At 41.9% G+C, this 141955-nt stretch overlaps 2 protein-coding genes and 1 long non-coding RNA gene across 6 annotated transcripts; all 3 read right to left on the bottom strand.

Moving 5' to 3' along the window:
* Nucleotides 1-4921: 4921 nt before the first annotated feature.
* On the bottom strand, nt 4922-14349 carry HNRNPH1 (heterogeneous nuclear ribonucleoprotein H1). Of its 3 annotated transcripts, XM_036752768.1 has the most exons (14): nt 14210-14349; nt 13603-13721; nt 12134-12289; nt 11801-11944; nt 10021-10159; nt 8860-9038; nt 8703-8774; nt 8513-8646; nt 8229-8364; nt 7854-7913; nt 7673-7762; nt 6869-6961; nt 6307-6356; nt 4922-5698 (listed from the first exon to the last, which is right to left on the bottom strand). In XM_036752768.1, the coding sequence occupies exons 2-13, from the start codon at nt 13697-13699 to the stop codon at nt 6307-6309; spliced, it is 1350 nt and encodes a 449-aa protein (XP_036608663.1). In that variant the 5' UTR covers nt 13700-13721; nt 14210-14349; the 3' UTR covers nt 4922-5698. The 3 variants fall into 3 exon arrangements, with proteins under 3 accessions (XP_036608663.1, XP_036608665.1, XP_036608664.1); XM_036752770.1 differs by lacking the exon at nt 6307-6356 and having other exon boundaries at nt 14210-14260; XM_036752769.1 differs by lacking the exon at nt 10021-10159 and having other exon boundaries at nt 5005-5698; nt 14210-14243.
* Nucleotides 14350-66474: 52125 nt separating this feature from the next.
* NDST1 (N-deacetylase and N-sulfotransferase 1) lies at nt 66475-101571 on the bottom strand. Of its 2 annotated transcripts, XM_036750971.1 has the most exons (15): nt 101012-101571; nt 96028-96510; nt 95200-95287; nt 90355-90509; nt 88232-88417; nt 87594-87722; nt 84822-85004; nt 83907-84003; nt 82374-82497; nt 81359-81533; nt 80786-80956; nt 79021-79068; nt 77744-77853; nt 76145-76247; nt 66475-74048 (listed from the first exon to the last, which is right to left on the bottom strand). In XM_036750971.1, exons 1-15 carry the CDS (start codon nt 101522-101524, stop codon nt 73929-73931), a joined length of 2685 nt encoding a protein of 894 aa, XP_036606866.1. In that variant the 5' UTR covers nt 101525-101571; the 3' UTR covers nt 66475-73928. The 2 variants fall into 2 exon arrangements, with proteins under 2 accessions (XP_036606866.1, XP_036606867.1); XM_036750972.1 differs by lacking the exon at nt 79021-79068.
* A 5-nt stretch (nt 101572-101576) lies between these two features.
* On the bottom strand, nt 101577-127600 carry LOC118843363. Its single transcript, XR_005009912.1, has 3 exons — nt 127415-127600; nt 109459-109654; nt 101577-101914 (listed from the first exon to the last, which is right to left on the bottom strand). It is a non-coding gene; the product is annotated as an uncharacterized LOC118843363 (long non-coding RNA).
* Between the last annotated feature and the right edge of the window lie 14355 nt (nt 127601-141955).

The following is a 141955-nucleotide window of genomic DNA, read 5'->3' as shown; positions in this document are numbered from 1 at the left end:
AAGCTACCAGGAACTAAGACCTAAAGCTAAGCTGTGGTTCCTTTCCTAGGTAAGGATTAACATGGAAATCTCCTTTCCTTAAGCTACAACCAGTTATTGCTCATTTGTTTTAGTCATATCTGACTCTGACCCCATTTGGCATTTTCTTGGCAAAGATACTGGAGTGGTTTGCCATTTCCTTCTCTGATTCATTTGACAGATGAGGAAATGGGAGGCCAACAGGGTTGTGACTTGCCCAGGGTCACACAGCTAGTAAGCATTTGAACTCTGCTCTTCCTGACTACAGGCACAGCACTCTATCCACAGTGCCACCTGAGTTCAAATGCTTGCCCAGGCCAGAGCAATTAATTTTTAACTGGCCTAATTAACATTATTAACATCAAACAAAGTATCCATGAATGAGGATCTTAATCCAACCTCATGAAAGGAACATGGAGATAAATGTCAAAAATATATTTTAAAAGCTACGGAGTTAGGGGCAGCTAGGTGGCAGTGAGTAGCACACTGGCCCCAAGTTCAAATCCAGCCTCAGACACTTGACACACTAGCGGTGTGACCTTGTGCAAGTCACTTACCCCCAACCACCCTGCCTTCCCCCCTGCCAAAATAAAAAAGAAGTTACAGAATTGTTTTGCCCTGACACAGAAACAAAGTACTGAACTCCCATACTTCTCGCTGCTTGGGATTGAGGAACAAGTTATAGAGGCTTGCTGTGGTAAGCTTTTGGGGTAGAGTATACCAAACCTCTGAGTTACTCGGGACACTGAAATAGGACAGCCAGGCTCACTTGTTCATCAAGACTTCCAAAGGAGAACCTGTGCAAAGACCAGGCTTCCGCTGTGCCTACTACAGTGCTATTCAAAATTCACCACTGCCTTCTGCCACTAAGTCAAGAGAAAATCAAACAGGCATGTTGATGAACAGGTCTATAGGTCATGCATTATAGGACTGGACCTAACCAAGATAAAATTTCCAAGGAATGACTAACCTGAAGTCTAGGATGCAAACTTCAAATAATCATCTGAACTCATTGCTGTTGCTGCTGCTTCCCCCCCTACCCCCAACACCCACTCATTCCTCAGCAGCTGTCTGGCTTCTGTTTTTGCCATTCTACTAAAACTGCTCTCTATATAAAGGCACCAAAAACCTCCTAAATGTCAAATGCAATTTTGTTGTCTTCATTCTTGACATCACTGCCTCATTTAACAAATACTGGTTCTCTTCCTCTGGCTCTCAGGTTTCATTGATTTCTAAAGATTCCCAAGAGCTTCAGTTATCAACATCTGTGCTAATGGTTGCCTCCCAAAATCTGCATCTCTACCTGAATTTGTTAGCTAGTTGTCACTGCCAGTTGACTAGATATAGTCACCTGTAACCTCAAACTCAACGAGACTGAACTCATCCTTAGCTGATACTCCTCTGGCTTGTCACTGTAACCACTAATTTCGGATCCAGTGACCCAAACTTGAGTCACAAGATTTCCTTCTCATTTCTTACCACCTCCATGTGCACCTGAAAGAAACCAGCATAAATTTTCAATCCCTGGAGTATACCCTGGAAGCTGCCCTCTTTTGGAACATTCAGCTGTCTTCAAAATTATTAAGGCAAAAGGTATGGGGAGGGGATGGATGAGAAGAGCTTGGGCCTGGATCTACCAACCAGTCAATAGAAATCTTCATAGCAAATAGGAAAGGAGCATAGAAGCTGTTCCCTAGGAACATTTACTTAGGAGATTTGAGAATCTTTCATAATATAAAGTGCCAGGTATTTTACAAGAATAGATTGAACATATAGATACATAGTGGTATGTAAACTAATTGGATGGGGATAATCTGAAACAACTTCATGAAAGTTTAGTTTTTGGCTAACAGATGGTCATAGAATGGTGGATATTGCAGAGGCCAAGTGGGGCGAGTTAAGTAGCAATAGCAGTATTTCTCCTGGCTGCACAGTAGAAAACTTAGCTCTACCGAATTAACCTTTCGGTGCTGGACTGGAGACAGCAGATGGGTGGCAAAGTGGCTAGAGTGGTGGGCCTTAAGTCAGGAGGACATGAGTTCAAATTTGACTTCAGATAGTTAACATGACCCTGGGCAAGTCATTTAACCGTTTATCTCGGTTTCCTCATTTGTAAAATGAGCTGGCGAAGAAAATGACGAACTATTCCAGTATCTGCCAAAAAAACCACAGATGGAGTCACTAGAAATAAAAGGCCTTGAAACACAGCAGTATATTCAAATATGAATATACAGAAAAATTCCTGCCCTCAAGGAGTGTGCTCTTCAGGAAGTATACAGTATAAATTAGTAAACAAAACAATCTTACAACTATTCATCTGCAAGGTAATTTCAAAAGGGACAGTGCTAATAGGGTAAGACTGATGAAAAGCTTCAGATGGCACCTGGGCCGCACTCCAAAGTTATGGGAATCTGCCGGGCCATGTGCAAGAAGCCCAAGCATGTGTTCATGTGTGGGAAAAGGCCAAGGGCTGACCTGAGTTGAAGCGGTGGTGAACATGGTCAGATAAGTTTAGAAACATTTGCTGCCTTGTTTTGTGGGGGGTGTCATACATTTAAAGATGGGATAGTGGAAACCTTGATAAAAGGCCGTATTTACTTGGCAGATGAGACTGAGGCCCAAAGAGGTCAAGGTAGAGACTAAGAGGAGCAACAAGGCTTGGCATTTAAAAAAAAAAAAGGTTGGGGGGGAGGGAAGGGGGCAGGTGGTTTTGGGAACCTTATCAAGAGGTGACTCCAGGGTTTTAAATCTGGATGAATATAAAAAATAGTGCTATCAACAAAAACTGTTTAGTTTGTAACAGGTGGATTTTGGGAGGAAATCACTTCCATTTTAGACAGGTCAAATAGATGAGTCATTTGCACAGGTAATTGAAGTCCTAAAAATGAAATCAAGAAAAGCAACGCTACTCTTTAGTTATGTTATGAGACAAGTGATACGCAGGAATAAGGAGCTGGTTGGACATCAACGTACTCAGCCCTAATTAAACCCAGCCTAAAATTGTGTAGAGTTCTGTGAAGTTCACTTTAGGAAAATCAGATAAACCACTATCCAAAGGACAAGCAGGAGGGCCTTGTGTTCACACTATGTTAACTAGTTAAAAAACTACTATAGATGTTTAACCTAGAAAAGCCCTGGGAAGGTTGGGTGAGGGAGGAAGCTTCTCTGGAAGTCTGCAAGTACTACACAAGGGCTATCTGCAGGAGGTATTGGACTTTCTTGGCCCCGCATGGCAGACCCAATGGGTTAAAAGTTACAAAAGAAAAATGGTGCATTACATTAACACTTATTTAGCTCTCCAAAAACTGAATAGGCTGCAAAGGCTTGAGCTCCCCCTTCCTGAAGGTCTTCAAAACAAGGTAATCATTGGTTTAGTGTTTATTCTTGTTTAGCTGTGGGTTCAATTTAAGGACTCTTGAGGTCTCTTACAACTGAGATTTTTACTAAGAGCTAATAGAAGGCCCTGAACCATCAGGGATAACCTTAAATAGCACCTGAGCCATACTGCTTAAGGAGTTAAAGGGATTCTACAAGGCAAAGGTGAGAAATCCCAAATGTGGAGGACCACATGTGCAAAGGTTTTGAAGGAAAATAGTTTGTACCAACCAGCATACCTTAGCAAAAGAAAGAGAAGGAACCATCAGACAACCAAGATCAGTGTCACATCCAGGAAGCGGTGGTCACATGTCAAAAGCTACATCTAAAGGAGGACTGAGAAAAATTGTTGGATTTTTTAGTTAGGCAAAGAAGGAACTGTGGCAGATGTTACAAACAAGGTTTCAGGAAAGTTGAAATCTGGTAAGGCCATTTATTTCCTCATAGGCCATCTAACACCTAAGGAGAAATAACTGAAAACATAGCTCCTTTAATTGACTCATTCCAATTCCAGGAAACCTATTCTCTGAGTTTACAACTGCAGCTGGCTCCCTTAGGCTCCTAAACTTCCATCCCATTGAGCACTTACTGATAAATAAAAAATACTCATGTCTAACAAGAAAGCTGCCTTTGGTTAGTTGGCAAAACAAGCCAAAGCATTATAGTTTACCCAACAATTTAAAAAAAATGGAATCATTAAATAACATTTCAGAAAATCAAACTCAATCACCCTGCTTCCACTTTGAAGTGGTAGTTCTTTGAGGGTGACATTTTCCATGGCCTACATTAGACCATCAGCAGCTGAAATGCTATGTACATTGAACATCTTGCTCCCCTAAGCATTTAAAAAAAAAGCAGCCTATTATCTTTCACTACAAAAGTACTTCCCACTTGAAAACTTGGCACAAAATTTCAGCTGTCCCAAGTAACTACACTTTTCACAGTATGATCCATTAAACAGTACACTAACAAAAACACAATTTCACATGAACTTATATCCATTTTTTTTGTAAAACTACTTTTCTCAAATATTTGTCTTAAGCCCTATTTTTGTCTGCTTTAAAAGGAAGACTGCTTCTAAAAACAAACCTGTACACAAAGTAGCACACAGCCCAGTCACCTTTGCCCCAGACAGAAACAGCCCTACTATCAGGCAGTCACAATCCTGGATTCCTCAGCAGGAAAGACTGCCAAGATGACGTCCACTCGATTCCTTTTGGCACCCATGTCCTATACCACCATTTCTTTCTGCAGACCACTAGGCACCAGATACCCTGGTGGTGCAATACAAGCTATTTGGTAGTGCTTAAGCAAATGCAATTCCAAACATTACTAGGTAGGTTTCAAGTTTCTGAAGGTGAGCATCTGTGCTTTTCTCTTAAATCAGAGCTGGCAATAATAGGGAATCCAAATACCAATAACGGTCAGTCACTTCAACAGGAACAGTGAGGAAATTCAGCACTAACATCGAATAGTCGCTTAAGATACAGTGCCAAATAAGACACTGTTTAAGTAAGGACAATATTTATTCCAGTTTTTGAAAGGAAGATTTATTTAACAAGTTTCACTTAGCGCAATACACCTAAAAGGAAATCACAATACAATGAAAGATTTAAATCAAGGCCTCAGAATTTAATACAAACACCAAGACCAAATCCTAAAGTATCCGTATTGCGTCTCAAAATTGTCCCCATTAACTTAAAAAAAAAAAAAGCTTAAACGTACGTGCCTTACAGGATAGTAAACGAAATAAACTAGAACAAACATGCCAAATGTTTCACTTTTGAATCGCAGACACAGCTCCTATATTTGTTTTACAAAAAAGCATGTCTCCCAACATGCATCTCCAACAGTGTTCCATGTTATGTGGTATAAGAGCAACATTTAACATAATTGAAACTGCTTTAACCTAAATACGCTTACTGCTTAAGTACACTCCTACAACATAACTACCTTGAGAAAAGCTGAAATTGTTTAACAGTTATAGTCTTTACTCAACTTGGTTATTACATCCTAGATGAATGTTTTTCTGTGTTCAAAAATACTGAACCTGAAAGTTTTTAAAACAATCCTGATTTCACTTACAGTAAGCATAAATCACAAGCTTGTATTGCAAAACTGTTAAACTTCGTTTTTGTTTGTTTTTTTTTCTTTAAAAAAAGTTGACCAAGAGTCAGTGATCAGGATTACATTCCCCATCCACCACTCATACTGGACATGCCAGACATCCCTCCCATTCCGTTCACTCCCATAGATGCACGGCTCCCGCTACTGTAGTAGCTGCTGTTCATCGCTCCTTGGCTCCCTGCAGAGAGATATGTGTGGAAAAGTTAATAGCCATTTCTAAGTACCAGTCAAGTTAAACAGTATTACAAAAATAAATAAATAAATTTGTGCACAATGTACACAATGTAGTACACAATGGCTGCTGTTTTACGTGGAGAGAGAAACATGTTTGGGATAGGGGGACCCTTACTCCAAACAGGCCTCCGTTAACCCCTTCACTGCTGTACCAACTTGCCATACTCCTGTGCTACCATTTTAATGGATCTTTAAGGATTAAAAATTTAAGTTTAAAGGAAAACTAGTGTTTTTCAAAAATTGCAAAATTACTTCACAATCATTTTAAAGCTAAACAGGCATTTAAAAAATTTAACATAAAACATTCACAATGTGTTAATTGAATGGCATATGAATAGGGAGCACAGGGGGAAGTCTCTTGCTTTTCCTATTCATGGTGGGCAGGAAGTGAGACTACAAAGTTGGACTAAAGGCAACTCACTGTGCCCAAAATGGCAGCCTCCGTGGAGTTAAAGTCAGAGCCATTGACTGCTATAGAAAGTATATTACAACAGATAAAAAAAAATATTTGCTATTGGGAATTTAAATTAGATTTTTCGAGAAAATATTTACCTATGCAATGTTTGATTGAAAATCACTGGAGTTTTCCTGTAAAACTTGGTCTGCAAAAGGATTTTGTAGGGTAAGACTATAATACCAAAATCACCATTCTTTAGACCAATTGAAAATAAACCAAAACCAATCCTAGTTTAGCTATCTAGAAAACATCATCCTGAAACCCAACCGCCATTCTGCCATTTAATTATCCCATCTAAAATAACCAAGTTACTAATAAAAAAAAAAGCTTAAAAACTTTTAAACAAGGCACATTTTACTTTTTACTCTTAATGGAGGCAGATGTTTTCTGGCTCGACAGCAACAGTTACAATTACTAGGTGCCATTTATGAAACACTTCCCCCAATGCTCTTTTCTTGAAGTTTAATAAAGCAAATTAATTATGCTCACCATATTCCATCCCAACTCCCCCCACAGAAAACAAAACAAAAAAAACCAAAAACCTCTACTATATATGCCCAATTTCAAAAAGGAACCTGCATATCTCCCCACCCCCCCCCAGCTATAAACATGCCTGCCTAAAAAAAATATTTAAACCACAATTAAAAAGATGCTTACCATATCCGCTCATGCTGCTTTGACCACCGTAGCCTCCTCCGTAACCCCCACTCAGCTGCTGGCTAGCTGGACCACCATAACTGGACTGGTTTGCTGTTAAGTTTTAAGAAAACATTAGGTTCTTGTTTCCAAGGCCATGTGGTACCTGGTGGTACCCGGCTTGCACTTCTAAATCTACATGGTCTTCCAGTTGTCCTCATGTCCTATAACCAACCCTGTTCTAGGTAGAATTTTCAATCCTTCAAGCTATTTTTTAAACAGCATTTTATTCCTCCACTATATGCACCGTGTAAAAGCCAATAGTATATGACTATCAGCAATATATCCACAGGATTCAATAAAGTAGAGGCATTATTACAAAGCTGCTTAGCTACATTCTTTTACACTAAACTTAATGGATGCAAATAACAAAATGACATCCTTCATTTCAGGTATTAACTGGACACCAATACTTCCTTCACTCATTTAACAATGTACTCAACTGACTTCATTTATGTTTTGCCAGGCCCTTTTTAAGGACATTAGTCAGACTAAACTCTCTAAGAAATGTTACTCAATTCCCTCCCCCAAACATTAAGCCATTAACAATCTAGTCACTGATCTGTTTTACTTAAACTTAGGAGTTTCAATACTTAACCAATACAAATAACTTCATAGCTCATCTGAATGGAAGGAATAATCTTCTAAAGGATCTGACTTAGGTTACACTAAACTCAGTTAAATATAAACTAAACATAACTTAACTTAAATATAATTGACTTAGATATAAATGTTTTGTTTTTTAAAAAAACTAGCGATATTTACACAAGCCCATGCCTCCCATCATTTGGCTACCATAAGCACCACCGCTTGCTCCTGCTGTAGAATTCAAGAAGAGTTCTACATATCTGTGTTCTGAAATGAGAGAAAAGGCATACAAGGTTAGCTTAAAAAAAGACACTAAAGTGATATTTACACAAACCCATGCCTCCTAGCATTTGGCTACCGTAAGCACCACCGCTTGCTCCTGCTGTAGAATTCAAGAAGAGTTCTACATATCTGTGCTCTGAAATGAGAAAAAGGTTTGAAAGATGTATTACTTATTGTGAAAGATTTTTATATAAGCTAAATATTTAATATTGGTAATCAGCCCAAATAAAACCTCTTGCTTTCTGTCAACTAATGTTAAAAACCTAGCCTCTTCTATTTACAGTTTGTAAAAGTTATGCTATCATCTAAATGCTATTTACAATAAGCCAATCAATGGAATCAAGTTTGAGCAAAGAAAACCTCACATGCTCTCTTCACTAGCAATCACAGGCAATGATTGTTGTGCATGCTATGACAGATTTCCTGGGATAGAAGTCCAAAACAGACTTACGCATATTGGCTTTGTCTTTTGACATAGCTGCCACAGCATCTTCATGAGTAGCAAATTCAACATCTGCTTCTCCAGTCACTCTGCCATCAGGTCCAATTTCAATGTGTACTCGAACAGGGTTGAGTGGTGAGAAAAACTGGGCATAAAAAGAATCAGGTTATGCTCTTATTTTAAAAGATTAGCTTCTACAAATCTTTGTAGAATCTACAGTTCTTTAAAGTCAGATGTAGACACACACCACACACATATTAGAGCTGACTTGTAAGTTAATCTGAGAAACTTACATTGTAAATATCATTTTCAGTAGCTCTGTAAGGTAATCCTCTCATGTGCACACAATGGCCTGTTGTACTCTGGAAAGTGGATCCACCATCTCCATATCTATGATCAGACATTCCTGAAAAACAGTAATTGAGGTCTAGGTTTAAAAAAGTGTAGGTATCCTCCAGCTTTGAAGTACAATTCTTACCTTACCTCTTCCAAATCTATCCGACCCAAAGCCATATCCATCATTATATCCATTGTAGTCATCATAGCCTCCATACCCTGAAATGGTTAATGGGGAAGAGTCATTACTTTACAGGAAACTTTTTTTTTTTAATTGGACATCTTATTTCTTAGGTACACATACCTCCACCGTAGGCACCTCGCCTCATTCTTTCAAACCCAGCTCCTCTACCAATGCTGTTATAGCCTCTGCCAGCCCCAGGCCTGTCATAAGGACCTGGTCGCTGCATAGCCATTAGCTTTCGAGGAGGATCATAATGAGTCCGAACTTCTGCCCGGCTGCTCTTGAAGATTTCAATGTACCTAAAATATTGTTCATACAGAAAACTAGTGAGTCCTTCATTTCATGAACAAATATAATTACACAAGACAATATTCTAGTCATAGCCGTGAAACTGACAAAATACTTAAAAAGCCAGATTTCTTTACATTTTTGCATAGGCAATGACCAGATTTTACTCTTTACTATAAAAATGACATTTTCAAGGGGAAAAATTAAACTCCTCTTTTTTTAAACTTTACTGTGGCCCAACCTTAAGGGTGGGAGAGGAGCATTTATATAAAAGTAAAATGTTTTTAGGAGGGAATGAATTCCACTCAACTCTTAACATTTCAACATTTGAATTAACTGGCAATGTGTAACAAGTAAGCTAAAAAGCCAGCCTTCGCCAACATTCTAGCTCAATGCTACAGTTACTTTGCCTGTAACAAATACTCCACATATCCTATGCTTCTTAGTAAGAATCAGCATAGGTAAGCGCATGCTTCAATGAAAAATAGTCACAAGCAAAATTGAATAAAACCTTTTGTGACAATTTCTTGAAAGCTATGCTTAACGTTACAATGCAAGTTTATATACAGCAAGAAAAGTTTGTGGCATTTCAACTTTATAAAACAAGTTCAGAAAGTTATCACATTTTCTTATGGTAATATTAATTTACTAGATGTTGAGCTAAAGCCATTGTTTACACTAAATTTTTTTTAAAGCCATAGTCTCTCGACTCCATGGACTTATGGTTGCTTATAGAAATTAAGAACCTTAAATGGGCAAATGCATCTTAGTAACAGGGAGTAATTTAACCTTAAGTGTTTGTCTATGCAAATATGGCATTTAAAAGTTTTAGCAAGTAACTTTAGCATCTGACAGTAACTTAACAGTTTTAACACTTTAATTATTAACTAGGACTAGGAAATAGATACATTTCCTTTCAAGCAGAGAGAATATGGATTTAATTATCATTTACCATAAGAAAAGTGACGTATCCAACCAACCATCCATCCCCACCTGTGCCCTATTCTTTCCTTGTGTTTCTTTAGAGCCTTTTCAGCTATTTCCTGTGAAGCAAACTGCACGAAGGCCTCCCCCGTACTCCTCCCCTGGAAGTCCACCGGCAATGTTATCCCATTTGGCACGATTTCCAACCCTTCAACCCAAGGACAAATAACCCCAGTAGGGGGGCAATATTAACATCACAAGCCCAGAAATGATTCTTCTTATAGCTTTAAATACACCAGAATTGTAAATATTTTAGGCGAATGGTATGCTTTTAACTTTAAGTACTCATAAATATGCACTGACATGAAGTTCCATACAAGTTTACTATTCTTAAAACACCCTGTGGCACAAAAATATAGGAGGCAAACAAATACACAGTTCACTTGCTGATAGGGGGTGTATTAAGAAACTGGCATCAACAATTTCATATTTTCAACATATTCTCATTGCTGAGAATTACACAAGATAGAATGACAGTAAGCTAATCATATTTCACACACAACAAGTTTTGCCAATATGTCTTCTTTCCTTAAAATTAAATATATTACAAATACCTAAGTGGAACTTCAGTTTTCAAGACAATTTCTGCATATTTAGGTACATATACAACGATCAAATAAAACATTGATAAGATCACAAAACTGATCAAATAACCTGACTTTTAAAATATAACTGATCTACATAAGACAATCATGCAATTTTTATGTTCTAATTGTAAGTTAACACTTAAAGGTTTTCAAAGATGGAATTTCCAGTTCGTGGATACATTTCCAAGATTACAAAAAGGTTTAAAACACTTTCCTAGGAGTAAGATGAGATTACATTAAGTGACAAATGGCATTCAATTTTCATTCTAATAATAGATATTTGAACATTAGTCAAAAGAATGACTAGGATTCAAATATTGTTACCAAAATAAGCTATTAAATTATTTGAAATTAACTTTTTATATGCTATGTAAACCACAATAACCCTCCATCTTTAACATTGAATTCCAAACCTAGAAACAACCAGTCAATTATCAAAAACTTAACATTTCTATTACATACTTTTCAATGTGAACAATACTCATGCAAATCACATCAGAATTGTGTTAGACATTCAATTAGTTTAGGCCCAAAACATTACCTGGATGAGCATTTCCCTATCTTAAGTAAACTGGGACATCATTTTTCAAAATCAGCAATTGTTAAGAATTTAAAACAGTACCTGAAATTTATTCCTCTGCAATCTTACTTAAGACAGGCAACTTGCAATGCTAGTAGCCTACAATTACCAGGCTATAATCAGGTTTTCCTTGGAAGAGGCTCCATAGTATTGCTCCAGAGAACATATAGTTTACTTTGGTCCCATGACACCGGCAGTGTCATTTTACAGTAATGAATAACAGCAGGAAGAGTGTTAGTTAAAATTAAAATACATCAGTCTAGTCATGGTGATAAGTGCATCTTACCTTATAAACTTGAAGTACTATGCTGAACAGCAAATGTGTAGAAAGAAGTTAAGCTGTTGAGGACAATCCTCTAGCATCTAAATATCTACTTTAAACTACAACACCAAGTATAAAAAAAATTAAAAATTTAGTGATATTTAGAATCCAAGTTGTTTTTCAGCTTTAAGGTAGTCTAATTTATGGGCTTAAATTATTTGAAGGTCCCTGAACTTCTAAACCAAAGAGAATAGCATTCAGTGTTTAAATTCTCAACCTGTCCAAAGAAGTACATCTAAATCATTCCAATCACTTGAACTAGCCAGAATGCACTGCCCAATGACAAGCACTGCTACATACCTGAAAAAAACTGAACAATTTCTTCCTTGCTACAGCCAAATGGGAGTCCTCTAAGGCGCACAAAGCCATCATTGGCAGTGTCAGGACTATTTGGACCAGTATGCTTCAACACCCAATCCATTTCAACGTTGTTTGACTTGAATACTGTAAGAGGTGCTTAGAATTAGTCAATTTCGGAATGTTAGAATGAATAAGATTTCCTTATTTTAGATAAACTAGGAGCTGCCAAAAACTCACTTAGATGACCATTTCCATGCGGTCAATTACCTAAAATTCAGAAAGGGGGGTAAAATCTACACACTTAACACTTTACTATGTCAACATAAATCAAACCTTCAACATATCTGTGTCCCATAGTTTCTCTGTCTTTTTTCAGTGCCAATTTGACTTCATCTTCTGATTCAAGTTCAACAAATGCTTCTCCACTTGGTCTGCCTTCTCGGGTATAGATGAAACGAATGCCTGATGCCCCATTTTGAATTTTGCATTCTGTAAAGAAACCAATTGTTAACTCACAGTTAATGCATCTAACCATTTGGATTGTTCTGCTCCTAATAACTGGGACTCTTTCTAAAAAAAATTTTACATACTAGATGCCTATGTTGTCATAATACTGGCAGCATTAAGAAATATTCTGAAGTAACAACATCATTTAACAGGTTATGATTTGAGCAATTTTCAAAATGAAACAAGAGTCCCCAAAAGAATTGTTATAATCTTTTAATTTTGCTATTCTGCAACTTTTACTCAAAAATCAACCTTTTAGACTGCATGCCAAGCATACCCTGTACGCCTCAAGCTATTCTAAAAGTTTATCATCTCAGGGGAAAAACTGAAACACCGATTCCTCTTTACCAAGATAATAGAACCCAGGTGAAATATTCTTGACTTACCATTTGCACGTCAAGCAGCAGAAATACCACAGCACCATAATGTAATAACAGTACAATCAAGTTATTGACCCACCTTACAAAGTGCTAAGCAGCTTCTTATTTTCAGGTTTCCACAACATCTTCATCTCAACAGTAAGCAGGCTATAAAAGCTTTACCTTCCCATACTTCTACAGCATTTTACTAATACCAGGTAACGAACCACTGACAACTTAAGGAACCAGACCTATTAGTTTCTTCTGTTTAGAAAGCGACTCCTAGTCAAAGCTTTGCTATTACTCATTTTCGTTAAGTCCTTCAAACACCCATACCTCAACAAAATAAGTTATGCTTTTATCTTAAACGTCTCTAGCTCGAATCCAATCATAAACTGAGGTTACTTTCCAGGGGGGAAATGCAGCCTTCGTCTGTCCTAAACAAAAATTCATACCAGCCTTTCCACGAAACTTTTGCTATGTAGGAGACAGCCAAATGTTTATCAGGAGACATTCTTGTCAAAGCAATACAGATGCATTTCCAAGCAGCCCTACTTGGCAGAATAAGAACCATAAGGATCCAAGGCAAAAAAGCCTTTCGCTTATGCTAACCCGGCCCCTCCACTCCACTTCCCGTAAGCAAGCTGCGGTCGTTTCGCAATTTCCATTGTGTAATGACGCAAAGCGAAACCAACTTCCACCCCCTCCCCCCAAGGCAGCAGCGCGAGACTTGCAGCAAGCGGCCGCTCCCCCGCCAGGGGGCCGCCAGGAGCGCGCGGAGGCCTAGGACCACGCGGCCCCCCTCCCCCGCCCGTCGACCTGCTGCCGACGCGGGCACGAGGCCTACGCGGACGCGAGGCCGGCGCGCGCCGCCGCCCAGGGGCGCGCTCTCACTTTTCTCCCACCTCACACCCCGCCCCACCCCCGCCCGCTTACCCGAGAAAAAGCGTTGGACTTCATCGGCCGAGCAGGACCAGGGCAAGCCCCGGACCTTCACCACGAAGCCTTCTCCGCCTTCAGTGCTCAGCATCATCTTGTTCAGTCAGTGGCGGCGGCTGCGAAGCGAGGGCCGGGGGTGAGGAAGGGGTCCCTCCCCCCGCCTCCCGGGTAGGCCCTCGCCCCGCCCCTCACCCCCCCCCCCCGCGTTCCCGGCCGTTCGCGCCCCCGCGCCAAGCGGGGATCCACAACCGGTAACCCGTCCTTCGTCTCCACCACACTAACCACCCCCCTCCCCCCGCCGCGCCCCCAAAACCGGCCGCCCGCGCCTCCGGGGCCGCGCCGGCCGAGCCTCTCTCCGGCGGGCGGGCGGCCGAGGAAATGGCGGCGGCTGCTTCCGCTCCGCCTCCTCCTGCTCCGCACACAATGGAGTCGCCTCGGCCCGCAGGCCTCGGAGGCGCCGACAAGCTCCGGCCGACCCGAACCGCGGCCCACAACGCGCCGCGCTCCCCCCAAAGTGCCGACGGGGACCAGGCCGAGGGGGGTCCAGAGAGAAGTGCCGTTCCCGCGGGCGACGGAGGTTGGATGAGAGCCGACCGGTGCTCACCTCGATACTTGACTTCGGCGTGGCTACGAAGAAATGACCGCTGAGCGCCTGCGCATCCTAGATAAACCCTTTTGAGCACGCTCTGCGCACGCGCAGAAGAGCTCCAGTCTCCGCCCCTTTGCGTCACACAACGCTTGTGCGCAGGCGTACTTCCGCGAGCGCCAACCTCCTCCCGCCACAGGAATCTCGCGCGCGTGCGCTTTGGCCACAGTCTTTTCCAACCCTTCCCCCACCAACACCCCCCACGCCCTTTCTGCGCTTGCGCCTTCCCGCGACTATTGAACTTCGTGCCCGTCCGCTTACAACTTTGCCTTCTGCGCATGCGCCGATCTTCTGTTGGTTCGCTTCTTAAGCCCGCCAATGAGGGGGGAGGGGCAGGCTATGCTGGGCCTGGGGTGGCGGCCTTTGGTCTATGGCGTTAGTGGCTCTCGCTCTCCGCGGATACGCCTTCCCGCCCGCGAGGCCCGAGCTCCTGGTCCAGTGGGGCGCAGAGCCGGGGTCTCAGAGATGCTCTAGAGCTCGGGCCCGGTGCTAACGTCAGGGCCTTGCGGGGATTGAGCCTTAGCGCCTGCCTCCCCCCCCCCCCCCGGGCACGCGCCGGGCCTTTCCCCCCTCCCTCTACCAGCCCGGCCGAGCCGCCAACCCGACAGAGGGAGCCCCTCCTCTGTGGAGGCTCCGGGATCCGGGAACCCTGCGGGCCCTAAGGCCTCAACCCAGAAGAATGGAAGCTCCTCGAAGGCAGGGCCCGAGTTTTGTTTTGGTCTGTCCAAAAGCTCGTGTCCCCCGCGCTTAGCGCACAGTTGGCACTTAATAAATGTTGGTTTGGGGGGACACGGGACCTCCCCTGCTGGCGACGGCCAGAGGAGAAGATGAGGCCACTCCGCCCCTTACGGAGCCCCAACTAATCCCCAGCCCCGGGTGGTGTCTCCTTGGCACTGGGCTTAGGAGCTGCTGGTAAGCCCTTTCAGAAAGGGTGGGGAACCCCCGGCCTACCCTTTTTCCTGAAAGGTTCAGGGCCTCCAGGGGCATTTTTTGAGGAGCTGCTACCTCGGTAGTTCATCACCAGTAGGATGCAGAGAGGAGAAAGAAGTACTCCCTGCCCTCAGAAAGCTTGAGTAATAATTGGAGAGGCACGACTTCCGCACAGAAAAGTTAAATAATTCAAAGTGCGCGCTTGGATGTTAGAGGAGTAACAGACGCGCATTTTAGGGGCATGAGGAAAACGACCTTAAAGGATGGGAAGGGATTAAAGAAATTGGAAGGCCAACTATGTGGTTCTGAAGCCATAGTCGGCCTTTCCATTTCCTTACAATTTCCAGGACGCTTAGCACCCTGCTTGGGACATGGTAGTACTTAACAAGTGCTGTAGGGATAGTGACTGGACTTGTGATTTAATTGGTATAGAGGTCTCCCAGGTGATAAAAATCCTCCTACCAGTGCAGATTAGCATCTTCTCTACAATTTGTGTTCTTAGAGAATTGCCCAGAACACTAAAAGGTTAAGACTGGCTTTCAGGGTTACATGGCCATTTTGTATTAGATGCAGGACTTGAACTCAAATCTTGTAGGTTCCAAGGCCAGCAATTTATAAGCTATCCAGGCTGCGGAGATACTGCAAGATCGGTAGTGCCTCAGACAGAAAATAGGAAAGTTTCAAAAGGGCGGCTCTAGCGGGAATGGACTTGTTGAATTTGAGATGTCTTCAGAACATCCAGTTTGAATTGCCACAATAGGCAGGGAGAGTGTAGATTAGAGAAAAGGAACTCAGTTTTCATGTTTCAAATGTACTTTCTATCATACCCACACACTGGTTTTTAGTCCAAAGATTAAACTGAGTGCTCAAAATGTACAAAGCATTAGGCAATCTTAGGTAGGAGCAGAAATACAAATAACACCCAAAGATGATTTTACAATCTCAGAAATTTAGAGAAATTTAACTTCCAACTCCATTTAAGCAATTATTACCCGTCCATAAAAGTGAAATTCAGTCTTCCATACCCAATCTGTCATTTTGCTCACTCCACATTTCACTATTGAAAGTGATGAAATCAAAGCAATATTTGAATATTAGTGGTACAGTATTAAAGATGAAGAGATTAAATGTAGGAAACCCATTTTAGGGCTTAACTATTGGTCAAGAGTTTTAGCTGCCCAGTCAAAAAGTGCTACATTCACCTACAGCTAAAGTTGTTGTGTCAAAGCACTTTTCAGACCTAAAGTGCTACATAAGTGGTAGGTGGTAACAGCCTGAGAATCCTTCCTGCACAATAGGTAGTAATTTGATTGGGTTCACAAAGTCTTTGTTCCATATAATCAAATAAGCATTTATTATAATGCATGCTAAGTATCCTGAGATTCAAAAAAATGTAATTCTCTACAAGGCACTTTCTGTCTAGTAGAAGGGTTCAAAAGATTCATTAACGTTATCAACAAAGACAATATAAATTAATTGCATCAAGATGTCTAGATGACTTTTGAATTTGCCCAGGATTATTAACACCTTCTTGCAGTACCAATTTTTTTCTTCTCCTTAAAACTTAAGTTGTTTCACATATTTTCACAAAAAAGAAAAATATACAAATTAATATTAGCTTCATTTTGAATAGTGTTTTCATTGTTAAAAATGTTGAGATCAAAATAGGACTCCACTCAATGTTCACAATAAGTGAATAAAACTATACAAATAGATAGTAGGAGTTTTATACTGCTGCACCATCATAGAGCAAGAGATAACAGAGGTACATCCCAAAGGCTTCACTAGGTTAATGAATTTCTAGAAGACAAAGACTCAGTCAAGAATAAGACTTACAGGGTTATTCAGTAGACAAATCTATGACAGATTTATGAAGGGACATGGACAAGAATCACCTAAAAGGAAAAGTCCTAGAACAAATAAATATACAAAGGGATGAGATCACAGGTCCATGGAACTATAACTGCTTGAACAAAGTGCTATATTGTTATGTGGAGAAAAATAACAGAATAACACTCAATAAGTTGACTTAGATAGTCCAGTAAGTAGAATAGGGAATCAGCATGAATTAGGTACAGGTGTGGGGAACCTGCAGCCTTGAGGCCACATGTGGCCTTCTAGGTCATCAAGTGAGACCCTTGGAATCTGTCAAAGCACCAAACTTGAGGACTTAGAAGCCCATGTGGCCTCAAGGCCAAAGGTTCCCCACACCTGAACTAGTATAATTAGGATAAAGTTAATAGAGAAGATGGAGCTTGCCTGGGTCTTAACAATTTCCTTTAGTACTCACCACTGTGTTGATATGCCTATCATATTTGATTGAGAAACCATTGTTAAAGTGTCAGGCTATTAAGATGGATTTTTTTTGAAAAGGACATAGCATAGAATTTTATAGCTAGAGGAAGCCTTATGATGATTCCACTTCTTTCACTTTAATATAAGGAAACAGTTCCAGAGAAGGGAAGTAAATTACTCAGGGTAATATAGCTAGTTAGTAAGAGAGCTAAGTAGTTGTTCTGTCATTTCAGACCTGATTCTTCCTGACCCCATTTGTGGTTTTCTTGGCAAAGACACTGGAGTGGCTTGCCATTTCTTTCTCTGGCTCATTTTTACAGATAAGGAACTGAGGCAAACAGAGAGCTAAGACTAGAAACCAAATTTCTTGATTATGTTTCCAATGTACATTCTATCATACCCACCCATTGCTTATTTAGTCCAAAAATTAAACAAAGCTCAAAGCATGAGGCACTCTTAGGTAGGAGTAGGAATACAAATAATCAGCTGCCTACCACAGATGATTTTACAGTCTCAGAACGAAGCAGAGAGATCAACTTTAACTCCCTTTGAGCAGTTTGCCCATGATTACCCATGAAGTCAGTGAAAATCAGTCCTCCAGCGCCCAGTTTGTCACTTTGCTTGCTCCACATTTCCCAACTTCTTCCTATCCATTGCTACTCTCTTTCCTATTCAACAGACATTTTCCAAGAACTTACTATGTTAGGAAAAACCAGGGATGAATAAAATATGGTCCACCTTCTGACAGAAGTAATAAACTTGAGAAACGTATTTGACACATTTTTGGACATGGCCAATGTGTATTTGAGCATACTGATTTGTTATAGGTGAAGATTCAAGAGAAAAATTAAGAGGAGCCAGTGATACTTACGAAAAGAAAAAGAATAGAGGGTCATTGACACATTTTAAAATGCAGAGAAGAGAAGAAAGGAGGAAAAGAAGCAAGACAACTTTGAAACTAACATGTTGAATTTCTGTATGCTTTTTAAAAAAGCAAGTTGTAAGACAAATGTAGTTTCATATGCACCCTTCTGGGTTGTTGGGTTTGTTTGTTTGTTTTTTTTGCAGAAATATTTGTTAGTGTTTATCAAGTTCATAATAGCAAAAGATAAAAAATATTCTTTTAAAATGAGATATGGTCTAAGTACTTCAGGAAACCAGTCTAGAAAAGGAAATAAACATGTAAAATTTAAAATACAGGCTATCCTATTTTCCAAATGAGAGATACAGACAGGTGCTATAGGACTTTGAAGGACAGTTTCCTATAGGCTAGAGGTGGAATTAGAGTTGGCCTTGAATGATGATAAGATTTAGCTCAACAGCAGAAGGGAAAGGGTATCTATTTTGTGAAAATGCCCCAGACAAGGTTTAAGGTGACGCATGAATGTAATGCTTGGGTGATGATACCCATCCTTGCTAGAACATAAGAGTATATATCAGGCTCTAGTATTTGGAGAGTCTTGAATGCCGGGTTAAGGAGTGGACCTATTTGGAAGATAGTCTCCATGAAAGTTGATGAAGACCTGAAACTGGAGTGGTGGTATTAGAGGTAGAAGGAAAGAGAAAGATATTCAGACTAGATTGAGGAAATATCCAATAGCCACTGTTACTCTGCTGCTGCTGTTCCAACATCTCCCTGAATGTAGCCAACACTACTCATGATTCTTCTACCCCCAAAAAATTTCCTTTCTATTCCTCTACTTCTCTCCAACATTTGCTAGTCCTTCTTCCCTGCATCTTCTAGTTTTAATAACCTCTGACGTGTGTTAGATTCTAAAGTTTAAAAAAGTTGCCTTTGATCTCTGGACTTTATAATATTCAGTGAACAGGGACACAGGACTGACCAATATTTTGATACTCTCTACAATCACTTATCTGCATGCCTCCCACCGCCCGCCAACCCAGACCCATTGGTTCTTTGGTAACTATGAATTGTGATTTGGTCTGTTTATATTGTGTATGTTTGTAATTTGTTTGTATTTGCTCTGAAGTTCAGGTTGCTGGTTTTTCATTCTGTTATTAAATGTAAGAGGTGGGATTTGAGTCTGGTTTTAACTGACTCTAAGTCCAGGACTGTATTCCATTGGCTATACCATGATGAAGTAACAACCCAGACCTACCCCCTTCTCTAGTGCTATGAGTCACTGTATTAGCAACTGTATGTGTTATCCTACTGTATGGTAGGATCTTCCAAAAGGGAGGATTACAAGATACCCTGACAACATCAGTTTCTTTCCTGCATTGGAGGTGGGCCTTAATCTCAATTACTATATTAGACTGTATTAGTCCCTTCTTGGTTCTCCTTCTACCTTTCTTATTGCTCCTTAGTCATCTTTGCTCATTTATCATCTCTATCAGAGGTGTCAAACACTCAGCTTTCCATGGAATTGCAGGCTGCAACACTCCACAGCCTGAACCAGATAAAAATGTAATTGGGAAAAATTTAACAAAATAACATTACAGTAGAACATAGATAATGTTATTACGTGGTTTTCTAAATCAATATGTGCCTGCGGGGATCCTTATTTATGGTTAGTGGCCCCTTTTCTATTTGAATTTGACTCTATTGCTCTGTATCACAACCCTAAATGTGTTGTACCCCAAGACTGTCCAAGGACCCTCTTCTCTTTTCTCTACATTTTCCTTAATAACTTTATCAACTCCAGTACTTTTGATTATCTTTTCTATGTAGATTAATCACAGATCTATTTTTGCAGCTTTATTCTCTCTCCTGAGCTCCAGTCTTAAATCACCAAGTGCTTATTGGACATTTCAAACTAGATGGCCCTGAGACATCTCAAACTCAAATGACCCAAGCAGAATGTATTCCCTTCCCCCTAAAGCCCTGCTCTCTACTGAACTTCTCCATTTCTGCCAAGTACATCAGTGCTCTTCCATTCTCCCAGGTTCCCAACCTTGGTATTCTTGAATCCTTACTCACCAGTATTTCCCATATTCAGGCAGATGCCAAACCTTGCCATTTCTATCTCATCATTATCTCTCACAGCCACCACCTTAGTACAGGCCCTCATCACTCCTCACATAGACCATTGCAGTGACCTCCAAATTGATCTCCTTGCCTCAAGTCTTTCCCATCAAACTCTATTCCATCCTCTATACAGCTGCCAAAGTAAATGTCCTTAAACTCAAATCTGACTGTCAGTTTTCTACTGATTAAATTCCAGTGGCTCCCAATTGCCTCTAGGAGAAAATATAAACTCTGTTTGGCTTTTAACATCCTTCCTTCCAATAACCAATCTTTCCAGTCTCCTTATACATTATCCCACCCCACCCCCAATCTATATTAAAGCAAAATATCCTTTTCTCTGTTGCTCACATGATGCACTATATCTTCTTTCCTTGCCTTTGTACTGGCAATCTCTCTTCCCTGGAATGCACTTCCTCCTCACATCTAGTCAGGCAATATGCATTTACTGAATTCCTCTGTGTGCCAGATACTGTGTTAAATGCTGTGGATACAAAGAAAGGCAAAAAAACCAGTCTCTGTTCTCAAGGAGCTTACAATCTAATATGAGAAACAACACAAAAATAACCATGTATAAATAACATATATAAAGGGTAAATGGAAGATAGTCAACTAAGGAAGGCACTAGAATTCAGGGGAATCAGGAAACGCTACTTGTGGAAGACAGGGTTTTAGCTGGGCCTTGAAGCCAGGAAAACCAGGAGATGGAGATGAAGGAGAGAATTCAGGCGTGGGAAACAGCCAGTGAAAATGTACAGAGCTGGGAGATGGAGTATCCTATTCAAGGAACAGCAAAAAGGCCAGTGTCCCTAGATGACAGAGTGTATGGTGTAAGGTGTAAGAAGACTGGAAAGGTAGGAGGAGCACAGGTTGTAAAGAGCTTTGAATACCAGGCAGGGGATTTTATATTTGTCCCAAAGATAACAAGGAACCTCTGGAGTTTGTTGAAGTGGGCATGGGGAGAGGGTGACATAGACCTATGTTTTAGGAAGATTAGTAGCTGAGTGGAAGATGAATTGGAAACTTGAGGCAGGGAGTCCAACCATCTGGCTATTGCAACAGTCTAGGCTTGAGGTGATAGTATTATAGGAGATAAGGTTATAAGGACATAAGACATTGTTATCAAGGTAGAATCACCAGGACTCAGTAACTGATTGGATATGAGGGGATGAGTCCAGTCAAGGATGACACTCAAATTACAAGCCTGGGTAATAGGAAGGGTGGTAGTGCCCTTAACAGTAACAAGGAAGTTGGAAAAGAAAACTAATGAGTTCAGTTTGAGCCTTTAAGATTAAGGTATAAGATGTCTGTGGGCCAGTTCAAGATGTGTTGAAAGGGCAGTTGGAGCTTCAGATGGGAAGTTAACTGGAAGTTAAGAGAGAGGTCTGGATAAGTAGATTTGAGAATCATCAGCATAGAGATGATAATTGGATCCATGGACACTGATTAAGGTCACCAAGTGAAAGAGTATAGAGAGAGAAGAAAGAGGACCCAGAGCTCTGGAGAAGCCCCACAGTTGTTGGTATGACCTGAACAAAGATCTAGCAAAGGGATCTGAGAAGTAGGAAGAGGAAGGGAATAAGCATGTATACAGTCCATGTGTGCCAGGCATTTTACAAATGTCATCTCATTTGAGCCTCACAATAACTCTTCAAGGTAGGCGTTGTTACTATCTCCATTTTATAGTTGGAGAAACAGATTAAGTGACTTGCCCAGGGTCACACAGCTAGCAAGTGGATTTGAATTCAAGTCTTCTAGAATTAAGGCCCAGGGGGAGCTCTATCCACTGCACCAAGAAGGAACAGACAGGTAGGAGGAGAACCAGGATAGAGTAATGTCATGAAAACCTAGAGAGAAGAGGGTGATTGACAGTGTCAAAGGCTGCGGAGAAGTCATGAAGCATCAGGATCAAGAAAAGGCCATTAGATTTTGAAATGAAGAGATCATTCGTAACTGGAAAGAACAGTTTCAGTTGAAGAGGTCTGAAGTCAGATTGTGAAGAGTTAAGAAGAAAGTGAGAATAAAGGAAGTAGAATCACCTATAGATGACCTTCTCAAGGAGTCTGGCTACAAAAGAGAGAAGGGATGTGAGTTGAGTTTGTGGAATGGACAGATCAGTTGAGGGATTTTCGAGGATATGGAAGACACACCCATGTTTGTAGGCAGTAAGTAAGCAGGGAGAGATTGAAGATAAATGACAGAGTAGGGACAATAGAGGGGAGAATCTGCTGGAGAAGACCAACTGGAAGGGCATCATTTGTGCAGGTAAAGAGGTTTGCTATGATGAGGAGAAGGGCCACTACCTCTTCATGTGAGACAAGGTTGAAGGAAGAGGGTATCAGAAGGTGTCTCAGTGATGTGAGATGAGGAAAGAGAAGAGGGAGCTATTCACCTCCTAGTGGTGGGGTGCTTATGCTTGGACCCTGATTCTAACATCACATTTCTCCTTAGCCTCTGCTTGGGTGCCTGTGCCTGGACCCCAGTTCCAAAATCACATCTCTCCCTAGCTTCAAAGCATTGGCCCTAGCAGTCTCTCTCCAGTTCAAGGGCAGCATGCCTAAGCAGAATACTTATCTCTTCTCCTGATACAGTGGCCAGCTGCATGTAGAGAATTTATTGGCTCAACTCCTTGTGGATTGTTAATTGGCTGTGCACTGGGACATAACAATATTTACTACTTACTGACCTTACTGATATATATATATCTTAGACATAGTCATATGTATACTCCCTTACATTCATCTTGTCTAACAAGACATTTGATGGAAGCAACCTGGATATCTCCAGCCAGCCCTGACCTTTGGTTGACTTAGTGACAGTTCACAGTCAAAACCACACTCCCAGGTAGCCCTGCCTTGGGCTATTTCCCAGTGAACTCGGGGTAAGATACCAGAGCAGTAGATACAAAAAGTGCATGTTCCTTTAAGAACTGACCACCCCTTAACCACTCCCTAATCCTACCCCAAAACACCTAATTGACAGGTTTCACCCCCAAATCTTGTACTTAAACTTTCGCTGTAGCCCTGTAAGGTTGCAGGTTCCCTAAGAACTCTTGCCTGCTGTAAAGTGTAATAAATCTTTGCCACCTTGACTTAAAGAATGTTTGGGATTGTGAATTCATTCCAGACGACCGACCCTCTCCAGTACTCGGGTCTTTGAGGGGCACTCCCTCTCAATCACACCGTCTGGGAACTCCAGTCTTGGGGCTCCTGGACCTGAGCTCCCTCAACCCACAACACTAGAACCCCCAAATTTTTTCTACACACATCTCACACATGAAGTTTCCTCATCTCTATAACTACTAGTGCCCTCTTTTTCTGCATATTATTACATATATAAAATTTCATCATAATTGATAGAATATGGAGTCCTTGAGAGCAGGGTATTTTCATTGTTTCTGTATCCCTAATGCTGTAAGATTGTTCCTGATTTGTTGATTGAAGAGTTCACTATTTTAAGCCTTTCAGATTAGTTAGGATTAGAACTCCTTGCTTATAAATTTAGGACCATCAGCCACCCCATGTGCCTCTGCCCCAAGACAGCCATTAGTAGTTGTGTTTTCTGTTTCCACACTCTTGGCTCACTCTTAGCTCTGCCACTCTCAGGACTAATCAATTGATCAATCAATAACCATTTATTATGAATGAATAAAATTTATTAAATGTGTGTCAACTATTGTGCTGAGCACCAGGGATATGATGAGGGTACAGTCTCTGCGAACCCCCTTGAACTCTCCTTGAATCTTCCCACTAGATCTGGCCTTCCCCTAAGGCCATAAGCCTTTCATTATCTAGGCCCAAATCTCTACCTAGCCTAGCCCTCTATGGTCCAGCTGCTTCCCACTCTTGAACCTGATCAAAATATCTATACCCTAACTCTGTTACCCTGGCCTTCTGTTGTCTTCCATCTCCAGGTAGCCTTCAGCTATTTCCCACCCTGGAGTCTGACCTCACCCCAGTCACCTCGGTCCACTCTAAACCCCTCTTCTAGTCATCCCTGACTACTCAAGACCACCCCTCAATCCCTCCCACAATCTTTCCGTATATGAGTTTCATCTTGCCTCCATGACAGCACTCAGATTCAATCTGGCTTCAATCTAACTCAGGTTGTGAAAACAAGCGTCACAAATGGTAAGATTTGTTAACACAACCCAATATGGTGAATCCTTAATAAACTTTGTCTTTTTCCTTGGCTGAGAAGGATTGAGTCAAATTCTTTCAGCAGGACCTGGCGTGTCGGTGTTTGGGGTCTCAAGCACCCCTAAAAACCCATGGTTCCCTACCTCATCATTTTTCTTTAACCTCATCAGATACAGATACAAAAAGCTAAACTAGTCCCTGCACTCAAGCCAGCCTCAACAGCACTTAAAGCATGTATTAAGTGCTCCCTATGTGCTAAGTTCTGAGAATACAAAGGGAGGGATAAACACGATTCCTGTCCTCTAGGAGCTCACATTCTAGAAAGCAACTATGTTCACCTCAGAGGGAAGGGTCTAGGAGTAGGGATTTGGGAAAAGACCTGTTAAAGAAGGTAGTATTCATGACTGCCCAGACTATGTACCCCTTGAACTGGACCCATGGAGGCAAGGACAGCTCTATACCTCTTGCCAGCAGGAAGCAATTTAAGAAGCTGAGATCTTCATCCCTGACCCCCAAAAAATTTGGGTCCTTTTTGTTTGATGATGAGGATATAGTCTCTGGGAACCCCCTTGAACCCTCCTTGAATCTTCCCAGTAGATCTGGCCTCACCCAAGGCCATAAGCCTTGCCTTATCACTAGGCCCAAATCTCTGCCTGGCCTAGCCCAGCTGCTTCCCACCCTTAATGCTATCAAAATCCCATTCTCTTGTTTCCTGGAGTCTTGATCCAGTCCCATGGAGATCCTCCTTAGACTCCTCCTCAAGACCTAAACCGTTCCTCTAGTCACCCCAGACTACATGACCACCCCTCCATCCCTCCCACAGTCTTCCTGTATATAAGGCTCACCTTGCCTCCATGAAGGCGCTCAGATTCAATCCTGAATCTGGCCACTTGTGTAAACAAGCGTCACAAATGGTAAGATTTCTTAGGACAACCCATTATGGCAAATCCTTAATAAACTTTGTCTTTTTCCTTGGCAAAAAAAAAAAAAAAGGTGGTTAGAAGTGAGGAGAGAGAGCATTCCAGGCATGGGCAACAACAGCCCATGAAAAGAAATATTTATGTGCAAAGAACAGAAGGTCTAGAATACAGGGAGGAGAGTAAAATGTAAGAACACTGGAAAAGTAGAACAGGGCAGAACTCTAAAGGACTTTAAAAGCCAAACAAAGAATAAAAGTTTGACTTCCTAAAACTACAGAGATTTGATGCAGAATTGTTTTCTTTTCCTTTTTAAATGGGAAAGGGATGGAAGTTATTCAGAAAAATACCTGGTTCATTGACTTCTTCCTTGGCCTCAGCCCAGTTAATGAAATTCCAGAACATAAAAGAGACTATGAGATGTTAAGGTCTTAATGAAGTATATGGTACTTATACTTTATTAACCCTTTACAAGGGATGAAGAAGTTTTGTAATCTAATTTGATAGAATTAGAGAGCAGCTAGCCATTGGTTAGCTAAAGGATCTGCTCTGCCCCTGGTAACCCTATATTAACTAGTGCTAGAAAGTTCATCAGTTCCCAAAGTGGGCAATAGAGTGCTGGAAGGATCCAGGGGGGCAGTAGGAGCCTCTGGTACAATTGGGGGGGGCATTGAATAAAAATAAGGGGGTGGTGGAAGCATAAAAAAAGAAGATAAGAAAATTTTGAAAAACCATTCTGACATGTTTTATCTGTTGTGTAACAGAGTTAAAGCCATAGTGATTACCTTATTTTTCAAATAAATATACAAAATGCAAGTTATAACTGATCAGTGGTCAAGTCCACTAACAAGTCTTAACAAGCAAGTGTTGGCAGGCAAGCCTGTAATGACTTATTTACAAAACTATATGGTTATGTGATACAATATTGCATCATCAAAATTTCAATGCAGGAAAAAAACCCACAAATCTACAATAAATTATTAAATTTAAGATGTCCTAAAAATAAATAAAGAAATTCAAAAAAAAATTTAAGATGTCATTTTGAAAATATGTACTTCATATTTTTTGGAAATGATGAAAATTTCAAAAAAACATTAAAGGCTTAAAGAAAGTAGATTTCCAGGGGGATGCTTGAGTAATTTTTTTTGGAAGGGGGCAGTAGGCCAAATAAGTTTGGAAACCTCTGCTCTAGATAGAGAATTTGATTGTCCAACAGTAAGTCCTAGCTCAAGCCCAAGGGGTCATTGGGCCTTGATTGCTCAGAGTGAATGTAAATAGCAGTTGTCAATTGTTTTCTGTTATGGCCAGAAACCCTTCAGGTCTTCCTCTCCTAGAATGAGGTGGGGTTTTTTTTGACTATGTAAAAGAGGCCATTCTCGGTCTCATTTCTTACCTGGCCTTAATCACTGACTGGGTGTTGCCTAAGTCAAACAAAGACCTGGGAAAGAACTTAAAAAGGCCGTGGTCTCCCACTGCATCCAGGGCCATCTCCAGTCATCTTGATCTATATCTCACCACCGGACCCACATGACTCCAGAGGAGAAAGTAAGGCTGGTGACATTGGATAGCCCTCCCTCACTTAAATCCAATTCACCAGCAAGTCATAGCATCACCTTCCTGACGTCAAAGGTCATCTTCAAGAATGAAGGACAAACAAGATAGAGAATTGAGGCAGGAGATGGCTCTGATGAATATGAGCTCTGTGAGTTGAGAAAAGAGCTTACCATGAAAGAAGGCGCCAACCCTTAAGAAGGAACTACTCCCCACCTAAGGCAGGAGGGTTTTGTTCTCTTGTTCTCCTGCTCATTCATCAGTCACGAATGGCATCTTACAATGGACATACTTGCTTTAATAGGAGATCCTATTCCCAATCAAGGCACAAAACTGATAGGGCTCTCTGAGCCAGAATAGTAAAATTTGAGCTATGGAGACACAGGCCTAGGGAATCCAGCTGAGTTATCTGCTCAGTAGAAACATTGCTCATAGTGGAAAAGGACACTGGGGCTCTGTAGTGCTGAAGGTGTGAATTTCTTGAGCCATGTGTGTTTCCTATGAGTGGAAACTATCCATACATACATATACACATACATACATACATACATACAAACATAATATTTGTCCCACAAGTACTTTATAGAGTTGTAGGAGAGTACAGTTTTTGGCAGAGTAGAAGAATGTTTTGTAGCGACTTTTCTTATCATGCCATCTCAGTAGATGTCTTGGGGGGCAGATAGATGGCACAGGCCATAGAGTGCTGGGCTCAGCTGGAGTCAGAAAGATCTTGAGTTCAAGTCTTGCCTCAGACCTTTACTTAGCTGGGTGACCCTGGGAAAATCACTTAACCTCTTAGCCTCGATTTCCTCAAATGTAAAACAGATGACAACAGCACTTAACTCTAAGCCTGTTGTATCAAATGAGATATTTACAAAGCATTTGGCACAATGCCCGGAACATACTAGGCCCCTATATAAGTGCTTATTCCTTTCCACCCTTCTTCCCCTTGCTTTGAACTAATTGTATCCTCTGGATGACTATTACAAAGGTAATATGCCTATGGAACCTCCTGAAATATATGTGTGTGTGTGTGTGTGTGTGTGTGTGTATTTAGGAGTTCTAGACCCAAAGATTACCTTAAACCCAATAACCCCCTAAAGCTAATCTAGAAGTGGAATAGGACAATGCTAGATTAGGGGTGTTACTTTTAAGGACAAGAATGGAAGAATATGCTGAAATGTGATGTACTAAAAAGCAAGAGAAATTGGCTTGCATCTAAAAATGATCCACCCCGAAACAGTGAGAATACTATACCATGGGAAAAGTGGCTTTTTAATGAGGTCAGAAATTTTACTTCTTGATGAGAAATCTAGAACTGTACAGGGTTTTAAAAATTCAAATTGACCAAGCAAATGCAACATTAAAAAAAGGTAATTTAGAATTGAGTGCAATTAAAGAGTAAAATAGGACAATGTTAACATACGGTAAGGAGATAATGTCTACTGTAGTTCTTGAATCGCAGTTGGTATAAGGGTCCCTGAAAAGCAAAGGCTGGAAGTTTGAAAGAAGAATTCCTTGAAAGAGGTTTTGGCAGAATTAGATCATCTGGAAGACTGACAGGAAGAGGTTAAAGAAGTGAAATAATAGTATTTCTTAAAATCGGGCTTTGTGTCATAAGAAATTATGAGTATGATGATGTCATAAAATATGGGGAAAATGTAAGAACTGATAAAAGAAAGCAGAACCAAGATTAAAATACATTTGCTAATCTTGGAAGTCATAATGAAATAAAGTTTCCTTCTTTCAGTAGAGAGGTAGGGGACTATGAGTAAGGAATATCCCTTCCATCACCTGACAGGGTCCCTGTGTAGGTAGGTTTTTCTTAATTGTTTTGTAAAAATACAAAATCAATACCATTTTTAAAAATAAGGATAAATTGACAACAAGTAAAGATTAATCCAAGAGATGGATGGGGGTGGGGGGAAAGAATAGAAGAGAGTACTTTCCAAAGTACATATTCCTATTTAGGATCTTAGAGAAGATTGAATAAACAAAGACCATTTTAAAGAGGTTATATCCTTAAAAGTAAAATCCCAGGATCTCTGTTTGATGTAAGCAGAGAAAGGAGTAGGATGTGATTAAGACTGTACTGTTACAAACTAGATAAGCTTTATCTGTGTTTGGTGTGGGCAGCAGGGAACGAGGTTGGGTTGTTAAAAATATAACAGGAAGCATGATACCTTATGCTGAGAAAAAGAAAAAAGTAACAATAATGTCCAATGGAGAGAAATCCAATCTTAGCAATTATAATTTTCAGAATTTTTGTGGACTTATTTTTGGTCCAGACCTGTGCTTTCATCAGTGTGGGGATACCTAATGTAGAAACTCCCTCCACTGATACAGATTAGAAACTAGTTTAAAAGAATTCCCTTGGGCAACAAGATTAAATTAAATGTATGGTCACGCAGCTAGTATGTATTGGACACAGGTCTTGAGCATAGGTCTTCTAGGCTGATCCTCTACCCCCCCAAACCCCCCACAACAGCCTGTGTCTCCTTGATTTTTTAAAAAATGTTTTATTGATATTTTCTTTTTTTATATTAACATCACCTCCCAAGTCCTTCCTCCATAAGTCCCACCCCTTTATAACAAATAAGTCAAGCAAATTAAATACATTAGCCAAGTTAGAAAATGTAGAATTCATTCTATACCTATAGATCACCCACCTCCTTGCTGAGAGGAGAGAGGGCTGTTTCATCATATGACTGCAAGTCTTTTAATATTGTTTTCATTTACATTATTGTGGTCATCATGTAAATTATTCTTTAAATTCTGCTTATTTCACTTTATATACATCCATACGATGTTCTAGAGTCTCTCTCAATTCGTAATTTGTCATTTCTGAAAGCACAATAATATTACAGTCATTCCACAGTTTGTTCAACTATTTCTCAACTGATTCTGTCCTTGAATGTTAATGAGATGAATTCACTAACTAAAAAGGAACTGAATTAAAGAATGGGTTAGAAAACCAAGTCCAGCTGTAAAGTATTATTTTTTCTGAATTTAATATACACGTAATTGGGAAATATTTTAACAAAATAGAGCACATAGTTTGAAGTAGCTCAAAAGAAATGCGAAATGAGCAAATTTAGAGAATCCACCCCAAAAGTTCACATGGACAATTTGTGCCTGACCCGTGATAGAACATTCTGAGCTCATATTGATCTGATTAGCCGCAGTCAGACACACCATAACTTGACTCTAGCATAGTGATGTCATTTTGGTCCTCTTCAAGAACAAAGGACAACAACCATTTAACAAAATAGATAAAAATATATTAAGAAAAAATAAAAGCATTTGTTTAAAAATTTCATAGGTTTTCATAGCAACATTATATGTAATTGCAAAGAAAACTGGAAATAACCTAAATGTTCAACAAGAGGGAAATGATTAAATTAATCATGTTACATTAAATTAATAAGAAAGAATTTATTATGCATCTACTATTTGCCAGGCAATGTGTTAAATCCTAGCACATCTAAAAAGTATAGAAGTCTTTGTAGTTCCAGAGTGAAGGCCTGAATAAAATCTATGATGCATCCACTAAATTGTTTAAAAAAGCAGAAGGTACAGTAATGACTTCAAATGGCTCAGCAAGCATTTATTAAGCACCTGAAATGTGTCAGGCACTTTACTAAGGGATGGGTGATAAGGTGACAGCAGATGTAGACAACTGAGACAAGCTAGGAAACTCCAAAAGCTTAATATCACCATTATCAATATTAAATATTTATGCACCAGACCACACAGTAACCAAGTTCTTAAAAGAAAAATTAACTGAAATGAAAAAAGACCCAAATACTAAGACACTAATTTTAGGTGATCTAAATTTTCCTCTCTTAGAGCTTGACAGGTTCAACAGAAGAGGATATAAAAAGGAAATTAAAAGTGAACAAAACATTGGGAAACTTGGATTTGATAGACTTGTGGAGACTTCTAAATTGGAAAATTAGAGTCTATATGTATTTCTCAGTCTGCCATGGGATTTATAAAAATTAATTACATGCTAGGGCACAAAGAATTCATAAATATAGAAAGGAAGATATCATAAATATATCTTTTACAGACTATATGTAATGTAATTTTTTTAAAACTGTAATTGAGTAAATAGGAACAAAAGATGCAAACTGACATGGAGACAAAAACGAAAATGGAAACAAAAAATGCAGACAGACAAGGAGAGAAAAATTTTTTTACGTAAATGAGTGAACCAAAGCCAAATCATAGAAGCTATTGAAAATTGTTTTAAAGGGAATACTAAAAATGAGACAACATGCTAAAATGCATGTCGAGCAGCTAAAGCAATCCTTAGAGGAAGATGTATAACCCTGAACACTAATATTAACGAAAGAGAAAAAGAAAGGATTTCTAATAATAATTAAGCATGCAGTTAAAAAAATTACTGGAAAAACAACAAATTAGTCATCCTAAAACAAGTACAAAACAGCTTTTAAAAATTAAGGTAATCTAAATAATATTAGAAATAATTGGACTAAGTAAACAAAGCTAGTTTTTTTAAAAGACTAACAAAATAGATAAGATATTAGGTAACTTGATCTAAAAGAACAAGACAAAGAAAAACAAGAATTTAAAAGCTGAATTTACAACAAATAAGTAAATTTTTTAAATGATCAGAAACTACTATACTGAATAGTAATAATGCAGTAGTGGTAACAAAACTGAAAACCAAAATGAAATAGATGAATAGATGCAATATATACAAATAAATAGGGATAAGGAATGGAATGGTGATTTTAATGATATGGAGCACTCCCAGATGAAACTCCCTGTACTAAAAAAAAAAAACTGCAACTATTGTCTTCTGAGTTGCCTAAAGCACTCAGGTGATGTATCCAGGGGCATACAGGTGGTACAATCAATCCCCCCAGAGGCATGAATTGATTTCGTATCTTCTTAGCTCCACAAATACTCTCCATTCCCTGTGCTCTGCCTCTGCTACAAAGACTTAAAATACACAAACTAACAAAGCAGAAAATTGTTAAATAGCTATTGAGCAATTAACTCAATAACCTAAATAATACAATCTTAAAAAAAAAAATTGAACCTTAATGAAATCCCATGGAAAAACTTCCAGATCCAAATTGCTTTACAAGTGAATTTATCACTTTTACAAAGCAATTCCTATGCCACATAAACAGTTTTTTAAAATAGAGCAAATGCCTTCTCAATGAGGCAGGGGGTGGGGGTGCAGGGGCGGGGTTGAGGTAGAGAATTTGGAACTCAAAGTTTGAAAAAAATAATGCTAAAGTTGTTTTTACATGTAATTGGGAAAAATAAAATATTAAATTAAAAAATAATAAAGTTTTAATAAACTCTTTTGATGATCCAATATGTCTTTCATTCACAAACCAGGAAAATAAAGCAGAGAATTGTAGATCAATATTGCTGGTAAACATTAATGCCAAAATATTAAATAAAACATTGGCAAAGAGATGATAGCAATATAGCAAAAATCATTATGATTGCATTAGACTTATACTAGGAATGCAAGGATGATTCAACGCTGTGATCACAAATAGTATTAATTTTAAAAACATAATTATATCAATAGATGCAGAAAAAGCTTTCAATAAAACACAGAACTCATCTGTGTTAAGAGCAGAAAAAAGTATAAGAAAGTACCTTTCCTTAATATGATCCCAAACATTTATCTAAAACCAAGAGTTAGCACTACTTATAATAAAGAAACACAGGAATATTTCAATAAGATCAGTAATGAAGTAAGGTTGCCTAGTGTCATCATCGTTGCTTAATATACTAGTAAAAACGTTAGGGATAGGAATAGAGACTGGATCTGTCATTTTATTGATATGAGGAACTCCCAGGTGAGGAAACTCCCTTTCTCAATGTAAGTTGATATTTTTTCCTATAATTTTTAGTTTCTTCTCTCTATGCTAAAGAAAAAAAACTAGAAAAATTAATGGATGAAAATCAGAATCATCTCTATTTGCTGATAATATGGTGATTCCAATTGAATTTAATTGAATGATGGTTTACCTACAGAATCCCAGAGAATCAGTCAAAATTTGAGACAATAGCTGCAGTAAGGTAGCAAAATACAAAATAAACTCACAAAAAATCATCAACATTTCCTCACATCACAAATGAAAGCAGGAAGAAGTATGAGAGGAATACTATTTAAAATAACAAAATATATTCAGTATCTCAAAGTTAGCCCAGCAAGATACACTGCAAAGGACTTCTATGAAAGCAGTTTTAAAACAATTTTCACAAATAAATGAAGACCTTAAAAAAAAGGGAAAATATTTGATATTCATATCTGGGACTTGAAGACTTCAACTAATATTATAAAGCAGTAATCATGATAAGTAAAGTAATGGTTAAAAAGTAGAAAAAATAAGTGTAACAGACAAGAAAAGGAAAAATCAGAAATAATTGAATTCAGTAACCCAGTATTCAATAAAATGAAAAACATAAATTACTTAGTAAAGAGCTCTCTATTTGGCAAGAATTGTTGAGAAATCTGGAAAAGTCTAGCAAAAATTATAATACATATAATGCTAAAAGAATTATTAATATTGCATAACAAACTATATCATTAATATTAAAGACCATACTACAAAAAAAAATTAGAAGAGAATCAGATCAAGTAATTTTCATAGCTAGGGTAGGAGGTGAATACTTATAACAGCTTATAATAACTAACATTTATGTAACACTTACTATGTGCTAGGCACTGTGCTAAGTACTTTATAATTCTCTCATTTGATCCTCACAACCCTGTAATGCTTTTATTGTCCCCATTTTACAGATGAGGAAACTGAGGTAAACAAAGGCTAAGTGACTTGTCCAAGGTCATACAGGTAAGATATGCCTGAAGCCAGATTTCAGCTCATTTTTCCTGACTCCAGGCTGGGTACTCTATCTACTTCAGCAGAGATCATCCTGACTATGAGAAACTGGTTGGTTGGTTGTTGTCCTTCCTTCTTGAAGAGGACCAAAATAAAATCACTACATTAGAGTGCAGTTATAATGCATCCAATTGTGGCTAGCTTGGAATGCTCTACCACAGGTTGGGCACAAATAGTCCATATGAACATTTGGGGTGGATTCCCTAATTTGTGTTATCTCGCATTTCTTTTGGACTACTTCAATTCTGTTTTGCTAATGAGGGCATGCCATTCTGAACAGTCTTGTGCCAGTGTCTCCCATGAATTCCAATGAATTCCAAAATTGAGAGTGGTTTGATGAAAATGATGGGGAAATTCAGAAGCTGCTAAATGAAAAAACGAGAACTCCACAGGGTTTACCAGCAGGATAGTTTATCCATCTCTAAGAAGGCAGCATTTAATCCCATCAAAAGTAAAGTACAAGCAAAGCTTAGAGAGATGCAGGATTCTTGGCTCACAAAGAAGGCAGATGAAACCCTGTTTTATGTTGATAGTAACAATCCAAAGCCCTTTTATGATGCCCTGAAGACTACTTATGGGCCAAAGACTTATGGTGTATCTCAACTACTCAGTGCTGATGGAGCCACATTGATTAGTGATAAGGACATGATCCTAGAGAGATGGGCTAAACAGTTCCATAGTGTTCTCAACAGACCTATGAGAAACTGAAAAGCTTTCAAATAAACAAAATTAAAACAGATAAGGAAGCATTTCACTGGAGGGAGGGGGAAGTGAGAAGGAAATCTCTGTATCAAATATTTCTGATAAAATATAGAAGAAACAAATAGATAAGACCATTTCTCAATAGATAAGTGATGAAAGGAAATGAACAGTTCTCAAAAAAAATTATGAACTATTAACAACCACATGAAAAAAATTTCCAAATCACTCATAATAAGAAAAATGCAAAATAACTCTAAGATTTTACCCTATACCCAGAAAATTGGCAAAAAAAATGACATGAAGAATAGTCAATTTTAAAGGTGTTTTAAAAGATGAACACACTCATTAGTGTGGTCCAACCATTCTGGAAAGCAATTTGGAATTTTGAGAAAAAGGTGATTAAAATGTCCATGCCCTTTGACTCAGCAGGGGTAGGGAACCTTCGGCCTCTCTCGAGGCCACCTGTGGCCCTCTAGGTCCTCAAGTGCAGCCCTTTGACTGAAGTTTGAATTCATATGTGGCCTCAAGGTCACAGGTTCCCCACCCCTGATCTGGCATACATCCCATGGAGGACAGTGATAAAAGGGAAGGCTTCATATGCACCAAAATATTTCTTGTAACACTTTTGTACAAGTTGGGGATAAGTGCTGGACTGAATTTTATTGTTATAGGGAATCTTGGGTAAGGAAATTCCCTCTATCAAAATGGATCAGCATCTTCTCTGCAATTGTTAGTATTAGAGGTGAGGGGAGCTGCTCAGTGTCACATGCAGCATGTCAGAGATGGGACTTGAACACAAATCCTCCTGACCAGCTCGATCCACTGTACAAATGTTATACAAATAGAATAAACATCTAGAATAAAAGCAAAGAAGCAAAATGGGGCAAATCTTTGCACAAAATAGCTTTGCTATTTTAGTCTGACATCCTAAAACTATAGAGATTTGGCACAAACATGTAAAATTAGGAGTCTTTCCCAACTCCTGTCAAAGGATATGAACAGATCTCAAAAAATGAAACACAAATAATCCACAACTATCTGAAATAAAATAGTGCTCAAAGTTGCTAGCAATCAGAGAATTACAAATTAAAATAATGCTGTTATTCCCTCATATATAGCAAATTGGAAAAATTGGTAAAATGAAAAAAATTCACTATTGATGGGGATATAGGGAGCTATAAAATGATCCATATATTTTTTAAAATTTTGGAAATATGCAATGAAGGTTACAAAATTTTTCATAATTGTTTATAAAATTAATTTTATTAGTATATTTTGGTTTTATATCATTTCCATTTTCCAATATTCCTTCTCCTCCCTTATGTAGAAAACTATGCTATAGAACAAAAAATAAAAAAAGGGGAGGAAAAGCAGTTCAGCAAAACTATCAAGTCTGACAGTCTGTGCATTTTCACTGGCTGTCCCTAATGCCTGAAATTCTTTTCTTCATTTCTGACTCGACTTCCCTGGATGTCTTCAAGTCCCATTCAAAATCTCTTACAAGAAGCCTTTCCTGACATTCATAATGCTGATGCATTCTTCTGCTACTTATCTTCAATTGATCCTGTACATATCTTGTCTGTATATAGTTGTGTGTGTTCCCTACCCACCATACAGAGCTCCTTGAAAGCAGGGACTGATTTTTTTCTTCTTTTACTTGAATTCCCAGTCCTTAGTGCAGTTGGCACTTAATAAATTTTTGTTAACCACTGGGTCTATGTGGTGTTACCCAATCATAGTTACTCCTCATCCAAAAAGAAGCACCCATATTATTTGACTAAACAATCTCATTGTTGTATTTATATCCCAGAAAACTTACTAACGACAAAAGACTTTATCTGTATGAAAATTTTCATGCAGGCACAAACAAAGTTGGAGATAAATTGTGTGCCCCAAATTGGGAAATGAATGAATTGTAACATATGAATGTAATAGGATGTTATTGTGCCATAAGGAATGATAAATATGAAGAATTCAAAGGAATATGGTCAGTCAGCATATTTGTATGAAATGATGCAGAGTTGAACGAACAGATAAAGCATTACTACAATTATGTCAAGGAGGATAACTTTAAATGATAACACTCAAAAGTATCAGGCGCTTTATGAACTAGCAAAACATACTTGTGCCCGGATGGAAATTAAAATCAACACATATTTATTAAGCACCTTCTATGAGCAAAGCACTGTGTTGGATGCTAGAAATAAAAGGGAAACAAATAGTTCTCACCCTCAAGAGTCTCAAATTCTACTGAACAATTTAAACAGAGCCAGGAAGAGCAATTTCCCCTTGCAAGACTAAGAGAAAAGGAAGGGAATAATTATTAAACACCTACTATGAGCCGTGCGTTGTGCTAAAGCTTTACAAATAATACCTCAATTGATCCTTACAACTACCCTGAGAGGTAAGAGGTAGATGCTATTACTATCCCCATTTTACAGTTAAGGAAACCAAGGCAGGCAGGGATTTTGTCACTTGCCCAGAGTAACACGGGAAGCATCTGAGGCTGCATTTGAACTAAGGTGTTCCCGACTCTAGACCCAGGACTCTACCCTCTGCAAGGCCTGCCTCTGAGAGTCCTAAGCGTGGCACTCACTTGAAAGGGTAGAGCCTTTCCTCTCACTCTTCTTAATAACCCACTTTATCCACCTCAAGCTCACCAGAAACAAGTCTGGGGTGTAAGAGCTCAGAGCAGAATAGAGGACCCTTCTCAGCCATCAGTCCCTGCTCCCAGGCGATGCCCACCCGTCCACAGCAGCCAGGACAGGATGGGCACCTTGCTTTTAAGAGCCTCATCTTCCACCTTTGTAAAATAAAGGGGTTGGATCAGATGACTTGTGGGGTGCTTTCCAGCCCAGCTGTGGCGTTTCCTGCTCAAAAAGGCCTATGAATATGGAGGATCCCTAAGTTTCTGTGTTCTCCAAAACCTCTAGCCCAAATGTTGTGATTGATCCACCCACTGCTGGAGTAGCCAGAAGGCCAGAGGCCATAGATTCCACTTCTGTTCTTCCTGCCTGCTTCCTTCCAAAGCAGCTGTTACTGGGACGTTGATGCCCCCTGGTGTGTATGCTGTAGACTGCATGAAGGACGAAGACAAAGGATCAGGGGCTCCTGTCATCTCGAACAGAGCAAGAGTCCAGCATCCACCTGAGGAATAGGAGATGCCCCCAGTCCCCGCAGGACAAGATAAAAGACAGCATCCTTTAAAAGCCACCCATTTTTTCCCAACCAGTGAAAAGATCAGCAGTAATTATCTGCCTTGGGCATATTGTCATTCTGAATTATGGTGGAGATCTGTATTGAGAGTGGGAGAAGGGTCCCGTAGGCCCTTTCTTTGCCTGGTCCTGCCTAGTTCAACATGATAAAGGCCTTGAAACTAGTCCAGATCATCAGCCCAGTTTCTAATGAATCCTCTGAACCAACCACAACATTGAGAGAGAGGTTTTAAGGAGGAGATAGGCTTGGGGATCCTCCATATTCATAGAATTTTAAAGCAGAAGGAGGCTTAGAAGATAGAATGTCAGAGCTGGAGAATAGACATATAGTAAGCTAGAGAGGCCAAATAAATATTACCCTGAAAAGAAATTGTGAGACATGGACTCAGTGTGAACCCAGCAAGATAGATGAAGTCTTGCTAAATTTCTGTTAAAGTAGGGACCTTGTGGCAATTAGAATCCCTAGGGGTTAGAAAAGCCAGCTTTAAACAGGAGTTGGATTTAGGTCAAACCAGGGTGAGGTTATATAAGTGATATCTGGAAGGATAGAGAACTGCAGTAGCAATGTAGGTGGCCAGAAAGATTAGAATAAGGTGGTAGGGACCTCGAGTAGCAATTATGCTTAATTTTGTATTACATTTATTTATGTATACATCAGTTCTCCTTATCAAACTCTGAAGTCCTGTAAGGGCAGGTATGTAATCATATTTAATCTCTTTACAACCCAGTCAGTACACATAATCATCTGCAAGATTGCATTGCAAGTCAATGGCAAAGACAGAAATATATAAGTCCATTTTTCTGATCTGGCCTTTTGTTCTTTCCACTATTCTCTGAGCAGACTGAGCAGGAGGAAGCTCAGTACAGAGACCGAAGAGTATCAGCTGCCCAGGAAGGCAGGCCTGGTGCCCTGGAACTGAGGGATAAGCTGATAGTATTGAAAGGAACTACCCAGACAAGGGAAATCAGCAGCACTTTTCTTTAAAACTTGATGCTGCAATGACTCCACGTATCTGTGATTACCTTATCTGTAAATACTTTGTACCTTTAGTATCTTCACATTTATTATAGCAAAGTTGCAATTTTAGATTCAAGAACGTCAAAGCAAGAAGAAATCCTTGGAGGTGATTTGGTCAATGTAACTTCTTTATTTTGCAGAGGAGGAAACTGAAGCCCAGTTTATTGTCCAAGGTCACATGTCCCTTATCTTGCAGAGGAAGAAACTTGAAGACAAATTCCTTGTCCAAGGCTGCATAGAAAGTTAGTCACATAGGATAATACTTTCAGACCTCAGACTACATTATAAAGCAATAATCACCCAAATTATCTGGTACTGGTTTAAAAAAAGAAAGACCAGTAGACTGGACAAGGAAGAATCAGAAATTATCTAATTCTATAGCCTAGTACTCAATAACCCTGGAAATATAAGTTACCTAGGAAATAACTCATCATTTGATGAGAATTGCTGGGAAAAGTGGAAAACAGACTGATAATAATTGGGTTCAGGCCAACATTTTACATCATCTACCATAAACTAAAAATGACTACAACTTGAATATTAGAAATTATAACGTTAAAAAATTAGAATATGACCAGATCGCAGCTATGGCTAGGGAGTGAATGCTTTTCTAAACAAGGTATAGAGGTGATTACAAATGATTAAATAGATAATTTTGAATATGTGAAACTGAAAAGCTTTTGTATAAATCAAATTAATGCAGCTCGGATAGTGAAAAGTAGTGAACTAGGAACATAAAATCTTCAGAGGCAACTAACAGAAATACATAAGAACAAAATCTGTTTCCTAATAGATAAGTGATCAAAGGATATTAACAACGCTTCTCAAAAGAATTGCTAACTGTTAACAACCATTTGAAAAAATGCTCTAAATCAATACCGAAAGAAATGCCAGCCCAAATAGTTCTGAGATTTCATCTCACACCATTGGCGAAAATGATGAAAAAGGAGAGTAGTCAATGTTGGAGAAGCTGTAAAAAGATAAGCACACTGATGCGCTGATGGTGGAGTTGTGAATCAGTACAACTATTCTGGAAAGCAATTTGGAATAAGGTAACAAAGTGGCTAAAAGTCCACATTAGGCATATACCTAAAGGAAGTCAATGTTAAAATGAATGGTCTTATATGCATGAAAATATACCAGCAGTTTTTGTAGTAGTAAAGAACTGGAAACAAATGCTATACCCATTGACTGGAAGATGGCTAAACAAGTTGTAGTATGTGGATTTGAAGGAATGTTACTATGCTGTAAAAAAAAAAAAAATGAGAAATACAGGGAAGCATGGACATTTACACAAAACAATGCAAAGTAAAATAAGCCAGATGGGGAAAACAATATATACAAGGGAAAGCAACAAGCATTTATTACTATTTACTACGTATTGTGTTAAGTGCTGGGGAGGCAAATACAACTAAAAATAAAGATAGGCCTTGCCTTCAAGAAGCTTACATTCTAAGGAGGGGAGACAACAAATATATATTAGGGAGCTAAGAAGCATAACAGGGGTGGGGAGGCATAAGATATTCATATGTGGGGACATCCAGAAAGTCAAAAGCACATCAGGAATGGGGATAAAGCATGGCTGATCTTGACCAGTTTCTAAAATGGAGGGCCCTAGAAGTAATTCAGTGAGAGACTGAGGCTGGCCTGGTGGAGGGATGTTCCAGGTCAAGAAAATCTGGAGAGGCAGAAGCTTAGCTAGAAGAGGAATGAAGGGTGGTGGAAGGATATTTCAGGGTGAGAAAGTCCTGGACATCCTAACCAGCTACAACCATCTAATTTGGGTTTAGAGAGTAACAAAAAGCAAGTGAAAATGAATGCTGTGAAGTTATAATGACCAGACATCTCCAGAGAAGAGATATAAGGCAGCATCTCTTCCCTTCTTTGCAGAGGTAGGGAACTACGGATGTGGAATGCTATGTATAATGTTAGACTATTTTTTGGTAGATTGATTACCTTTACTGAATTCTGTTTCCCACTTTTTTATTCTTAGTATAATGTGGAACATGCATGGGTATAGGCCTGGGTTCTGACCACTCCTAGTGATGTGTTCTGACTGGGGCACTTCCCATAGATTGCACCCTGACCATTTCTGGATGCATGAGCTAGGTGTTAAAGGATTTGATGCTATGTGATAATGCAGGGTACCCCGAAGGAGTGATCTTGAGATGGGATATTGAAAGCCTTGAAGGCAACATCAGGACTTTGATAAGTTGAGTATACCTACATGCCTTAGGTCAGGGCTGTCCAAAATGTGGCTGGCCGGCCCATGCAGCCTGCCTACGAGCATAGGAATTTACATAAATGCTTTGGTAAAGGAAGCTGAGCTACCGTAGAGCTCTCACTAAAATGACAAATCAAAATATGTTGTCTATGGTTTCAATAAAAACCTAAGGTCGGATAGCCCTGCCTTAGGTGGTCCTGTTTGCCCTGTTGGAGGTATCCCATATCTACTGCAGTGCTTCTTGGAAGACAACACTGACAACACTACTAGGCACCGACTTGCCTAATAGGCAAGGACCTGGAGGGAACTAAATATAGTACAGAGCCAAAAATTAGGTGAAATATAAGTTCACCAGTGTCACAAAATGTCTCAGTTTTCATGGTTTAAATATTGTCTCCTGGCAGAGTATGCTAATAATTACATTACCGCTTCATGCTTAATTTTTTGTCAACGTGTGCTTGTGAGTCATTTATGTGTTTATCAGTTCTTTGGTGTGGAGAAAACAATAGCTGTCATTTACCTGATCTACAGTGTACACAGAGTACCTTTCTATCCCAGTTCCTTTTAGGAAGAACCTAGCCATGAACCAAACCTAAGCTTTAAGTGACACTCCGTGGGGAGAAAAAAAAAATGCCTGATTCCTCTTTTTGAGTCCCAGGCTTTCCTAGGACTAAACCTGGTCCACGAGCATGATCCAAAAGTCTGGGGAACCATTAGAGAGTGAGAAGGGAGAAAGGAGTTTGAAAAGACACCCAGTTTATGAGCCTGGGTGACTGGAAGGACATGGCACCTTCAACAGTAATAGGAAATATTAGAAGGGGTGAGAGCTTGGAGGAATTCTGTTTTGAACATATCAAATTTAAAATGTCTATGGGACATACATTTAGAAATGTGAAATAGGCATATGAGTCTGAAGGTTAAGAGAAAGGTTAGGGCTGGATGAGATGAAAATCATCAGCACAGAGATACTAATTGAATTTATGAGAACTAGTGAGGCCACCAAGTGAAAAAGTAGTGAGCAGGGGTGTATGAGAGCTAGCTTGTATCAGCTCATGAGCCAGTTGTTAAATTTTCAGTGTCAGTATTTGCACCTTAGAAATCAAGAGACACTACGAATCAGGGCTTGATTTATTGTTTCCCTGATTGTCTAGACTTAAGAAAGTGATGTTAATAATGCAGATCAAACTTTTTAAAAGTTTGTGTTGTGTGTACATCCCCTCCCCCAGAGAGCCAGTTGTTAAACATTTACCAGCACACCACTGACATAAAGAGAGAAGAGAAGGCCCAGGACAGAGTACTGGAGGACACTCACAGTTAAGGATCCAGCAAAGGAGATTGAGAAGAAGCAGTCAGGTAGGAAGAAAACAAGGAAAAAGCAGAGCCACAGAAACCTAGAGAGAAAAGAATATCAAAGAGAAGAGGATGATCAACTGTGTGAAAGGTTAAAGACTGAGAAAAGGCCATTGGATCTGGCATTTAATATTTAATAGTTTGGCAAATAATTATTAAGAGATCATTATAGTTTTGCTTGAATGATGAGGTCTGAATCCAGACTGTAGGGAGTTGAGAAGAGGGTGAAGGGAAAGGAAGTAGAGGCAGCCAATCAGCTCAGACAATCTGTGCTATCCGTTCCAGAACATTCTGTATCCTACTATCCCTTCTAGTTCTGACATTCCATTTTGTAAGATTCCTTCCAGCTCTGACACTTTGCAGTTCTTTAAGAATCAAACCAAGGTGGATTGTTGTTCAGTTGTGTCCTACTCTTTGTGACCTCATTTGGCGTTTTGTGTTTTTTTTTTTGGCAAAAATACTGGAGTGGTTTGCCATTGACTTCTCCAGCTCATTTTACAGATGAGGAAATTAAGGCAAACAGAGTTAAGTGACTTGGCCAGGGTCATACAGCTAGTCAGTGTCTGAAGCTAGATCTTGAACTCAGGAGGATGAGGATAAGTCTTCCTGAGTCTAAGCCCTGCTCTCCATTCACTTTGCCTCATAGGGTGTGATTGGCCAGATACACAAATCACACACCCTAAAGGATGGCTTGCAAAAGGTTAAATTAGCTTTTGCTGCCTGAAATTCATAAAGGAGATAACAGTGCTTCCTTAAAATCTCATCAGAAGAAAAATCTCCTCAGGATTGATGGATTCATTCTTTCATTCAACAACCATTCGTTAAGCACTTACTGTGTGCTAAACACATCCTTCATTGAAAAACATGGTAGTATGCTATTAACAGTTTTGTTGGCTGATAAGAAACACTAAACATTCAATCAATAAATATTTATTAATAATAGCTATCATTTGTATATTATTTTAAGGTTCGTAAAGCACTTTGCCAGTATTCTCTCATTTTATCCTCACAATAACCCTGTGAAGTTACTGGTATTATTACCCCCATTTTACAGATGACAAAACTGAGAGAGACAAAGGTTAAATGACCTGCCCAGGGTCACATAGCTGGTGTCTGACACTGAATTTGAATTCACATCTTCCTGACTCTAGATTCTATCCACTATACCACCTAGTTTCCTCATTAAGCATCTGCTCTGTTTCAGAGACAGTGTGTAGTGCGTAGTGGTTGAAACACTGACCTCATAGCCAGGAAGACCCCAGTTTAAGTTCAAACTCTGGCATATACTGGCTCTGACCTTGGGGAAATTGTTTAACCTCAAAGAAGGTACTGATCTGCATTGGTCCGAGGAGTTTCTCATTTGGGAGTTCATCATATCAGTGAAATAAGGAGAGACTCTTCCCTCTTGCCCCTACCATCTCTTCCCTTCTGCTCACATCAGGACTCTTTTGAGCCTTTCCCTAGAGGCTGAAAAAAAACTGGAAAAATGCTTACTCATGGCAGCTAGAGCAGGGGCTCACCTAGATAAATGGACCATGGACCTTAGCTGCTTTTTCTGCTTCATATTTCCTTCCCTGAGCAAAGGTAACTGAACAGGGATCCTGAGATAGCGACATACATCCTTGGAAGCAACCTCGGGAATGTGAGAGTTTAGGAGCACACGTCTCTTAGTTGGAGCTGACTGGCAGCAGGAAGAGTTTCTACATCAGAGTGGGTAGATATCAGGAAGAGGATGGGTCAAACCCCCTGGACCCAGAAGTGAGTGCTACTGCTAGTAGTTTGCATTAAAAACCTTAGAGATACAACTAAAAAGTTAAGCCCCAAAATTATTAACTTCAATAAAATAGCAGGATATGAAATTAGCCCACAAAAAGGATCAGCTGAGGGCAGAGCCAAGATGGCAGCTGGAAAGTAGGGACTTGCTTAAGCTCCCCCACAGGTCCCTTCAGACACCTATAAAAATGGCTCTGAACAAATTCTAGAGCTGCAGAACCCACAGAATAGCAGAGGGAAGCAGGGCTCCAGCCCAGGACAGCCTGGATGGTTGCTGGGAAGGGCCTACCACACGGAGCTGAGAGCAGAGCCCAGTGTGGGCCGCGCCAGGACCAACCAGACCCAGGAGCCAGGAGGAATAGGCCCTAGCATCCTGAATCAGGAGCCGTGGCAGTTACCAGACTTCTCAACCCACAAACGCCAAAGACAACAGAGAAGATTAGTGGGACAGAGTGAAAGGAGTCTGCGGTCTGCCACTGCACCAGGGGCAGCAGAAGTGGTGCAGCTCTGAGGCTGCTTCCAGAGCTACAGCTGCAGTTGCTTCCAGCCCCAGGCATACCTGGTGGGAGGAATCAAGCGGTGGATTAGAGCAGGAGTGCAAAGCCTGCTTTGCCCTGCCTGGATCTGGGCCACAATCCTGGTTGGTGGTTCTTGGGGGAGAAGGAGCGCTGGTGTGGCAGAGCTTGCTGTGTAGAAATAGGTCTGAAAATAGCAGTGCAGCCCCTCAAGCTTGGGACAAAGTACTCTCTACTGTACAAGCAGTCGTACCCCAACAAAAAGCTCAAGGGTCAAGTAGTTGGCTGGGAAAATGAAAAGGCAGTGAAATGGTCTCAGATTCAGACTCAGACTTTGGAATTTTTTTTGGTGACAAAGAAGACCAAAACATACAGCAAGAAGAAGTCAACAAAGTCAAAGAGCCTACATCAAGAAAAATATGAATTGGTCTCAGGCCTTGGAAGAGTTCAAAAAGGATTTGGAAAAGCAAGTAAGAGAAGTAGAGGAAAAATTGGGAAGAGAAATGAGAGTGATGCAAGAAAACCATGAAAAACAAGTCAATGACTTGCTAAAGGAGACCCAAAAAATACTGAAGAAAATAACACCTTAAAAAATAGACTAACTCAAATGGCAAAAGAACTCCAAAAAGCCGATGAGGAGAAGAATGCCTTGAAAGGAAGAATTAGCCAAATGGAAAAGGAAGTCCAAAATACCAATGAAAAAAATACTACCTTAAAAATCAGATTGGAGCAAGTGGAAGCTAGTGACTTTATGAGAAATCAAGATATTATAAAGCAGAACCAAAGGAATAAAAACATGGAAGACAATGTGAAATATCTCATTGGAAAAACCACTGACCTGGAAAATAGATCCAGGAGGGATAATTTAAAAATTATTGGACTACCTGAAAGTCATGATCAAAAAAAGAGCTTAGATATCATCTTTCAAGAAATTATCAAGGAGAACTGCCCTGATATTCTAGAGCCTCCTGAAAAATATCCCCAAAAGAAAACTCCTAGGAATATTGTCACCAAATTCCAGAGCTCCCAGATCAAGGAGAAAATTCTGCAAGCAACCAGAAAGAAACAATTTGAGTATTGTGGAAACACAATCAGGATAACACAAGATCTAGCAGCTTCTACATTAAGGGATCAAAGGGCTTGGAATATGATACTCTGGAGGTCAATGGAGCTAGGATTAAAACCAAGAATCACCTACCCAGCAAAACTGAGTATCATACTCCAAGGCAAAATATGGAGTTTTGATAAAATAGAGGACTTTCAAGCTTTCTCAGTGAAAAGACCAGAGCTGAATAGAAAATTTGATTTTCAAACATAAGAATCAAGAGAAGAATGGAAAAGGTAAACAAGAAAGAGAAATCTTAAGGGACTTACTAAAGTTGAACTGTTTTGTTTACATTCCTACATGGGAAGATGATGTGTATAATTCATGAGACCTCAGTATTAGGGTAGCTGAAGGGAATATACATATATATGCATGTGTGTGTATATATATATATATATATAGACAGAGGGCACAGGGCAAGTTGAATATGAAGGGATGATTTCTAAAAAAACAAAATCAAATTAAGGGATGAGAGAGGAATATATTGAGAGAAGGAGAAAGGGAGAAATAGAATGGGGTAAATTATCTCACATAAAAGTGGCAAGAAAAAGCAGTTCTGTTGGAAGGGAAGAGGGGACAGGTGAGGGGGAATGAGCGAATCTTGCTCTCATTGGATTTGACCCGAGGAGGGAATAACATACACACTCAATTGAGTATCTTACCCCACAAGAAAGAAGGAGGAAGGGGATAAAAAAGGGAGGACGATAGAAGGGAGGGCAGATAGGGGAGGAGGTAATCAAAACAAACACTTTTGAAAAGGGACAGGATCAAGGGAGAAAATTGAATAAAGGGGGGAAGGACAGGAGGGAGCAAAATATAGTTAGCCTTTCACAACATGACTATTGTGGAAGGGTTTTACATAATGATGTAATACATCATTACATAGTACATACACAGTACATAATGTGTAGCCTATGTTGAATTGCTTACCTTCTTAGGGAGGGTGGGTGGGAAAGGAAGAGGGGAGAGAATTTGGAACTCAAAGTTTTAAAAACAGATGTTCAAAAACAAACAAAAAAAAGTTTTTGCATGCAACTAGGAAATAAGATACACAGGCAATGGGGCATAGAAATCTATCTTGCCCTACAAGAAAGTAAGGGAAAAGGGGATGGGGGGGAGTGGGGTGACAGAAGGGAGGGCTGACTGGGGAATGGGGCAATCAGAATATATGCCATCTTGGAGTGGGAGGGAAGGTAGAAATGGGGAGAAAATTTGTAATTCAAAATCTTGTGGAAATCAATGCTAAAAACTAAAAGTATTAAATAAATTAAAAAAAAACTTCACAACCAAATGCAAAAAAAAAAAAAAAAAGGGATCAGCCATTCTGCATGCTACTAACAAAATCCCTCGGGAAGAAGCAGACAAAGAAATCTCATTGAAAGTAGCTACATTTCTCTAATTTGAAAACTTCCTGTTCATAATATGCTCTAAATCACTATTGATTAGAGGAATACAAATTAAAACAACTCTAAGGTACCACCTCACAGCTATCAGCTTGGCTAATAGGTTGTTTGTCCTTCATTCACTTAAGGGAGGGAAGGCTGTACAAAGTCACCAGCCTCACTCTCTCCTCCAGAGCCATCCGGGTCCAGTGGCAAGATAGATCAGGATGACTGAGATGTCCCTGGATACAGTGGGAGACCTTGGCCTTTTTAAGCTAAGGTCTTTCATTTCCTCATCTGCAAAATGAAGGAGCCAGTTTGGCTGCTCTGGCGTTGTGGCTAATGTGACAAAAATGGAAAATGATAAATGTTGGAAGGGATGTGGGAAAATTGAAACACTAATACACTGTTGGTAGACTTGTGATCTTATCCAACCATTATGGTGAGCAATTTAGAACTATGTCCAAAGGGCTATAAAACCGTGCATCCTCTTTAATCCCAAAGAGATTTAAAAAAAAAAAAGGAAAAGCACCTACAAGTACAAAAATATTTATAGCAGCTCCTTTTGTGGTGGCAAAGAACTGGAAACTGAGGGGATGTCCATCAATTAGGAAATGACTGAACATGTTGTGGTATATTAATGTAATAGAATACTATCATGCTTTAAGAAATGATGAGCAGGCGAATTTCAGAAAACCCTTTACATGAACTGATACAAGTGTCAGGATCCCCATGCCAAGACCACCTCTCTCTTTTCATTTCTCTCTTTTTATTATTATTATTATTAATTTATTCATTCATTCGTTCATTTATTTATTTGTTATCCTGTTTTCTAGAGCTAAAGCCCAGCAAGCAAGTTGTACCCTGAGCTTGGCATAACAACAATCCTTTGCACTCACCCTCTGGCAGAGCTCTACTTGCAGCAGAACCCCAGAATTGTTTCACATCAGCCCCCTGTGGTCCCTGAGCTTGGATAGGCACCTGCAGGAACCATGTTCCACTCACGAAGCTCTGCTATGAATCAAATCTGTCTTACTGTTGCTGTTTCTCCTTCATTGCCACAGCTATGGCTCACTGCCTATGTCTTTGTCTAGCCACTACTATATGTAGTAAGGCCAAGCCTTGCTGCAATGGGTCTCCTCCTAGATGAGACCCTAGAATGTATGTCTGTTTTCCTTCCTCTAACAGAATAAAAGATGTGTTTTGCCTGTTAGCTCTTTGTTTTTGTTTTATTTTTTGAAGTTAACTGTTGGAGTATTACCTGTGAGCTCTTTAGTATTTTTCGTAGTTAACAGAGATTAAATAACCTCTGTGACTTTTTGGTCATTTATTTTCAGGGTTTGACATGTGAAGTGAGCAGAATCAGAATAACACCGTACACAGTAACAGTAACATTGTGTGATGATATCAACTATGATTGACTTAGCTCTTCTCAGCAATACAATGATCCAAGACAATTCTAAAGACTCATGATGGAAATTGCTATCTACATCCAGAGAAAGAATTGATAGAGTCCAAATGCAGATTGAAGTATGCTATTTTCATGTTTTTGTTTTTTTTTGTGGCTTTTCCCTTTTGTTCTGTTTCTTCTTTCACAACATATCTAATGTGGAAATATATTTACATGATTGCACATGTATAACCTATATAGAATTGCTTACCATGTTAGGGAGGAGGAAAGGGAGAAGGGAGGGGAGGGAGGAAAGGAGAAAATGTGGAACTCAAAATTTTATTAAAAATGAATGTTAAAGTTGTGTTCATATGTAGGAAAAAATATAATACTATTTACAAGAAAAAAAAGGAAAAGAACTACAATGTGTATAAAATAACCAGAGTCTATTACTAAGGGAGATATAGGACATATATAATTACAACTACAAGTGACTTGCTCAAGGTCACGCAGCTAGTAAGTATGTCAAGTGTCTGAGGCTGGATTTGAACTCAGGTCCTCCTGACTCCAGGGCTGGTGCTCTACTCGCTGCACCTACAAAACACTTCTTACAGATGTAAAGGGTGCATGTATGCTCATATAGCATGTGTATGTTCACATGGGTTCTCTAAATGTGACTGGTAGAAGGTATAGTTAGATATCTCTGGAATGTTGCCATCACTTTCCAAGGGAGATTAATTCCTGCCTTTTATACAAGAAGGGCTATGAGGTTGGGTGGTCTTTTCTTCAGTCTTTAAGGGGGTGCTAGACTAGAATTATAACTTTTTTTCCCCATGCATACTTCAGGTCTTGAAGCACACTTTTGATTCAAAACAAAAAGCCACTTTTCTAGTCTCATAGCTTACACTCACCAGTTTTACTCCTTCTCACCAAATACTAGTTACACAAAAGTCTATTACAAAATAATGACTTGCAAGCAAATCCACTTATCCAAATAAATAGCAAACATAAATCAACAAGTTGTACCAAAAGACACAAAGAGTGAATGAGTTCTCCTATTGGAAGCAAGACCCCAGTATCACCAAAAAGGAAATTCTTCAAAGTCTTTAGAGAAGCAATCTGGAAATTAGGGACATAAGAAGCTGGTTTCCCCTACATGTTTGCAGCTTTCAAAGTCTATCACTCCACTACCAATTAGGAGAGTCTCATACGAAATGCCCCAGACTTGGCTGGAAACCCAGGGTTACACAATAATAAAGAAAGACTTAAATATTGGAGAGACATTAACTGCCCATGGTTGGGCCATGCCAATTCTTTTAAATGGTGATATTGCCTACATTAATTTATAGATTTTATGCTATACTAATCAAAATATCAAGTGCTTGATCTAGACAAAACAACAATTCATCTGAAGGAACATTAGTTCAAGAATCTCAAAGGAAATAATTTTTAAAAAGAAGTAGAAATAGAAATAGAGCCTAGTGGTACCAGATCTCAAACCATGTGAAATTATCATCAAAACAAATTAGTGTTGGCTAAAAAAATAGAAAATTTTGGAACAAATTAAGTAAACAAGACTCAAGTAATCTAACATACCATAAACTCAAGGACACTAATTTTGGGGTAAGAACTCCCTATTTGGTAAAAACTTTTAGGAAAGCTGGAAAGCAGTCTATCAAAAATTAGTTTTATACCTTATATCATAAGAATATATAAATGAATGAAAATTAGGCACATCACAAGCTGGTCACTTTTAAGTACTTAGTACATGTAAAACTTTGGCAATACAAATGGAAAAGTATGTCAGACCCTGCTGTAAAGAAGCTCCCATTCTAATGGAGAAGATATTCCATATGGAAAGTTTCAGCTGCAAGACAAATGGAAAGGTCCCATAGTCCTTACAGTATAGCAACAAAGCAGATGGTAATGCCTCTTCTTCATGTCATTTCCACTGAAAAAATCATATTTGTTTCTGATGTTGAACCATCAGACAATGCCAAGGACTTTGGCGACAAGAACTTTCTTTTCTGGGCCTTCAGTGATGTTAAGGTTTAGGGGTGCTGGACTCATGCTGGGTACTGCCCAAATGAATTCAAACCAAGCCTTCTTTCAGCCACAGAAAAACAGTCTATTAAAAATCTGCCATTTTGGGTAGACTCTTAAGGAATCTAAGCATTTGTGATGCTTGTATTGACAAGCAGGCCAGAATGAATCTGAGCACCTTCGTGGAGGCAAGATGTATTTTATATACAGAAAGACTGTAGAAGGGATCTGGGGTGGCCAAGTAGTCTGGGGTGATGGGAGGAGGGGCCCAGGGAGGATCTTGAGGAGGAGTCTAGGGAGGATCTTGATGGGACTGGGGTGACTAGAGGTCAACGCTGTGTGAGGTAAATAAAATGTGAGAGTCTGATAGCTCAGCCTCTGGGAAAGTTTACCCTGAAACTTTTTATTCTTTCTTCTGGTTCTGGTTTAAAGGTTTACTCAAGTAAGAATAGGGTCACTGTGACCAGCTGTAACCAGAATGGACTTTGTTTTCTTTGAATGACTCAGCTTACCTCATTGAGCTTCCCTGGACACTGGGGCTTGCTCTTCCAGGGCAGGAAGCCCAGCGACCATGCCAGGAATCAGAGAACTTCCTGTGTGATGAGTCATGGGGCTGGCTGAGGGGAGGCGTGTTAACCTGGTCTACGCTAGGGGGAGGGGCCAAGTCAAGAACCAATCGGCCCTGGTCATTCAGGTGGCGCTTGATGATGTCAAAAACTCTATAAGAGGGGAGAGGACAGCTTGGAGATCTCCTTTTCCTTTTCCGGTTGGAGCCAGAGACGCCTACAGCTGAAGCTGAGCTGCCGGTAGCAGAGCTGACTGGAGTGCTGAGCAAGGACTGGAGGCCAGTGGGTAATCTTCTTACCGTAGAGGGGAAGCATGTATATGATTTTGCCTTATACTATCTCACTTCTCTGTGGCCTCGTGGTTACCCTTGTGAGGCGGACTTATTGGGCCTGGAAGCTTTTGATGAAAATATCAAAATGGGGACGCTGGTTTGTGGACTTGTTACTGTGGAGTGTAAATACATGCTTTAGTTCTCCTGCCTTCTGCCTAGAGAATTCCTTATATCCTGCGGTTTTGGACCTTTTAGGCACATATGAGATTCTCTTTGAAATCATAAATTCTGCCTTCCTAATATACCTGCTTCCTTTACTGTAAAAGTACTGTAAAAGAATGGAGAGGGTCTCCCCCTCCCCTTATCCTATTCTCCTTCTTCAGATTTATAGATGTCACCTCAGTTGTAATCATTAACTAAGGGAATGGGAATCGGAGTTTCTGTAACTCAATTTCCCAGTTCTTTGTCTAGCTTTGAGCTCAGATTGTAAGCCCACCTCCCAGCCAATGGTGAGAAGGATCAGAGGTGGGAGGGAATTCTCTTGTGTTAGGTATAATTATTGGTGCTTTGTCCCTTGCATTTCGCTTTCCTTGCTGGATCTGTTCTGGCAGAGGAGGCCTATTCTCGAGAATTGAATAAAATTTATTTCTGTTCCCACCCTGAGATGGCTCCTTATTATAAATGAACTTTTTAATTGGTGAGGGTCTTTCACCCCACACAACGCCAAGAACTAAGAGAATGGGATTAAGGGTGGGAAGTAGCTGAAGGTTACCTAGAGATAACAGACAATGGAACACTAGGCTAGGTTAAGAGTAACTGATTTGGACGCTAATGGAAGGCTTATGGCCTCAGGCTAATGCCAGATCAAGTGGGAAGATTCAAGGAGAGTTCAAGGGGGTTCCCAGAGCCTCTACTCCATCGTTGTAGCTGTAGCATTGCTATTCCCAAGGCCCTTAGGTTCAGGGTTCTGGTCTATTTCTACTGATGCTTGAGAGAAGATGGTGATCAAGAGGATGTGGTGATTTGACTTGCCTGGAACGTACTACTTCCAATCTCTCTCTCAAGGTGCCTTGCTGCTTCATATAGGCTAGCTTATCTGCCGCAGTAAATCCCAAATGTATATACAGATTAAATATAAAAGTTCATGTCATGAAAAATATTATAAGACAAAACATAGGAGATACCTTAAATAACTATATTGAGGGAGAGAATTCTTTTTTTTCTATTTATTCTTTTTAAAAAGTTGATTTATTTATTTTTAGTTCTCAACATTCACTTCCATAATTTTTTAAACGTTTTCCCCCTCCCTCCCCTCGCTCTCCCCAAGACGGCATGCTATCCAATATAGGCTCTCTGTATACATTCCTACTAAACATATTTTCACGTTGTTGTATGTTGTATAGAAGTCATGTTGTATAGAAGAATTAGAACAAATGGTAATAACCATGAGAAAGAAAAACATAAAACAAAACAAAACCAAAAAAGAAAATAGCCTGCTTTGATCTGCATTCAGACTCCACATTTCTTTCTCTGGATATGGATGGCATTTTCCATCATGAGTCTTTTGGAATTGTTTTCAGTCCTTGCATTGCTGAGAAGAGCTGTCTATCAAAGTCAGTCATCCCACATTGTGGCTGTTATTGTGTATAATGTTCTCCTGGTTCTGCTCACTTCACTCAGCACCAATTCATATAAGTCTTTCCAGGTTTTCCTGAAGTCCATCTGTTCATCATTTCTTATAGCACAATAGTATTCCATTACAGTCATATACCACAACTTGTTCAACCATTCCCCAATTGATGGGCATCCCCTCAATTTCCAGTTCCTGGCCACCAAATAGAAATATTTTTGTACATGTGGGTCCTTTCCGCATTTTTATGATCTCTTTGGGATACAGCCCTAGGAGTGGTATTGCTGGGTCAAAAGGTATGCACATTTTTACAGCCTTCTGGGCATAGTTCCAAATTGCTCTGAGAGAGAGAATTCTTACTTAAAGATTGGGTTAAAATGATAGTAAAAGACAATTGAACAGTTTTGACTGTGATTGCTTTAGTTTAATTTTTTATTATTCTTAACTTGACAAATGTCAAAAATGATCATTTTTATGTGCAAATAAGAATAAAAAATATTATATATGATTCCACAAATCTTCATTTCATACAGCTTGGTTGTTGTTTTAAATTATAATATGCCTAATTATATGCCAATAGAATTGACCATCTAAATGAAATGATGAATATTTACAAAAATATAAATCCCTCAGATTAATAGAATGGGAAATTAGAATATTTAAATAACCCTATCTTAATGATGAGGGTACAGTCTCTGGGAACCCCCTTGAACCTGATGAGGGTACAGTCTCTGGGAACCCCCTTGAACCTGATGGGATACAGTCTCTGGGAGCCCCCTTGAACTCTCTTTGAATCTTCCCACTTGATCCTACCTTGGCCCAAATCTCTACCTAGCCTTGCCCTTTGTCCAGCTACTTCCCACCCTTGATATTATCAATATCTATGCCTTTGGCTACTCCCACCCTTAATCCCATTCTCTTGGTTCATGGAGTCTAACCTCATCCCAGTCCCATCAAGCTCCTCTTTAGACGCCTCCTCAAGACCCTCCTTAAACCCCTCCTCCCATCACCACAGGACCACCCTAGATCCCTCCTACAATCTTTGTGTGTATAAGTTTCATCTTGCCTCCATGAAGGTGCTCAGACTCAATCTAGCTCAGTAGATTGATTTAATCTGGCCCTTCACAAGCATCACAAAAGGTGAGATTTCTTAAGACAACCCATTATGGTAAATCCTTAATAAACTTTGTCTTTTTTCTTGGCTGAGAATTCTTTCAGCAGGACCCAGCATGTTGGTGTTTGGGGTCTCGAGCACGCCTAGAAACCTATGGTTCCCTACCATCATCATTTTTCTTTAACCTCTTCATTAGGAAAAGAAATTGAACAGGTCACAAGTGAACTCCTAAAGAAAAAATCCAGGATTTACAAATGAATTCTACATTTAAAGAAAAATTAATTCCAATGCTACATAAGCTGTTTGAAAAAATAAAGAAAAAAACCTACTATATTCCTTCTTGATACTGAAACCAGGGAGAGTCAAAACTGATAAGGAAAACTATACCAGGTGTGGAGTACCTTCAGCCTTCTAGGTCCTTGGGACTCAGCCTTTTGACTGAGTCCAAGTTGTACAGAACAAATCCTTTATTAAGGATTATTATTCTGTTCCAACACAAACCATTAGCATTTCTGTATACTAACCTCAAAATCCAGTAGGAAGAGATGGAAAGAAAAATTCCACTTAAAATAACTCTAGACAGTATAAAATACTTAGGAGTCTACTCACAAAGACACACACACAAAGGAACTCTGAACATAATTACCTCTTCACACCAAGACAGTTCTAAATAATTAGAGAAATATTAAAGTGATCATGGATAGGCCAAGTCAATACGGTAAAAATGACAATACTACCTAAATTAATTTACTTTTTCAATGTCACACTGAGGTAAAAGAAAAATGATGATGGTGTGGGAAGAATAGGTTTTCAGGGGTGCTCGAGACCCCAAAGTACCGACACGCCAGGTCTTGCCGAATAAATTCCACTCAAGTCTTCTCAGCCAAGGAAAAAGACAAAGTTTATTAAAGATTCACCATAATGGGTTGTCTTAAGAAATCCCACCCTTTGTGACACTTGTTTTCACAAGCGCGCCAGATTCAATCTGAGCTAGATTGAATCTGAGCGCCTTCATGGAGGCAAGACAAAAACTCCAGTGGGAAGATTCAAGGAGAGTTCAAGGGGGTTCCCAGAGACTGTATCTCTCAGGTTTAAGGGGGTTCCCAGAGACTGTAGTCCAGATTCAAGGGGGTTCCCAGAGACTGTACCCTCATCAACACCAACCAAACTTCCAAAGAATTACTTTATAGAGCTAAAAAAAATAGTAAAATTCATGTGGAGGAAGAAAAGTTCAAGAATATCAAGGAAACTGAAAAAAAAAATGGAAAAGAAGGGGGCCTATCAATACCAGATCTCAAACTATACTACAAAGCTCCAATTGTCAAAACAATTTGGTATTGGATAAGAAATAGAGATGGAGAAGGAAATGGCAAGCCACTCCAGTATCTTTGCCAAGAAAACCCCTAATGGGATCATGAAGAGTCAGACACAACTGAAATAACTGAACAGCAAAAGAAATAAAGGTTGATCAATGGAACAGATTAGGTACTTGATATACCAGAAGCAAATGAGCACAGTAACCTAGTGTTGGATAAACCCAAAGTTCTCAGCTATTGAGGCAAGAGAACTTGTTATTCAACGAAAATAGTTGAGAAAACTAGAAAATAGCCTAAAAGAAACTAGGTTTAGACCAACATCTCACACTGTATACCAATATAAGCTCAAAATAAGTATGTGATATAGACATAAAAGGTGACATTATAAGCAAATTAGTGAAGAATGGAAGAAATTATATGTCAGATCTGTGGATAAGGGGAGAGTTCATAACTAAACAAGAGATAAGAGAGGTTCCCAGGAGATAAGATGTAAAATTTTGATTACTTTAAAAGGATTTAAACAAACATCCAAATGCAGCTAAAAATAGAAGAAAATCAGGAAGCTGGAGTGAGGGAGGAATCTTTTCAACAAGTCTCTTATAAAGGTCTCATTTGTCAAATATCTGAGACAAATTTACAAGAAAAAGAGCCATCCCCCAATTGAAAAGTGGTCAAAAGATATGAATACACAGTTTTCAAAAGAAGAAATTCAAGCTGTCAATAACCATGCTTTTAAAAAAAAACTATTAATAGAGAAATGCAAATTAAAACGACTTTGAAGTATCATCCCACACTCATCAGATTGACTAAGATGGTAAAAAAGGAAAAGAATAATTCTGGAAGGGCTGTGGGAAAACAGGTACACTAACGTACTGTTAGTGGAATTGTAAACTAGTCTAACCATTCTGGGAAGCAATTTGCCAGAAGAGCTCTTAACAGAACATACACCCTTTGACCCACCAATACTGCCGGTAGGTCTAAATCTCCAAAGAGATCGAAGAAAGAAAAAAAGGACTGATATGTACAAAAATATTCATAGTAGTTTTTGTGTGTGTGTGTTGGCAAGGAGTTGGAAACTGAGAGGATTCTCATCAACTGGGGGAATGGTTGGACAACTTAGTAACTCTTAGTAACAGTGATCAATCACAATACCAAAGGACTTATGATGAAACATGCTATCCACCTCCAGACAGAAAGCTGACAGCCTGAGTACAGAGTAAAATATTTCCTTCTCTTTTTTATTTTTTTCTTTTTTAGGCATGGGTAAAAGCAGGAATTTGCTTTGCACAAATGTATGTATCTGTAATGGGTTTGGTTTTTCTCGCTTTATCAGTGGAGGAGAGAGAGAGAGAATTCAGAACTGAAAATAAAATGAAATTGAATTTTAAAACATCTAGGGGCAAGCTAGGTGGTGCAGTGGATAGAGCACTGGCCCTGGAGTCAGGAGGACCTGAGTTCAAATTTGACCTCAGACACTTACTAGCTATGTGAACCTGGCAAGTCACTAAACTCTCATTGTGAAAGAAAGAACATCTATACTGATTAACTTCAGTAACTTTTTAAAAAGCATATAATCAATTCAGCCCATTGGTTCCAAAGATGTCCTGCTCATCTGTTTCCCTTTGAAGAACCTTCTAGGTTTTTTCTAGGCATTTAAAAATGCTTATAAATTTTATTTTTCTTTTTGTATTTCTTTTTGTACTACTATCACTCCCCCCTGGGGCGGGGGTGGGGGGGGAATGTTTTAAATCCTCCCTCATATTGATCAGTTACTAAGTTTTCACAGTTGATCGTCCTTACAATATTGCTGTTACTATGTACATTGTTCTCCTGGTTCTGCTCACTTCACTTTGCATCAATCCATATCTTTTCCCAGATTTTTCTGAAACCATCCCCTTCATAATTTCTTACAGCACAATAGTATTCCATTACATCAATATACCATAACTTGTCCAGCCATTTCCCAATTGATGGACATCATTTTCCAATTCTTTAGTACTACAAAAAGAGTTGTCATAAGTATTTTTGTATATATAGATCCTTTTCCTTTGATCTCCATGAGGTATAGTAGAGATAATGCTGGGGTCAAAGGGTATGCACAGTTTTATAGCCCTGTGGGCATAGTTCCACAATTCCACCATCAATGTGAATGTGTTTTCCCAGATCCCGTCCAGCATTTGTCATTTTCCTTTTCTGTCATCTTAGCCAATCCAATGAGTATGAGGTGGGTGCTTTGGAGTTGTGTTAATTTGTATATCTCTAATTATTAGGAATTTGAAGGATTTTTCCTATGGTTGTTGATAGTTTGCTTTTCCTCTTTGAGAAATGCCTATTGACCTTTTATCTTTTGGGCTATGGTCCTTCATCTTATATATTTTAATCAATTGCCTATATTTATTGGATAAAACTTTATCAGAGAAACTTACTGCAGAGATTTTTTCCAAGTTAACTGTTTTCCTTCTAATTTTAATTACATTGATTTTGTTTGTGGAAAAGTTTTTCAATTTTATATAATCAAAATTAGCCATTTTATCTCCTGCGAGTCTCTCTAACTCTTCTTTTGGCCAAGGACTCTTTTCCTATCCATAGTAGGAAAAAAGTATCTCCTTCTCTGCTACTTTAAAATTTGTTTATGATGTCACCTTTTATATCTAAGTCTTGTACCCATTTGGATTATCAGAGTATATGGTGTGATATGTTCTTCTAAAAACCTAATTTCTGCCAGACTACTTGCCAATTTTCCTAGAAGTTTTTGTTCAATAGTGAATCTTTACTACTCAATGGAATTTGGAAAGAGCATTAGCAAAAATTATCCTATGCTCATATGTTTCTGGCTCTTGTGAACCTAATTTATTCCACTGCCAATTTTTCTATTTTTAAGTCAGTACCAAATAGGTTGGATGATTACTGCTTTGTAGTACAGTTTGAGATGTGGTACTGCAAAGACCCCTTCCTTCCATTTTTTTTCATTATTACCCTTAAAATTCTTGATCTTCAATTCTTCCAGATGATAATTTTTTAGCTTTATAAGTTAGTTATTTTGAGAGTTTATTTGAATAAGTAAATTAATTTTAATTATGTCATTTTAATATATTGGTCCAGTTCAACCATGAGTAATGAATACTAATTATTTGGTTCTGTATTTCTCTAAAGAATGTTTTGTAGATGTATTCCTATAATTCCAGTGTGTGTTTAACTAGGTAGATACCCTAATATTTCATATAGTCTCTAGTTATTTTGAGGGAAATTTCTCTGTCTCTTCCTGCTTAATTTTCTTGGTAATATACAGAAAAGGTGATGATATATGTGGATTTATTTTGGGGTCTGCTACTTCGCTATAGTTATTAATTGTTTAAAATAATTCTTAGTTGACTCTGAAGGAATCTTTAAGTATCCTCTTCAAAAATATATACTTTATGGGGGCAGCTAGGTGGCTCACTGGGCAGAGCACCAGCCCTGGGGTCAGAAGGACCTGAGGTCAAATCTGACACACTTGCTAGCTGTGTAACCCTGGGTAAATCACTTAATCCCAATTGCCTCTCCCTACCTCAAAGATATGATTTATTTCACCTTTACCTACGCTTATTCTTTCAATTTCTTTTTGACATTTTATTGGTCTAGCTAGCATTTTAAGAACTGTACTAAACAGTAGTAGTGATAAGAGACATCCTTGCTTTCCTCTTTATCTAGTGGAAAGGCCTATTTCATTTTACCATTACTTGCTGATTCTGAGTTTTAGATAGATATTGTTTATTATATTGAACAAAGCCCCATTCATTCTTAAACTTTTAATGTTTTCTTTTTTTAATCATAAATGGATTTTTGTCAAGAGCTTTTTCTGGATCTATTGATATATCTGGGTGATTTTTATTATCTTTATTATTAATTTGATCTATCATGTTTGTTTTCCTTAATATTGAACTAACCCCGAATTCCTGGTAAAAATTTAACCTGGCCATAGTTCGTAACATTTTAATATATAGATATAGTCTGCTTAAAAGAAAAGTTTTATTGATGTCTTCTGTTTTTTACATCATCATAGTTACCTCCAGTATTCCTCCTCTTCCCTCTCCCAGAGACCCATCCCGTCTAAAAAATGGCATTTTTTAAAGAAAAAAGAAGAAAAGGAAAGAGAAAGAAAAAAATCAGCAAAACTAACCAATACATTGTAAAAGTCCAAAAATATGTGTAATATGTAACACTTGTGGATCTACCACCTCCACAAAGGGGCTGGTTAGAGGTATCCTCTCATATCAATCATGCAAGTATTACTCAAATAATTGATCATTGTAATTTATTATAATTGCTTTTTTTTGGTGTGTGGCTGTTCTTTCCATTTACATTGCTATTGTTATTGTGTATATATTTTCTTGGCTCTGCATCAGTTCACATAGATCTTTCCATGCTTCTCTGTATTCATCATATTCATCATTTCTTACAGCACAATATTATCCCATTACATTCATGTACCACAATTTGTTTAACCATTGCCCAGTCGATGGACATGTACTTTGTTCCCAGTTCTTTGTCCTCACAAAAAAAAAATGCTGTTCTGTTTTGGTGTATATGGGGACTTTCTTCTTATCAAGGGCTTCCTTGGGATATAAGGCCAGTAATAGAATGTCTAGTTCAAGACATGTTAGTAACTTTATTTACGTAATTCCAAATTTCTTTCCAGAATGGCTGTGCCATTTCACAGCTTTACCAATATACTAGCGTTTCTATCATTCTACAATAAACCCTTGATTACTGCCATTTTTTGTCATCTTTACCAATTATCAGTATATGAGTTAAAACCTCAGGGTTTTTTAAATTTACATTTCTCTTATTAGTAGTAATTTGGAGCATCTTTCATATAGTTGTGAATATTTTGCAATTCTTTCATTCAGAACTGTTTATTCATGTCCTTTGACCACTTATTTATTAGGGAATAGCTACCAGTGATTGATAGAGAGATAATAGAAAAATAGATGGAGAGATAAATATCTTAGATAGAGATATATACAAGATAGAAAGATAGACATGAGAGAAAGAGAGACAGAGACAGAGAGATTGTTTATATAGCTTGGATTCTAAACTCTTATCAGAGAAATTTGAAACAAAGTTTGGTGGTGCTTTTTCCCCCCATTCCACTGCTTCCCTTCATATCCTAGATAGGTAGATATTATCTGTGCAGAAGCTCTTCAGTTTCATGTATTCAAGATTATCTACTTCATCTTTTGTAATTGTCTCTATCTCTTCTTTGGTTAAGAAGACACTTCCTACCCATGGCTGTGAAAGGTTTTTTTATAGTATGAACTTCAACATAAAGGTTACATATCCATTTAGACGTCTTATGGACTATGGTATAAGGTGTTGATCTAAGGCTAGTTTTCTGCGAGTTTATTTTCCAGTATTCCCAACAGGTTTTTTTTTTAAAATCAAATAAGGAGTTTTTTTTCCAAGGGATTTTGTTTTCCACTTTATCAAATACTGAGTTACTGAATTTCATTGTTCCTGATTCTTCCTTGTCTAGCCTGTCCCATTTAATTATCTCTCTGTTTTTTAACCAATACCAGGTATTTTCAATGACTGCTATTTTATAATATACTGTGAGGTCTAGGAGTGCTCTTCCTCCACTTCATCCCTACATCTTTTTATCATTTCCCTTGATATTCTAGATTTTATGCCTTTCCAAATGAATTTTGTTATTATTTTATCAAGTTCTAAAAAGTATGCCTCGAAAAGGCATAACACGAAAAGTGTAAATTAATTTTGGTCATGTTATCATTTTTATTATATTGGCACAGCCTAGTCATGATCACTGAACATTCATCCAGCTATTTAAGTTATTTTCTTAAGGAGCACTTGGTAATTGACAGCACACAAGCTTTTGTGTTGTTCAGTAGGTCAATCCTCAGATAGTTTATGCATTTTGTAATTATTTGGAATGGGATCACCCTACTATTATTGCTTCTTGGACTTTGTGATTATTGTATAGAAATATTGTTGATTTTTGAGGGTTTATTTTGTAGCCTGCAACTTTGCTGAAGCTATTCATTGTCTCAATATCGTTGCCAATTCTGTATTCTCTGGGCCAGTATTTTTCAAAAAAAAAAAATTCTTTTTCTTTTTTCTTTTCTTTTTATATTATTTTCTTTTTAAATGACTGAAATTTCTCCTTGCATCCCTCCTCCAGCTCTTCCCAGAAATCTATCCTTTATAACAAAGAACTTTTTAAAAGAGAGAGAGTAAAGTTCAGCAAAACCAATCTGATCCATTTTTTTAAAAAACCTGGTATTATGTGCGGCCTATAATCTTTTCAGATAAGTTGCTGTAGCCTCTTTGCTAAGATTTTATTTAATATTTTGGCACCAATATTCATTACGGGTATTGATTTATAGCTTCTTTTCTGTTTTGTTTGTATCATAAAACGAGTTCAGTAGGATCTCTTATTTTTCTATTTTTGCAAATAGTTTATGAAATATTGGAATTAGTTGTTCTAATCCTTAATAGAATTCATTTGTAAATCCATCCAAGCCTGGGTTTTTTCCTTTGGGAATCAACAAATTTAACCACAACTTAGAGTTATATAAATTGTACAATTCTTGCACTACTAATCTAGGTATTTTAAATTTTTGTAAATATCCATGTCATTTCAGTCTTCTTTTCTGCATATAGTTGGTCAAATAGTTTTCAATAATTACTATTATTTCTCTTCCATTTGTCACGAGCACGTTTCCATTTTTATATTGGAAATTTGAGTTTCCACTGTCTTTTTTGAATCTGATTTTTATATATTGTACTAGTTTTTAAACAGCTCCAAATTTTATTTAGTAACTCAATGGCAATTTCATTTTTAATTTTGTTAATCTAATCTTAAATTTTCAAAATTTCTATTCTCATGTTTAGTTGTTTTTTTTTTAAAATTTGTTGTTTTTGTTTTATTTTTTAAAAATTACACACCCAATTCATTGATCTGGTTTTTTTCTCTCTTTTGTTGTTGAAAGTATTTAGAGATATAAATTTGTGTTTCAAGATTGCTTTGCTTGTATTCCAAAAGGTTTGATACCTTCTCATTATTATTTCCTTATATGAAATTCTCCATTGTTTCTGATTTGTTCTTTGATCCACCTAAAGTACCTAGTCAACTTTTATAAAGGTGTCGTGCACAGATGAGAAATATATATACTCCTTTGTATTCCTATTCAGTAATAACCAGAGATCTATCATATCTGACTTTTCTAAAATTCTATTCAAGTTCTTAATTTCTGTCTTCTTTATCTTTTTGTCTAGTTCTGAAGCTGTACCTTGAGGTCTCCAACTATTATTATTTGCTATAGACTTCTCCCTATAATTCAATTAACTTTTCCATCAAATACTTAGATGCTATATAATGGAGGATATATGCTAAGTATCAATATTATTTTATGGTTTATAATGCCTTTAAGCGTAAGGTAATTTCCCCGTTCATCGCTTTAACTACATCTACTTTTATTACTGCCTTGTCTCAGATCATGATTGCTTTGCCTGTTTTTTCTAGTTCACCTAAAGCATAATAAATTTTGCTCTAGTCCATTTTTAACTCTGTGACTATGTATATTGCGAGTATCCTTATTGTAAACAACATATTTTTTGGATTATTTTCTAATCCATTTTACCATCCTCTCCTGTTTTGTGAGTCAAAAGCATTCACCAAGGGCTCCTCTCATCTCACCTTATTAAGACAGCTCCCCCCACTATCTTCTCCTTCACTCTGATCTCAAATGAAGAGAGGCGGCCCTCCTCCGTGCCAAGGCCAACCCTTCTACACGTACCATTGATCCCACTCCTTCTTTTTCTCTAGAAAATGAAGTTTGTTCTTGCAACCACTCATTCCATCCTATGACTCAACTCTCCCTCTTAAACTTCTCTCTACTCTTTCTCTTCCTCCTCCTGTTTCCTTATTTAACCTATTATTACTAAGCCAAACATTTTGTATTAAACCCTCCTTTATGCACTTCACATGAGAGTAAGGTTCATGTGGTACCTGTACTCTCCACCCCTTCCTTCATTAATGTATTTTTAAAAAAGATTCTTTTCATGTATTTCCTCTCTCACCTCTTCTACTCAGCAGCCAAAGGCATCTTCCTAAAGCACAAGTCCAATCATCTTCTACTCAGCAAAGTATCTTCCCAAAGCACAAGTCCTATCATGACACCTCCCTACTCAATATATGCCAGTGACTTAAAATCCTCTGGTTAGCTTTTAAAGCCCTTCACAACCTAGCTCCTTCCTACCTTTTAAGTTTTTTTTTAAACTTTACTATGCTCCATATGCTCTGCAATCCTCTGACACCAGTCTTCTTTCTGTTCCTCTTAAATAAAGCTCCATTTCCTGATTCTATGCCTGGAATGCTCTTCCTCAGCATCTCTGCATCCTGGTTAGGACCCTGTTAAGTCTCAACTCAAATTCTGCCTTCTCCAAAGTCTTTCCTGACCATCCTTAATGTCTGTGTGTCTTGTATGTATATAGTTGTTTGTTTTTTCTTTTCTTTGTACTGCCAGCACTTAGCACACTTAGCATAGTACCTGGCACTAAATGCTTTATAAATGTTTGTAGACTAATTAATATTCCACTACATTCACGTACCACAATTTGTTTAGCTATTTTTCAACTGATGAACATGTACTTTGTTTCTTTGCTCTTACAAAAAGTGCTACTATAAATATTTTGGGGTATATGGGCCATTACTTTTTGTCTTTTGATCTTTTGTCTTTGATTCCCCATGGGCCATATATCTAGCAGTGGGGTAGATTTCTAAAAACTCTCTCCCCAAAGACACCCAACTAGGTCAAAAAAGTCTACTGATTTTTTCTCACTAGGTTTGCTTGGTTGAGTGGGTTGGAGCATCTGATGTTCTAAGATCACATTTAAAACTTAAAAAAAAAAACATTGTACCCCAGGATTCTGCCTCTGAAAAAGACATCAAAGCACATGCTATAAAACCACCTGGTTGTCCTCTTTGATATCAGCCTAAAAGTTGAAGGATATCCCTCCCTCCAATATCCTTATTTTTCTTCATCCCTTTTTATGGGTTTGTTACCCAGGAAAGTCCTGTAACTTGGGATTCAAAAGATCAACTGTACACGTTCAGGAAGGCAAAAGAGCTGGCTAGACAACAGTGTGAAAAAGCCCTGGGGGTATTAGTGATTATAAGCACAGTATGAGTCAACAGTGTAAGTACAGGACAAAAGAACTACTACAAAGTTATAGAGTCCAGAACATGGGAGAGAGAAGCCCACTGTCTTCTATTCTTGTCACATCCCACATGGAGTTTTGTGTTCAGTTCTGGGAACCACGTTTCAGATAGGACACTGGTGAACTGAAGTATGTTCAGAAGAGGATGCCTGGGATGCTGAAGCTGGAACTGTACTCTTGTCCAAAGTTAAAGGACTTCTGAATGTTTAGCCTGAAAAGAAGACTTAGTTTACACCAAAGATTTTGTCTGCCTTCTCTGAAGGCCTTTTCAGTGGAAGGAGTTATATTTTTGTTCTGCTTGGTCCTGGAGAACAGAACTAGTACCAATAATGGGAAGACATAAAGAGGCATATTTGAGTTTAATAGGAGTTTCTTGTTATCAATTGGTTGTCAATGAAATAGGTCGTTTGGTGTGTTCCTGTGACTGGAACTCTTCAAGAAGGATGCTGGATAATCCCCTATTTATGTTATTCATGATAGGGATTGGACTGAATGACCTCTAAAGTGCCTTTCCACTCTAAGAGACTATAATTTATCCAGCAAGTTTTGGTACACGAATGGAAAAGAACACTATCATATTGTAAGAAATGAGAAATATGATGAAGACTGAGAAGCAAGTGAAGACATAGGTACTGATCAAGAGCTAAGTAAGCAGGAGAAGGAAAACAATACACAACTATAAGAAGTTAACAAAAAGAACAAAATAATTTAAACTGAATGTCATGAAATTATAATGACCAAGTTAAGTACCAAAGAAACAACATGAGGAGGAAGCTCTCTTCTTTCTTTGCAGAGAGGTGGGGATATATGGCATGGGTATGGAATTGTATAGATGGATGTAGAATTTTTTCCAAGTGTTAGCTCAACTGTTTTTTCCCCATTTTTAATTCTTTGTTATAAAGGGATGGATTTCTAGGAGGTGTTGCAAGAAGGTATTCACTGAAAAACGTAGGTGATGTGAAAACAAAAACTGTCTTTTTAAAAAAGTCTATATGACTTGCTGATTGTCCCAATGAATTAGTGTCAGTCAGAATAGAGAAGTCTTATGATTCCTAATTCAGAGCTCTTTTCACCATCCCAGACATAGTACATCCAAAGATACCCAAAAGGCAGAAAGAGGGAGGATGACTGGTTCCTCACTGGAGTTGTAGCCTTGAGCCACCATGCCCCTCAATGTGGCTTATAGCAATCTGAGATGGCCTTGTGACCTTTAAAAGCCAGTTTAGTGACATAGCCAGGACCCAGAACTCATGATCTCAGTTCAAGGCTCTTTCCATTAGGCTATCCTGTCTACCTGACAGCTTTCATTTGGCGATGCTGAACTGACTTTCTTAATTAATGCATGTTCATTAGAAATCTTATGAATTCCTAGGACATTTCTATTTTCAAATTTAAAGTACTGGGTTTCCCATGAGAAACCACTGACCACAAATTTATTATTATGTAGCCTAATTAATAAACTAATTATTAATTACATAGAAAAAAAATTAAAGTACTACAAAAACCATTTTCCAAAACTCCAAAGTTTTTTGAGTGTCCAAATGACTACTCCCCTCTATGTAGTACATATACTTAAAGTTATCCCACTAACAATGGGAAATCCCTAACAATGAATGGAACCTCTATTCTCAAACATCACTTAGCAAAAAGAAAAACAAACAGTGCAGAGAAATGAATACAAACAATCCCGTTTTATTAGCAGTTAGTTCAAGATTGTACATTAGTGATGAAGGTTCTCTTTTCCAATGAAACCAAAAGGCTGGTATAAGAGCACTAGGAAACAGGAGGGATGGGTTGAGCTTTATCTCACCCCCCACCCCCCACCCCTCCCAACACGGGAAGAGATCCTTCCCTCTCTTTCCCTTAACACTGCTCCTCCCTCCCCCCCCACATCCCAACTATGGGCTTCCTCTCCCTAGGAAGAGACATGGATTCTATTCAAAAATTGGCAAAAGGGGAGAAGGGAGAGGTAACAAAAACAAAGAGTTGTAAAAACCTTTGTCTTTTTTGCACTTTCCGTATAATCTTTTTTGTGTCCCCCCCCCCGCAACCGCCCTGCCCCAGATTCTTCTTGGATATATGTAGGGGTCATTGAACCAGAGCCAGAGAAAGAGGAGAGGTAGGGTACGGGAAGCTTTCTAGTGCGAAAATGCAGCTCATTTCACCCAGGCTATTAAGAGTCAATTGCCTGTGTTCCCACTCTATTTTTCCTGCCCAAGGCCCAGAGGAGCAAGATAGAAATCATGGACCAGACTCCTCATTTCTCACGCATGTGAGCAGACCAGGCCTTGTTCCAGCCAGTATGAACCCAAAGGTGAAAGGACAAAGCAAATGTTTCCCAGGCTCTCCCTGAGTTCAAACAACACAAGTGGGTAGAATTCAAGCTCAGTAGGAAATCCCCTCTTCTGAAAACTCTGGCTAGTTCTCTGGACCAAAGGCAGAAAGATGCAGTGAGGATTGATTTTCTTTCCCCTCTCTTTCCTAAGCACATTTACACTGTCCCATCTCTATGCCTTCCCTTTCATCTCCACCTGAACTTCCATTGTGAAGAGCTCAAATTCCACCTCTGTGGAGTCTTTCTAAACTGCCTCTGCCCTGGATCACTCCCCCCTCCTCCGTTTAGATTTTACTATGTGGATCATTCATATGACACTTTAAGCAGATACTGTCATTTTGTAAGTGGTTGTTTTGGTTTCTTAAATGTATTTCCTCTATTAAACTATGACTGTCATGGGCAGGATGAGGTTTTATGCCTTTCTCCCAAGCTGCACCAAGAGTAGGTGCTTCATAAATGCTTACTTAAAAGGACTAGTACCAGCAGTGGCCCAGATAGATAATATTGGTTAACCCATGTGGTAGCAACAAGACCCTCAGTCTTAGAAGCAGCCAGAGCTTGAAGTTCAGATTTCTAGTAGGAGTTGGGAAAAGAGCTGATAACATCACCTCTTGATTCTGCCAACCTAACTTCTAATGCAGGAAGGCGGCCTACTGATAGACAGTGCCTCCTTCCAAGACACCAGCTTCCACCTGCACAAAGGCAGAGGGAGGCAAAGAGAAGCATGACAGATAGGAGCTGCGCTCCCTCTGATGTGGTCTGAGGCCTCTTCATGATGATTTCATGGTGGGGATGGGCCTCACCTCTGCATCACTATTTTCCCCACATCAATCAATATATCTTTCTGCCCGCCCCCCACTCCAATCCTCTAACTGTGAAGTTGACTTTTTTGATCGAGGCTTTACATTAAATTCTAATATAATTCCTCATTGCTCTAGCCTATTGAGATCTCTTTGGATCACTCTTTTCCATGTGGCTTTGTTGGTCTTCTGCGATGAACAGGATCTCAATCATGGTCAGGGAAGCTTTGATCATTGGCTACCACAGAGTCATACTCTTCTCAAGTCCAGTTGATGGTACCAGTCACTAAAATTTGATATCTCTTTGTCAGGTTGAGTCCTTTCTTAGGGATGCCTTATTTGGGGGAGGGCTTTGGGGAAGGGAAAAAGTATCGGGAAACCTATGAAGGGGTCACTGGAAATGCAAATCGCGCAAAATCTGAATGGTGCCGACGATAGCCACCCAACTAAGCCGTAACTTCCTGAGTCTCTATCCTTGGCTCCTCCAACCCTGCTCCTTATTTGGGGGAGAGGTGCTTACAGTAAGGAGATTTGGAAGAACAGAATTTAAGGAGGCCATTTATGTCAAAGGCAATATGAATTGCACCTACTGCCCTGACCTCCAAGTTTCCAGCCAAAACGAGAGGGGCCTAAGCTTAACGGGAAGGCAGAAGGACATCTCATGCTCAAGGATTTCAGTGCGCATGCTGCTTTATCCCTCCAGCCTTCCTCCACCAGCAGAGTAACTGTAACGGATCTAATCGCAATGACATCACTTGATCAGGTTCAGGCTTCTAGGCCTAACAGGGAAGCCCCTACAGGGTGGAAGCCTCCAGCTCTATCAAAAGGCAGCAGCAGCAGACAGGATCCTTATCAACTTGTCTTCCTTAGGACAGCCCACATTTTTTAAGCTCATGTCTCCCTATCCCATCACAGATCTTAGTCTGCAGCACAGTTTGACCCGGCTCATATCTCAAATTTTCATTCTTCGCTTTGATGGCCCTGCTCCTCTGTCTCCAGTATGTCCCAGCAAAGCCACAGCCAACAGGCCCTCTATCATTTAGCTTCCCACCCCAATGTGCTGGGACTGCCTTCAAATTCAAGAGCTACATCAGCCACTACAATAAATTCTCCTCCCCTCCCAGGTCTACACTGACTACTGCATTTAGACTCAAATGGAAATTAAAACTGTGGGGACCCTGCTGCCACTTCAACTCCCAAGCAGCTGGGGTTACATATTAGTTATAGTTCTACACTAGCAGCTCCAACTATTCACATCCAGATCGATTTCTGGGTACTTTCTGCCTCTGCTTTTGCCCAAGCACTTGTGCTTTCCCTCCTTCAGGTAGCTCTCTACAATTAAAGAATATCTTCCTGGATAGCCAGGCCTAACTGTACTCTCTCTGCCTCATCTCCATTACAACATCACTAGGACTTTAACAATACAAGAATATACTAGAACTGTGGCAGGAGGCACAGAAACCTGAGGCTGGGAAGCCCTTCAGAGGACAGAGGTCCAAGACAAAAGCCAAAGTCTGGGGTAGCAAAAGCTGATATATAGAAATCCTGGCCTGGAAGGAGTGACTTCTCTCCATCTGGCTTTGTAAATAAGAAGTAGGGAGTGGGGGAACCTGAAAAGTAACAGCAGGGTCCAGGTGATGATGCAAGACGACCCAGACAGAATGCCAGAATGGTCTCCCTGGGACTTTCGTGAAGGAATGAACCTAGCAGTGGTGGATGTTAGGTGGGGGTAACGAGAACACTAAATTTGAGTCACTTCAAAGTTTTACAAGTGGGTTAGAATTGGTAGGGAGATACCTGACTCCTGTATCAGTAAATAGCTTAGAGATGCTGCTAAGAAACCACCACATGGGCTTGCTTCCTGACTCAGAGCAACATAGAGCATCTGGATGGGCCAATCAGCTGTGCCCATAAACTCACCCCTGAAACTCAGGGCAACCAGACCAGAGGAAGGCAGTCAGTTCCCTTCCTTTGGCCTACTGCCCCAGGCAAGTCTGCCAGCTGGAAAAGATACCAATATGCCTGTTGTTGGCAAGACAGGCAATAACAAGCATCTCTGCCCATTAAGACAGCAATTGTGGATCTTAGGTAAATCCCACTCTAGCACCAAGTTAAGGAAGAGATGGGGTGAATAGGGCTTTTTTTAGAGGATCCCATCATAAAAAAGGTCAAGAATATCAAGGGAATCAATCAAAAAAATATCAAAATATCCCCCAAACTGGGAAAGAAGGGGGCCTAGTAATAGCAGATCTTCAACTACGCTACAAAGCTGTAATCATCCAAACAGTTTGTTATGGGTGAGAATCCCGTTCTATCTTGGGCTTTCCAATGGGGCTGGTTCAGCTCTGGCTCCATAGATCTCTAAGCCAGGATCAGTCTTTGCAACCCTATTCCATCTTACCCATATCACCATGTCCCCTTTTCTTTGGCCAGCATTTGAGCTGCACGGACCTGTCCCATGGTCAGGTTTCCAGGGAGGAGAAACTTCACTCTGCAGATGATCCACCATCTTTGGCCACCCTCCCCTTCCTCCAGACTGACTTGGGGGCTTCTGTTTCCTGGCACCTGACATTGTACCTTGAGGAGAAGGGGAGGGCTCACCAGGAGCCCTTTGTTAGTGTTTCCCCAAACATTCAATATATTCCCCCTACTCCATCAAGTCTCCTCCATTCATCAGAAAGATTTGGATCCAGGCCTAAAAGCTATTCTGTGTCAGGGTCTGAGGGTCTGTCACAGCTGCAGCTGCCTTGTCACACCCACAGAAAGGGTCTTACATGGCTCCCAACACCACACACGGGGCCACTAGGGAAAACCACTAAGTAAACACCTGGCTCCCCAGAAGCTGCATTGCTTTTTGATGAAGAATTCTCATCTGGTCTCATCTCTCCCATTCCTTCCCAGTCAGCACAGAGCCAGATTATAATACACACCAGGTCTGACTCTCCTTACTTATAGGAACTGTATATGGGCAGGTTCAAAATGAGAGCATAATGACCTCATTAGACAGCAAGTGTGGTCTTCCAGTCTTTACAGCTTAACTGGACAAGATACCTGGCTGAGGCAATTCTGCCCCTCCTTTGCCCAGTCCTATCACTCCCACTCCATCATGGCCCTACTTCTCCTTTGGGCAGAAGGCAACATGCCCTCTGCCTAGAACACAGAACTAAACAGCACATTGACCACTCACACTAATCCTGCCTTACCTTGGCCTTCTGACACTGCATACGTAAATGCCTCCTTTACAGTGCGCTTGATCTAGTACTCTGCCATTTTTCCTTTTGTGATGTTATCTTTTTTTGGTCACTTATCCATTTAGATCTTATTGTGGAATATGGTGTTGGTCACCAGTCTCTATTTTTGCCAAACTTTTCCAGCTTTCCCAGCAGTTTTGATAAAAAGAATTTTGCCCCAAGTAGTTCATGTTTTTAAGTTTCCTTTTCCTTCAACTCCTCTTTGTTCCTGGCCTTCTGAAGAACCAGACAGTACTAAGGACCACTCTAATCATTCCCTCTGCCCACTGTGTATGCTCAAAGTTCTCCCAGAGGAAGTGTACTTGCATTGTCTTTTGCTTCCTGGCTTCTCTTTGTCCAGGATAGAGGCCTGGATTTAAGTTACTATTCGTTGGTTTTCTTTCATCTCCCACCACATGTCCCCAGACCTAAGACTTCTCAGGCTACCTTTTTCAGAGCAGACGCTGCTGTTGAGTTCTATCCTACTCTCAGGCTTCGTACTGCCATTTGCAGGCCCTCCCTCCCCGGTGACTCAGGAATTTGACCTACTGCTGCTACGGAGGGCTCTCAGTCTCATCCAGGAGTTCGATCTAGGGGAGGGACATTGACCTGATCTCCCACAGAGGCAGGGATAGTGCCAACTATGCCAACAGGCCAAGTGACTAGGGCCCCCACACCAAAACCGTGGGCTCTGGTGGGCCCTAGAAGTAACTCTAGGCCCAGAGTGGGAACCTAAGGTGTCTGGCTTGCCTTGATCTGCTTAAGCTTACAACACTCTCCCTGTTTCTATGCAGGCTCCATTTCTCCACAGCTGGGCCAGATGACTAGGGATGCAGAACTAGAAACAAGCCACGATGAATCTAGTATCACCAATGATGAGAATCCTGTTTCTGCCAGCAGATGCCCAGTTACAGGGGCTTGGGCTCTCTTGTATATCCAGCGGCACTTTCCCCTTCCCCACCCCCCAATTCATATTGGTCCCACTCATGTCTCCTCTTCCAATTTTCTAGATGATCAATAAATTGGTGTTACTGCCAGGGCCTCATGACCTCTAACACAGGTGTACCCGAAAGAATAGGGAAGAATGAAGGGGTTGTCAAGAACACAGGGGTTCCAGACCTTGTGACAGTCATCCTTACTAAAACCCTTCTATATTCTCTCTGTGGCCAAGACCTCAGGCAACTTACCCAGCACACAAGACCTCCCTAAGTGCAAAAGGAAACCTGGGGTAACAAAGACATACAAATCAGGAAAACCAGATCCCTGAAAACACATAGCCCTGGTGTAGATGTCTGGCCTGCTTCTTCCTCTTTTTCTTTCATATATATATATATATATATATATGTAGCTGTGCAACTGCAGGATAATAGCCAGTGTGATAAACACCAGCCTAGAGCGTCTGTTCCTCCCTGATTTTATCTGCTGCCTGCAGGAGATAAGAATCAGGCAGCCTCAGGGTGAGACAGAGATAACGGTCACCCTCCTTTAGAACTACTGGTAGCAAATGCTGCCTTTCGGACCCCACCGATTAGATGCCCTGTCACCCCGATTGTGGTAGCAGGCTGGATTAAAACAAACCCAACAAAAGAAAGGGGGAAGAGAAAGAGAGAAAAAGAGGGAGGGAAGGAAACAAGAGACAAATGGGGGAAGGAGGATGAGAGACAGATACAGACAGAGAGAGTTTATATAAAATAACACAGTGTAGCCCCAGTAATCAGGGTACAAACTCTGGCACCAAGAAACAAAAACCAAAATATTAAAATACTTCAGCTTTTAGTATTTGAGAGGTTTTAGAAGGTTCTCCGGGAAGCCTCAGCCTGCTCAAAGCAGGAATAGAGGCAGAGGTACCTGGCTGTAGGCACCGTCTTCACTGCCCATAGCCTTTGCTCGGGGCTGGAGGGAACATTTTATGTACACTGGAATGGGTTCTGGTAGCTGGACCCTGGGGTCACCTCAGTCTTTTACCACAGAAAACACCACGTAAGTCATATCTGATGATATGGAAAGGAAATGGGGTGAGAGGTTAGGGTGAGTATTCTGGGACAACTCTAGGACTTGGTCCTAGGAGTCAGAATGTTAGGATGGAGGGGTTAAAAACATCCCCTGGAAAGATCCCTTGGGGACTGAGTAGATACTGTAGGTACCGAAGACATTTTAATGACAGAGAGAGGAAGGTATTGATCAGATGGGCTCCAGAATTCTCTGGAGGCCATCAGACTTAAGTCCAGCCTGGTAACCAGCTCTGGGTACCAGACCTATCTCTCTGAAGGGCCTTTTTTAAAATGGACAGGGGTGTGTCCCAGTCCCCCATCCTGTCTAGCAAAAGGTCCTTCCTACCCCACCCTACCCCCTCACTGTCCGGCTGGTGGGAAACACAGGGATTAATACTGAGGGAGTGCCCTGCCTGGGGGAAGGGTATGGTGCCTAGGGGCACAGTGAGGAGTAGTATAGAATCCCTCTCACAAGGCAGTGGCATCACACAAACTGGAAGCAACCTTAATACCCAGGGAAGCTTCGAGCAGGTCTCAGGAAGTGCTTGGGGCCACGTGCCTGGCTGTAGGCCTTGGCTGAGGAGGCTCTGGAGCTCTCTTCGGCTGCTCTGGGTTCTTCTTCCTGTTCCCAGGTCAGGTTTTGGGGGGGTATTGCTCAGAAATGCTTGGCAGTTCTGGGCTATGTTCCACACCCCCGGGGTGGCTCAGTGTGAGGCTGGGGGCTCCCTGGCCATCATGAATGCTCACTCTGGTCATGGTGGCGGCAGCAGCTACCTAGTATTCTGGAGGTCCTCCCGCAGCCAGGTGGGCAACGTCTGGCCCATCTTATACAGCAGCTTAGAAAGTTCGATGTTATGGTCCCGGTAATAGTCTCTTAGGAAGGCTCGTGACTATAACAGGAAAGGGAAACCAAAATGTCAGTGGTCTACTCAGAACTCACCTTTTCCTCCCATTATTCATCCCATTATAGATCATTCTATCATAATCTATTAACAATCTTAGTAATACATTATTTCTTTCAAAGGGTTACTATGCTTTTTTTGGGGGGAGGAGGGGCAGGGACAGCTAGGTAGCATGGTGGTTAGAGCACCAAGCCTGGAGTCGGAAAGATCTGAAGATCTCCGACATGGACTAGTTCGGTGACCCTGGCCATGTTACTTAACCCCTATTTGCCTCAGTTCTCATCTGTAAAGCGGTGACACAAAGGAGAAGGAAACAGCAAACCGCCACAATATCTTTGCCAAGAAAACCCCATGAAGGGGTCACGGAGAGTCAGACACAACTCATCAACAACAAATCCTTTTTTTGCCTCGCTCCCTAACTGAATTCTTTTGGACCACTGGGTCTGTGACTTCACTGGTATACTATGAAACTCCTAATAAGGAAACTCCCTCCGCAAAGCTGATCTTATCTGTTCTACAATTTACAGGCTCAGAACACAGTCTGAGGCAAAGAGAGCCTTAAGCGATTTGCCCAGGATCACAAAGCCGACCTGCAGAAGAGGTAGAACTTGAACTCAGTAAAGACTCAGTAAAGGCTCTTTACAGACCATGGCCTGTCTATCCCAAATGGATTTGAAAGTTAACTAGGGGTAGAGACTGTCTGGCATTTCTTTTGCTATCTGACCACAGAAACTGGGGAATCAAAATTAATAGGGCAGCTAGGTGGAGCAGTGGATAGAACACGGGGCTTAGAATCAGGAAGACTCATCACCCTGAGTTCAAATTCGGCTTCAGACACTTACTATCTGTGTGACTGTGGTCAAGTCACTTAACCCTGTTTGCCTCAGTTCCTTATCTGTAAAATGAGAAGGAAAAGGCAAAGCACTCGAGTATATCTGCCAAGAAGACTCCAAATGGGGTCACGAAGAGTCGTGAGAGTCACACATAACTGAAAGGACTCGACAACAACCAAAAAATACGCACAGAACTACTGCTATAGTCACTGGGTAAGGTACAAAATTTTTCAAAGAAATGGTCCCTGCCCTCAAGAACTTATAGTCTAGTAGGATGACAATAATAATAATATTATGATGATGACGATGATGATAGCTAACATCTATATGGTACTTCAGGGTCTACAAAATACTTCACATACGTTCTAAACCAAGCCACCTGAACTCTGGCCCTACTGCTCCCCTCCCTCTTCTCACAAGAAATTAGGCTCTGCCCCTGAAATCCATGCTAGACACATGAGCTTTTACTTTATCTCATCCTAGACCAGACCACCCTATTGCCAAGCAGTTCCGGAAACCATGCCTAGCTTCATGCCCTCACCTTTTTACCTCTGGCCCCTCTTTATGCATTTTCTTCCCCATTAGAATGAAAGCTCTTGCTTGTTTTCATTTGTATTCCCCCAAAGTTTAGTGCAGTGGATGGCACATAGTAAGCACTTAATAAGTGTTTATTATGTGATAAGTTTGTTAGAGGGGTGCAGAATAAAGTGCTTTTATGTGAAATCCAAGCAGAAGACCATCATTACTCATGGTGGGGAGATGAAGTAGGACACAATTGAACTGGGCTTCAGCAGATGAGTAGGAATACTAAAGGCAAAGGGAGGGCATTCAAGGCATAAAGATTAGCATGACAAAAAGCCCAGGGGCAAGAGAGCATAGGGCATATCTGGGGGCATAAACTAGTATAGTCTTTCTTCCTGTACTAGTATTTCTGAATAAATACAACCTCCAAGGAATTCAAATAAGATTCAAGAAACAGGGGCAGCTAAGTGGTGCAGTGAGTAGAGCACTGGCCCTGGAGTCAGGAGGACCTGAGTTCAAATCCAGCCTCAGACGCTTGACACGTGTACTAGCTGTGTGACCTTGGGCAAGTCACTTAACCCCAATTGCCCTGCCAAAAACCAAAAGCCAAAACTAAAACAAAACGTTTTTCTTTCAGAAGGCCTGATGCACCTTCCTAAAAATCCCCATGATCTGAATTAACCTTGCTGCAGCATCACATCAGCCAATGAAGCAGCTCCAGCTACTTACATCCAAATCCATTTCTGGGTATTTCCTGCCTTTGCTTTTGCCCAAGCACTTGGTCTTCCCTCCTTCAAGCAGCTGGCACCAGAATCCTTTCTTTGCATCATACCTGCCGGGACAGAGAATACATTATCTCTATCCAACCTATCTCCCCCACAAGACGGACATTTTCTTATAGAGTACAATTCAAACCTAGGGCCCTAGAGATAGACTGAGCACTTCAGCATGACAGAGACAAACGAGGAGCAGTCTTCGTGATGTTATGGGACACTGGACTTGGAAGTAAAAAGGTCAGGGTTCAAGTTCTGGATCTGTCACTTGGATCTATGGATCTTGGACAAGGGATATCATTTCTCTGGGCTTCGGTTTCCACATCTGTAAAAAGGGACCAAATGTACTACTGACCTCACAAGGCTGTGAAGAAGTCCTCCGTTAACCTTGAAATGCTACAGAAAAGTAAACAGCTATCATCATCATCATCTTAGGAGACAAGATAGGAGTACGCCTAGAAGGCTTATGAATTATAGCATCTTTAGGAACAGATCAAAGCTATAGAGAAAGAATGGGCACCAAATGTCCCCCAAAATAAGGATTATTAATAGGGGAGGACAGAAACATTTAAACCAAAAATGGAAGAAAAACTGACAAGTGTAGAAGAGATCTAGGCTGACAACATCTCAGCTACAAAGGTGAGCTTTTCTTTTTTAAAAACTGATGGGATCTTTGGAGAGATGGGGCAAGTACGGATGTGGAACCCTGCATGTACTATGGACTTCATCAATGTCCGGTTACTTTTGCTAAACTGTTTTTTTGTGGGGGGTTTTCCCCCACCTCTTTTTTACTCTTTGTTTAAAAAGATGGCACTCTAAGTTGGGTAAAAGGAAGGAAGGAAGGGATAAATTGAGAAATAAAGTGATATAAAAACAAATGGTACATTTTCTCAAAATAAGCTGAAGAGACCTTGGATCAAAGAATATCAAAGCGGGAAGAGCCTTAAGAATCATACCACCATGCCTCTCATTTTACAGGGGCAGAATCTGAGGCCCAGAAAGAAGCAACTGACCAAAGGTCCCAAAGTGAGTCAGTGGTACAACTAAAATCCAGATTTCCTGACTCCAACTTCTGGGATTTCTCCCAAGTTGCTTTACTATATTCAATGACATACACATATAAGAGAGAAGACTCCTAGTAAATGAGAAGCCAGATGTGATGGGAGTCTTTCTTCTATCCATAGGCTCCTGCAAAGGAGCTTACCTTGGTGTATGGTATGAGATGTTGGTTTACGCCTACTTTCTGCCAGACTGATTTCAATTTTTCCCAGCAGTCTTTGCAAAGCAGTGAGTTTGTACTCTGGTAGCTAGGATCTTTGGGTTTACCAAACACTAGGCTACTGTATTTATTTACTTATGAATGTTGATGCTCCTGCCAAGGAAACAGCTATACATCTTGGCACACAAGGGACACTCTGCCTATCCTAAAGAGGCCAGTGGGATCCAGCTACTCTGGCTCCAGAGCTTGGGGATGTGCTTCTGACACCAAAGCACAGAAGATAAGGGAGGGCAGATCAGAAGGATCCTTGGGCTTTGTGGTTAGGACAACACTCACACCAGAGTTCTATGGTAATCAATAATGTTGGTCACCCCGAGGAACTTCTGCACAGTATCCATCACTTTGGCGGGTTCAGTTCGGAGCAGTTTGCCATCCAACACCAGGATCTGAAAGAGTAGTAAAGAGAATCTTGTATGGTCCAATCCCATCTCCACCCCCTCCCTACCCCATAATCTGCCAGTGACTAACCAGTCGTGGCAGTGAGAAGGGTACTGGTTTCAAATCCTAAAAACTAGACTGGGCCAGCTAACTTTCTCCTAAATGGACAGTCCCATTAGACTTATCTTCAAACTAAGGCCATTCTGGCTAATGTAGAAATATGCTTTGCATGACTTCATATGAATAATGGGTATTGTATTTCTTAATTTCTCTATTAGTTGGGGGTGGGGCAGATAGAAAGAGGGAGAGAATTGGGAACTAAAAATAAATTTTTTAGAAAACAAAAAAACTAGGGCCCTTCCCAACTTCACAGAGGAAGGAGACCAAGACAAGAGAGAATATACTTGGAATCATGTATTGGGAGCACTAGCTGAAGGAACTGAGAATAAAAGTTTGGTAGAAGAGAAGGCTTAAGAGAACTACAAAAGCTGCCTTCAAAAATTTGGAGGGCTGTCATGTAAAAAAGGGATTAAACTATATTTTGCTTAGCTCCAAAGGGGCAAGACTTGACAACTTGGAAAGAAATTATGGAAATTCTGTACAAGTCACTGGTCCATATCAAATGAGGCAGCTAGGTGGCACAATGCATAGAGCGCTGAACCAGGAGTCAGGAAGACCTGAGTCCAAACTCAGCCTCAGATACCAGCTATGTGACCTTGGACAAGTCATTTAACCTCTTTGCCTCAGTTTCCTCAGCTGTAAAATAGAGATAACAACACCTACCTCCCAGGGGAGGCTCAAATGACATGTTTGTAAAGTGCTTTGTAAACCTTAAAGTGCTTATAAATAAACGCTAGCTACTATTATTTAGAGCTGGAAGAAATTTTAGAAGTCAATGAGTCTAACCCTCTCATTTTACAGATGAAAGTTAAGGGACGTGCCCAGGGCGGGAAAGCTATTAAGTATCTGAAGCAGGTTTTGAACCCAGGTCTCCCTGATTCCAAGTCCAGTACCCCATCGACGAGGCCACACTGGCGATTTCCAGCTCAGGTACAAGGCGGCTCAGCTGCCCTCTGAGACTGAATGATTTTCTAAGTCTAGGCCACTGAGGAAGGCTGAGATGGCTGTGTGTCCTGCGGGAAGTTTTAGGAAAGCAGACACAGGTGAATCCATACCTTTGCTTGTTCAGGATAAGAAACATTTTTCGGCCAGGCATCCAGTCCCTTAGAGAGGAACAACCAAGGGCACACGATGAGCTGCTAGTTTCCTGTACTTATCTGTACAGCTATGAAACATCTGATGGAAGCTGATACTTCAACAGGGTAACAGAGCCCCCCACCCCCACCAGGAGCTGGCTAACCCCTCTTTGAGGGAAAATACATCAATACAAATGAAAATGTTGGCACGAGTACATTGTGGGGATGGGACCCAGGGGCTGGGGAACATAAAAGGAGGAAAATCAGGGTAATAAGGAAACGGGACCATTATTTATTAAATACGTACTGTGTGCCATGCCCTAAGCTAAGAACTTGACAAATATTATGTCATTTGACCCTCACAACAATCCTGGGGGGCAGGTGCTGTTATTATTCCTGTTTTATAGTAGAAGACTACAATTAAGTGACTTGCCCAGGGTCATACAACTAGGGAGTATCTGAGGCTGGATTTGAACTCAGGTCTCCCAGCGCTCTTATCCATTGTGCTAACTGGCTCTATTTACAGGAGAAAGAAATAGGTATTTCAAAAAGAGGCAAAGGCTCAGTAGAGCTGGCCAAACTGGCAGAATAACAAAGCCTACCTTTCTTCCCATCTCCCTGTGAACTATCCTGTGCCTCCCAGTGTCTCTGCTATGTCCCATTCTATAAAGCTCTGGTCCCTAATGATGTCAGCTGACAACAAAGGGCAAATATTTAGGAAATGATTCCTCCTAATATATACTTCAGAGCAACTGGGTCACTGTGGGCTTGCTGATGCTGGGCTATCAATCAACCAACCAATAAACATTTATCAAGTGCCTACAATGTACTTAGCACTGGGATACAAAAGACAGAACCTGCCTTCATGGAGCTCACAATCTAACAGGGGAGACAGCACACAAACAAATATCATACGAAGCAAGCTTTTTACAGAATACCAAAAAAATTTAAAAAGGGAGGGCACTAGAATTAAGAGGAGTTGTTGAAGGCTTCCTGTAGAAAGGGGGTTTTAGTCAGGACTTACAGGAAGCCACTGGATTGAGTGTGGAGGGGGTGACATGCTTAGAGCTGTGTTTTAGGTAAATCACTTTAGTGGATGAATGGAGAACGGATTGGAGAAAGGAGAAACTTGAGGCAGGTAGACCCACCAAGCAGTGTATTACAATAATACAGGAGTTAAGTGATGAGGGCCTGCACTAGAGTCGTGGCATGTCCGAGGAGAGAAGGGGGCATATTCAAAAGAGGCTGCAAAGGTGAAATCATCAGGTCTTGGCAACAATGTGGCTATGGAGATGGGGGGGGGGGGTGGGAGAAAGTGAGGAGTCCAGGATGACTTCTAGGTCATGAGCCTGAGGGACTGGGAGGATGGCTTTGCCCTCCCTCTATAACAACAGGGAAGGGGGACGGTTTAGGGGGAAAGATAATGAGTTCTGTTTTGGATATATTGTGTTTAAGTCTACTGGAAATATCCAAGAGCTGGAGGCAAGGGGGATAGTATTACTCAGGCACCTCCAACATCAGCCACCCTTCCACTGTCCAAAGACAATCAATCTGCCTATGATCTAGCGTTCCCCTTTCAATAAGAAATCAAAAAGCCTTCAAGATCCAAAGACATAAATCTCCCTTGTTAGAGACATGGTGACATATAAAGGGGAGATATTTGAGGACTGTGTCCTAATATCCATATTTGAATCACTTCACCTGAGTCCCATACTATGCCAGAAGGATCTGACCGGGCGGGTACCTGGTTGGCATGGTAAGCGCTAAGCCAGTGCTCGATGTGGGTGGCATACCAGCCAGGAACAAGGCAGCGATTCTGAAGCGCCCGTAGCTTTGGAGAGGCATTAGGCCCTGCCGTGATCACTTCATGGAAGGTGTATTTCAGGGCAACTGGGTCATCATGGGCTCTCTGATGCTGTTGGGTAGCAAGAGACTCAGATTAGCTATGCCCACTCTTCCTACCCAGGACTTGGAACACCCCCACCAGCTGTGACAAAACCTAAACCAACCACTACTTCCTCCTCGTGAGAGACCACATTTTAACCAGGAGACACAGAGCGTAAAGAGGAGGCAGGAAGTCCTCCATCCTCCTCTAAACTCTAGGCGGAAAGCAGCCACGGGAAGTAACAGTGCCCTCCCCCTCCCATACAAAATATAATAACTCAAAGAAAAAAAGCAGTGGTCAAACACTCAGTGAAGCACCTTCCCGACACAAAGTCTTAAAGGAAGCTGAGAGGCAGAAGTGAGGAAGGAGGGCATTCCTAGCAAAAGCAAAAGCAGGCGCAAAGAAATTGGCAACCCCTGGTGCATGGCTCACCTGATACCAAGAATAGGCTCGGTCAGCTGGGTCTATGAGGATGGTGAGGATTTTGGCCTTGGGCAACAACGCAGCTGCCCGCTGTGGGGCCACCTCAGAATCAAAGTAGTTGGCGCTTTTCTCAAAGTAGAAGTCAGAGGTGGTGTTGGAGGGGATAGGGAAGAACTCCATGTACCTGTTCATGGCCCAAAGGGAGAGATTTTGATCTGGGCAGGAAGAGTAAAAGCAGGGGCAGAAGGATTGGGTCCCAATGGCAGCACCATGAGGATTGTAGGTTGGCTAGAGGGCTTTCCTGAGAATGAGAGCTGGGCGACATTTTCTCTTCCAGAGATGAGCTGGGAGCTTGATGGACATTCCACTGTCTCCCTTTCCCCATCCATCCCTTTTGGGGGAAGGCTGGAACGGTGGGATTTTAAGAATTTTATATGATCAAGGTATCCTACCTCTGGCATTGCGGATGGGGGCCAGAATTCAGGGAAAGATCCCCCACCTTTGCCCTGGAGGCAAGTCAGAGACAGGCCAAATAGGAAATGATTAAAAAGTTAGGAAACCTCACTGGATAAGACCTGGCTAGAGCCACATCAAAGACCTGAGGTTATCTCTCCACTGTATCACTAACTGATTACTCCTTTCTAGCCATGGGGGTTTCCATTACTCTCCTTACCTGATGGCTCCAGGGATACTAACCAAATAAAATACTTAGAAGGCCTCAGAAATGAGCACTTGGGGAAAGGAGATTTTTGCTCAATTACTACATTGGTCCAAGAATGTGTTTCAGACATCACTGCTTCTCTTGCTGTTATGGTTTCAGCTCCTGAGACCTAGGCATTACCACCCCGGCCTCTCGGGGATAGGGCTGCCTGTCTCTTCACAGCTTGCCTGAACTCTGCCCCCTTTTTTTCTACAACAGGAACCCCATCAGTTCGTAAACAGCTTCCAGATGCTTCCTGACACCAATGCAGAGCTTCCGATCTGACGTCCCAAGCTGGCCAACAAGATGGAAAGCTCCACTCACCAGTCTATGCCTTTGTGGTAGTTTTGGCCATTGAAAAACTGGATCTCCTCAAAGGTCTCTGGGCTTGGGTAGTTACTGCTCAGGTCGGGGTGCATTCCCAGGAACAGATAAAGGGCCGTGGTGCCTGCAGGATAGAGAAGGGGATAGTCCCTGGACCTCAGCGGTAGCATACTGAAGGAAGGACATCATACTAGGGAGAAGAGGAGGTATTAGGGGACCAATGTTCTTGTTCCCACTCCACCATTTAACTACCTGTATGATCTGGACCAAATTAGTTCTCTCTAGATCTCAGTTTCCTCATATTAGACCATGGGTCTTTTTTCTGTATCACAGACCCTTTTGGAAGTCTGGTGAAGTAAAAGATGCCTTCTCAAAATAATGCTTTTAAATGCATAAAATAAAATATGTGGGATTACAAAGAAAACCAATTATTTTGCAACATAGTTATCCAAGAAATTAAAAGTAAAAAACAAGGTCACAGACTTCAGGTACTCCTAAATGCCTAAATGTTCTCTAGTTTCTTACTATATGTCTATATACTCATGGCTACACATGGAAATCTGGCTTTAGTGAATAATGCTGGAGTGAACGTTTCCAGAATTTGAGAAGAAAGAACACCTCCAGGCAGTCGGTCACTCTAGAGGGCACCGACTACTCCCAAAGGTTTCTTCCCAAAGCAAAGCTCCTCCCTTTTACACCAAGAGACCCCTGGGAGATAACAAGGAGACTTCCCAGCAATCATTTAGTCTCAGAAATCTTCAGTGGTTCCAGCTGTCTCCCAAGTAAAGCTCAAATGTCTTCCCTTGGTATTCAAGAGTCTCTGCAAACTGGCTCATTATCTCATTATATTTTACCAGTCTTACTTCACATGACCCACCTCCACAAACTCTATAGCCCAGAGAAAATGTCCCCTGAACAAACCAACTGATTTCCTGCTTCGGTGGCTAGGCTCACACAAGTGCACTCCATAGGGCTTTCCTTTTCTCTCTTTGCCTGTGAAATTCCCCCTATCCTTTAATGCTAGAAGGACTGGGAATTTAAGAAAACTTCAAAGGGCTAGGTTGTATCAATCGACAGAGTGCATTTTTTGAACCCATAAAGAAAATGAGAGGTAGGATGATGAAAAGTTTTATTTCGAAGTAAAAATCTTTTGTCTCAATTAACATGCCTGGCTGGTTCTTCTTCTTCTAGTCCAACTCAAACACCACTTTCTCCAGAACACCTTTCCTGATCCTTCTGCTGGATAAAACCCTCTTCTTTGGGCCTCCCACAGCACTTTGTACTTGTCTGATGCGCCTGTCATGTAACACTACATGTTGTAGTCATCTGTGTTTGTCTTTTTCCCCTATGAGAAGGGCTCAGTGCTCAGTACACAGGGGCTTGAGTTGTTACTCAGCTTGGGTAGTAGTAGCGCATGTAGATTCAGTCAACAAACTAAGATTCAGAGAAGTCCTATATCCTATCATGATCGTCCCAGGTACACATCAGGGAAGCCAAGCCAGCCAGGCTTCAGGGGCACAGAGGCAGGCATACCTGTTTTTTGGGGTCCAATGATTAAGAGTTTTGGGAACCGGTCACATGTCTTTTCCTTTGACCAGATGTCTTTGTGCCGCTTGTCCTCACAAGGATCCTTAAAAGCAAGAGGACAAACATCACGGAGTGGGGAAAAACCTTGTCTTTTGTTCTACCTACACCAAGGGTAAAACCTTTTTGTGTGTCACTGACCCCTTTGGGAGTCCGATGAAAGTCTATGCATCCCTTCTCAAAGTAATGCTTTTAAATGCATAAAATACATCAGTTTGTAAGGGAAACCAATTATACTGGTTATATATTGGATATATACTGAAAGCTTTATATTATGTAAAATATATAAAACTTTCAAAATAATAAATATATTATGTATAAACACATATGTATTCTGATGAAACCTATGGGCCTCTTCTCAGAATAATGCTTTTGAATGCATAAAATAAATAAGATTATAATGGAAACCAATTACATTGAATACTATATATAATACTGATGTTAATATATCATACATAATTTTAATATACATGTGCTTATATTTTTTAAATTCACAGATCTCAGTTTAAAAACTCCTGCTCTATACCTTGAGCAGCTAGTTTGTTCTACTCCTATCATACTCTGCTTGGTATCAGTGAACTTTTCTCTTCCTTTACTACCCCCAATACCCAACTGTAAGTACTGAGAGGCTGAAAACTGACCTACCTTGGTATCTTGCACAAAACCCAGCACACTGACCTTTAAAAGCACTCATTCAGGAAACGTACGTTCTGGCTTTGGCAGTGGGTACATACATGGGTCTGGAGCTTGAGCTTTCCAACACCACCCGCAGGTGGAGGGATGAGGAATGCCCCTCGTCCTGTCTCATGACTCTCCCACTAGTACTAACCCCCATCCTGGGACGCTGAGCCTCACTTCCCCTACCTGCCACAGGGGGTCTTTCTCCTCAGAAAAGATCTGAAAGTATCGTTGAGCCAGCTGGACTGGGGGCAGCGTCTGGAGCTTCAGGTTGGTCCAAGAGTGAAGGAAGCGCACCAAGTGTTTGAAGGTATACAATCCCAGACGATCATTCCCATAGTTGGACAGGTGGGTCATGAAAATGCTGATCTAGTGAGAGGGGAGAGGGGAGAGGATAAGCAAGCACCTCTCAGCAAGAGAGGCATGAACTCCCACCACTTCCAATTCAGACCAAAGTGTGCCAAAGACAAACAACTCATGAGCCGGTTGATATTGGGGGAGTCCTTTCCCCTCTAATTCTAAAATCAGAGTACTGGACTAGATAAGTATTTCCTAAACTAAGAATGGCACAGAACATTCTTGGAGCCAACATGGGGGCTCACCCCATGATCCCTGCTACCCCGAAGGCTGAGGCTGATGGTTCTCTTGAGCTGGGGAATTCTGAGGTGCACTGGGCGAGGCATCCTCATCCAATTCAGCATTGATACAGTGGACCCCTGCAAGAGGGCGGCCAAGAGGCTGACTAAGGAGGGCTAAGCTGGAAAAGAAGCGGGTTTAAGCTCCTATGCCAATCAAACAATCAAGGTGTGACCGTGTCCCGCATTTCCAACCTGGGTAATATAGGGAAGTCCAAAAGTTTTAATTAAAAATAAAAATAACCATTATTGGGTCTCATATGTATGAAGTTCTTAAGTGCTGACCAGGGCTGGTAAAAGGAAATATTTTTGGTGTAAGGGGAGGAAGGGAACAGTTGACCAAATTCAGAGGCAAAATGAAACAATTTTTAATATCAAAAAATTCACCATTTTTGATATTTTGATATCAAATAATTCCATATTTAATGTTTGACAATTGAAAGTAACAGTAGTGATCTCTACTATCCATTCCAGCTCTGATGTTCTAGGTTCTGACATTGTTAATAACTGAAATTCCATGCTCTTAAGATCCCACCTGGCTCTGAACATCTATAAATGAAGAACATGGTGCCTAGAAAGAGCCCTGGACATGCTGGCATTGAACTCTACTTTTTACTAGTCAGTCAACATGCATTTATTAAACAATTACTGTGTGCTGGGCACTGTAGCAGAAAAGATAAAACGAATCCCATGAATAAGACTGCCAGGCAGGGACTATGGAATTATTCCTTAAAGCAAAAAATATATGGATAGCTCACATACTTTATATACACATAAATATACATGTATACACACAGGTACATAAACTTACATACATATATATCCTAATTACACACACATATGTAATGGCAAGAAAAGTGGGACTTTTTGATGTTTTTTTCTCTTGGAGTGCTTCTCAGCACTAAGGCAATCAAGTGCCTTTGACTGAACCTTGCCTTTGATTGAATCAAGAGTCTTTCATGACCTGCTTAAGTCACAAGAAAGCCCAAGTCACATGAGTTTGAGTCACATAGTTGTGATGCCCTCTGACCCTGAAGAAGTGTATATACACTCTGAGGTTAGCATTTTGCTTTGGGGGCGCACTCATTGGAAGAGTGTTCCTGTGATTTGGCCAGACGAGACTGGGTAGCGTTCAAGGACCACCCCCCCCACCCCACCCCCCACTCCTGCCCCCCGCCACCTCCCCGCTCCCAGCCCCGCTTTGAAAACCCAGATGTTGGTGGTTCTCTCTCTCTCTGGTAACTATGTTCATATTGCTATGGTCATACAGAAGCCTGTCTGTTGATTTGTGTTATTTTTTATGTTTGTAATTTGTATTTGCTCTGAAGTTCACGGTGCTGACTATTTCCTCTGAACTAAGTGAATGAAATAAGTATGTTTAATTAAAGTGAGACTGTAAACCCCTTAAAGTTGCTTTCCTCAGAAAAGTAGATCAAAGAATCTGTGTTAGCAGCCCTCCTGTGTGCTGGTGGTGTTGGTCTTACACCTCCAAGCAGCTGCTAGCAGCATTGTTGTTACAACATATATTCACATGCATGTGTGTAAAAACATGCCTACATGTATTTACATATGTGTGTACAATGATACAGACATAAATTTATGTGTATGGGTACACATGTGCACGCACACACACAAACACATACTACAGTGAGGGAAGAGACGAGTCCAAGACAGCATGTTTCAACCAAATGTTGAAATGAGTAAAACAGACAGCAGGACAAATTAAATGGGAAGAGAGATAAGTGTGTGATCAGTGTGTGTGTGTGTGCGCGCGCACGCACGTACACATCTCATACACGTAGGTTATAATATTTTAATATATATAATATTTTAGAAGGCAAGGCTTGAGAGCCGCAGTGAATAGAACCAGCCTTGGCATCAGGAAGTCAAAGTCCCTCCTCCAACACGTACCAGCTGGGCAGCCCTGAGCAAATTCCTTCCTTAGCCTCTCAGTGCCCCAGGCAGCTCTCTAAGACTAAGTTACAAAGGAATTGCTGAAGTCCCTGCCCTGGTGGAGGGAGATATCAAATTGGGGATTTCCTAGACCTGTGAAATCTTGGTTTTGGTTGTTTTGTTTTTTAAGGCAAGTGTTGCTATTATCTATAGCGTTTTATATGTTAGGGATGAGGAAATGAGGGACCAGAGAAATTAACTGACTCACCCAGGACTAGAATTCTGATCTCCTGACTCCCCACCCATTTCTAATACACAGAACTATGTCCAGCCCACACCGGAGCCCACAGGGCACCCTTGGCCTTGGCCACAGACAGAACTGAGGCTGCCAAGGACCCCATCAGGCTGCAGTAAGGAGGCTGGCACTCACGGGATTGAGCAGCACAGTGAGGAAGAGCTCTCCCCCATTGATGATTTTGTCCAGTTCGCTGGAGCCTCCGGGGTACTCATTGTAGAATATGGTGTGGGTAAAGAGGCCACAGGTCTGTCGGGGAAGGACCTAAATGGGGAAAGGAAGGAGAAGAAAAGGAATTGGTACCTTGCTAGCAGGGGCAGATCTTGAGGCACAGTTCAACTAGACAGATGCCCTCTACTCCACAAAAACAAGAAGTCTCCAGACTGGGCCAGGGAGTTCTGTCCATGGTGGAGGGTTTTCCTTCAAGCCCATCAAAGCAACCACTTTCCCAGTGGGAGTGGACCAAGCATGGGTCTCCTAATGAACTGGCTGGGGCACCCAGGCTGGCAGCGCCCAGGAACAAGGTGGCAGAAGCAGCAGATGCCCCAGCACAACCCTCTCCAAAGAAGGTCCCCAAGTAGTCTGGACAACCCTTTCTATGCCACAATAAACAGGCTCGTTACCACTGACAACCAAGAACAGAGTTTTAGGATAACATCGAAGAATAGGGCAAAGATGACTCGACACATCACCTATTGAGAAGTACCACCCACTTCCCTGTGAGTGTCTGACCCTTCTAGCAAACAGGAAGCAGGCAATCTTCATTAACCTACCATGATCCCGTTGTGGATGAAGCCACGGCGGTAACGAGCAGGCTTCAGGTGGGGATACTCCTCTGTGCTGGTCACCCGGATGTCCCACACCTGCTTCCAGGCCTCATAAAGCTGCATGTGCACAGGGTACACACCGGAGTGGTGGGGGGCCACAGCATAGCCCATGTCGGTGGGGATCCCATGCTCCTACAACCAGGGATGGTGTGAGGGAGGGCAGTGAGCACAGTCATTGGGAAGGTCCTTTCCCTCAAGGCCTTGGCTTCCCCTTCTACTGTTAGTAGTTACATACCAAACACACTGAAGGTGACAGGTTTCTCCCCCAAATCGAGGAAACAAGATACAGACATAAGTTCATAGAACTAGTGCTAGAAGGAATTTCAAAAGCCATCTAGTCCACTCCTCTTTACAGATGAGGAAACAGGTTCAGGGAAGTTAAGTGCCCTACCCAAGGCCACACAGGTGGTAAACATCAGAAGCAGCATCCGAACCCAGGTCCTCCATCTACCTAGAACCAAAGGTCTTTCAAATGTATCTCTCTGCCACTCCTAAGCAATGTTTCTGAGTTGGAGGAAAGTCTTTTTCCGGGTCTTGGAAAACTGGTTTAGTTTAAGATCTGAAGCAGACACAGCTTCCTGGGTCAAATCCCATGTCCTACCTCCCATCTGGATCCTGATCTCAAGGGCCTCACACCAGTCTCTTCTCATACCAGGTCTCAAAAGTCACCTTTCACATCTGCTCCTTCAACTACTTTCTCCCAAAAGGTTCCAGTCAAACCCCAGATCAGACTTCTGATCATGGTCTTCCAAATTCTTCAACCGGCAGCATCACTGTCCTCTCCTCCACTCTGTCCAGCTCAGGGAAATCCCATCCAGAAAGCTACCACCGGTACCCTAGTACCCTCCCTAACCCCCCTGACTCTATTATGATTCCATTCAAAATATTCTATGTGTCCCATCAGTGATGACTAGCTGAATACCAAACCTCTCTTGTTTTTATATTTATTTTTACAAATACACACACACACACACACACACAGCTTAGCAGAGACCAATTCTGGGGTCTACTGTCCATACCCCTTGCCCCAGGCTGCCTTGACCCATCCTTATTCTCTCCAGCCCAGAGCCTGTTTGTGCTCGAGTGCTCTAGCTGTGGCTCTGAGCTAGAGTTTCTAGGGAACCCCATTCCTGGAGTTCTAAGCCACCATTGTCTCCCCTCCTTGTCCAACACTGATCTCAAATAGCTTCCAAAGGAGACTGACAAGGTTTCTGGCTGCAGCATTCAGCAGTAGTGCAAACCCAGGGGATTACTCTAAATTGGTCATCTAAAACTGGAATCAGGTTGAGAACAGAAGAGCCTGTTTCAATGGATGGCTAATGAGGCAGAAGAGCAAGAGGCCTAAGCAGGGGAGGGGGAGCCAATGGCACAATCACCAACCCTCTGCCACCTCTGCCCAGGCTCCCTTGGGCCTGACACTGCCAGCCCTCGAGGCTCTCAGAACAACCAGTCCTAAGTGGGGAAGAGATCTATGTGATCTCTGGACAAACAAGGTGACTCAGATCCCACCACTTACGTGTCTGGTAGGTGTGGGACAGACATACAACATGAAAAATTAAAACACCTCCCTTTGAGCCGCTCCTTCCCCACAACCCATTAGTGGACAAAAGGAATAATGAAACTCTTTTAGATATTTCGCATATAAACAGTCGTGACCGTATATTTGTTTGAACAACCTATTAAATCCAAAACAAATCTATTTCCTCTCATTTCTCCCTCCCATGAAAATAAAAAGATCAAATTACGTCCCTTTTCCAAGCCCCACCTCCCTCAAAGAAAGGACCCTTGATCCCACCTTCCTCTTGCTTTCTAGGGAACGCATCCAGCTCTCTACTCATTCACCTTCACATCCGGTCACAGACTGGCTTGGACTGTCCCTCACCGTTAAATGAGTGTGAATCTTCCCTCTTCAGCTAAACTATGAGCAAAGGCCATAGCCCCATCCTTTCTCTCCCCCGGCAGGGCCGAGTACACACCCTGAGTGGGGTATCGAGGAGCAGGGTAAGGTTGGGGGGAGAGGAGGGGAAGGGCCAGGACGCACCCCAACCCAGAGAAGGGGTCTTACTCACGACAGCGAACTTCTTGTTGAGGGCCATCTGCTCAGCCAGGACAGACTGATTATGGAAAAGGTGGGGCTGCATGTGACTCCACATGTGTGGGAACCACCAGAACTCCTTCACGTAGGACAAGAGCAGGTCGTCACCGTCATCCTCGGCGTCTGTACCTGGTGATGTCATGTCATGTCAGGTCAGGTCACACCCTGGCCAGCCTGGCCATTGGGGGAGTATGTGAAACCAACAAAAGCCAAGGAAAGTCAGCCTTAAGATCAAGTTCGCAACATGGGAACTGCAGACTACGGACCGAGGTGGGACAGAGAGAAAGGGACAGAGTTGTGAAACCCCATAAACAAGGGAAAAGACTAAATAATATATAGCATACTATATGCATTACTGTTTTTCAAATAAAGATATAATTTTTAAAAGATAAAGTTTTTTTTAAAGCAGAATCATAGCTTTAGAGCTGGAAGGGACCTCAGAGGTTCAAATATGGCCTTCTACTTACTAGCTGAGTAACCCCTAGGCAAGCAAATCACTTAGCCTCCATTTGCCTCAGTTTCTTCATCTGTAAAACGGGGATAATAACGGTACCTACCTCCCAGGGTTGCTGCAAGGATTAAATGAGAGTATTTATAAAGTGCTTAGCACAGCGCCTAGCAAGTAGGCACGATATAAATATTAGTTATTATTATCATCACTACCAAGGTCATACGAGTAGCAAGTATCAGAGGATTTGAACCCAGGCCCTCTGACTCCAAAGCAAATAGTCTTTTCATCATTGTACTACACTGCCTCCTATAGGCTTTTAGAGGTGAAATATATTCTGAATAACAGTGCTCATCGAACAATATCTACTTTTAATTACCCAAACTAATTTGAAGGGTAGGGAGGGGCAAAGATAACCTCCAAATCACGCCTATTTGGTTTGGGAATATGGTCTAAGATTTATTCCCCCAACAAATTTACCTTTCTCATTAGGTTCTACCTGCCTCTGAGATTTCAAATAGGATTGTCTGGCCCCCCCACCCCTGCCGGGCCCAGCACACATATAAACACCCCAACTGAGAGCAGGGGATCAGGAAAAACTCCTGACACCTGCTGAAAGAGCAGGGACCCGGTGTGGGCTGGGGTACCCAGGAGGGCCGATGCCAAGGTAACAGCGCCAGCACATCCAGGCCCAGCTGAGGCACAGACCAGTCAGGGCGCATAGACAGACAGCAGGCGCATCAAATGTGAACCATGAACCCCTGCTTCCTGAGATTAAAAATAGGTGAAAAGCTACACCTTTCCCTACCACCTGATTATAGCAGAGACTTCAGGAGCAATACATGCACCAAGGGAAGTACGTTTGCTTTAAGGACCAAAAGAACTAATACATTCCCAAGGGACCCATTGTCAAGTCAACTGAGTGCTGTGGGTTGGGGGGAGCACTGCAAGCCAACACTGAGATGTGACAAACAAACCAAGAAAGCTCAAGCCACTTCAGGAGGCATTAGAAGAGCCATTGGCGTATATTTTACAAGACAAGGAAGATGATCGATCAATCGATCTACTGTTCCACTGCTCTTTGCTTTTGATCAAACCACAACTGGAGTGTTGGATTCAGATGCAGGCATCCTATGCAAACACTGACAGCCTGAAATGTATCCAGGAGGGAAAACCACATGGACAGAGGACTGAAAAAAATACCATCAAAGGAACAGACTAGGGATGCTTGGCTCAAAGGAGAGAAGACTTCAGGGGGAATGTGGTCACTACTGCCAAATATATCCAAAGGCTTCTCCTCTTAGAGGGATTAGATTTATTCTGAATTACCCACAGAGAACTAGGAATGATAGGTGAGAGTTAGAGGGCAGCAGATTCACAGAACTGCAGAGCTTGGGAGGGACCTCAGCAACCCTCCAATGGAACGCTGACCCTCGAAGACTCTCCACCAGGCCATACCAGACCAGTGTCTGCTTGAAGACCTCCAGAAAACCCAGCCCCCTCTGCTTTTGGATGGCTCTAATTGTTAGGAAGTTTTCTCCTCTCTTCCAGCTTCTATTTGATGCCTCACAACTTCTACCCACTGCTCCTCGTTCCAACCTCTGGGATCAAAAGGAACAATTCTAATCTCTGTCTTCCACGTGAGAAGCCCTTCAGATATCTGAAGATACCCTTCAAGTCCTCTCCTCTCCTCCCCATCCTGGCTGCCATTCTCTGTACATTCTCTAATTCAATATAAGAGAAGACTTTCTTAACAATTAGAGCTAACAGGCTGCCTGGTGAGAGAGTGAGTGAGCCGCCCATCATTGGGAGTATTCTAGCATAAGCTAGATCACCCTAAAAATGAATATTAAAAATTGTTTTTACATGTAATTGGGAAAAATATTATTCAAAAAATAAGGCTGGACGAAAATGATGAAGGGTCCCTCTCTATCCTGTTAGTCTATGATTCTAAGATTCTGTAATTTTATAACAGTTTATCCCCCCTCCTATGTCTCCCTCTATCCCTTCAGAAAACCCAACCTTGGGCCTCTTCTTCCTCTCCCTCATCCCCAAGTTAGTCAATCTCTCCCTCACAGCTCAGGAGGAAGCTCATGGTTCTTACAAGCGATGCCTGCACCGATACTTTCCTTGGGAAGGCAGCGATATCTGTCATCTCAAGGCTACCCTTCTCCCTGTGCCTTTCTGTGATCTGCAGCCACTACATTTTTCCCAGCATGCACCATCATCGCATCCTGGAACATGCCCTATACCCAACTTCCCCAGTCAGGTGAGTTCAGTCACCTCTCAGGGGTCTGTTCTAAGCATTTACCACCACTCTCTTTCCTCTAACATCTATATCTGGGTCCCAAACTGCCAAGAGGTTAGCAAAGCAGGCACTGATGAGGTCAAACATGTGCCACAGGAACACGTCCAGATGTGGGCCGCAGCTCAGACGTCAGTGATTAGTTCATTGTCTGTGTCTCTTGACAAGTAATCCACAATCAGCCTAAACAGGCAACTCCTAATCAAATATCTACTGCTGGGGGATCCAGTTCTATGATTGAATCTGTATAGGAAACTCTACCAACACAACTTAGAGTCGAGTTGACGGGGGAGTAGGAGGTCAAGTGACTTGTCCTGAGTCTCAATGCTACTTATCTGAGGCCAGACTTGAAGCCAGGTCTGTCTGACTACAGGGCCTGCATCTTTTTTCTTTTTTAATTTCATTATTTTTAAACCATTTTTGAATACTATTTTATTTTTCCCAGTTATGTGTACAAGCAATTTTTGACATTCATTTTTAAAAATTTTGAGTTCCAAATTCCTCCCTCCCCTCTCCCTGAGAGGGTAATCAGCAATTTGATATAGGTTTTATACGTGTGCAATCATTCTGCTCTCTTTTCCTACTAGACTTTTTATTCTGGTCCAGACCTGGGATTTTATTCATGTAGGAAATCCTCCACGAGAAAACGTTCTCTATCGAAGCAGATCAGCACCTTCTCTGCACTCAGAGCCTTAGAGTGGCCCACGGTCCTGAGAGTTTAATGATACCCTGGGTCACACAGTCAGTGTGTGTCAGGGGCAGGACTTCACCCAAGTCTTCCCGATTCCCTCTATTCTTTTACTATCAGTGTTGCTGACTCAAACCCTTCATGAGATTTCTGTCCTCCTCCTTAGCTGCTTTCCACCGGACAGATGTCAGTCTGGGGGACAGAAAAGGAGATTTATCCCCACCTCCAAATCCTTCTTTGGTTAAGGGTTGGGCGGGGAGAAACAACAGGTATAGAATGCTACATGTAACACCCGGGTTAGTTGTGCAGGACTTTTCTTCCCCTGTCTTACTCTTCATTACTATACCCGTATTATTATTTATCATTTGGTATTACTCTTTGTCACGGGAGGGAGGATACAGTGGGATATCTTAGGTATTCTAAAAAGATATCAGCACAAATCTGTTTGTTTGGATTTTTAAGGGAGATTTAAAGTGACCTAAGGAGTAGTCCTTCCTAACAAGCACACACGCCCACTGGGAAGCAGCTAACAAGACCAGTGCTTCCTCAATCTAAGCAAACACAGTAATTACCATCCAGAGACATCCAAAAGGAGACAACAACCCAGGGAGAGCCAAGCCACAAAACTGTACCTTTCTGCTGCCCACATGGCTTGCCATGTAAAAGCCTAAATGAACAGATCCTTGGAAAGGCAAATCAGGGATCGTTTACTCCCCCTAATAACTGTGAGTACGCCAGCAGGGCTTCTAAGAGGACTCCTGCATGCCAGAAGCATAGAGAGTCTCTCTCCGTAGAATCCCAGAACAGGAGCATACAATGCACTGGGTCTAACCCCTTCATTTTAGAGAGGGAAAAACTGAGGCCTAGGGAAGCGACTTGCACAAGGTCACACCATGAGTTACGGACAGAATGGTGCTCCTGCTCCTCCATCTCAATTTCCCTCCTGGAGACAACCCACTGGGAGCCTCAATCTCTATCTTGATTCCAGGATCATCCTCAAAGGCTGGGTCATCCACACTGGGCCTTGCTCAATTGGAATAGGGGTGTTTAGAAGCCCAAGATCCCAGGGCTCACAGAACGCAGATTCATAGTGCGGGGTGTGAGCTCAGCTCAAGAAGGTAGCAGAAGCCACTGAACTGAGCGGATCTCAGGCCAGTACAGGGGATATCCCCCTGAGCTTTTGTTTGGTGGAGTCATGTATGCTGCCAAAAACCAGGGCCTGATATCTGCCTCCTTAACATCCTAGACACCCCCCATCACGCTGAGTTGAAATTAGCATGGGGGACGTAAAGTGCTGGATGTATCTACACCTTGGGCTAAAGGTACAGGTGAGGGAGGTTTTCATGGGCCAGGTCACAGCTCTAACACACTTCCTTACCTGTGTGGAAGAATTTCCCTGAGTACCCCAGGTTGAAGGTGAAGTTTGGGATGTGTGTGCGCAGTTCATTCTGGGTGTCAAAAAGGGCCTAGGTAAGAGAGAAGGAGGAAAGGATGAGAGTTACTCCTGCCCCCTCACCCAGCTGCTCACCAGGCTCACTCCCACCACCCACTCTTGATTACAGGCACTCTGTCTTCCTTCTGTCCTTTCCGCAGCCCTGAAAGTGCACTCAAACTCAGGCTCTATTACTCCTTCCATTTTCCAAAGGTAGGGGAAATGAGGACCCCAAAAGGGAATGGACAATGCACAGAAATCAGTAACAGGACCTAGTGTGACTGACCCAGCCCCACCCCACTGAGTGGTATCTGCACGAGGGGTCACAACTTGCATTCGTCACAAGAGGGAAGGGGCTTCAGATATGGCAGGAAGGAATAAGGTAAGACAGCTGGGTGTACTTCCTCACAATGTGATGTAGATGCTGCGACATTTCACTGAATCACAGATAAAGATCCCTTAGAGATCCTCTAGTACAAATCCAACCCCTCCCTGCTGGCCACTTTTGGACTGGGATAAACCTGAGACCCCCAGAGGGGAAGTAATTTGTCTAAGGTCACATAACAAGTTTGTACCAGAACCAGGACTAGAACCAAGGCCTCCTGATTCTAAATCCAATGCTTTTTCCAATGCATATACAGGGTCCCGCCAGGGTCCTTCCAGTGCACAAACAATACCTCGGCCTGGGCCATTCACTAATAGGTCTCTCAGGAGTCCTCCCTCACAGGCTAATGCGGCGGCTCCTGGTTCAGATGCCAAGGCCCCCATCCATACCTTCACGTCCTCCACCTTCATCCGGGTGCCCTCCTTGCCCACAAAAATGTCATCGATGTCCACCAGGATATAGCGGTCCAGGGGCAATGAAAGGCGCTTGCCAGTGAGGAAAGCGACAGCATCCACAAAGACCAGCTTATGCAGCCAGAAGTTGAGGTTGTTGCCGAAGAGCACTCGCTGGATGCCATCGTGCAGCCCCAGGTCCTGCACCACCGTGGTGTGCAAAGCCGCACCGACGCTGAGGTGGGGGATGGACTCGGCCGACTTGGTCTTGGCCAGCAGCACCGGCTCGTAGGTGGAGTGGTTGGACTGGAAGACGGTCCAGTCGTCCCCAGGCAGGAGGCCCTTCTCTACCTCGCTGGGCCGGGTCACATACAACAGTGGGGACTTGGGGTTGATGCTGCAGTCCTTCAGGCCCAGGTTCGAATGGAGGAAGAGAGGGAAGCCCTTGAGCTGAGCACTCAACAGGCTATTCTCATTGGCCTGTAGGGAAGGAGAGAACAATAAGGGACACGGGAGAGAGAACATTGACTGGCTTATTTATGCCTTACACATAACCATGAGGAGTCTGGCAGCACCCTGGCAAGGTGAACACCTACACCTTCTGAGAGGTCACGTTCTAAATGTCTATAAAGGGTTTTCCTCATAGAAACCTTCCAAGTTAGGCAGCTAGTAAATGTCAGAACCAGGACTAGAACCCAGCGCATCCTGACTCCAAGTTCAATGCTTTCTGCACTACACATCACTATGCTTCCAGAGACAGTCAGTCAACAAGCATTTATCAAGCACCTACTCTGTGTGAGACACTGCACTCACAGCAGGGGTCTCGAGACAAAGAAAGAAAACAGTGCCTGCTCTCGAGAAGCTTATGTTCCAAAGGGGAGAAAACATGTAAATACCGAGGTACGTACATAGTTATACAGAATAGATGAAAGGAAACCTCAGAGGGGAAAGCACTAGCAGGTGGGAAAAGCAGGAGGGAACTCCTGTGGAAGATAGGATTTGAGCTAAGTCTTAAAGGAAGCTGAGAGGCAGAGGTAAAGAGGGAGGGCATTCCGGGCAAAGGCAAAAGCCTGTGCAAAGGCATCATTTTTTGGCAACCCCCTAAAACACAGTGCCCTGAGCAGCCCCCTGGCTTGCCAGGGTCTTAGAATGGCCTTAATAATGGCTGGAATTTAGACGGTACCTATGATTACAGAGACTCCTACCTCACTGGATCCTCACCCCAGTCCTGTGAGATAGGTAGTGCATTATTCCCCTTTCACAAAAGAGCTAATTGAGGTGCATGGTGAGAAACTGACCTGCCTGCCTCGGAAGAGCAAGGACATGGCAGTCAGGCCCAGCTCTCCTAACTCTCAGCCCAGAGCTTTTGATACCACAGCCCTCTGACATGTCTACACCCTCACAACAAAAGAGAGCTGGGAAAGATGAGAAGGAGCATGGGGAGCAGTGAGACTAAGATACAACGTCCACCATGGAGATCTAGCAAGTCCAAGGGGTTAGACAAAGTTGCACAGCTAAGCTTTTTTTATATATATTTTGAACATTTGCCTCTGAGCAATCACAGCATGGGACACACAAGAGCTCCCAAACATGTGCCATCACCCCTACTACAAGCCAAGTCCTTCTGCATTAGTGATGTCCCTTGCAGCCGGGGCCCTGCAAGGTCATTTAGTCCAAATGTGCCAGATAAACAAAACTCCTCTGAAACATCCTCAACCAGAAGGCTCTAACTTAACATCTCAAGTTAACAATGAACTTACAACCTCCCAAGACAATTTCTGCTTTAAAAACTTCCATGATCACAAGGGTAAATTCCAAACCATCCAGCATCTAAAGCCCTCAAGAATCTAGTTCTGAGCTATTTTCCAATATTATCTCCCACTACTCCTCAAAACACATCCTCTGCTGTAGCCATGATCCAACCACACCTTACCCTCTTGCTAACTTCTACTTCAGTTGCTCCTCATTGTATTCTCAATGGCTAGAGTTAACCCGCCCATTTCTCTTCCCTTAATTCTAAACCTCAAGTTCCAGCTTGAGTCCTGTTTCCTCTAGAGAGCCCTCCCTGACTCTTCCACAATAACCTCTCCCCTCTCTGACCTTCTCTATAGGCCTCAAGTCTCTCTGCTCCTCTTTATATTTCTCATACACTGCTGGACTTTGGTAGGTATCTATATGCTGTCCCTCCCAATTTGATTCTTAACTCCTGAAAGGAGGGGGACTGATTAATGTTATTTTTGGAATCCTACAGTTTAGAGACAGAAAGGAGATAATATACTATGATGAAAGGAGTCTCAGGACATCAGGAGACCTGACATCTGGACTTGGCTCTGTCACTTGACAGGTTATGGGACCTTAGGCTAATGTTCCTCTCCCTGGATGGACCTCGGTTTCCTCACCTATAAAATGAGAGGTTGAGACTAGATAATCTCTTAAAGTCCCTTTATGATCTTCAAACCTTCACATTGCCCACAAAAATCAACACTGAACTGCAACTTGAGAATTATAGGCACTGGATTCCTTTGGGAACTTATTCTCCTGATCCTTCCACTAGATCAGAGAGTAACCTAAACCTCCAGGGGTGGTCAGCTCCAGCTTTGCTCCACAGCCCGTCGTGACATATCATGACCACCAGTCAACACATTTGAGGAAAATGACCCAGCTTGCAGCCCTGACCCATAGCTTAAGAAGCAGGAGCTGTGACTCTTCCAGATGACCCATCTGAGGTCTCCCTTAACCAGCCTAAACCAACTTTCTTAATCTTCCTGTCTCTAGGAAAGTAAAGTGGCCCTGACATTTGATCCCTGCCAGAAAGGAGGTATCATGCTACACTGGAAAAAACTACCAGCTTAGAACTGGGTTCAAAACCCAACTCTCTACCAACTATTACCTGTGTGACCTTGACAAGTCATTTGCCCTTGATGGGAGCTGGTAAGGGGGGCAGATAGTCTCTAAAATCCTTTAAGCTCTAGAGACTATGAAAAGTTTTCCCTACCCCTACAACTCCCAGCATTTGCATTTTATGGAACAGTTCACTTGCAGGTTACTCCTTTTGCTCTCTCTCACTTTCCTGGTACGGTCTCGCCCCACTCCCATGCTCAGAGGGCAGTCTCTGATTAAGCTCATTGCAGAGGATAGCTCAGAGTCCAGGAGGAACAAAAGTCAGACAAGGTGGAGAGCTGAACTGCATTTCACTGCTCTAAATTATTAGACTGCGAATATCTTTGACAAGTTGTCATCCAGCCACTGCTCAAAGATTTCCACTGATGGAAACCTCATCTCTCCTTCTTCCTACTCTCCCCACCCGAAAATAGACCCCTAAGACAGTCTTGATAACCCTAGTATGTTACATGCTCTTCCTTCTTTCAAAGTAAAGCCTGAATATTCTCTATGTTATCTATGTAGGACCATATGGCTCCTCCAACAGTAACTGCTTTCCTCCTCCCTTGAGATTCCCACATTTCTATTTACCTTCCCCTACAGCCAGATGTTCCTGTCCTCCCGCACATCTGCTCACTGCTGTTTCCTTGGACAGACAGGGTGTCCCAGAACAATTCATGTCATTTTGTGTGTGTTTTTGTTTCATTTTGGTTTTCTCCCTGACTGGCTGTCCTCCATGCCCAGAATGCTCCTGGTCCTCATCTCTAGCTCCTGGCTTCCTTAGCTTTGCTCAGGTCCCAACTAAAATCACATCTTCTATAGGAAACCTTTTGTGATCCCCTTAATTCTAGTGCCTTCCCTCTGTTGATTTTCTCCCATTTATCCTGTATGTTTCTTGGGTGTACATAGTTGTTTGCCTGTTGCCTCCCCTACTACACTGTGAGCTCCTTGACAGCACTGACTTCGTATCCCCTGTGCTTAGCATAGTGCCTGGCACATAGTAGGTGCTTAATAAATATTTACTTACTGACTACATTAAGACTTCTGGGACACCCCGTATAAGTGCTCTCTCTCCTCCAGTCTCGCTGACCCACTAACAGAATCACTGGGGGCTACCTCCAGTCATCCTAATCTTTATCTCGCTGCTGCACCCAAATGGCTCCAGAGGAGGAAGTGAGGCTGCACACCCCTGCCTCGTTTAAATCCAATTCACTTGCATGTCATGGCATCACCTCCCTGATGCCATGGTCCTCTTCCAGAACGAAGGGCAAATGACAACAACAAGAAAATCACTGTTGAGCTCAAGGAGGGACAACAAACTCTCTTTCCATACAATAATAACAGTAATTACAAATATTTATAAAGCACTTTAAAGAACCACAGGACCAGGATTTACCTCTATGACCTTGACCTTGACCTTACTGAGACTCAGTTTGTTCGTTTTAAAATGGACTGATCATGCCCTCTCAAAGGGTATAAACGAACCAACAAAACCCCTTTTTTTTTCCAGAGAGCTTTAAGTGCTCAGGCCAACTTTCTATAAAGTTTGTACTCTAAATCCCAATCCTAGAACTTGCTGATTCAATCATTTGCTGAACCTGGAAAAAGCCATTAGAGGCGTCCAGCAGTAAATCCTATGATCCTAAGTAGGGCTTAGGCTCCAGAGGCTGGGTCACTATGGCTTCCTACTTAACATCCCATCGTTCATATCCAAAGATAGCACTCTGACTCCACCCTAGATGGGATATATGCTTTGAACTGTTATCTCTAGCAGATGGCGCTCAGTACCTCTTGTAACTCATTGCAGGTATCTGTGAGACAGCTGGCTAAGGCAAATACTCTCTCCCTCCCCTAAGCCTTCTGGCAAGGGCCAGGACTGGGATAGAGATCTGAGACTGGCTAGAGAACAGAAAAATGCTAACGGGTTCAGCCAAGCGCAGAACTATAACATTCCGGCCACCAGGGCACCCCACTCTAGCACCCAAGACACCTGGCCAAAAAAAGCAGCACTAACCACCCCCTTTCCCACATCCCTAGCTTGACTAAAGCTTTTCCCTCCCCTTCTTCCCTCACAGGATGTCTCTTCTCCAAACCCAGCTACCTTGAAAAAGCCAATGATGCCAACACCATACTCCACACAGTATTTGTCCAGCAGCTCCCGGTTCCAGGCGTCCAGGTTGACATACTTGAGGATGTTCTCATAGATAATGAGCGCAAATCGACCCCGATCTTTGTCTGTGAGAGTGGGCATGTCCCCCTTCCCGGGGGCGATCTCTGTCCGGTACTTGAATCGGCTAGACTCAAGAATGGCTACGATCTCCTGGCCCAGCTGGGAGTACAGGCTCTCCACGAACACCAGCACAAGGGGATCAGTTCGTGATGATGAGGAAACCTTAAGGGTCTTGAGGGGGAGTAGGCGTGATGGAGTGATCTGGGGCTCCTCATTACAGTCAGGCCCAGTGACCGCACCTGAGGGCTCCAGGTTCCTCTTCCAGCCATACAGGTAATAGGCAGAGACAAAAACGCTGAGCAGGCAGAAGGCAAACAGCAGGAGCAGCACGGTCTGAGGGGATGCCTGCCTGCAAAGCCTCCTTAGGCACAGGGGGATGGGCATCCTGGCTCCTCAATGTTGCTTAGCAACCACTTCCCCCACCCCCCCACCCCCCCAATTCTTTTCACAGGAAGAAAAACAAGGGTTCGATCCAAAGCAATAAATTAAAAATAATTAATAACAGGAGCTGTTTGTGCACAGGGTTGAATAGGGACTGAGGGTGTCTTTTCTTCCCACCAGGGAGGGTGGTCCATGGACTGAGCTGTTCTCCTTCCTCCTTGCCCTGTTTATGTCACCATGGCAAATCTGCTCCTAGTCCCGGGGCAGAGCAGAATTGGCCCAGGGGCGTCAGTGCCTCCTGGGGAACCTGGGGTAGGGGTCCAGGGACACCCTGATGCAGGGAAGGGCTTTCATGCTGTCCAGGTGGGCCTGCTGCAGCTGTGGAGGCCAGCTCTGGGAGGGGAAAAAGTAATCAAATTAGCTGGAACCAAGGCAGCAAAAGAGCAGGTAGGTATAGATCAGAGAGAGAAAAAAAAAGAGGGTCATAGTCCACATCGCATTTCAGTTTCTAAAGCGAAGCACTAAGGAAGCAACATTAATGTTGTTATCCTGATTTTACAGACAGGGAAACAGGCTCAAAGGAAGAAGTGAGTTGCCCATGGTCATATGGACAGCTGGTGGAAAAAGCATGACTAGAGCCAGGTATTCTCATTCTAAGTCTAGTGAGTATGGAAAATTCCTTGGGGGAACTGTTGACCTCTAATACAGTTCTTCTGGGACCCCCATCCCTCCTAGGATACATGCCTGGATCAAGACCAGAAGGTTGCAGTTTAGGAAAGGGAACCTGAAGGCACGTGTACCTTGTGAAGCACAAGGGAGGAGACGGAGGGAAAGATGGTTATAGGATTCAGAAGTATCTATGCAGCTTTCTTGTTGTTGTCTTTGCCAACTCTTCATGAACCCATTTGGGGTTTTCTTGGCAAAGATACTGGAGTGATTTGCCATTTCCTTTTCCACCTTATTTGACAGATGAGGAAACTGAGGCAAACAGGGTCACACAACTAGTAAGTGTCTGAAGCCACATTTGAACTCAGGAAGATGAGTCTTCCTAACTCCAGGACTGGCATTCTATCTACTGTGCCACCTAGCTGTCCCATCCATTAGGCACACAAGCAAAATACTACCTTCCCTTTCCCCCCTCCATACGTCATGTTCAGGGCTTCCCCTATTAAAGGAGCTAAGCACCAGTGCCATTTAACTTAATGAATGAAACCACCCTCCCCATTTGGCTGGATGAGTTCAGCTCCAAGTACCCAACTCAATCACATGGCAACCCTACTGAGGAGCTGTTTGCTAGAGCTGCTGCTCCTTTCCCAATCCTAAACTTCAGAGTCCCTAAAAGCACTGTCTGGTCACTCACTAGCGCCTTCTCTCATGGGGAACATGACAGACTCTGGAGCCTGGGATTGACATCCAGACCCATCTCCAGAAAGGGCCTGCCCTCCCCAGATTCTGCATAGAGAAAGGTGTTTGGTTTGTTTGTTGATCTATCTTGTTTAAGTGGGAAGACTAAGTCTCATTTCTAAATGGGCATCACTTTGGTGCAACTTTGGCTCCCACCAGAGACCAACCTCCCTTGAAGGGCCGACTCTTTCTGGGGCTTAATCAATAACTTTACTTCCAACCTGTAAGAGACTATAAAAAGGACATGTTATACTATACTATGTGGTATGAGGCATCAAAGGGACCCCCCCCCATTGCCCTCCAGGCTATTCCTAATCCCAGAGAAGGCCAGTTAGGTTCACAGCATTCGGAGCTGGGAAAGACCAAATAGTTAAACCCCTCAGTAGAGAAGGAAATCGCCAGCCAGAGAGGCCAGATATTTGTCCCAGGTCACAGAGCTCAAGGAGAAGAGACAGTATTCGGAACCCAGGCCATTTGAAACTCCTCCAACACATTGTCTCCCTTACACTATGCTATGAAGACTTTGGAAGGATCATCAGGCTTCCCACCAACCTTCTCTACAGCTGGAGACAGAGCACCTGTCAGGACACTTAGCAGATACCAAAGGGAACATAAATAACTGCAACTCACATTTCTATAATGCTTTAAGGATAATGAAGTGCATCCCCACAGTAATCAATTAACAAATATTTATTAAGTACTTACTGAGGAAGCTAGATGAAGCAGTAGATAGCATCGTCCTGGGCTGGTGGAGTCTGAGTTCAAATCCTGCCTTGGATAATTCCTACCTATGTGATCCTCTTGAAGACATTTCACCTGGGTTCGCCTCAGTTTCCTCACCACACACACACAGACACACACATACAGAGCTTTGGCAAGGATTACACAAGATAACAAAGGTAACTTTGTATAGATTAAAGTACTATGTACATGGGGCTGTTATTACTACGGGCCAAGTAATGTGTAATTATTACTATGTGTCAAGCCTGAGGAAAATCAAAGACACAAGTGAAACAACCTATACTCTAATGAAATAAGCCCAAGAGTGACTATCCCAAAGGTAATTTGCCTCACATTCCCACTAAGTAACTGGCCAAAAGCTTTGAAAACAGTTTGCCAGCCAGCCAGGGTCAGCTGCCAGCACAGCTAGTTAGGGCTTGTTCCCCAACAGCACCAGACTCCTTTACCCAGGTTGTCCACTGAAGCTCTATAGGCCAACTGAGTTGTGTTCCTTTCCCTCCAGGGAATTCATCCCCAGGACCCTGCTTATCCATCCCAGTCACTGAAAGATGGAGCTCCAGAAGTCTCTGAAAGAGCGGAGGTAGGAAGGGCCATAGATAACAAGGTATCAGCCCTCTGCATGGTGTCTGGCATGTCTAATTCCCAGCAGCCATGGGACTAGAACCCAGGTCTTCCTATCTTTCCACTACCTAGCCTCACAACCCTTCCCCAGCAAAGCAGATTAATGTCATCCACCTTCTCAGAATAAAACTAATTGATTACTTTTCCTGCCTAATCCTGTCAGTCCTATCCAGGTTAATTGCATGTGGGAGGGAGGGGCAGGGCTGCCAATGATATAGAAGATGCCGGGTTTTCCCTTACTCATCAGGAGGTAAGTTAAGGGAAAAGCGTTTTAGTAAAGTCAAGCCTGGAATGGGGATGGAGGTAGGGGAACACAGTTGTCTTGTAAACAAAACCTTGACCACCCAGGAAGGCAGGATTCTTTCCAGCTCCAGACTCCCTCCCCCTCACACACACAAATCCCACACTAAATGGTTTGCTCCCATTAGAGGGCTGGGCAGGGTGCCTGCCTTGCACACACCGCCTACCAAAGGCACTGTGGTATAGGGGGCTAAATCACTAACTCAGAAGCCAATGCCTTCTAATCCCACCAGTGCCACTCGCCTCCTTGACACTTAAGTGCCTCAGTCAGCCTCAGAGCTAGGCTGTGTGAGGAGGAAAGAGTATAGCTATCCACGAGCCTGGAGGGCACTGCAAGATGTCTCTCAATGTGAAACACCAACCACAGCTACTACCAGTCCCCAGGCAAAGCTGGGAGAGGACAGAATGGGTAACTAGCCTTTGGTAGTGAGTCTGACTGCTCTGCTCTCTGCCCCCCTAGACCCTAATCTACCCAACAAGGTGCTGGCAATAATGAATGAGATGCTCCTGTGTCCATGGAGACACCATGGCAACCCTGAAAATTCAGAAAGTAGCCCAGTAACCAGGGCAGTCAGAATACCTCTCCTCCCTAGGCAAAAAAACAACCAAACTTGGCCCTATCCCCCTCCCTCCCTGCAATGTACTCAGAAACCCTTCGGTTTGGGAGTGAGGAGGAAAGGGAGGGCAAAACTAATGAAGTCAAAGGATCTGGGACAAGCATCACTAACTTGAGGATCCTCTACCCATCACCTGTACCCAGGAACAAGTGGGAATGGCACAGTGAACAATTCCCAAACATAGTGTGTGTGTGTGTTTGTGTGTGTGTGCGCGCTCGCGCGCTCGCACCTGTCTCTCTCACACACTCACACACATACCCCCGCCTAGATAGGAGGTCCCTCCATACCCAGGCCTGGACCAAGACAAGCAGGGCTCAGGGCAAGGAGAAAGGGGAAAATGAGGCAAACATTTCCTGGAAACTGAAAGTACTTGTCCTAAGCTTGTCCTAACTCCAAAGGAGAACAGAAGAAAGCTAGAAGCTAAGAGGGATCTGTTGGACAGTGAAGGGAGGAGCCAGGACCAAGGTCCTCAATAATAAGGAAAGCTCTCAGAGTTGGGAGTGCTACTTATTGCTCCTCCTCTCCCAATCAGCAATCCTTAGTTTCCCCATCTGGAAAATGAGGGAGTTTTAACTAGATAACCTCTAATGTCCTTTCCAGCCTGAAATCCTATAACCTGTTTACTGCCACAGACTTCAGAAGAGCAACACAAGGTCACACATGTACCTCCCTGGTCCACTTACCATTTCAAACTCAAATTCCATCCTCCCAGGAAAACCAAGAAGAAAGCAAGCTTCTACCCCAAATGGAGAGATCCTCCCTCCACTTCCAGGCATGGGGCATATTTCCTAAGGCACCAGGTAAAAAGGTGGCCCAAACAGGTATCACAGAAGATCTATCTGGCTACAAACTGAGAAAGGACAACCAAGGTTTTAGTGTGGACGCCTGGCGATGCAAAGCAAGGAGACAGCCACTGGCACAGAGAGATTACACATTAAGCTTTAATTATCACCACAGCCAGCAGCATGAGGGAGAACAACAAACACAGACACACACACACACACACACACACACACACACACGCACGCACGCACGCACGCACATATACACCACTACGGACTCGGCCTCCATGGTCCTTTGGACACAGCCTGCCTCACACGGTTGCATCACTCCACCTACACAGAACTAGAATCACAGAATGTTAGACCTTAAAGATTATTCAGTGAAGCTCAATACTTCCCCAGATCCTCCACTGCTTAAGGGGATTATCCTCTCCAGTGCAGGCTACATCCCATTTAGGTCCCCCTCCTTTCTCTGATTCTTGTCCATACCCTTCTGTAAATCTGCCACAAAGAGAACCTATCAAATGCAATGACAAGCTTTTCCTGGTTCTTTTAATAAGCTGTGGATGTAGCTCTGGCTTTGTTATTCTTTGTTTTTGTTACATGACCGGTTCACCCACTTTGGGGGTTATAAACATCCTTAATGATATACATGCAACCAACTTGTTAATGCTGAAAGAGTGCCACTGGGAGACTTAAACATCACTGATACTTACTACCTGTGTGACCTTAGGCGAGTCACTTAACTGCCTCAGGCCTCAGTTTCCTCAATTTTAAAATGGACTAGACAGCCTCTGAAATTCCTTCCTACTCTGGTTTCTATGATCCTTTGCATCTTTTAAAGTAAGGTTCATAGAAAAGTGACTTTGCCCAGAATCTAAGTCCTAGACTCTCTTTCACATTCAGAGTGAACTGGGAACATACATTCCAAACTTCACCTTCAGTCAGGAGTCAAGAAATTCATCCACAACAGAGCCAGAACTATGTTCCAACAGACCTTGTGGCTTCACTACTTGGGGAGACAGGATGGGAAGGGGGAGCTGAGGAGAAGGAACAAAACTTGCCCCCAATCCTACAAGCACTTTATATCCTCTAAGATAACTTTTGTTAACTGTGACAAGGGGTTCTCCAGGACCTCAAATACCATAAAAGAACTAAGCGACACTGCCTTTTTAATAGTCCCAAATTTCCCCAGAGCCAAAGACCCAGACACAAACTCAGAGAGCATTAAGCCGAAATCTGTCATGTTTTGGAGCTTTCTGCTGCCACCTCAAACTAGGCTCACACCTTGTACCGTCCGTCCCTCTGTGTGCCCTAGGAGCCTGGAAACACCGCCCCCCCCCCCCAACTGTAGTGCACACACTCCAATTCTTATCTGGCCCCACCTTAGAAAAAGTGTGGGATCCTAGTGAAGGTTAGGTCTCCCTATGGGTGCTATTCATTAACGAACTCCATGGAAGAAGTACTCTGGACTGAGAAGAAACCAGAAGACCTGAATGCTGAGACTGGCTGTTATTCCCTATGTGACCTGGGGAAAGTTACTCTTCAGTTTCCCCATCTATAAAATAAGAGGGTTGGATTTAATGATCTAAAGTCCCTTTTCAAGCTCTAACATTATAAATTCACCAATATGGAAATCTGTTTTGCTTGACCATGCATATTTGTTAGAAGGTTTTCGTAATTCTGGGGTAAGTGGTGAAGTGGGTAGAGTGCCAGGCCCAGAGTCAGGAAGACCTGAATTCAAATCCAGCCCCAGATACTTAATAGCAGTGTGGGTGTGACCTTGGGCAAGTTACTTAACTTCTGTTTGCCTCAGTTTTATCATCTGTAAAATGGAGATAACAATAATCATACCCACCTGAGGCTCAAATAAGGTAACACCTGTAAAGCATGGAGCACAGCACCTGGCACCTAGTAAACACTATAGAAATGTCCCCGAGCAGAGAAGGCGGGAGAGAGAAAAAAATGCTTGGTAAATTTTTAAAAAATTAAAAAGATTCAATCCTATAAGTCAATTAATGATGAAGCCAGCAAAAGACTCATCCTTCCTCTCAGATTTGAAGGGAACAAGGGCACACACAGTCAGTTGGTCTCAGAGCTAAGATTTGGACTCAGATTCCCTGACTCCAGGTCAAGGGCTCTTTCCATCATTCTGTCTCTGCAACATCCCAGAAGAGTGTTCTTCTGGCTTTTAGGATTAAAGCCCTCTAATGATGAGAACCTCACTTCTTCCTAAGGCAGTTCATTCCACATCTGGGCAGCTCTCCTAAGTTCTTCCTTATGCTGACCGGAAATGTATCCCTGAGTTTCTACCCATTACTTTAAGTTCTGTTTTCTGGGATTAAAGGAAACAAATCTCAGTCTTCTTCCATCCAAAATACTGTCAAATGGTTGAAGACATTTTCTCCAGCCTTCTCTTTTCCAGGATAAACATCTTTCATTCCTTTCTTAATCCAATCATTCTAGGGCATGGTAAGTAACCTCACTCACCATTTAGACCTCTTTTGTACCTGTCCTTCCTCACTCATGGCTCCTAGAGCTCCGGTCTGACAAGGAGCACAGCAGGATGCTAACTTTCCTGGTTCTGGACTACTAACACAGCCTAAGGGCTTGGGAGCTTTTCTAGCTATTAAGTTACATTGCTGACTCACATTGAGCTTGCAGAACATGGAAACCCACAAATCTTCATCACAGGAGCTGCTCCCCCTTCCTCAATCTTAGAGTAAGTAGTTGATTTTTTGAACCCAAGTGTTGGACTTTATATTTGTTCCCATCACATTTCATCAAATAAGGGGAATACCATCTAATCACATATAATAAGATTTGGCCCCTTGTTTTGGCCAAGATCTTTTTATATCCCAATTCTCTATCCAATATATTAGCCATCTCCTTATATCATTGTATCATTTCAGATTTTATGTCATTATACTTTCCTCAGAGACACTGACAGAGGCAAGGCCAGACCTCTGTTCATAGGTCACTTCACTAAACACCTTCCACTAGGGTGATATCCATCTATTGATCACGATTCTTTGCATTTAGTTATTTTCAACAAGTTCTCAGTCTACTTAATGGTATAAATGTCTGTCCACAACTCTGCATTTTGGCTTACGAGGATATCATGAGAGCTTTCATCACATGCGTGTTAAATTCAAATATAGTATGTCTATAATATGACCATGGGCAAGTCATGGGTGGGGATTAGGGATGGACTTTTCTGGTCTCCCAAGTCATTTAGATGGTGAATAGGGATAGGAGCCTAGGACAGCTGTGACAACTCTTAGAACAATGAGAATGAAACACAAAAGGACTCTTTATCCTGTGCTTTGAGGAAAAGCAGGTGCTGTCCCTTTCCCCCTCTCTTACCCCCAAGCATCCTAAGGACAGCAGGATAAAATACTAGAATATGAAGATGATTGAGGGGATACTAAATTCATGATCATCACCCCTACCATGCATTTGCTTCTCATACCTGGACAAGTATCTTGGAATTTCATTAAGAGGCTTGAAGGAGTGCTGAGAAGATAAAAGCCACTGGTCAGTGCATCCTCCCTCCCAGGCTAGGAGCAGGACTGTTTGTGACTTGGTTCCATTCCTCAGAATTCCACCTGTTGGCTTTACCTTCTGTTCAGGTTTTATCTTCAGCCTCAGCAGGCAACTCCTACAATCTGATGAAGCAGAAAAAAATCAAGGAGAAACCTCAGCTATCATATAGTCCATCACCTTTTATAGAGAAGGTCAAGGATCAATGTGGGGAAGTGACTTATTCTAAATCACATAGAATTCAATGGCAGAGCTGGGACTGGAACCCAGGTCCCCTGACTCTCAATATAGGGGCTCATTTGTCAAGTACTTGGGCTTCCAGGAGAGAGAATAGGGCCCCTTTACAAATCAGGGAACTCCCAGGGAAGGAAAGGCTGGGAGACAGTCACATGTTAACAAAACAGGCTTCTTGCCTGCTGCTTAGAGTATGTTGTGGGGGGAGCCTTTTCCAGAGGGATTGATAAACATCTTTGTCCCTCACACAGGCTACAGATACTTTTGCATTGTTCCAACAAAAACCAGCAGGACAAGGAAGGGCCTGTTAAATCATGAGATTAAACAAATCGAGTAGCAGAATAGCTAGGGTCCAATTTCCATCACCAAGGCCAGCTAACAAGTTATCTAAGGCAACTGCCAAAGAGGCTTAGAGGCAGAGTTGGGGGAGTCTCTACTGCCTGAGAGAGAATGAAACAGAAAAATCTTCTTCCAGTTACTGCCAGGTCGGGATCAGTTGATTATATAACCCAGGCTTCAGTGACAAAGCTATTTGCAAAGCGGTACCAGGAAGGGACTGCGCTTAGGCCCTTAAAAATCATGTGGCTTCCTTCCCTATCACATCCTCCCCTGCCCCCAACATTCACCAAAAACCAACAGAGAGCTATGAGCTACACAGGCCTTGAAGACATGAAATGTTCTGCAGAGTTCCACAATATCTTAGAACATAGGACAGCCGGAGAACACAAGATATCAGGGCACAAATGAGATAACAGGGAACATCTAGTTCAACTTCCTCATTGTACAGGAAAGGAAACTGAGGCCCAGAGGAAAGAAATGACTTGCTTGGAATCGCAGAGCAATTTAACAGCAGGGTCGACATTCAAACCCAGATCTCCTGCTGCCCAGAGCAGGACTAGCACTCTTTAAACTAATTCTGATGCTTCTTCCTCAAGTGTGATAGCAAACCCTGGTTTGCTCCCCCAAACTGGTATGGAAATTCAGAAATATCCAATGGTCTCCCAATTCCCAGGGGAAGTTGAGGAGGGGGTGGGGCAGGGAAAAGACAATCAGAAGACAGCTAAGTGATTTTGGTAGTGTAAATGTGGGGCAGCTAGGTGACATAGTGGAGAGAGCTCTGGGCCTTGTGTCAGGAAAACTCACCTTTCCAAGTTCAAATCTAGCCTCAGACACTTCCTAGCTGTGTGACTCTGGGCAAGTCACTTAACCCTGCTTGCCTCAGTTTCCTCATCTGTCCAATGAGATGGAGAAGGAAATGGCAAAGCTCTTCAGTATCTCTGCCAAGAAAACACCAAATGGGGTGGACACGATGAAAAACAACTCAACGGTAACAAAACAAGGGTGAGCAGGAATTCTGCTGGGTTTCATGGGCTATGTCTTATTTGCGCACACTGATTTGTGATCTGGTACTGATTTATTCTCTTCAGATTCTTCTAGAGTAGGAGTGGGGGAGGGCAGAGACACCTAGAGAATAATGGAATTCATGACAGACAATAGCCCTGTTGCTCCAGCTCTCCACGTCCACTGGGTGTGACTCAGAGCTCCCAGCTGCCCTGGAAATGACATGCAATGTATCTGAAGCCTCAGCATCTGGGGTCAGGAAGGCAAAGGACTGCCACAAGGACAAGCAAATGGATTTCTGGCCCTCCCTCACGAATTGCTCTCACATGAGTTTAAAAAAAAAATCACTGGAACCAACCTCGCATTGTAACAGGTAGGTCTGCTGCCAACCCAATGTGGGGAGCCAGGATGGGTGGGAGTTTCCACTGTGCAGTGTCACTCATCTCTGCCCCGACCCCTGCCTTTTCTTTTCCTATTACTTTTCCCCTAAACCAAGGTCCGGTCACCTGGATGACTGCAACTGGTCTCCAGGACTGCAGGTGTCACCCCCCCACCCTTTTCCAAACCATTCTACCGGAGTGTCAGATAAATTTTACTAACCTAGAATCTCCATCACGTTGTTCCCCTACTCAAACACCTTTAGTGGCTCTCCATGGCTTACTGAATCAAATCCAAACTCATTTCCATGGTATTCAAGCTCCCTATCTTATCTTTCCAGCCTTATTTCATGATATTCCCCAACACCTTCTCTGCCCTAGCCAAAGTGGATTGAATATCACCGGCCTCCATAAATGTCTTTGTGATTTGGTTCACGCAAATCCCTCAACCTGGAACGCTTTCTACCCCTAATTCTATCTACTGAAATGCTACCCATTCTTCACCAGCTCAAACATCATCTCTACTCCAGGAAGCCTTCCTTGACCCTTATAGTTGGAGACAATCTTCCAATCTCATGTAGAATTCTGTAATTCTGTGGTATTTATCCTGCTCTGTTTAACCACTGGAGTTATTTAAGTTCATAGAATTTTCCCTACAAGATATAAAGCCCATGAGAGCAGGGATTGTCTCATTCATTTTTTAATCTCCCTTGGGCAGTAACAAGGTACTCTGGAAAAGGAATTGCTTTTGAAGTCAGAGAGGTTCAGATCCTGCCTCTGACACTTAATACTTATAAGCCTTGGGCAAAACACTGAATCTCTCTGGGCCTCAGTTTCCTCATCTGTAGAATGAGAGGTTTGGCCTTTGAACCTCTTCCAGCTCTAGCTAAGCCTATGACCCATGACTCCAGGCCATTACACAATAACCTTATGCACTTAAGAAATAGCTGCTGAATTTAATGAAACACCAAAAAACACTTCAGCTGCCTTCCCCAGTCAGTCAGTCAGTCAGTCAATTCAGCCAGGCACTAGGCAAAGTGCTGGGAATAAAGGGTGAAACTGAAACTGCCTGCCTTCGAAGCCTGAACATCCTATCAGGGCTGCCAATGTGTACATAACTATATAAAAAATAAATACAAGTTGGGGGAGAGGCACCTGTAGCTTGGGAGGAGGCGAGAGAGAGGTCAGGGAAGGACTCACAGAGAAGACCGATTGGAAGTGCAGTAGACAAGAGTACTGGACATGAAGTCAAGAAGACTTGAGTTAAAATCCCACCTCCGATACTTAAGAAGGGATATGATTCTGGGTAAATCACTTAACTTTGCTCAGTATCAATTTCCCCATCTATAAAACAGGGAGAATAATAGCACCTACCTAAAGGACTGTTGTAAGGATCAACAGAGATAGCCAACATAAAGTGCTTTGCAAAACTTAAAGCACTATATAAATGCTAGCAATTATAATGACTATTATTAGAAGATGGTGCCTGAGTTGAACCATGGCAGGTAGATTTCATTCTCAACGAAACCAAAGAATGGCTAAACAAATCATGGTACATGAATGTAAATGGAATTATTACTATGCTGGAAAAAATGGGGTGTGTGATGAATACAGAGAAACATGGGATCTATATGAACTGATGCAGACAGAAGTCAGCAAAGCCTGGAAAATAATAAACACAGTAACTACAGTGTAAACGGAAAGCACAATGACACACCAGGACACCAAAAGTAAAAGTAACAAAATTATAAAGATCAAGCAAGACTCAAATTAAGAGAAGAGCAGGTACCCCCAACCTACCCTTTCGTGGAAGTGGGAGGTCCACAGGTGTAATTCCTTGCACATTTTCAAACTTTTTTTATTGATCAATTGTGCTAATTTTTCTCCTCTCTAAAATACGCTATTTTTACTTGGGATAATGATGATGATGTAAGAAATAGAAGACATCAATAAAAACTTAGCTTAAAAAAAAGGCACCAGGCAAGGAACTATGTCAAGATGACACAGAATGTTTGGGCAGCAGGGTAAGGCTCAGAAAACATGGCTCATATCTTTAACCTGACACCTCCAAGAAGGCCTCAGTCACCCATCTAAGTGGGAACAGGGAAGGGAGTGGGGATGAAGACTTGGAGAACCCAGCAGTAGGAAAGTGCTTTCTCTCTAGACACCTGGAGAATTTTCCCCCCAAAAGATCTCTCACTCCTAGGCATGCTTGCCACTGAGCTATCTCTCCTCTTCTCTTGTTCTCTATCTTCCAAGTCTTCTCTGTTTAAAAAAAAAAGTTTTTACTGATGTATTTTGGGTTTTTTTTTTTAATATCACCATAGTTTCCTCTAATAATCTCGCCCCTTCCCCTTCCCACAGAGTTATCCCGTAACAAGTAGTATTTTTTAATACAAAGGTGGGGGGGGGGTGGAGAATCTGCATGATTGATCATAAGATCATAAAATAGTCTGAAAATAAATGCACTGCACAATGTTTGTGAACCCTCCACCTCTGCAAAAGGGGAGGTGGGGGATGCATCTTATCATCTCATCTTCTGAGCCAGGCCTGTTCTTCAAGCCTTTTCAAATGGGCTTTCCATTCAATCTATAAATAAGACACCAGGGATATAAATACAAATGAGAAATAACACCTGACCTCAAGGAGCTTATGCTCTAGTGGGGAGGGGGATGTGTACAACATGCAAACAAATAAATATAAAGTATATATAAAATAAGTTAATTTTAAGAAAGGTCTAATAACTGGGGGAAGGGGATCCAAAGAAGCCTTGTGTAGGAGATGGCATACTATTTACTGAAAGACTCAGCCTCTCTAAAATACTTCCCTATAGCTCCTCACATGTGCATCTTACTGAATTAATTTAATGGGGAAGGGGGTAAAAAACCCACTGTGATGGGAACTGGGATACATGAATTCTTTTCCTAATTCCCTCCGTGTGACCTTGGGTAAATCACTTCTCTCTGGACTTCAGTTTCTCCATTTGTAAAATGGAGGGGTTTGGATTTCGATGATCTCTAAGGTCCTGTCTACTTTTGACATGCTCTGATCTCAGATTGTAAAAGCAGGCGGAGATGCCGTGAGCTTTCCCTAGCCTTGCACTAATTCTCCTCCCAACGACTGCAGAGTGATTGAGCAAAGAAAAACTGAACTCAGCGGGAAATGGAGGGAGGCCCCGGCTCAGGACAGCTGTTCAGTGAGTATAGCCCTACAGGGGCACAGAAGATCATGCCCTAGAGTTCTAGGGAAATTACATAAACATCCTTCAAAGAAACAGAAGCCAAGTCCAAGAGTCTGTTTCCCTTCTCCCCCCCCTCTCCCCATCCCCCCCACTATCAGGTCCTTTTAATAGTTCCTCCTCCCCACTCCCCCATTGTTTCCAGTATCCTCAGAGAGCTTGGAAAATACATGATTTCCTTCAGCACTGGGCTCCTTCTCAGTCTTTCCTCCCTCCCTATCTGGCTGGCAGCCATTTAGGCTCCTCCTTGCCCTAATACAATGAAGAGCAGCGCCCCTGTCTCCGGGAATATGCCCCATCCTTGCCAGTCCTTGCTAGGGTATTACAGTGGACCACTCCTCAATCTTAAAGAAGGGCAAAGTCCTACCAGACCCAGTCTCATGCTTACATCCACATGGGCTCACCTAATACAACCCTGAAAACACAGAGACAGGGACAGGGACACCCTGAGACCACTGGTATAGAAAGGGGAAAGATCACATAGGAAGTGTGGAGATCTCCATCTTGATCCTGGATTTGCTTCGTGTAAATCTCTCTCTTTCAGTCTCTCCATCTTTCAAAAGTTATACTTAATGATTTTCTAAGGTCCCTTTCAAAGCTAACACTCTAGAAAGCTAATCTCTATCTAGCTATTTTCCTCTCCTCCCTAACAAACACACTTTCTCTGCTCCACACAGGTACACCTATCTCCTTCCCCATCTGCCCCTCAAACGATACTCATTCCTGATTCTTTTACCCACCTCATTCATCTCCCTTTTTCCAAATCACAGGAATGGGAACTGGACGTGTGATTTTAACCATAATGCCCTGCCCAGGGTAATCTAGCACATATGTATCTTGATCCCAGACTTGTAGACTTGATTCCAGACCTTCCTGGCTCTCAGCCCTGCAAATCCAGGTTCATTCCAAGTCCTCCCACCTCCAAGAAGACTTCTCTAAGCACTCCAGGCCAGTGCTCACTCACTCCCCTCTCTCAGCTGCTATGGCACTTACGGTCTGTACTATTCACTTCAGTAATTCTGACTGCACATATTGTCCTATGACTTTAGACCAGGGGTGGTGAACCTGTGGTCTTAAGGCCACATGTGGCCTTTAAGGGTCCTTAAGTGTGGCCTTTTGACTGAATCCAAATTTAGTCAAAAGGCCCCACTTAAGGACCTAGAAGGCCACATGTGGCCTTAAGGCTGCAGGTTCCCCACCCCTGCTTTAGACTTGTCTCCAACCATACTGTCAGAAACTCAAGTTTCATGTCTTATCATTGCTCTGTGTATCTGATATTGCTTAGTACAGTACTAGATATCAGGAAATTTTTTTTCCTATTTTCCAAAATGTTTTTTCCCCAATTACATGTAAAAAGCATTTTTAACATATCTTTTAAAATGCTGAGTTCCAAATTCTCACCCTCCCTCTCTCCCTTCCCTCCTCTGCCCCCTCAATGAGAAGACAAGCAATTTGATATACTTTATACATGAAGCACTGAAATTCTTAATGAACTTTGTCCTTACCACAGGAAGTCTTAGAGTACAGAGATGGAATGGACCTTAGAAATGATCTATTCTGGCCCCTCTCATTTTAGAGAAATTTGAGACCCGAAGAAGAGAATCATAGAACTACAAGGGTCTTCAGAGATCCATCTAATCCAGGCCCTTCATTTTACAGATGAAAAATCTAACACCAAAGGGCTTGAGTGACTGATCTAAGGTCATATCATCATTTACTGACAAGGGTGGTACTAGATCCCAGGAGATCCCCAAGTCTCATGACTCCCTGCCAAGGGCTTTTTCCTCTTCCATCATGATTCATTTCTGTGAACATGGCAAAAGCTGGGATTGTTTCTGGGTAGATACTACTTAAAGGCTGGTATACCATCTTCCCTTATTCTAGGAATAACTACCCATATAAAAAAACCTGAACTCATCTTTTCCCCCTACCCTTACTACTCACTCACCCCAAACCACCATCCCAGACACCAGTTCAGGTTCTTCCCTTATCTATCAAATCAAATACAACAAAGTTTTACCAGGTACTTACTATGTGCCCAGGGTACTATGGAAAATATCTCAAACAAGATCTCTGCCCTCTCAGAACCCTAACCAAGATTAGGTTAAAAGGCTATTGTTGTGTAAAGAAACCACAGGATCATACAGGGCTTAGCACTGTACCTGGAACATAGTAGGCACTGAATAAAGGTTTGTTGACTTAATTATAGATTTAGAGAGAGAAGGACAAGGAAAGGTTCAAGACAACAATGGATGCCATCAGGCTGACCATAACTGATAACCCAGTGGAAGACAGTCTATGTTAGTCTATGTTGAAAGATTTAGGAACCCTGATCAATACACTAACCAATCATGATTCCAGAGGACCACTGATGAAGAATGTGACCTACCTCCTGAAGAAAGGTGAGACATTCAAGATACAGAATAAGATACACATTTGTGGACATGGCCAATATGGAAAAAAAAAATTTCTTTTTTTTCCCAGTGGGGGACATAGGAGAGGAAATAAATGCTTACTGATTTGAAAAAAAAAATGTAAAAAAAGTTTTATTAAGGAGACAGTCTAGGTGCCATTCATATGTCACAGAAAAAGAGAAATCACTTTAGAGTGGAGAAGTCAAAGAAGAATTCAGGAAGGGAGTGGAAACTCAAGGGGATGGATTTCAAACTGCTGACTTACATGGCAAACTATTGCCAGGAACGTGGCACCCTCACAGTCCTATCATAAACAAGTGACAGGGCTAAAAGTACCTTTAGAGATCACCTAGTCTAATCCAAACCCTCATTTTACAGCAGGAAAAAATATGATATGATACCTAGCAGTGAAAATTTGCCCAAAGCTGAGCAGCATGTCAGTTAAGGAGTGAAGCTTAGAACTCAGGTCTCCTGACTCTTCCTGGTACCTACTGGCCTCCCACCTTTTCATCTTTTTCTTTAACTGCGTTAGGGACACTAGGCTACAGAATCGAAGAGACAGGCTTTGTGCTTTTCAAGGAGCTCAGGACGCTGGAAGGGAATGTTCCGCTCCTTTCAGATGATAAGGTTCAGGGGCCTCTAGATAGAGTGGAACAGATGCAGAGTGCTAAGACCTGAAAACCTGGCAGGAGGGGAACTGGGAAAAGGCCAGCTGTGAGCTTCATGGAAACTAATGAAACACTGCTTCAGGTGGCTCTTGGCCTCTCGTTTGTGTTTTCTGTTTACACAAGCTAAGGTCCCTCAAGCCCAATGGCACAAGGTCCAAGAAGAAGCAGGTTAAGCGGGTGAGGAGTTGGCATAGCTGGGTCAAAAATGCCACACCTGAAACCCACATGGGCCTAGAGGAGGAAACTTCAACTAAGCCACCAAGCAGGCTCTCTCACTTTTGATTTAGGCTCCTCCCAAACTGAGATATACATGGGGCTGGGCCATGGAACAGTGTGATAAGTGGCAGGTTTTGAACAGCCCCCTATGATTAAGCAATCCCAAATCCCCATGGACAGGAAAGTGGTGGCATACCTCCTAATACAAGTATCTTCCCTCCACCACATCCCCAGGACCCAAGGGAAGGATGTAAGACCAAGATAAAAGGAGCAAAGAAAGAATGGCAAATGGGGGAGGTCTCTGCTTGGAAAAGGCTGGGGACTAGAGGGGATTTGCAGTGCTGTAGAAAGAATGTTAGGCTAGGGGTCAGGAGACTTGGGTCCTAATGCTGGCTCCCCATAAACTAGACTGGGGACAAGTCACTTTCCTCCTCTTCTTAACCTTAATCTTTTCCATTAGAAAATGAAAGGATGGTCTCAAAGGTCCCCTCCACCTCTGACAAAGGCATCAAATATTTCCACTTCAGACATTCAATGACTCACCATCAGTTTCTGGTGTCTGCCCAGGATGCTACCAAATCGAATATCATCTTGTACTGGCACCTCCCCAGCCAAGAGACTCTCTTCCATTCTCCTCTTTCCCTTCTACGAAAACTGGCCTCGGGGGCAAGACACTTGAATCTAGTCCAGATTCATTCATACATTTGCTATGCAATTTCCAGGAAATCATTTAACATTTCTGGGCCTTATTTCCTTATCTACCAAAGAGAACTATACCTCCTGATTTAATATTACCTTAAAAACCTTTAACACCGCTCTACTGCCAACAGAATAAAATTTTGTATCTTGGCATTCAATGCCCTCCACAGTCAGGTTTCAATTTACCTCATCTACTACTAATAGTGTTTACCAAGCCTCTGATTGGTAAACATCTAAACTAATCTAGTCTGTGTTTGCCCAAAAAGCTACTTTCATCTCCATATGCAGAAGGTCCTTCCTCATTCCTCCTTTCTATTTCCCAAGGATCCAGGTCGGGTCTTAATTCAATTCAACAAATATTTATTAAATGCCTATTATATACTATGTACTCCTCTGGACAATGAGGATACAAAGATGAAAAATTCCTTAATTACTATCTTCAGAGGAGCTTGCAATATTACAAAGACAAATAAGAGAAATACTCAGCTCTAATACAAGTTATAAAATCAGACCAGAGCAGAGCTTCAAACAGAGTAGTATGATCTATTGAAGAAGGGAGACATTACTTATGGTTAGGGGTTATAAGAGGAGTCATCATGGAAGAGGCAGCACTGGTGCTGAACCTTAAAAGAAGGAAAGGATTTCAATAGATACAGACATGAAGAGGGGCAGCTGAAAGACATCTTCCTGAGTTCAAATCTGGCCTCAGACACTTACTGGTTATGTGACCCTAAGGCAAGTCACTTAACCCTGATTGCCTCAGTTCTTCACCTATAAAATAAGCTGGAGAAGGAAGTGGCAAACCACTTTTTTTTTATCTTTGCCAAGAAAACGCCAAATGGGGTGACAGAGAATCAGACACAACTAAAAATGACTGAAAGAAATACAAGCATAAGCAATAAAATATACATAGGAAAGAGATGCATGAGAATCAGGCACAGGAGGCAATCCCACTTTGGCTGTAATGTAAGAGTATACAAACAGAAGCCATAGGTAATGGGGTTACTGAGAGAGGCCGAAGCCAACCAAGTTGGTGAGGAGGACCTCACATGACAGAATAAGCAATTCTTATTCTATGAGCAACAGCGAGTGATTTCAAATCTCTGAGCAGAAGGATGGACACAGGTTCATCAAAGGATCACGGATTTAAGAGTTACAAAAAGGACTTTAGAAACTGGCCAAAACAAACCCCTCATTTACAGGTTAGGAAACTGCGGCCCAGAGAGGTAAACTGAAAAAAATCAAGATCAAAAAATTTTAAGCAAAAAAAAAAAAAAGTATATCCAAAAAAACTACCCAGAACTAAACAGGAGAACAAAGAAGATGGAAAGGACCTTGGAAAGCATCTAGTCCAACTCTTTTTCATCTGACAGATGAGGAGACAGCCTGAGCCCAGAAAGAGGAAGTGAGTTGCCTAAGGTCATACAATGAATTAATGACACAATTAAGACCAAGAGCCATGTCTCCTAACTCTCAGGACAGTCCTTTTTCCATAACACCATTATATCTCCCAGTTAGGTTCCTAAGAAGCATAGGATGGAATTTAACAAATGCTTTCAGATGATCCGTGGGGAGGGAGAAACCGGGCCTACAGCTCAATGAGTGACATGAAATTGTCAGATGAGAAGCATGCTGGCGGTAAAGTAGGGGATTCTGAATCAGAAAACTTGGAATTAGACACAGCTCTAACATGATAAACCCTGGACAATTCTCTTAACCTCTTGGCTCGGTTTCCTCATCTATGAAATGGAAAGAATACTATTTACACAACCTACCTCAAAAGACTTGAAGAAATTACCTATAAACTAAAACTTATATAAAATGTGAACTATTGTGGTCAACACGTTACAAGGCTTTCAGCAGACAAAGGTCTTTCCAGCCCACTTATTTGTGAAAATATTCTATCCAATTGGCAAGATACTCTAGATCAGTGGCATCAAACTGAAATGGTTTGGGGGGGAGAGGAGAAGTAATAAGGATTTAGAAAACCATGAATTAACATTATTTATGTTGTATTTTTATTTTGTTAAACATTTTCCACTTCTGTTTCATCTGGTTCCAGCAGCATTCCAGAGCTGTGCAGGCTCCAAATTTGACACATCCACCCTAAATGCTCTTGTCCACAGGTGGCACTGGACCAGTGATATCAAGACTTAGAACACTACAAAGCCTGTGCTAAAATCCAACCAATGCAAAAACAATTGGTTTAACAAACCATCCTGAAAAGAGAGTGGATGAGAAATGCATATTTCCCTGGCCATGCAATGCTGGGATGGAGAGCGCATCAAGTAAACAGGACCATAGGTTTAGAATTTTAAGGGATTTGTGAAGACTCAGGTATCCCTGAATGTCCTTTTCCATGTTTATGAACTGAAACTAAAACTGAAAGAGCCTTCAGGATCATCTAATCCAAACCCCTCATTTTACAGATAAAGAAACTGAGGCTCAGCAAAGTTACATGACTTACCTAAGGTCATACAAGTCATAAATGACAGAATCACCCTGTAAATCCAGGTCTTCTGAATAAGAGTCTCAGGTCTTACTGACTTCAAGGAAGCAGCTGAGTGGCTTAGAGGACAGAGCACTGGGCCCAGAGTCAGGAAGACCTGAATTAAAATCCAGCTTTACACACTCACTAGCTGGGTGACCCTGGGCAAGTTACTTAACCTCTTGCCTTAATCCACTAGAGAAGGAAATGGCAAACCACTCCAGTACCTTTGCCAAGAAAACCCCATATGGGATCATGAAGAGTTGGATAGACCAACTGACTCCAAACCTAAGCCTCTTTCTGTCACACCAACGTTTACCATTTGAACCTGTACTACAGATCGACAGTAAGATGTGCCCTACCTGTGAAGAGGAAAGAGATCTGATGGGATGACATTTGTAAAAGTTTGATTCAAATTCCTGGATATCTCAAATGGGGGAAGGGAATAAACATTTTTATGACACCTACTATGCCCCAGACACTATGCTAAGCACTTTTACAAATGTTATCTCATCTGATCCTCACAACAACCCTGCAAGGCAGGTGATGTTATATTTCCCATTTTACAGATGACAGAGCTAATGAGTATCTAAGGCCAAATTTGAACTCAGGTCTTCCTGACTCCAAGCCCAGCACTCTATCCACAGCATTACCGGCTGTCTCAAATGCATCTTTTTTATACCAATATTCCCCGATGGTGCTATAAAGATTTGAAAGACTATCATAATCTCAGAAGAATAAAAATTACAGGTAATCTAAAAGGCAAGGAAGAAACATATGACAGATGTAAGGAAACTGTGGCATAATATAAATGACATGAGCCTGAATAGTAGTAGAGAAGACAATGTCAAGGACGCACATGACCAGAAAAGCAGGGAAATGTGGTGAAAATGAGAGATAAGAGAAGAATGACCGAAATGCCCCATTGGCAGCCTTGAGATAGAAAAACGACCAGAAGAAGGTCTTCAGTGCATTAGCTGAATCCTCTTTGGGGGACATATGGAAAGACTCGGGCAGGGACTGCATAAGGACAGCCCAAAAGGAAGGGTTACAATCTGCACTGTGGGAAGACAAAGTGGTATGAAGGAAAGAAAGCAGGATAGGGAGGCAAAGGAATTAGGATTCCAAGCCCGACTTTGTGCGACCTTGGGCTGAAAAGTGACTTCCTTTCCCTGGGCCTCCCCTGTAAAATGAAGAAAAGTTCCAGGCTTCATTTCATAAAATTGTAAAGGGAGGAGTCTAATGCAGGAGACAGAGGGGAAGCAGAACTTACTAAGCATTTACTATGGGCCAAGCACCACACTAAATGCTTGACAAATATCATCGCATTTGATCTCATTACACCTGAGACCTTGCCTCCTGAAAGCCACACCTCACTTGCTAGACATCTCCTACTTATTCTTACTTCGGCTTTCTTTACACCCAAGAACATATCAACAGGCATTCTGCCCAGAGACCAAGCAACCTGCAAGGAAATGTTCTACCATCCAGGGATGCCAGAATGTAATTACTAATAGTGATAGCTAGCATTTACATAGCACTTTCAGGTTTTAGAAGTATCCTGCATATGTTAACTAGGAGGTCGGTGCTATTATGACTTTCATTTTACAGATGAGGCAGAGAGCAGTTAATTAAGAAACTTGTCCAGAGTCACACAGCTAGTAAGTGTCTCAGGTCTTCCAGATTCTAAGTCCAGGGCTCCATCCACAAAGCTGCCTAGAATATGCATGCGCAGCCTACATCAAGATTTCTATCAATTCAATCCAATAAACAATTATTAAGCACTTCTATGTGCCAGGCACCTAGCTAAAAGCTGGAGATACAATTAATAAAAAGACAATCCCTGCCCTCAAGGAAATTACATCCTAAAGAAGGAGACAACACAGAGAAAGAGGCAGAAGGGAAGGGGGTGGATGGGACATCAGAGGGGTCCTGGAGAGTGAGCATCTGGTTCCATGGAGCGGAAGCAAGAAAGAGCAACAGATGCAAAGTGGAGGGAGCTGAAGTCCAGTTTCTGCACTCTATAGAAGAAGGCACTGGGAGGAGTTTGGCACTCCACCCTCAAGCCCTCCAATCAGAGGGGAGAGGAGGCCGAGGGAGTTGGTGTCAATCAAGGCTTAAATTAACAGCACAGTGGTGAGTTTAAAACTGGTGAGCTTATTCCTTCATCTTCATCCTCCCTCATCTTCAACCTTTCAAATGCTAAGCAATCCTAAGAAGCGAAAATTCCACCTCAATTGGCAGACTTCAACAGTTACATGGATTTTCAACTGAGGTTAGGACACCCATGCCTAGGACCAGATCGAAAGAGTAATCATAGATACTCAGTGAGTAGAGCCCTGTGCGACCCTGGGCAAGCCTGCCTCAGTTTCCTCAAACGAGGATAATACTAGTATCTATTTCAGTTAAGAGGATCAAATGAGATAATATCTGTAAAGCACTTGGTACAGTGCCTGGCATATAGTAGGTGTTTAATAAATGCTTGTTAAAAGTTTTAAAGCTAGAAAGACCACAGATTTCATCTAGTCCATTGTACAGACCATGAAACTGAGACCCAAAGACAGAAATGACTTTTCCTGATTTGCCCAAGGTCAGGTACCTTTTTACTGACCAAGAGCTCACACTGGCATTGACAGGTTCCTCAAGCAACCCCCTTCAGGAGAGAGGAGTATTTGAGGCTGCTGGAATCTCTTCTCTGAGCCACAAGTGGCTGATCTATTTTCTTGGCTAAGCTAAGTTTCTATACCTGAGCTCTCTCCCTCTCAGTGGCAAAATGGATGTGACGATTACAAACCAGTAGTTAGGTAATATCCCTTTTCCAGCCCCCTGCTAATCTGAAGATAGAAAGAAAGGTGCCCTCAGAAGAAGAGGACCTGGAGAACCCTTGTTTACAAACTCATCAGCTATCCAGGGATCTTGATCACTGAAGATGTAGCTTGACCTACTCTTACTACATCCTAGCATTTCTGCAAATGTTTGTTTTGTTAACTGCTCTGATAATCAAAGTATTTGAGTACTTCCCTTATCCACTCTTCCAGAGAATGAAGAATATACTGAACCTAAGCAAAGCTCCTACAATGGAAGGGGCGAGGGAGTAGTAAAGGAAACCTGGCTATTTCTTCACACAGGAGGAACCACAAGGTATTCTGGACAACAGAAATTCTGAGTCTCAGTTTCCCAACATATATAGTCTGTCCGTGGATGTAGATTACACATCTCTTCTCTCCCCTCACCACACCCTGCCATCCCCATCTCCTCAGCCCTTCAGTAGTACTGTCTTCACAAGTTACAACGGACCAAAACACTTCCATCAGCTGATGATGGTCAACTTCTCTGTGAAGACTCTATGCAAACTTAGCTCAGATGACAAAATTAGTCCTTCACCAGGTCTACACTGAGAGCCTCTCCAGCTTGGTACAGGGCCTGGATTTCACTGGTTGAGCTTCTGAGAACACAATGTCCCCTCTGGGACAAAATAAATCAAGAAGGTAAGGTTTGTGAGGAGGTTCCTTGTCTGTAAAGTATTAATAACAATACCTATCTGATACAAGATAACTGTGAGGACAGGAAAGCAAAACGGGGCCCAAAAAACATGAAAGATTGTTACTAACACCTCCAGAGGGGAATTGCTATTCTGGACCTAATTAGATTTGTCTCAACTCCAACCTGCAGATTACGAAGTCCCTGTCCTCAAGCAGCTCACAATCCATTTGGAAGAGTATAACATGTACAGACAAAAGTATAATGCAAAGGAAAGTGTAATAGGTAAAAAGGAAAAGACCCTGGAAAAGCACTGATGGAAAATTTGAGGAGCAAGAGAATACTTCGAGACAGAGGAATCAGGGAAGAGTTCGAAGAGAAGGTGACATCTGAATTGAGCCTGCAGGAAAGAGATGGATTCTCAGAGTTAAGGAAGTACCTCCAGGTATGGAGAATGGCCAACATTATTGCATGTAGGCAGAAGATTTCAAATTAAGTTCAAAGAGCAGCTAGTAGTCCAGTTCAGCTAAAATGCAAAGTATGTAATGGAGAGAAACATGAACTCAAGCTGGAAAGGAAGGCCGAAGCCAGATTTTGGACGACCTGAAGTATCAAGCTAAGGAGTCTCTATTTTCACCTGGGGCAACAGGATGCCACTGAAAGTTTAAATCAAGAAATTATTAGATTGGATCTATGTATTAGGAAAGTTTTTGTCAACTGCGTAAAAGATGGATTGGAGTCAAGGAGACCAGTTAGTTACAAAGCTACTACAATGGTCCAAGAAAAATGTGATGAAGGCTTAACCAAAGGTGGTAGGAAAGAATAAATGCAAGAGATTTGGAGAAGGTACAATCTAAAGGACTTGGCAACTGATCTGATCTGTGGGACAGGTAAGGGTCAAAGATAATACCAGCTTTTCCAGCCTCCATAAAAGAAAACGGTGGTGCCATCAATCTCAAAGTTAGAAGTAGGGCAGGATGAAGGGAATGATGAAGAGTTCAGTTTTTAACATGCTGAGATTGATGTGCCAAGCAGTGCATCCAGGTGGTGATTTCCAGAAAGCAGTTGGAGCTGGAGATGCAGGACTCAAATGCAAAGCAGAAATTAGAGCCATTGGCTAATACAGATTTGGGAATCATTTGCACAGAGGTGATAATTAAATCCATGGAATCTGATGAGATCAACAAAGGAGAATGTATGGAGAGGTTGCAGGATAGAGCCTCAGGGGTACTCACACTTGGGGGACAAGAAGAGGGACTGGTCAATAAAGGCGTAATCAGACAGGTAGAAGAAAAAAGCAGTCGCAGAAGTCTAAAGAAGAGAGAGTATCCAGGAGGAGGTGGTGGATGGTGTCAAATACTGTTAAGTTTAACATACATCCTTGTGAGCAAAGACTAAGTCTGATTTCACCTCTTTTCTCCCAGCAACTAGCACAGGGCTTTACATCTAGTGGGAGCTTAATAAATGTTTATGGAATTTAACTAAATTCAAGCCAAGTAGTCTCAAGCCCAAGCTGAAAAACAAATAGCCCAGCTCCTGGGACCCCTAGCCAAGGGTCACTGCAGCCTAACAAGGTGCTCAATGAGGCCTGGACCTCTTCCCTTTCCTGACCTTCATTTCCAAAGAAAAAGAACCAGCACTTATAAAGGGGTAATACGTTCCCCAAGGGTTCTGAAGGTAGGAGGAGATTGGGGAGCAGTACGCACACTGTCTTCCCAAAAGGAAAAAGCCATTGGGGGAAAAACCGGTTGGGCCGCATTGCCATAGGAGCCCATTCCCTTTCCACGAAGCTGGGACACACAAGACAAAAGTTTTCCCTGTTCTGGAGAGGAGGCAAAGGGGGGTAGGGGTGGAGAGGGGGTAAGGGGAGGGAGGCCAGGGGGGTGGGGAAAATTCCTCACAAGTGACATTATCTGTGACCTCCAGCTGCCGCTGCCCCGGCCCTGCACCTCGCTCCCTCTCTCTCCCCCTTCCCTGAGGAGCTCTGCTCCCGGGGAGCCCCCTCCCCTTTGTCTCCGGCCCCGCAACCCCTCCCCCCCGCCGCCCGGTGCTGGGCGCTCCCTCCCGGGGCCCGGTATCTGGGCCCCTCCCGGCCGGGACACCGGAGCCCACGGCTCCCGGCCGGCGGAGGCTGCTCGTGCTCCGGCTGCGCGGCCTGCATGGTTCCCCGGCCCAGCAGAGGGAGTGAGGGAGGGCTCCCCCGGGCCCCCCACCCCGGGCCCCCGGCTCTGGCTCGCGTCTTACCTGCTGCTCTGCCGAGCTCCGGGCGCCCCTGGGAGAGGGCGCAGACAGCTGCAGCCAAGGCTTCCCCGCGCCCCCGAGCAGCGTCCCCAGGAGCTGGGGGCCGTGCACACACGGGCTGGAGCCGCCGCCACGACCGCCTGAGCCCTGGGCCGGGCCCCGCTGCAACCACCGGCCCCGGGCCCCCCGCCCCCGCCACGGGTAACCCTTCCCCGACAGCGCAGCGCCAGCGCCGCCGCCACCGCCTCCTCCAGCCCGCCCTCCTTCCTTCCTTCCTCTTTCCCGGTGCCCAGCCCCCGGTCCCTAAGCAGGGCACCCCCAGGCCGGGTTGGGAAGTTTTCCCGGGAAGGGAAAGGCTGGTCTCGGGCCGGGAGGGTCCCGGGGCTGCTGCTCCCTGGGGGCTAGCGCCTGGGGGTTCTCGCACACAATAGGGCGCACGCGGAGCGCAGGGGGGACTCTCCCCGCCTCCCCCCAGAAGAGCTGCCCTACCCAACTAGGAACGCGCCCCGGTTCTGGCGTTCGGGGATGGATCCCGTAGGTCTCCCGAGGTTTCAGCCCCGATTCTGCAGGGAATCTCCGACCCCGGGGCCCAGCAGGATTCCGGAATCTCCTACTGGATTTTCTGACTCCAAAGGCGGATTCTTCGCTGTTTTGTGGTGCTGTGCGAACACGTGATGCTCGGGTCTGCCTTTGACCCCTGTCTGGGGGCGGATTTGGGGAGGGGAGGGGAGTAAAGGGGTGGGGAGGATAGGAGGGAAGGGGGGAGGGGGGGTGCTTGTCAGATGTGGGACCAGGGCGATGGCCGGGGCCAAGGACAGGCTGGGGCCGGAGTAACTGCTGACCCCGGGAAAAGCCAACCTGAGTTTTTAGTTAAACTAACAAGTTATTTCGGGTCAAAGAAAGCTTATCACCGGAAGACCGTTCTGGAAAAGCCAGAAAGAGGATCCACAAGGGATGAAGTCGAACAAAGACCATTAGTACAAGTATTGGAGGGAAGGTTTTTAAAGGGAGTGGGAGCCACAAATACAATGGATGAAGAGGGGAAAGTTAGAGCATAAGGGAAAGGGGCAGGAGAAAGGATGAAATTAGCATATAAAGACCAGAGTAAAGAAAGGGAAGGATATCAAAAGAAGCACCGGTTGGACTAGCCATAAGGTTGTAAAAGCAGAGTGAGTAGGAACCCCATACTCAGAGGGACAACAAGAGAGCAACATTCCTTGAAAATAAATACAAAACACAGGGGCCATTTACGACTTCTGGAATCTATTCTTGGCTCTGTGTAACTCCAGGCACCTCTCTCTGGTCTGGAGAGATTACTTCAGAGATATAAATAAGGAATAAATGCTAAACATGCCCAGTTCTTTCAATCAGTTTTCCAATGAAATAATTGTGAACTAACACATGACACTCAGATCCTTGAACTTTCACCCTTCTGTGATTGAATGGATGATCATACTCTCTATAAGCTCAGAGAGCCTGGTACCAGACACTGCACACAGTAAACTTTTAGTAAATGTTGGGTGTAATTCAAAGACCACCTGATAAGGATTGTACGGGAGATTCACATATTAGGAAAGGGCTGGAATATATGATTTCCAAAGTTTCTGCCAGTTCTGGTATTCTAAATTTCACTTTATCATTCCAGCCCGTTGAGATAATTTTGAATTTCAACTCTGCCATCCTGTGTATTCACTATCCTTCCCAGCTTTGAGTTGTCATCCCACACAACGGAGTTTAAATTCTGGAATTGCTACCCATTGAACTGTAAGCTCCTTGAAGGCAGAGAATGTCTTTTGCCTCTTTTTGTATCCCTGGCACTTTGTACAGTGCTTGGCACATAGAAGGTGTTTAATAAATGTTTATTGAATTGGATTTACTACCTATTTGATCTTGGGCAAGTCACTTAATTTCTCTGTCTCAGTTCCTTCATCTGGTAAATGGGAGAGCTGGATTAGATAACATTCCTGTAAGGTTCCTTCCAACTTTAAATCTGTGAGCCAATGGTGTGAAAATCTGATAAGCATACCATTTCTCCAACCCCTGGTAAAAAATGTGGAATAGGGCAGGGCCAAGCATAGAACTCTAGCTCCCACTATAGACCTCCCTTTAGATTTGCATCAATTAATTAACACTTTTGGGGGGAGGGGCAGTCATTAAACTAGCTATGAATCCACCAAACTATATGATCATTCTGTTCATATTCTTCCATCTTATCTGCAAAGATACTTTAAACTGGAAAAGAAAGGGGAAGGAGAAGATTGCCTGTGTGTGTATATCTGCCAAGCTAGAGCAGCTAACAATATAAGAAGAATAGCAAGCAAAGCACCCAGAAATTCACAGAGGAAAAAAAATCCAAGAAAGAGGCCAAAAGAAAAATATTTGAAGGTACTGAAAGTACTGAGAGATGTGACTGCTGAGCTGTCAGTAATTTTTTAAAAGATCCTGAAGAACAGGAGGGAAGCTACAAGATTGAAGAAGGTGTTCAAATTGTAGGCCAGTCAGTTTGACTCTGATTCCAAGCTAAATGCTAGGGCATGTTATTAAAAGAATGTTTTAGGACTATCTTATTTTTAAAGTGATCAAAAATCACAGCATAACACCAAGGGGTCATGTAAGACTTAAAAAACAAAACAAAACAGGGTTACCAGATTTTGATTCAGCATCCACTGAAAATGTCTCTAGTAGAATGACCTAAGTCATTCCATCAAAACTGTTCTCTCCCAAGTTGCCAAATTCAGTGGACTCATTCTCCCAGAGCTCTCTTTGGCCTTTGACACTTGATAACTCTCTCCTCCTTGATACTCTTTAGGTTTTCAGGACACCACTCGCTCCTGGTTCTCCTCCTACATATCTGACTGCTCCTTCTCAGTTTCCTTTGCTGGATCCTCCTGATCACACTTTCTAACTATAGGCGTCCCTCAATGTTCTATCCTGGGCCCTCTTTTCTTCTCCCACTACAGTATTTCACTTGGTGATCTTATCAGCTTCCATGGATTTAATCACTATCTCTCTACTGATTATTCTCAAATGGACCTATCCTGCCCCAAACTCTATTCTGACCTCTCTGCTGAATCTGGAATCTCCAACTGTCTTTCAGACATCTTGAAATGGATGTCCAGTAGACCACTAAAACAGAACTCATTATCTTTCCCCCTAAGCCCTCCCTGACTCTCCTACCTTCCCTATTAAGGGCATCGCTATCCTCCCAGTTTCTCATGCTCCCAACCTAGAAGTCATCCTCAACTCCTCAATATCTCTCTCCCCTTTATAGCTAATCTGTTGCCAAGGCCTGTTGATTTCACCTTTCTATCAGCCCTTACCTGTGATACTGCCACCACTCTGGTGCAGGCCCTCATCACCCCTTGCCTTCACTATTGCAATAACCCTGCTGGTGTGTCTGCCTGCCTCATCACTTCCTACTTCAATACAACCGCTATTCAGTCACCAAAGTGATTTCCCTAAAGCACAGGTCTAAGCTAGTCAGTACACTCCAGGGTTCATGAACAAATACAAAATACTCTGCTAGGAGTTCAAAGCTCCTCATGACCTAGCCCTCTCCCACCTTTCCAGTCTTCTTACACCTTACTCCTTGCCATGTACAAGGTAAACACGAGTCACTTGAATCCCCAAAGCAAAAAGGAATCCAGTTAGTATTATTACTTAACGTAGTAATGCCTCATTAATTCAGACCCTACTCATTAGCTGATTAGAATGAGGGCAGGGCTAAAGTTTGTCTTTATGCTATTATAGGTTTAGAAGAAAAAGACTGGCTAGGAACTAGTAGTTCAAATGAGGTTAAGGAAATATTTAACCTACTTAAGAGACAAACTATTTTAAGGGATTCTAACTCTATTAATCAGAAAATTACTTATAAATCCTTAAAGTAGGCACAGAATTATAGAATTTCAGCATTGGAAAGGACCTCAAAGGCCATCTGGTCTGATTTATACCTGAACAAGGATCCCCTCTGCAACATATCCAGCAAGTGCTCACTCATACTTTGCTTGAAGAGGTCTGTAAGTCTTCCATTAAAACATAAACTTCTTGAAGGAAGAGACCAGTTTGTCTTTGTGTCCTCAGTTCCTGGCAAAAAGTACATGCTTAATGTTTCTTTGAAATGAATCAGCTTAAACCCATAGCTCCTGAGGCCTTCCCCACTTTGGGATAGCTCTAATAGGAAGTTTGCCTCTGATCCAACATCTCTCCCCATTCTTCCTAATTCTGCCTTCTGGAGACAAACTTAGGTAATTTGAGTCCTCTCTTCCATATGACAGACCTTCAAATACTTGATAACAGGTATCATTTTCCCTCCAAGCCTTCTCTTCCCACATATGATGCTGGTGACGTTGATTTTTTTGAATTCGAGTGTAAGATCTCACATTCCCCCCATTCCATCTTCTCCTGGTACTTTATGGAATTATCTCAAGACCTTTGACCTTCCGCTGGAAGAGCTTCAGCTTGTCAATATCCTTCCCAAGATTCTTCAATAACTGAATACAATACTCCAGATACAGAGTAGTGGGAGCATCCCCTCCCTAGTCTTGGGTACCAAGCCTCCTCCAATGTAGCCTAAGTTTGTATTGGCTTTGGGGGCTGTCATCCAGATTGTTGATTAATGTTGACCCCGCCCCTGGATCTTTTTCAGATCAGCATTTCTCTAGTCACCTTTCTCACATGTTGTACTGGTGAAGGTGATTTTTAAAAATTCAACTATAACACCTTACGTTCTGCCTATTTCATCTTAATTTAACCCAACTCAATTGCAGCTAGGTGATACAATAGATAGAGCACTGGACCTGGAGTCAGGGAGACCTGAGTTCAAATTTGGCCTCAGACTAAACTATCTAGGGATTGTAGTGGGGATCAAATGATATATTTGTAAAAAGTGCTTAGCACAGTACCTGACACATAGTGGGTGCTTAATAAATGCTTATTTCCTTCCTTTATTCTAGCCTATGCAGATCACTTTGAATCCTGACTCTCACTCATTCTGAGCTATCCTTCCTGGTTTTGTGTCACCTTTTATTTGGATAAACACTAAAAGGTTAGATAGCACCTACTACCTAAATAGCCATTTGACTGTCCTACAATCAATCAATAAACATTTATTAAGAGTTTACTATATGCCAGGCACTGTACTAAACTATAGGGATACAAAGAGAGGCAAAAGACAGTCCCTGCCCTCAAGGAGCTCACATTCTAATGGGGAGACAACAAACAAACAAATATATACAAACAAGTTATATATAGGTGTAGCAACAATCTGCTAGCAGCTGCCGTAGGGGTGTAAGACTAACAACAACCAGCACACAGGAGGGCTGCCAACACAGGTTCTTTGATCTTCTTTTCTAAGGAAAGCAACTTTAAGGGGTTAACAATCTCACTTTAATCAAACATGCATATATCATTCACTTAGTTCTGGGGGAAAAGATCAGCCCCCCTGAACCTCAGAGCAAATGCAAACAGAAATTACAAACATCAACAGACAGACCTTGTCAGATTCAAATCACAATTCATAGTTACCAAAGAAATACCAATATCTGTCTGGGTTGTCAAAGCCAGGGGGCAGTTACAGCTTGCCCAAAGTCTCAACACTCCTTCCACAAGTGCGCCCCAAAATATACCTGTCTCAGGGCCCTGGGGCACTTGATTACCTCAGTTCTGAGAAGCACTCAAAAACAGTGAAAAGTCCTATTTAGGGTATGGGAAAGTTAATCCCTAGTACCACCATCTACAAGTCAATGACTCCTGATTGTCTTAGTGCTGAGAAATGTTCCAAGACAAAAGATCCCACTTTACCTGCCCCATTCAAACAAAGACCAGAATCATTAAAGGCACTTAAAGGAGAACTGCAAAAAGTCCCACCTTAATTACTGATACAATAGGATAAATAGTAAATAATTAACAGAGAGAAGACACTGGACTTAAGAGGGGTTGGGAAAGGCTCCCTGGAGAAGATGATATTTTAGTTGGGACTTAAAGGAAACCAGGGAAGACAGTAGATGAAGATAAGGGGGGAAAGCATTCCAGGCATTGGGGACAGCCAGAGAAAATGCCCAGAGCCAAGAGATAAAGTGTCTTGTTCCCGGGGATTATCCTGAGAGGTAGGTATTATTATCTCCATTTTATAGATGAGGAAACTGAGGCAAACAAAGGGTAAGTGACTTGCCCAGGGTCATACAACTAGTAAGCGTCTGAGGCCACATTTGAACTTAGGTCTTCCTGACTACAGGCTGGCTGCTCTGTATAATATACTACCTAGCTGATCCAGTGTTACATCTACTAAGAGATTCATGATTTCTTTAATATGGAGGCTCTTGATGCCTTTTGTTTTCACATCACACGCATTTCTGAGGGGAAAAGAAACCCTCCCTCTGCACAAAGAAAAACAGTTATGCAAAAACATCAAATAACAACATTTCATGTTATCTCATTGGATCTTCACAAGTTAGGTGCTATTATTATCTCTAGTTTACAGATAAGGAAACTGAATCGAGAAGAGGTTAAGTAATTTGCCCAGAGCACAGTTAGGCAACTAGAGTTCTGTCTAAGACAGGATCTGAACTCAGATATTCCTGACTACAAGTCCAGCACTCCATATACAACACCACCCAAATACAATGAACACATCTGATATACTACACATGATCTTAGCCATAAAGGGTGAAGATGATATAAACACATATGATAATATATAGTATACAATATTTTGTTCTAGTACTTTCTGTCCTTTTTGCTGCCTGGCAAATAGGAGGCGCTTAATAAATGTTTATTGACTGACTACAGGGAAGATGGAGATAAGTTTTATTATCTGTTCTTGGGGATCATAATTGTTTTTTAATTTTTTTTAATTATAGAAAATCCTTCTCCTCTCCCTCCCACCTTCTCCCTTCCTAAATTTATAATAAGGAGCCGTCTCAGGGTGGGAACATAAATAAACTTTATTCAATTCTCGAGAATAGGGCATCCTCTGCTAGAACAGATCTAGCAAGGGAAGCACTTTACAAGTGGCAAAGCACCAATAATTATACCTAACACAAGAGAATTCCCACCCACTTCTGACCCTTCTCACCATTGGCTGGGAGGCAGGCTTACAATCTGAGCACAAAGCTAGACAAAGAACCAGGAAATCGAGGCACAGAAACTCCAATTCCCATTCCCTTAATGATTACAACTGAGGTGACAGCTATAAATTTAAAGAAGGAGAATAGGATAAGGGGAGGGGGAGACCCTCTCCATTCTTCTACAGTACTTTTACAGTAAAGGAAAGCAGGTCACAGTGACCCTATTCTTACTGACCAAATCTTTAAACCAGAACCAGAAAAAAGAACAAAAAGTTTCAGGGTAAACTCCCAGAGGCTGAGCCATCAGACTCTCATGGCCTCAGAATTTTTCCACTTCCCTACTTCCCTATTTCTTGATTTTTAAACATTTCTCAGTATAGATATAGATATATATTTATACATATCTTCCCTGTGAAGTCTTCACATTTTATTTACCTCACACACAACTGAGAAAGAAAAAGAAAATCCCTGCTACAAGCATGTATATTCAAGCAAAACAAATTCCTGAATTGATCATGTCCAAAAAAAAAAAAAAGTCTTACTCTGTATTCTGAGTCCATCACCTCTCTGTCAGGAGAGGAACAGCATGCTCCATGGTGGCTCCTCTGAAATCTCATCATGTGGTTTTTAAATCGCTCAGAGTTTTGCTTTCTTTTAGTGACCTTTTCATTTGCATCATTGTAATCATCTCATACATTGTTCTTCTGATTAAGTGCATCAGTTCGTACAAATTTTCTCATATTTCTGTAAATTCTCTCAGGATCCCTTCTTCTCCACTATACCTTGTACCAAGTGTGGGGTGATTGATTCCAATGACTTTCCTATACTTAAAACAATTTTTTTTAGTTAGCAAAATGAATCAATACATTTCTAAAGTATGACATGACAGGCACTATTCCATAACTGTGGGCCCCAATCTCTGCAAAGGAGTGCAAGGGGAAATTATTTCCTTATATTTCTTCTTTGGGACCAATCTTACTCTTTATTACTATTGCAACATTCAGTTTCACTTGTTTTGTGGTGACTCTTCTTTCCAATTGCATTGTTTCTGTCATCGTGTGTATTGTTTTCCTCGTCATTTCTTATTACCTATGTGACCTTGGGTAAGTAACTCCACTGTCTGGCTTACTTGTTTCCTCTGTAAGATGAGGATAATAATAGCACCTGCCTCACAGGGTTGTGCCAAGGCTAAAACAAGCTAATATTTGTAAAGCACTCTGCAAACTTTAAAGGCTAATTTAATGTTGTTGTATAATAATATGGTATTACATTTCAATTTTTTTTCAGTCATTCTCCAATTGCCGGGCGCCCATTTTATTTCTAATTCTTTGCTATTACAAAGAGTGCTGCTCAGATTAATTTTTATATGTTAGACCTTTGCTTCCGTCTTTGAATTATGTGCTCAATATTGGGCCAAAAGATATGAATGGTTCACTTACTTTCTTAGCATAATTCCAAACTGATAACCAGAATGGTTGGACCAATTTACAACTCCACCAATACTTTATTAGTGTTCCTGTCTTCCCAACATTCACAAAGAAGACCAAAAAAAATATGTAACAAAGTGAGGGAAAACCTCAGAAATGCTTTAATTGCCATTTCTCTTATTACTAATGATTTGGAGCATGTTTTCAAATGGCTATTTATACTCTACAATTTTTCTTTTGAAAACTTTGAATCAAATCAACCAACAAGTATTTATTAAGTTCCTAACATGTGCCAGGGACTATGTTAGGCAATGGGGGTATAAATTAAATTTTTTTTAAAAAACAGTTTTTGGACTCAAGAAGTTTACCTTCTATAAAAGGAGTCATGTGTGTGCATATAAGTAATGTATCTGCATGGTGAATACAAACTAATTTTTAAAAATTTTTAATTTTTATTATGAACTGAAACATCGAGATTTCAATACACAAAGAAAAGAAGACTGTCTAAGAAAGTGTGAACTTTATTACATAGTTTGTATATTAAATTTAACACAATAAAAATAATATTTCTGCTTCTCAGTCTGTTCTGAACTTCTTTCCGCTCTTTTCCATTTTTTTTTTGACATTTCATTGTCACTTGTTTCTTTCTTTCCTTCTATTTCTCGTCACTATTAGTACTCACCAGCTCCTACCCACTCCAATTGAAACCTCTCAGGTAAACTATCTTGGCAGATGGACTAAACCAGGCTGAGGGTAACTGACAGGCCTCAAACCCATAGTTGAGTTAGGGGAGTGTCTACCCCAAGCACGTGAAAACTTCCCCAGGCAGAACAGGTAGAGGAGAACAGTTTGTTCCACCAGCCACGAAGCTGGCTGAGAAGCAGGTGCTGCGGAGTGCTTAGAGCTTGGTCAAACGTCGAAGACACCAAGGTCTTTGATCCACTGCATCCCAGGCCATCACCAGTCGGCTTGATTTTTGTCTTTCCACTCGATTTTGGTGATGCAGGAAGAGAGAGTGAGACTGACAACTGTGTGCAACTCTGTTTCACTTAAAGCCAATTCACAACCCATCCCTACCTGCCCATACTGTGTGACCACATACCTCTCTCTAAATGAAGCTTATCTCAAGGTCACAGAGTTGGAACTGGGACTCGAACCCAGAATTTTATTGCAGTAGTCATTCTAGTAATAATAATAGTTAACATTTGTGTAGTGCTATGTGCCAGGCATTGTGCTAAGCTCTTTTGTGAACACTATCTCATTCGATCCTCACAGCAACCCTGGGAGGTAGGTACTACTATTATCTCCTTTTTACAGATAAGGAAACTGAGGCAAACAGAGGCTAAGTGACTAACCCAGGGTCACACAGCTGAGGCCATATTGGAACTCAGGCCTTCCTGACTCCAAGCCCAGTACTCTATACACTGCCTCGCTGTCAACTTGTTGCCCCTCCAGCAAGTTGTGAACGTTGCCCAGAGGCTTGTTTCCCCATCTTTCTATACACTTGTCCTCTACAGTCTGCCCACAGGACCGGAAGCTTAGGAAAATTAGTCCTTTCTGGCACCCTGGACACAGATAGATTTATCTATATTCAGAGCTTCACTACGAAGAGTCAGACAGTCAGCCTGCACTGAACCTCAGCCACACAAATGGATTCCTCACTCTTCCCTGCCTTGAGCTTGGCCAACAACCTTACAAAGGTGCATGTCATTAGTCACAAAGGTAAAAGAATACATCTAAGATAGGAAGACCACTTGTGTTGTCATGGGAATTTGTTTCTGTGTATTGACCAATGTGGTAGAGCAGAAACTGGATTTGAATCCTTCCTCTGGCATTTATTAACTGCAAAATCCTGGGTAAGGTACTTAAATTTTCTGAGCCTGAGTTATCTTATCTATAAAATGAGGGAGTTGGATTAGACGGCCTCTGAGGTTCTTTCCAGCTCAAGTGTTCTGTGATTTTGTGATCTATATTCTGATTTCCAGTCAACTATCTATCAATATCTGGACAATAGGAGGATAAATACACTTAAGGGTTTTACTGATGTTCTTTTCTCTTTCTTATATCACTATTACTATTATTACTGACTCCACATACACTCACAATAAAGTCCCCAATTATAGCATATACAGCCAGGCAAAACAAATCAACACATTGACTGTGTTTAAAAACATGCCTCATTTCATACTGCATATATAGGCACTGGATTGTGAGCTCCTTGACAGCAGAGACTGTCTTTTGCTTTTCTTTGTATTCCTGGCACTTAGCACAGTGCCTGGCACATAATAAGTGCTCAATAAGTACTTGTTTTTTTAATTAATTTATTTTTAGTTTACAACATTCAGTTCCACAAGCTTTTGAGTTCCCAATTTTCTGCCCCCCACCCCCGCCCCACCCCAAGACAGCATGAAATCTGATACAGGCTTTTTTTCCCCCTTTTAAAAAAATTATTATTTATTTATTATTTTTAGTTTTCAGCATTGATTTCCACAAGAGTTTGAATTACAAGTTTTCTCCCCATTTCTACCCTCCCCCCCACTCCAAGATGGCATATATTCTGATTGTCCCGTTCCCCAGTCAGCCCTCCCTTCTGTCATCCCACTCCCCCCATCCCCTTTTCCCTTACTTTCTTGTAGGGCAAGATAGATTTCTATGCCCCATTACCTGTATATCTTATTTCCTAGTTGCATGTGAAAAATTTTTTTTGATACAGGCTTTACATATACATTCACATTAAACATATTTTCACATTAGTCAGGTTGCGAAGAAGAATTATAACCAATGGAATGAACTACGGGAAAGAAGAAACAGAACAAAACAAAAAAAGAAAGAGCAAATAGTATGCTTTGATCTGCCTTCAGACTCCATTATTCTTTCCCTGTATGTGGATGGCATTTTCCATCATGAGCCTTTCAGAGTTGTCTTAGAACCTTGCATTGCTGAAGAGCCAAGTCTATCAAAGTTTGTCATTGCACAATGCGTCTGTTACTATGTACAGTGATCTCCTGGTTCTGCTCACTTCACTCAGCATTAGCTCATATAAGTTTTTCTGAAGTCCACCTGCTGATCATTTCTTACAGCACAACAGTATTCCAATTACATTCATATACCATAACTTGTTCGGCCATTCCCCAGTTGATGGGCATCCCCTCAATTTCTAGGTCTTTGCCACCACAAAAAGAGCTGTTATAAATATTTTTATACATGTAGGTTCTTTTCCCATTTGTATGATTTCTTTGGGATACAGTCCTAGAAGTGGTATTGTGGTACTGGAGAAATCAAGGAGAACCCTGCCCCCAGCTCCTAACTAAAACCCCAGTTTGCATAATAAAGAATGGACTCAGACCTATTGGCGTTTAGCAAATGTCCCTGGGGCTCTGTGACTCCTCCAAGGAATGTCAATAGATAAAATTATCCCACTTAAGGATAACCTGTCAGAATCTTTGATCTGTCAGGGCCTTTGTTCCTGTTTGCCCACCACCCTGTGACCTGGCCAGTAAATTGCAAGAGATAATTAACCACTGCACCCTGTATTTTCTATAAATACTATGTCTTCACCCCAACTCAGGGCCATTTTGATTTGCATTGAACCCCGAATGGATGCCAGCTAATAAATTCTCCATTTAAAACTTATACTCTGTGGCATGTCTCACTCACTCTCGGTATAACAGTATTGCAGGGTCAAAGATATCTATATCTATCTATCTATCTATCTACACACACACACACACACACACACACACACACATCCATTTTTATAGCCCTTTGGGCATAGTTCCAAATTGTACTCCAGAATGGTTGGACCAGTTCACAACTCCACCAACAATGTATTAGTGTTCCAATTTTTCCACATCTTCTCCAGCATTTATCATTTTCCTGTTATGTTAGGTAATCTGACAGGTGTGATGTGATCCCTCAGAGTTGTTTTGATTTGCATTTCTCTAATGAATAGTGATTTAGAACATTTTTTCATATGGCTATAGATACCTTTAATTTCTTCCTCTGAAAACTGCCTGTTCATATCCTTTGACCATGTATCAATTGGGGAATGACTTGTATTCTTATAAATTTGACTCAGTTCCTGTATATTTTAGAAATGAAGCTTTATCAGACACTGGTTATAAAAATTCTTTCCCAGTTTTCTGCTTTCCTCCTAATCTTGGTTGTGTTGGTTTTGTTTGTACAAAAACTTTTCAATTTAATGTAATCAAAATTATCCATTTTGAATTTCATAATGTTCTCTATCTCTCAATTGGTCATAAATTCTTCCATTCTCCATAAGTCTGTGAGGCAAAAATCTGGCTATCAGATGCTGCTGGGGTATAAGACCCAACAAGACCAGCAACAAGAGCTGCCAGCACAGGTTCTTTGATCTGCTTTACTAAGGAAAGTAACTTTAAGGGGTTAACAATCTCACTTTAATCCAACATACAAATATCATTCACTTAGTTCAGGAGGAAAAGCCTGCAACCTGAACTTCAGAGCAAATACAAATTACAAACATACATTATAAACAGACCAAATACAAACCAACATCTGGGTTAGCAAAGCTGGGGGGGGGGGGCGGGAGAGGGAGGGCGTTGCAACGGCTTGCCCTGAGTCACATACCACTCTTCCAAAGAGTGAGAGCCCCAAAAGTCAAACACTAACCTTGGATCTTATATATATCCATCTCAGCACCCTGGGGCACTTGATTACCTCAGTGCTGGGAAGCACTCAAACAAAGAACAGTGAAAATCCCATTTTGCTGGCCATTACATTTGAAAGGCAAGACTCATCAAAGGTACTTAACTACCTCAGCATTCCTAAGGAGAAGACAACCAAAAGTCCTGCCCTGATTACCATTACATTGTCTTAGTGCTGAGAAGCACTCCAAGACAACAAGATCCCATTTTACCCACCCCACTCAAACAAAGACCAGAATCATTAAAGGCACTTAGGAGCAGTTCAAAAAGTCCTACCTTAATTACTGATACCATCTGACAGGTAAACTATTCCTTGCTCTCCCATCAATAAGTGCTTATTTACTTATTGACTGATCATAAGACAAGAGAAATAGTTCATTAGTCTTATGAAGTCATGATTGGTCACTGAATTGATCAGAGTTCTGAAATCTTTCAGTGTTGTTTTCACAACAGGCACCATCTTCATCTACTAGGTTTTTCCCAAATGGATGGTTAAGTCAAACACTCCTGAATGGTTATATACCTCATTAGGAAGCTCTGTAACATTCTGGGTATTAATGCCTAAGTTGCCAAGTTTTTTCCCCCCACTCTTTCTTCTCCACTTCTTTTGCATATACCATCTTCTTTCTACTCACACCATAATCACCCTAGTTCTATCCCTATCACCTCTCACTTGGACTACTGTAATAGCCCTCCCTTGAGAGGCTCTCATCTCTCCAATCTGTTTTCCATACAGCATCTGCCAAATTTATGTTCCTAAAGCAAAGTCACTGACCAAGTTACTCCCCCATGGAAGAAGCTTTATTGGTTCCCTATAGCCTTGGAATAAGATACAAACTATTGTACTGTATTCATGATATAAAGTCCTTCACAGTCTGACTCCAGCCTGTATTTCCAGCTGTCCACACATTCCCTTTCTCCAATCTAGCCAAACTGACCAATCAACTATTCCCAGCATAGGACATTGCTTCTCCTGCCTCCCTGCCATCCCCATGCTTGGACAGCTCTCTCTCCTTACCACCACCTTGGAAAATCTTTAACTCTCTCCAAGACTTAGCTCAAGTCCCATTTCCTTCAACAAGCCTTTGCCAGTGCTCACAATTGGTTTTTCCCCTGACCCCCAACCTTCTCCTAATCACTTTGTATTTATTTTGTACACATCCTGTATTTACTTCTCTGTGAACATGTTATATCCCATAAGCCCCCTGAGGTCAAGGACTCTCTAGCTCCTATATTTGTATTTCCAGGCTCTGGAACATAACAAGCAATTAATAAATTCTGGTGATTGGTTGCTTGATCTATTGATTGAAGCAATCAGCACAAAATGATCTGCAAACAGGCATAAGCTGGAAGACTTCACAATATGAAAGGAACCTCTCTTTGACTTTAGCTTATGCTGAATCTCCTTATTGTGTCAAATACCTTCAGCAAATACATGTCTTTCTGTTTTACGCCTCTGTAAGGATACGAATGTCACAAAGTTCTCTGGCCCCGTTTTTTCAGGGCCTACCAAGCTACATTTCCCCTCAGCCTTGGTGAGGGGACAGGGTATCTCTTCTCTATGGTCACCTGCTGGAGTTCCCACTAGCTGTTTTTCTCTCAGCATTAGGAGATAATGATTAGTAAGCCAGTTCCATTTAACCACTTAACATCAATTAGCTTTTACTAAGGGATATTTACTTCAAAGATACAGCAAGAACAAAGCACACTTACCACCCAAATAGCTGGGGGCATACTCTTCTCTAAGCCCCATCAGCCTAAACTTAACTGAGTTCCTACAGTGCACCAAGTTCAAGTGCAAAGGCAGTGGAGTCCTCATTTTAAGCTTTTGCTGGCATGTGTCCAGAAAGTCAC

Source organism: Trichosurus vulpecula, chromosome 3, assembly GCF_011100635.1.
Source record: "Trichosurus vulpecula isolate mTriVul1 chromosome 3, mTriVul1.pri, whole genome shotgun sequence".
Taxonomy (NCBI): domain Eukaryota; kingdom Metazoa; phylum Chordata; class Mammalia; order Diprotodontia; family Phalangeridae; genus Trichosurus; species Trichosurus vulpecula.
The sequence above is the reverse complement of the archived record's forward strand: the minus strand, read 5'-3'. Positions and strand labels throughout refer to the sequence as shown.

What these genes read in the sequence shown, in the direction of transcription:
- HNRNPH1 (XM_036752770.1), bottom strand. Translation starts at nt 13,699, where the DNA reads ATGATGCTGAGCACTGAAGGCGGAGAAGGCTTCGTGGTGAAGGTCCGG. An exon ending in AGTCCAACGCTTTTTCTCGG is followed by an intron (nt 12,290 to 13,602) that starts GTAAGCGGGCGG and finishes GTTTCTTTACAG; the next exon opens with AATGCAAAATTCAAAATGGG. An exon ending in AATTGTTCAGTTTTTTTCAG is followed by an intron (nt 10,160 to 11,800) that starts GTATGTAGCAGT and finishes CTTGGGTTGAAG; the next exon opens with GGTTGGAAATCGTGCCAAAT.
- NDST1 (XM_036750971.1), bottom strand. Translation starts at nt 101,524, where the DNA reads ATGCCCATCCCCCTGTGCCTAAGGAGGCTTTGCAGGCAGGCATCCCCT. An exon ending in AGAAAGACCCCCTGTGGCAG is followed by an intron (nt 84,004 to 84,821) that starts GTAGGGGAAGTG and finishes CTTGCTTTTAAG; the next exon opens with GATCCTTGTGAGGACAAGCG. An exon ending in ACCCAGAAATGGATTTGGAT is followed by an intron (nt 74,049 to 76,144) that starts GTAAGTAGCTGG and finishes TTCCTGTTATAG; the next exon opens with TCACGAGCCTTCCTAAGAGA.